The following is a 127268-nucleotide window of genomic DNA, read 5'->3' as shown; positions in this document are numbered from 1 at the left end:
GCGGTTTCAATCAGTGTGCTTCCCCTAACACATTTATAAGAAAGGGGAGGGGAGATACTGACAGGAATAGCAGTAATTTTTAGGATAACAGCCTGTCAAGGTAGAGGAAGAATATTTAAAAGGAAAAAGCTGCAGGCTCCGGGACCATGTAGTCATTGAGGATTGGAGCAGATGGTCATAAATGTCACACCTCAGTAATCCCTCAGGGCTGCTCTTTCACTTCAGCCTCTTACAATAAGGAATGTTCATAAGGAAGGAAAAATGAAATTTCATTTACTTGATTTTAGGAGCTAGGGCAACACAGACTCTGTTTTAGGAATGTTGCCATCCAGGGAAATGTTGGTGCTTAAAGAAGAACACCTCAGCAACCTGGAAAATTCATTATGTCAAAGCCTTCATATGTTCCCATATTGTGAATGCTTATAATCTATGAATCATACCTGTAAATATAGGTAGGTCCCCATTTTAATTCCACGTGTAAAAGATTTATAGATAACCTGGGCTAGTACCTTAATTCTTTAGCTAGGCTAGAGTTAATCAAGTAATGTCCTTCCCTGCATTTGAGATCCTAGAAATATATTGAGCATCTACAATATTCTAGGTCCTGGGAAAGATGGGCAAAGTTCCTAGTTTCACAAAGATTTCATTCTAGTTGGGGAGAGGGACAGCAAACCAAATAATTTCCAATAGTGGCAGGTTGTGAAGGACCTAAAACAGCAATGTGTTAGGGACTGGTGGCTGAGGGGTGGATGTTAGATAAGGCAGTTAGGGAAGGTCGTGGTTGAGCTGCAACTGAATGGAAGAGAAACCAGCCACATGAAGAGATGAGCTTGGTGGTGACAACCATCTGAGGGGTTGGAGGGAAAGAAGGAAAGCCAGTGTCTTCGAGCCAGGAGAGAGGCAGGCCCTGAGATTGGAGAGGAAGGTCAAGGCCAGACCATGGACCACCCAGTAGGCTGTGACCAGGAAGGTGGATTTTCTGCATTCCACAGGGTGAAGGCACTTCAGGGTTTTTAAGTAGAGAGAGATAAGATTGTATTTGCATTTTTTAAAGACACAAGAACCTGTAAGAGCAGTTCTCAAGGTAGGTGCAGAGGCTTCAGGAATGAAACTGGCAAAGCCAGTAGTAGCTACTATTTAATAGGTTTAATATATGTCAGATGCTGTGCTAAATTATTTATATACATTATTTTATACATTATATACATCCATTCTAAGCACATTTCACAGAAGAGACTACCTCTGAGCTTCAGTTGCCAAAATCGTGGAGGAAAGGCTGCCACGGACAAATTGGCCATGATTTCTTCCGTGGATTATGGCAGTAACCTCCGATTTGATTTGATTTGAACTCCAGCTTCCATTCTTGTCCCCCTTTCCCCTGACCAACAGACACAGTCTCTCAATACAGCAGCCTCAGATCAGATCAGATCAGATCAGTCGCTCAGTCGTGTCCGACTCTTTGTGAACCCGTGAATCACAGCACGCCAGGCCTCCCAGTCCATCACCAACTCCTGGAGTTCACTGAGACTCACGTCCATCGAGTCAGTGATGCCATCCAGCCATCTCATCCTCTGTCATCCCCTTTTCCTCTTGCCCCCAATCCCTCCCAGCATCAGAGTCTTTTCCAATGAGTCAACTCTTCGCATGAGGTGGCCAAAGTACTGGAGTTTCAGCTTTAGCATCATTCCTTCCAAAGAAATCCCAGGGCTGATCTCCTTCAGAATGGACTGGTTGGATCTCCTTGCAGTCCAAGGGACTCTCAAGAGTCTTCTCCAATACCACAGTTCAAAAGCATCAATTCTTGGGCTCTCAGCCTTCTTCACAGTCCAACTCTCACATCCATACGTGACCACAGGAAAAACCATAGCCTTGACTAGACGAACCTTTGTTGGCAAAGTAATGTCTCTGCTTTTCAATATGCTATCTAGGTTGGTCATAACTTTCCTTCCAAGGAGTAAGTGTCTTTTAATTTCATGGCTGCAGTCACCGTCTGTAGTGATTTTGGAGCCCAGAAAAATAAAGTCTGACGCTGTTTCCACTGTTTCCCCATCTATTTACCATGAAGTGATGGGACTGGTTGCCATGGTCTTCGCTTTCTGAATGTTGAGCTTTAAGCCAACTTTTTCACTCTCCACTTTCATCAAGAGGCTTTTTAGTTCCTCTTCACTTTCTTCCATAAGGGTGGTGTCATCTGCATATCTGAGGTTATTGATATTTCTCCCGACAATCTTGATTCCAGCTTGTGTTCCTTCCAGCCCAGCGTTTCTCATGATGTACTCTGCATATAAGTTAAATAAACAGGGTGACAATATACAGCCTTGACGAACTCCTTTTCCTATTTGGAACCAGTCTGTTGTTCCATGTCCAGTTCTAACTGTTGCTTCCTGACCTGCATACAAATTTCTCAAGAAGCAGATCAGGTGGTCTGGTATTCCCATCTCTTTCAGAATTTTCCACAGTTTATTGTGATCCTTTGACACAGTCAAAGGCTTTGGCATAGTCAATAAAGCAGAAATAGATGTTTTTCTGGAACTCTCTTGCTTTTTCCATGATCCAGTGGATGTTGGAGATTTGATCTCTAGTTCCTCTGCCTTTTCTAAAACCAGTTTGAACATCAGGAAGTTCACGGTTCACATATTGCTGAAGCCTGGCTTGGAGAATTTTGAGCATTACTTTACTAGCATGTGAGATGAGTGCAATTGTGTGGTAGTTTGAGCATTCTTTGGCATTGTCTTTCTTTGGGATTGGAATGAAAACTGACCTTTTCCAGTCCTGTGGCCACTGCTGAGTTTTCCAAATTTGCTGGCATATTGAGTGCAGCAGTTTCACAGCATCATCTTTCAGGATTTGGAATAGCTCAACTGGAATTCCATCACCTCCACTAGCTTTGTTCGTAGTGATGCTTTCTAAGGCCCACTTGACTTCACATTCCAGGATGTCTGGCTCTAGGTCAGTGATCACACCATCGTGATTATCTGGGTCGTGAAGATCTTTTTTGTACAGTTCTTCTGTGTATTCTTGCCATCTCTTCTTAATATTTTTTGCTTCTGTTAGGTCCATACCATTTCTGTCCTTTATGCCTAAGTGATCCTAATTTAAATCTTATCTAGAGTGAGTATTGATAGGGCTGTGTGTGTATGTGTGTGTACAGGGCTCAAATCCTTCCTGTGGCTCTTGGTTTCAGAGTTCAAGCCAAACTCCTACAAGGGTGGATTATCTCTTCCCCACCTTGCTGCTCCCAGCACCAGGCTCCTAGTACTCTGAGCATATTTCACCAGAGTGCTAGGCCCCTGCTTTCAGTCGTGTCCAACTCTTTGCGACCCCATGGACTCCCCACCAGGCTCCTCTGTCCATGGGATTCTCCAGGCAAGAATTCTGGAGTGGGTTGCCATAGTTTTGGACACCCTTTTTTCATTCTTATGTGTTTTTTTTCTCTTTTTTGGATGATAATCTTTTGAAAACTACAGATCAGATTACAGTTGACCCTTGAATAACGATGTTCACCTGTGTGGACCACTTATACAGCGATGTGTTACCAAAAATACCTACAGGGCTACACACTGCTGTGCATTGAATCTGTGCACGTGAAACTGACACCTTCTATGCAGATTTCTGACTACTTGAAGGGTCAGCAGCCCTAATCTCTGTGTTCAAGCGTCAACTGTATATTGCTTGCCTTCTTAGCACTTGAAAACTCAAGCTATCCGCAGACCTGCAAAAGTAAGTAAGTATTAGTCGCTCAGTCGTGCCCGACTTTTTGCGACCCCATGGACTGCAGCCCACCAGGCTCCTCTGTCCATGAGATTTTCCAGGCAAGGATACTGAGGTGGGTTGCCATTTCCTTCTCCAGGGGATCTTCCCAACCCAGGTAAATCAGCCCCTGCCCGCTCCTCTAACTTCATTTATCCTCTGCCTCCTGTCTCACTTCACTTCACACTGCTGTTCCTTCCGCCTATTACTCTGTTCCCCCAGATGAGCTCACCCATCACCTTGGTGGACCTGTCCCTGGTCTGCCTAATAGCCTCAAAGTCTCTCTCCATTACCTCTGTTTTAATCTCCTCATGGTACTTAGCTCTGTCAAGCGGTCAGGCAGTCCCTAAATGGCAACTACTGCCATAGCTGCTAGGTGGGACTTGCCACTCAGGACTTGCCACTCTGCCATTGATTGGGGTGGGGAGGAAACAAAGCCCAAGGTGGCTGCAGAGTTTATTACTTCGAAGGGTAGGCGAGATCCCAGCACGATGTCAGCTTCCTGCATCCCCAGTCCCTGCAGGATGGCACCAAACCAGAGAGGACAGATGACAAGTGGTGGGTTGCCCTGTCATGGTGGGGTCGGCTCCATACTCCAACTAAATGATTGTATTGCCCTCAGTTGTAGCCTCAGTGGTGCAAGATTGGAAGTCCCATGCCTCTCGGGAACCAAGGAGAAGGACCAGAAACTGCCTTCTGAGGCAGCCCCCTCAAGGTTGGGAGGTGGGTAACCAATAGCCTCAGGACAGCGCCTCACAAAGCTGTTTACCATGTTCCTGGGAGGGTCATGGGGCGTTGATCTGAGACCTGGGTCCAACTGCAGTTGACCTTGTCCACATGGCCTATGGCAGAGCTGTTCCCTTAAAAGCACCTGCCGAGTGGAGCTTTTCCTTTATTTCTCTATTTATTGGCTGTCTCCGGTGGTACACCATCAGCTCCATGAGGGCAGGACCTGGACTGTCTGGTTCACTGCTTCATCCCAGACCCCTACAACAGTGCCTGCCAAATTGTAGTGCCCAATAAATATTTGTTGAATAAATGATAGAAAGTAAAAAGATAAATATAATATTTTTAAATTGTATCTGAATTACCTAGAATAAGAAGCAAAACATGTTCAGGTTGAACAAAAAAACCCAAACAAAAAAAGGCCCACACAAAACCCCCAAACCCTATTTATTATTAATCCTTTATTGAATGATCACCATAGGCAATAGAACCATACTAAGCATTTTGAATCTTTATGATAAACCCTATGATGGTGGGTTGGTTTTTTTAACTATCCCAGTTTTGCATATAAAGAAATGCAAGCCCAGAGAGGCTGCATCATTTGCCCGGGATCACACAGCTAGAAGTGGCAGATGAGGAATTTGAACCCAGGCAATCTTAGTCCAGAACCTGGCTCTTCATTCACTGCCACTTAACCTTTGGCACTCAGCTCTTAAGTGGAAATGAATACACTGAGAGCATAGAGAAAAATATTAAGCTCATTGAAGGTAATAATTCCAAATGACTTGTACATTAAAGTGCTTTTTTGAGGTCATGGCTGATCTTTAAGAATGCAAACTGACTTCCTCTGGCACTGGGAAGCATTTTCATAGATGATTACAGAGTTCTTCTAATGTGATCTTCAAATTTTTCTGCTGGCTTATTTTATGATCCCGTGGGCAGCTTCAGACAAAATAACTTTCTGGCATGAAGGGTTGTGTGTGCTCTTTGCCATTTTTAAATGTGAATTTTATAGATACTTCAAACCACTTGAAAGAGTAATGATTTTTTAATGGTTTTTCATTATTATTTGTAACTTCAAGCATTACTAATAAAAACTGCCAAATTAAGTTTCAAGTTTTCTCTTTATACAGCCTGAGTGTGCATCATAATGAGCCTCCTCATTATGATTCATGACTGAAGTGACTTTCAAACTTGGTAACTTTTCAGTAGAACTTCTCTTCTTAACATTTTTTCTCCTATTCCTTTCATTATGACAGTATTTGAGAGTTTTGAACATAAATCACAGGTTCATTTCTATTGCACATTTTTTCCCCTGGAACATTTGCTGTGCATCTTCCCATTAATCCCACCCTTTCCCAAGCACTTTCCTATTTCCTGGCACCATGGGATATTACAGGTTTACCTTGTGTTTACCCTGCCCTGGTATGGAATCAACCATTACTTCAAGAAGCCCTGGTTCCTTTACTGGACAATGGTATTAGAAATCAAGATCCGAGAGCTAGATGTGCTTATGACTATTGGGGTGTTCTTGCTTCTAGGTCCTCCCAGTGGACAGAACTAGGAAATACAAGCACGCACACTAACCCATGTACACACACATCTATGTTTACTTCTGTATCTGGGCTAGAATGAATCCTGTAGTTTGAGTGAGAGTGGAGATGTCAGTATGTTTATTTCCGTATGTCTGTTGTCTCCACTCATCCACACCGCAAGATCCATTCTAACCTTCCCCTTTTCTTTATTCTTAAACTTTTTTTTTCTTTGACAGAGAGAATGTGGCTCAATTCAGTAGTTTGTTCGACCCTAGTATCATAAAGTAGTTACATATGCCTGTAACAGATTTATTAACTAGAGTCCAGTATTTGTGGACAGATTTTTGTCATAAGACTTATAGTATTCAGTCAAAATGCTGTTCTCCATGATTACTTTAATAACCTATAATGGAATTTGATTCATTTGTTAGTGTTTATACTTCATGTATAAACTTCATATATAAACTCAGCTTCCCTGGTGGCTCAGACGGCAAAGCATCTGCCTGCAATGTGGGAGACCCGGGTTTGATCCCTGGGTTGGGAAGATCTCCTGGAGAAGGAAGTGGCAACCCACTCCAGTACTCTTGCCTGGAAAATCCCATCGATGGAGGAGCCTGGTAGGCTACAGTCCATGGGGTTGCGAAGAGTCGGACATGACTGAACGACTTCACTTTCACTTTCATACTTCATGTAGGCCCTCCAGCTCCCAGTCGTAAATACTTATTATGGCAAAACGTTAGAGTCAGAGCTATACAAAAAGGTCTACTTAGATTTTCCCTCCCCATTCCACACTATCCTGTCCCCATTACCCCTACTTTCCACTGCTTTCCCCTCCCATCCCTTGAGGATCACCCTCCTTATTGTTAATGGCAGGTACATTTTTACCGACCACTGACCATGTGTGAACACTGGGCACACACTGCTTCATTCCTATGCACAACACCCTCTTGAGTGTGCACTATTATTCCCCCTTCCCATTTTCTTAGATGAGGGAGCTGAGCTCCCAGAGAGTGGAAGGAATTTGTCCAAGGTGACATATCTGGAACATAACCAGTACTGAAACCGGGATCTGTCTGACACCAGGGATGGTGTTCAAAGCACCCTTTTCTTAAAGTTATCTGGTCTTTCTTCAATCTGGGTCTTTCTGAACCTCAGCACTTCCAAAATCACCTTTCTGACGACATTTTGTTAACAGTTGCAACACTTGCTCTAGTTGGTCACGTGTGGTTAAACAAGTTTCACAAGGGGCCATCTGGCCTTTTGTTGGAACTTGGGGGAAGATACTGCCTTCAGTTGAATCTGACTTCCCCACTTTCAAAATGTGTTTACATATGTTACTTGTAAATTTGGAGACATAACCATTTCTTTAAAAAGTCACTGAGCCTTCATAGGAAACAACTGTCTGGAGTCACATAAGTTAAAGAAGCAACCACATTTGGTATTGTTGCTGTTCAACTCAGTACAAGCGCCCTCCACAAGAACCTTCAAGTTGCGAACTTTCAAAGATGCGAACATCTGTGTCTGGCGTACATTGTCACACGTGTGAATCCTCTACAAGTGATTGTACTTGAGTGTACTTTACTGTGCAGTACTGTATAGAGTATAGTAGTACAGTATCTTTATGTCAAGCCCAGCATGTCTGGAAGCAAGCATAAAAGCAGCAGTGATGTAGCTGGTACTGCTAAGACGCACCAGCTGTTGCACTGTACTACTGTACTTTTCAAGGTACTGTACTGTAAGACTAAAAGTATTTTCTTTATTTTTTGTGTTTTTTAATGTATTATTTGTGTGAAAAGTATTGTAAGTACTATTACAGTAGAGTTTTTATTTTTATTACTATTACAGTATAGTACCATATAGTCAGTTGTGTTAGTTGGGTACTTAGGCTGCTTTGTTGGACTTACGAAGGCACACTCGAAATGGAAATTTTTTGTATGTGAGGGACTTATTATGGCGCCTTTCTGTGTCTCAGGTTCTGTGCTAGGTTATTCAGGGATAGAGATGAAAGAAAATTATCCCTGCACTTGATGGGAGTCTAGTAGGGGAGAGGGATCAAGTATAGAAGCATTTGTAAAGCAAGGCAATTCTTCCTTCAGTGCTAGAAAAGGGGCGCACCTAACGCAACAGGAATTCAAAGAGGAAACTCAGAAGAGGGAGGCGGAGGTGGGGGGCATTCGGGGAGAAGCTTCAGGGAGAAACAATCATTGAAATGGGACCTGGGAGAGTGGGAAGGGTTTTGACAGGGAGATATAGAGGAAACAAAGCTGGGGAAAATGTTTCAGCCATAAGGTCTGCTTGGGCAAAGTCATAGGGAAAAAATCGCAGGGGAGTGTGGGAAATGGTGAGTAGCCTATTCTGGTTGCAAAGGGGAAGGTAGAGGGAAGTGACAAGACAAGAAGCCAGACAGGGGGACTGGACTCATCAGAATGGCCTTTGTATCAGTTAGGATGTTCTAGGCTCCCAGTCATATTGCCCAGATCAAACTGGCTTACACAAGAAGATTTATTGACTATGTAACTGGGAAATCCAGAGGTAGCTCAGGCATGACCAGTTGATCCACTGCTCCACTATGATGCCAAGGACTCACGGGGTTTCCATCGCTCTATTCTGCGGTCCATAATGCCAACTTCATCCTAAGTCTGTGCCTTCTTACGGTCAGGAATTGTTGTTCAGTTGCTCAGTCATGTCCGACTCTTTGCGACCCCATGGACTGTAGCACGCCAGGCTTCCCTGTCCTTCACGATCTCCCAGAGTTTGCTCAAACTCATGTCCATTAAGTTGGTGATGCTATCTAACCATCTTATCCCCTGTTGCCCCTGTCTCCTCCTGCCCACAATCTTTCCCAGCATCAGGGTCTTTTCCAATGAGGCGACTCTTCGCATCAGGTGGCCAAAGTATTGGAGCTTCAACTTCAGCATCAGTTCTTCCAATGAATATTCAGAAGAGAGGCTGACAATAGTCATGTGAGTGCAAGCTTCCTCGAGAAAGGCTTTTTGAGTCAATTCTCAACAGCAATGACAAATCTCTCAAGTCCCACTAGCCAAAATGGGCTCAAATGTCCCATTTCTTAATCAGTCACTGGAAATGGAGGATGGGATTGCCTTTTCCCAAGTCAAGCCCACTTTTAAAGCTAAGATTATAGTTAATTTCCCTTGGAACATGTTGAACAAGGTCAGGATTCACTGAGGAAGGAATAAGGGAGAAATTTGTGCCGAGGAGGCAAAAAGTGCCAAGAAACTGCATTATGCTTGTTAAGTAAGAAACTGGAGAACCTGGAAAACTTTCTGGGTTTCATAAAGCAAAAATATCCCTGTGTTTCTAATCTAAGATGCTATCGATTGTTTTTATATGGATAACAACCTGGTTTCATTAACAAATAAGTTTCAAGGAAAAAAGACATAAGGGAGAAACCAATAGAAAAAGAGATTCAAGAAATATCCATTAGGAACTTCTCTGAAGGTTCAGTGGTTAGGACCCTGGGCTTCCACTGCAGGGGGCACAGGTTCGATTTCTGGTCAGGGAACTAAGATCCCACATGTCATGCATGTGGCATGGCCAAAAAAGTAGAAGAAATATCAATCAATAGTGACATATGGACCTCATTTGGATCCCAATTCAAATAAACTTTAAAATACATGCGTATTTAAAAAAGGGAGAGTTGGTGCAGAAAAAAATACACATTTATGACACTTAGGAGACAACTGGAAATTTGCACACACTTGAACGTACATTGATATCAAGGAATTGTTGTGGCTTTTAGAAGGCTCAGATGGTAAAGTGTCTGCCTGCAATGTGGGGGACCCGGGTTTGATCCCTGGGTTGGGAGGATCCCCTGGAGAAGGAAACGGAAACCCCCTCCAGTACCCTTGCCTGGAAAAATCCCGTGGACAGAGGAGCCTGGTTGGCTACAGTCCATGGGGTTGCAAAGAGTCGGACACGACTGAGCAACTTCACTTTAGAATATGAAATAATATACTGTGGTTATTTTTAAAAAATAATCTGTCTTTTAGAAATACAATAATATTCAATTATCTATAGACAAAAAAGTCTTGATGTCTGGGATTTATTTCAAAATAACATGGGAGTTGGGGGAAATAATAAGTGGGGGCGTGAAAGCAAGATTGGCCATGAGCTGATGATCATTGAAGCAGGGTGATGGATCTATTGTACGTTTTTATACATTTGAAATTTTCCATTATAAAACTTTTTTTTTTTTAACGAAAGGAAGGAAAACAAGATATCCGGATAAGCTTAATTGAGAAGGTGACATTTGCTATGGAATGCTCAGCATGTACAGGACCCCTGTCACCATCTGGCAATAAAAATACTGAAAACATAGTCTAGGGGCTGTTGTGATAGATTAAATATGGCCAAGAATTCTTCTCTAATCCTCCCGTCAAGAGGTGGAGAAAATTCCCCTCCTCCTGAATCTGGGCTGGCCTTAGAGACTTGCTTGAGCAATAGAGTCCAGCAGGGTGACATTCCAGACTTCTAGACTAAGTCATAAGAAGTCTTATAGCTTTATTTGGCTTTCTTGGGACACTGAGAGCCCTGAGCTACCCTAGGAAAAGTCTGACTACCCAGAGTCAGTTATTCAGGAGGTTTGGCTCCAGTAAACAGTCCCAGCTGAACCCAGCCTTCTACCCATCCATCTCCACCAAGCCTCCAGACTTGTGCTGAGCCCATGTAGGCCTTCCAGCCCAGCCCATCCACTCTTTGTAATAGAAGAATCTCCTACCAGAACCCTGCTTGAATTCCTGACACACAGAATCATGAGATATAATTAAATGCCTGATGCTTTAAATCACTGTTTTGAGACAGGTTTTTAGGCAGCAAGAAGTGGCCAGAATAGAGCTAGATACATATGTGACAAGCAAGAGAAGAATAAACACAAAAGTCAGAACAGCGTTTCTTGGTGGCAGGGGACGGGGTGCCAGTAGGCAGAGGCAGAGGAATGACATGACACGGTGTTGGACACGGGTGGATTCAAAGGCATCCACAGGGCCTAGTTCCAAGACTGGGTGTTGTGGTAGGTTCTTAAGTGTGCATTTTAATTTTATACACACAAAATATTGTAGGTACTGAATATTACATGATAAGAGACTTTTATAAAAGGTCTCAAGCCAGAATGGGAAAATACAGAAAAATTTTCTAAACTTGAGTGGTGGGTACATGGGCATCTGCATTATGATTATACATTTGATATATCATACAATAATAAAATATTTTGAAATTAAAAGGATTTTTATGAGGACAAAAAACACATAATATATATACATGTAAGTGTAAAGATGCATGAAAAGATGAGTTCCCCAAGTTTTTGTGTGTTTTTAAATTAATTATTGGAGGTTCTGGGTCTGCATTGCTGCTTGCAGTCTTTCTCTAGTTGCAGCGAGCAGGAGCTAATCTTCGTTGCAAGGCACAGGCTCTAGGGTGCATGGGCTCCAGCAGTTGTGGTCTGTGGGCTCAATAGTTGTGGCTCCTGGGCTCTAGAGCACAGGCTCAGTAGTTGTGGCACGTGGGCTTAGTTGTCCTACGGCCTGTGGGATCTTCCTAGACCAGGGAACAAACCCGTGGCCCCTGCATTTGCAGGCAGATTCTAATCTACTGGTCCAGCAGAGAACAGTTCCCTAGTTTTAATGATTACTATCTCAGGGAAGTTCTTGCATATTTTTTATTGTGGTATACATCACAGCACAAAACATACCATGTTAACTACTTGTAAGTGTAGAATCCAGTGGCGTGAAGCACGTTCACACTGTTGGGCAACCATCACCATCATCCATCTCCAGAACTTTTTCATCTTCCCAAACTGAAACTCTGTACTCATTAAACAATAACTCCCCAGTCTCTCCTTCCCCTAGCCCTTGGCAGCCAGCATTCTACTTTCTGTCTCTAGGAATTTAACTCCTCTCGATTCCTCATGTAAGTGGAATCATACAGTGTTTGTCCTTTGGGGACTGGCTAATGTCTGTTACCATAATGTCTGCAAGGTTTATCCACGGAGCATGTGTCAGAATTTCCTTTTTAAGGCTGAATAATATTCCATCGCATGTATATATAGCCTTTTTGTGTATCCATTCATCCACTGATGGTCATTTGGTGTCATGGACTGAATTGTGTCCCCTCAAAATTCATAATCCCTAATGTGACTGCATTTGAGATAGGACTTTGAAGAGGTAATGGAGTTAATGAAGTCATGGATATAAGACCCTAGTCCAAGAAACCGAGTGCAAAAGGCCTATGTGAAGACACAGCAAGAAGGTGGCCATCTATAAGCCAACGAGAGAGGTCTCAAGAGAAACCAACCCTACTGACAGCTGGGTCTTAGACTTCCAGCCTCCAAAACTGAGAAAAGAAACTTCTGCTGTTTAAGTCACCCAGTCTGTAGCATTTTGTTATGGCAGCCCTTAGCAAATAACACACTTGGGTTTGCTTCTACCTTTTGGCTATTGTGAATAAGGTTGCTATTCACATGGGTATACAAATACCCACTTGTGTCTGCTTTCAAGTCTTTTGGGTATATATTCAGAAATGGAATTGATGTTTACCATATACTTTTGTTAACTTTTTTTTTGGAAGAACTGCCATCCTGCTTTACACAATGACTCCACCATTTTATATTCCCACCCAAAATGGACAAGGGTTGCAAACTTTCCACATCCTCACCAACCCTTGTTATTGTTTATTTTCTTGATAACAGCCATTCTCACAGATCTGAAGTATGAATAGCATTGCACTGTGGCTTTGATTTGCATTTTCCTTGTGATTAGTGATGTCGAGCATCTTTTCCTCTGTTGATTAGCTATTTGTACATCTTCTTCGGAGAAATGTCTATTCAAGTCCTTTGCCCATTTTTAATCAGGTTGTTTAGTTGATTTTTCAACTTTTATGCATATATCTGAATGCTTATGGGGCTTCCCAGGTGGCTCAGTGGTAAAGAATCTGCCTGCCAATGCAGGAGATGCAGGTCCAATCCCCGGGTTGGGAAGATCCCCTGGAGGAGAAAATGGCAACCCACTCCAGTATTCTTGCCTGGAGAATCCCATGGACAAAGGAGTCTGGTGGGCTACAGTACATGGGGTCTCAAAGAGTCAGACATGACTGAGCAGCTGAGCATGCATGATAAAATTATATAATCAGAAAAAAAAAATGAAACTATTTGCTTTGTAGCCAAAACAGAGAAAGAAGAAAATAATTTTTTAAATAAAGCTAATGCTCTGTGATTTTTCCTCTTTTCAATTATTTTTCAGTCTTTCTGATTACATCAAGAAGAAAACCTGTTTGTGCTCCTATAGATTTTAATGCTCTCTGATTTTTAAAAATGTGGAAGTTAGAGAAAAGTCTATCCAAACACAATCATAGTGCATAGTGTTTTTTATCCTAATTTTAATCACACTTTATATATGACCATGACATTTTTGGGGGCTTAGCTTTGTGCCTTCCCTGGTGACTCAGATTGTAAAGAATCTGCCTGCAATGCAGGAGACTCAGATTTTATCGTTGGGTCTGGAAGGTCCCCTGGAGAGCAGAATGGCTGCCCACTCTAGTATTCTTGCTTGGAGAATTCCATGGACAGAGGAGCCAGGTGGGCTACAATCCACGGGGTCACAAAGAGTTGGACACAACTGAGCAACTAACACTAACATTTGTGTGCCATACACATTTCCAGGCTATTGCATGAGAAAACCAACATGTATCTACTGTCAGAATTGAATTTATGTGCTCACCTCCACTTCCTCCCTACCCCTGGCATCTGAGCAAGGTTCAGTTCCCACTGAGTGTCCATTTCCAACAACATGGGGTAGGTAGATAGTCAATAAATGACAATTCTTACTATAATTGTTACACAGCTTTTATCACCAATCTTCTTAATAGCTGTATACTATAATTATTTTTTAATATTTATTTTTGGCTGTACTGGGTCCTTGTTGCTGCACAGGGGTTTTCTCTAGTTGTGGCGTGAGAGCTTCTCATCACAGTGGCTTCTGTTGTGGAGCATGGGATCTAGGTGCATAGGCTTTAGTAGGTGTGGCAGGTGGGCTTGATTGCTCCAAAACATGTGGGATCTTCCTGGACCAGGGATCGAACCAGTGTCCCTTGTATTGCAAGGTGGATTCTTAACCACTGGACCACCAGGGAAGCCCTTAACAGCTGTATATTATTTTTAAGACAGTAACTATTGCAAAATCAAAATAGTTTTTTTCTTCCCTGTGGTTTCTGGAGGGCTCTGACTTAGAGCAGGTCCTTTCACAGTTCAACTGAGATGGGTTAAAACTTCCAAAGTAGGGTCTTTGTTTGACCCATACCCCCAATGGTGAGATTTTAAAAATTAACCACAGTGATTAATTTGTTAATCAAAATAGCATTATCATTTTTTCTGGATATACAAGAAGGTATGAAGAGCCTTGGAAATGGCAAGTAAGTGAGTAAACATAAAAGACTGTGTTTCTTCCTGTCATTTACTTAAAAGACAAATGACGATAAAAATAAACAATAGAAACTGTCAGCTGGGGTTTATAAGACTTGTAGAAGTAAAAGATATGACAATGATTGCTCAGAGAACAGGAGGGCAAGTGTATGTAATTACTGTGTTGTTAAGGTTCCTAGATTTGTGAAGTATCACACACAGATGAGAAGGGAAAGCTGGAAGTCTGATGTTTTGTCTCTGTATCAATAATGACTCTCAATAGACTTTCTAAGTTAAGGATGCATGTTGTTAACCCTAGAGCAACTGCTAAAAAATAACAAAAAGAAGTAAAGCTAAGAAGACAATAGAGAAAATTACATCATCACAAAGAAATATTAATCCAAGGAAGGCAGGAAATTCTCAAATATTAGAAAACTAACACACTTCTAAATAACCCATACATCAAAGAAGCTATGTGAGATATTAGACTTATAAACAAATAAAATCCTGTGGTAACACCACTCTTTCCTGATTTTAAAATTTTAAATATTTCCTATTGACTGCCTCTGTCCTGTCTCTTGTGCTCTCTCTCTCCCTTCCTCTTCCTCACCCTCGCCCTCTCTCCTTGACTTTCTTCAAATCTTTGGCTAAATATTTTCATAATACCCAATAACTTTTTTTTTTTTGCTGTGCCATGTGGCTTGTGGGATTTTAGTTCCCCAACCAGGGATCAAACCTGTGCCCTAGGCAGTGAAAGCGCCAAGGCCTAACCACTGGACTGCAGAGGAATTCTCAATGTCCAGTAACTTTGTACGACAACTTTCAACTCAATTTTTCATATGGGAAATACATTAGAGAATCTATCAACTCCACTCTATTTTTTTTCCTGCTCTACTTTTTTCCTCCTGAAAACAACCCTCTTGAGGCCTTCCAGTTCCTGCTCCAACCTGAACTGGTAGCTCTCAAGGTCTGGTGTACAGATTTCATCCTGGCATCCTCCTTCCCTATTGCCGGGGGAATTTCCTTTGTATTTCACCTGTGTTACATTCTCTGTTTGATGGATCCCATGTCTTCGTCTTCATTGGTTTACTCTCACGTTCTTTTTTTTTTTTTTAATCTTCAATGATTTGTTTTATGGTTTTCAGCTTCCTGCTACAGTTGTAAAGCTTGGCATTTCCCCTCTGAACAAAATACACATCACTGTTTTACAATCATGGTTGAAAATTGTGGTGCTGGGAGTTCTGCTTTAATTTGTATTGGCTATCATTCCTACTGGTTCTTGCTCATCATAGTGTCTAAAAACTTTAGGAGTTTGATTATGTGTTGGACATAACTTTTTTAATGAAGCCTAGGATACTGTTCTATTCCTCCAAAGGTTTTTATTTGTTTTTCCCAGGTGCCTGCGACTGCTAGCTATCTGAAATACACTGAATACAATTTCAGGGCATGAGGTTTTGAGGGTTACTCGGAAGAATGGAAGGCAGGCTGCACTGCGTGTGAGAGCTGGTTTATTTCCAAGCCATCCTTACTCCTAGGCTACAGCTTTTCCAGATCCCAGCCCAAGACAGGTGATGATTTACCAGAATCTTTGTCGTGGCCTGACCCTGGACTCTGACTTTTGTTCCCTACCCATTGGAGGCCACTGGCAATGTTCAGTCTCTTGGCTTCTTCTTTCTGATTGGAAAAATATCTTTGAACCAAAGTGACCCCAAGAGCTGGTCTCATCTCTCCTGGATCTTGGCTCACTACTGTCTATCTTGTTAAGTGTTTCATGCTTTTAAGGATATTTTAAAATTATGTTATCCACTTTCTTTGATGTCTTCAGCAGGAGTTTTGGTCCAAATGACCTAGCCTGCCATGTGCAGAAGCTGAAGTCTCTCGTTCTCATTTTGGTGGCACATAGCCTCCAGGAGCTTCCTGAGAAAGGAAGCAACTTTTTTGAGACCCTGCATGTGTGCAAATGTTTATATTCTCTCCTCATGCTTAATTGTTGCTTTAGCTGCATACAGAATTCTAGGTTGGATATTAATTTTCCTTCAGAATATTGTTTCCTGTCGTCTAGCTGCCTGTTTTCCTCTTGAAAAATCCAAAGTCATCCTGGTTTCTGATCTTTTACGTATAATCTATTTTTTTTTTTCCTCCTGGAAGCTCCTAGAAACTTTTCTTTATCTTTCCGTTTGAAATTTTCATGATGAGGTGCCTTGATGTGGGTTTTTTTAATTCACTACGCTGGGCACACATTGTATTCTGCCAAACAGGAAACTCATGTCCTTCAGTTCTGGGCATTTTTATGTATTATTTCTTTTATAATATCCTCTCCCCCTTTATTTATTTTTTTTTTTTCTGGCTCTCTTTCTAGAAACATCTATGATTTGTCTCTTGGAACAATCCTCTAATGCTCTTTTCCTTTTTTTTTCTATTTTCCTACTCTGCCTTTTTGTTCTACTCTTTAAGAGATGCCCTAAACTTTTCATTTCTTGTTCTTTAAATGCTCCTTCTTTTCTTCTTGAAGAATGCATAAATTATGTTTCTGGAGATACGGTGGATTGTTCAAAGTTGTGTTCTGCTGTGTGCATTGTTTCCTTTATTAGCGTTTCTTTTTTCCATTTGTTGGTTTTAGTCTTAAGGCTTTTTGCTACTGTCTCAGCCAGTGCCAGGAGAGGCAAACAGGACGCCCTGGGTGCCTCCCTTGGCTCACTCTCATCCCAGCTCTGGGCCCTGATCCACATTTAGGGATGAGACACTAATGTGCTGACTGGAAGCTTTGTGACCTGTGTCAGGCCTGTCCACTGGCTCCAATCTAGAACAGCTGGACCAGCACACAGGCTTTTCATTCTGGTGTCTTCAAATGGAGACTATTTTAATTTGCATTCCCTCAAAAGCAGAGGCTCAGAAAAAAAATTGAGAGCAGGTAGTTTATTTGGGAGTTGATCTCGGGAAGTTGGAATGAGGGAGCTAAGAGAGTGACACAGGGCAAGAGGAAAAGCCAATATAACCAAGTGTTATTGAGGTCACCCTTGTGGGAAACATGAGTTTCATTCCACCCGGGGCCTCCCTAGAAGCTTTCAGAGACCTTCCAGAATTGACCACTGAAGAACAGGAAGCTTCAGCCTTTAAACACCAGCTCCCATCTCCCTGTTGGGTGAGGGTAAAGCCTTACTAACCCTTAATAAAGTCTTATTAACCCTGGGGTGTTAATTGACCACACTTACAAGCTACTTTTATAAGTAGCTCCTACAGCCTCCTAGTCCACTGGGGCTGCTACAACAAAATACCACAAACTGAGGGGCTTATCAAAAATGGACATTCTTTGCTCATCATTCTAGGGGGCTGGGAAGTGCAGCATCATGGTGTCTGCCTCCTGATTCATAGACTGGCCTCTTTCCATTGTGTCCTCAGCTGGCAGAAGCGGGAAGGGATCTTTCTCCAGCCTCTTCCATGAGGTTCGGTTCAGTTGCTCACTCGTGTCCAACTCTTTGCAACCCCAAGGACTGCAGCACGCCAGGCTTCCCTGCCCATCACCAACTCCCAGAGCTTGTTCAAACTCATGTCCATCAAGTCGATGATGCCATCCAACCATCTCATCCTCTGTTGTACCCTTCTCCTTCTGCCCTCAATCTTTTCCAGCATCAGGATCTTTCCCAATGAGTCAGTTCTTTGCATCAGGTGGCCAAAGTATTGGAGTTTCCGCTTCAGCATCAGTCCTGATGAATATTCAAGACTGATTTCCTTTAGGATGATTGGTTTGATCTCCTTGCAGGCCAAGGAACTTTCAAGAGTCTTCTCCAACACCACAGTTCAAAAGCATCAATTCTTCGGCTCTCAGCTTTCTTTATGAGGTTACTACTCCCATTCCTGAAGACAGTTCCACCCTCAGGACCTAATTGCCTCCCACCCTGACCTAATCAGCCCCATCCCCCAGTACCATCACCTTGAGGGTTAGGTTTCAACATATAAATTTTCAGGAGTGGAGACATAAACATTCACAGCATAACACACACAGCATTAGAGAAGGCCTTGGAACTGAAAGCAAAGAGAGACCTAATACTCTCTAAAGGTCAAACACTGCCAATATGAGGTGAGTCTGATCTCCTACAAAACAGTGCACTTATGCAGCTGAAATCAGAGGTGCCCCAAGGGGAAGGGACAGGAGGCACCAGAGGTGTCTACTACATAGAATAAAATCCCACCTTCTGTCTGGGGGACATAAGCCCAGTTGCCAGCATTCTGGAAGCTCAGTGGGAAAGACAGGTTGGGGTGATGGTAATATAGTTCTCATTCATTTGGACTTTCAGTTAATCCTTTCCATTTTGGTTTGGTGAATAGCTCCCATTCTCAGTTGTGTCAAGTGTTACCAACGGCAGATCTTCTAGAATTCACCCCTACCCTCCATATTGATGCCTTCCTTAACCCACTTGGGCCAAGATGCCCCACATGTGTCATGTTACCCCTCCACATGGATGTGTGCTCACAGGTCGGCAGCGCTGTGCTGAGGTTTGTGTCCTGTGGGAGGTCGCAGAGCTTCCAGCTCGTGTCTCGCGTCCCCGTCCAAGTACTATCCAAGTACCAAAGAGGATCAGGGGTGGAGGCTTAAACACCCTTGGGTGGTCGTCAGTCAGCCTTCGGTCCTGGTGGTTGACCCTGGGGGAGCCGGGAGGCCTGACTTTCTCCCCCAGACTCCACCGCCAGGTATACTGGGGTAATACAAGTGGGTCCATCCCCAAGTCTTCTGGGAGGGAGTCCGTCAGAGTCCTGGGGCAGAGCGCATCCCCACCATTATTGGGGGAGGTGGGGACCCCTGGGCGCCTGCAGGGTGTCCCAGTGGGGTCAATGCCTTGTGGTTAATTCTGACCTGTCCAGAGTCTGATCTCTTACTGGAGGTCTAGAGACACTCTCCCAGGATGTGTTGTGCCAGAGGGGCTCCCCAGCTGCTGGGACCCTGGAAATAAAACCAGGAAGACTCTTAATTGCAGATGACTCTGCTGTTGGGCCCTTGAAGAATGTGGCTAGCTGCCAGAATTAATGTCTGTATGAGTTTGATTACTCATAAAAGCATATAACTCATATACGTAGACTCATACAATATTTGCCCCTTTGTGTCTGGCTTATTTCACTTAGCATAATGGCTTCAAGATTCATCCATGTTGTAGCCTGTGTTAGAATTTCCTTTCTTTTAAAGGCTGAATGGTGGTTTAGTCCCTAAGTCCTATCTGACTCTTTGCGACCCCATGGACTATAGCCCAGCAGGCTCCTCTGTCCATGAGATTTTCCAGGCAAGAATACGTGAGTGGGTTGCCATTTCCTTCTCTAGGGTATCTTTCCGACCCAGGGATCAAACCTGCATCTCCTGCATTGCAGGCAGATTCTTTACCAACTGAGCTACCAGGGAAGCCCAAATAATATTCCATTAAAGGCTGAATAATATTCTATTATATAGATATATCACATTTTCTTTATCTATGCATCTGTAGATGAATATTTGTATTATGTACACATTTTGGCTATTGTGAATAATGCTGCTATGAACACAGACTGGTGTATACATATCTATTTGAATCTGCTTTCTTTTGTGTGTATATATATATATATATATATATATGCAGAGGTGGGATTGCTGGATAACATGGTAATTCTATGTTTAATTTTGAGGAATTGCCGGGTGATTGTCCACAGCAACTGTACCATTTTATAAGAAATGCACAAGTGTTCCAATTTCTCCATATCCTTGCCAACACTTATTATTTTGTTTTTTTTTTCCATAGTAGCCATTCTAATGGGTGTGACATACACTTATTTTGTAAGTATAATTTGATTTCAGTATGGTAAATACATGAAATTAAAAGACATTTGATCTTTGGAAGGAAAGCTATGACAAACCTAGACAACATATTAAAAAGCAGAGACATCACTTTGTTGACAAAGGTCCCTACAGTCAAAGCTATTGTTTTTACAGTAGTCATGTATGGATGTGAGAGTTCGATTGCAAAGAAGGGTGAGCACTGAAGAATTGATGCCTTCAAATTGTGGTGTTGGAGAAGACTCTTGAGAGTCCCTTGGACAACAAGGAGATCAAACTAGTCAATCTCAAAGGAAATCAACCCTGAATATTCATTGGAAGGACTGATGCTGAAACTGAAGCTCCAATACTTTGGCCACCTGATCCGAAGAGCCGACTCATTGGAAAAGACCCTGATGCTGGGAAAGATTAAAGGCAAAAGGAGAAGGAGGCAGCAGAGGATGAGATGGTTAGATAACATCACTGACTCAATGGACATGAGTTTGAGCAAATTCTGGGAGATAGTGAAGGGCAGGGAAGCTTGGCGTGCAGCAGTTCAGTGGGTCACAAAGAATTGGACATGATTTAGCGACTGAACAGCAACAGCAACAACAGCAACATGGTAAACACAAAACCATTTCTGCTTGCCATAAAAAAAGAAGCTAAAAACAGTCATAGTACTAAATTTAAACAAATTCCCCTTTACTGTCTAACCATTCTGTTGCCTACTCCCAGCTGTGCTCTCAGGTTACTGAACCAGGAATGCAGCAGTGCAGGGTTCCCTCTTCCTCTCACCCCTGAGTCCTTCCCCATCCGCACTTTTGGTCCTAGAGCTGAACAGTGCACCAGACTTATGCTACAAGAATTGATAAATCAATAAATATTTCCAAGAGGGAGTACCCTGCTTATGGGTTGCTAGAGAACAAACCACCCCAAAACTTAGTCTCTTAAGACAATGAAAATCATTGATTTTGCTCAGGAATCTGCAGTTTGGCAGAGATGACTTGTGATATCCAGGGACTCGGCTGGGGTGACCTAAACTGCTGGGAGCTGGAACAATTAGGGGCAGCCTGGGCATCTCTTTCTCTCCTTATTGGAGTCTCGGGGCCTCTCCATGGCATCTCTTCACATGGTTTCTCCAGAGCAACTGGAGCATGCTTCTCAGAGCAACTGGACTCATACGTGGAAGCACGAGGCTCCAAGAGGCCCAGATGGAAGCTTCAAGGCCACTTCTGCCACCTGGGGCAGCAAGGCACTGAGGCCAGCCCAGATTTGAGGGGAGAGGACATAGACCTCATATCCCAGTGGGAGCCATGTGTCAAAGAATTTGTGGCCCTCTTTAATCCATTCAAGGGAGAAATGTTTGTCTCACAGGGCCTCTACACAGAAGCCAGTGAGTATGGAGCAGTGGCAAAATGATGCTGTAACCCTGGGGAGACAGAGGTAGAGAGGGAGATGGGAGGGTGATGGGGTGAGGCTGTTTTTTCTTTTTTGGTTGCCCCTGGGAGGCAGATTCTCACAAGCTAAGAGCTGAAAAGAATCATCAAGCAGCACTTTGCCCCATCTGCTGGATTTCTGGGGTGTTCATGATTACCTTTGAACTCTTTCTGCTTCTGGACTGAGCTCCAGTGCCTTTTCAGTCTTTGTGGGGTGTAACAGTACTATTTTATATACCCATGGCATGAAATAAATGGAGGCAATACCAGGATGTTGTGACAGGCTGGACTGTGGCTTTAATGCTTCATGTGCTTGAGCAAGTGTGGGAACCAGACACAGCCTAGCAGGCAAGTCTCTCCAGAGCTCTATAAGGAGCATATTCAGTTCCAAGTAACCAGAGCACAGAATTGCAATATAATGCTGCTTTGATTTTATAAGTATTTTGTCTTATATCAGGAGCCCTTTCAACTTGGCTGTGACAACAGCTCCTTCGGTGCCCTCCAGACAAGTAGGTAACAATATATTTTATCACAAGATACTTTTGAAAGTGGGAGGATGCTGCTGATGATTATGGCAATAACATAGGCTGAAATAGGACTGTCCCAGGAAAAGGACTTCAGATCATTACCCCTCAGTCATCTCCACAGTCTCATCAACTAACTGGGGTGGAGCACCCTCTCTGCAGTGTCAGGCACAGGGCTAGGCTCTGTGGGGGGGAAGTAGCATAGGGGAGCCTGGCTCTGGTCTTCAGACAGCTTCCTACTGAATTGTAGGAGGATCACCTTAAAAAAAAAAAGCCACCTCTGCTATGAGCAAGTGCCCGGATACAAGAGTGGCAGGAGCCCAAAGGAGGTTCTACCTGGGTGGGGCAGTCAAGGGAGTCTTCTAGAGAATGAAGCACTTGGGATGGGTCTTAGGTGGGTGGGTTGGGGCAAGGAGAGGGCAGCCTAGATGGCAGCTCCTGTGGGCCTTCCCTTCAGCTACTACATTCTGGTCAGTGGCATCTGCACTTCACGTGCAGACAGCTGTCATTGTACTGCACGTGGGCAAAGGGAAGGAAAACGGAGCAGCCCAGGGACGGCAGAACCACACAACCAGAGGGAGTGGGGTGGTGGGAGGGCCAGGAGAGCTGGGCCTGAACACCTCCTGGGAGCATTTTATTTTCCTTTGAAGTTGACTTTCATCACAGGAACCATGACATTCTCTTCATGAGAGTATCTCAAAAATGGAGCAAATTGGAGCCCCAGCCATTCCAGTCTTTTCATAGTCACTGCTACCAGCCAGGCCTGCTGTGAAAGATCACATGAGTCCCCTGCTCAAGAAATTTCAGACTCCTCTGTTTATAATACAGTCTCTCTCTCTCTGGTCCTTATGCTTAGCGTGTACATTCTTCTGCAATCTGTTGCAAGTGACAGAAGCACAACTCAATCTAGAATGTAAATTCCATGAGAACATTGTTTACTGCTCTATGTCCAGGCCTTAGGATGGTGCCTGGCACCTAGAAGGTGCTCAGTAAGTATTTTTCTAACAAATCAAATGAAACCAGCTTAAACAAAAAAGGAACAGACCATACGTGCTCCCAACCTGGGATGGGACTAGTTAGGTCATTTGCCTCCCTCCCCTTCCCCCACTGCTCCTCCCCTTCCTGCTGTGTTTCTAAGTGTTTCTAGGTGCATGCTGTTCTCATTCTCTCCTGCTTAAGATGGACTTCCTCCCAGTGATGGACACGGAAGAGCAAGGTAGGTGAGGGCATAGCCACATACAGCCCCAAGCTTAGAAACTGCAAGAAAGACTTCCCATTTCAGGATTAACCCACCCTTACTCCCATCAATAAGAGAAGTATTCTCATTGATCAGGCTGGGGTCACATGAGATTTTTAGAGTGTAATTGATGTGTATGTAATGGGACATGGGTACTGTGGGACTGGCCTGACCTGGGTCCTGTGCCTGACACGGGGCTCTAGCAGTTTCCTGGGGTAAGCAGCAGTCACCTTAAAGGGCAGAGCAGGGCAGCTGTTAGCAGAAGTCAAGGATCCTGGAACTGGCAGGAAAAGCAAGCAGAAAGCCAAATGTCTAGAGACAAATGCATAAATCCTCCCTCAGGATAAGACTGGGATGGAAGATGTGGGGCAGCCCACAGGGGCCTGCAACAAACTTGAAATGATTTTGAGATCTCAGTTTTATCTTCCTGAATCTGTGCTTAACAGAAAAACAGTGCTTTAAATGACCCACTGTTGAATCAAATCTTTCTCTTGGAAGTTGTATCATCTGTATTCTGTGGCTTTTTGTACCTCTTGGGACAATGTCTTATCCCCTCTAGGGTCTGCATAGCCCACATTGACAATCTAGACTTGACCTTAGCAATTTCCTCCAGACCTGCCTCCTGACTGCCCTAGTGCCACAGCACGCCCACTCTGCCCGTGCCTGCCCCGGGTCATTGTCCCCCACCTAGAGTGTCCTCATGTGCCTCTCTGCCTCTTCTGGCTCCATCTACCTTTGCAGATGTTGATCAAGCCCCACATCCTATCTAGCATCTTCTTGAGTCGCTTTCTCTGTCCTTTAGATGCAATGAATTACAGTGGAAAGAGCCCTGAAGATCAAGGTTCAAGTTCTAACGTCACCACCAATTCTTTGCAAGTTGCGACCTCTCTGCAAGTTATTTCCTCTCTCTCAGCAACTCGGTTTCCTCTTCTGTAAAATGAGGGATTGCACTGACCCTGCTAGCAAAGGGCAGCTCCCAGCTCCTGCGCTGGCCCCCTGCCCCCCACCGCCCTGCCCCTCTTGGCACATTCCCAACTAGGAGTACTCTCTTTAGTGGCTAAATTCTAGGACATTTTAGGTTCAGAAAATCAGGAGTTGGGGGCTTTTTCTCTGGTAACGAAGAGTTTATGGTCAGTGCTTATGTTAAGAGTTCTCTCTTTCTCTCTCTCCTTTTCCCCACCACCCTCTCTCTCTCTCAGCTGTACAGGAAAGCTTCCACTGAGGAAGGGGGCCCTCCCACACCCTTCCCCCATTCCATGCTCTGGATCTAGGCAAAAAGGAAGATGCTGGATAATTCAGCTGAGCAAAGCAGATTCTCCATATGGTCTGCCCTGTCTCAGAAGGTCAAAGCCTTCTCTGTACTCAGTGGCAGACAGAGGACAGGATTGGTGTGTTCAAGGGCACTCTGGCTTAGTATCACATTCACCCGCTTCTCTTCTATCCTCTCCTCCCTGCAAAAATAAGTAGCACAGAGCTAGGTATCCTGAAAATGTGCTCAGATTGCTAGAGTGCGGCAGAGAAAAGTGCGTATGAAAGATTAAAGAGGAGCACAACCATTGACGCAAAAGGACACGGTTGGTTATATGACAATTGTCCTTAAGCAGAAAAAGGGCATGGCACCAGGAAATTGGAAGGCTGTTCTCAAAGTCTTATTTCAAAAATAATGTCTAATAATATGGACTTGCTACAGGGTTTGAATGATTCTTTGAGGGGAAACAGTTTCCCCAGAGTGCTACTTAAAGGATGGGGGTGGGACCCTAGTCCTTTTCTGATAAAGTGTCTCTGTTGAAATCAGTGCAGCTAAGGAGCGTTCGACCCTTGGTGGCTGTCTTGTCAGGCTGTGAGCCTGATGTGTCTCCAAATGCCTCTGTCTGTCTCTCTCTCTTTTAAATTCTAGCTGCTGGCCTCATGCTTGACCTTGGGTACGTTATTTTGACTCCTCCTTTTTTTAAAAAAAATTATTCATTTTTTACAATGTTATGTTAGTTTCTACTGTACAACAATGTGAATCAGCTATAAGTGTGTGTGTGTGTGTGTGTGTATATATATATATAAAATAATAATCTCCCCTCCTTCTAGAGCCTCACTCCCACCCCCCCCATCCCACCCCTCTAGGTCTCTATCTCTCTTAAAAGAACAGGGAAAGCTTACATTTCGGGTGGCACATGTGTTTTTCACCACCAGGGTTGCTATGAAGTGCAGCAGAATTGTGGGGGGATGCAGGAGGTTTATCTGCATCTGCAAAAAGTTAGCTAAGTGGAATTAGACTTTCTGTAAGGTGTTTTCCTGACTCAAGCCTGTCCCAAGCTGGCCACTGTGTCTTGAGGCCCTGGGCAACAACCCAAGTCCCGCCAGCCTCAATTGTTCATGGGGGAAAGCAGCCTGTTTCAACTTTCTATACTTCTTGAAGTGTTACTCTGATTAGACTGGAGATAACAGTCTGGTTAGCAATATTACTATTATTACTCTGTCATGGTTATATTTTAAAATTATACTTTCTCTTTCCTTTGCCAAGAGTAAATGATAACATACATTTGGACCACAGAGCCAACCAAAGCTGTGTAGGTTTTGCTCAGACAGGTTTGAAAATGTATTCTAGGCCCATTGCTGCCCAAATAGGAAGTCTTCCCCCATCCCCGGGTCGAAGGACCATGTTTTTTTTTTCTTTTTTTAAATGAGTACAAACTCTTTAAAAACATAAAATAAGTTTTATTATCGCTATAAAAGTAATGAATCTTGTTGTTTATACAAGTATTACTTGGAAAATACATAAAAGTATAAAGAGAAAGACAGATATCATCTATAATACTAAAACCCAGAAATAACTACTATTAAATTTGGGTATATTCCTTCCTAGCCTTTTTTTCTAAATACTGATACAAAACTATGGATGCAAAATGTTCCCAATATACTTATATTAAATATTCAGGAACATATTGCAAAAATAATTTTGCATCTTACTTTTATCACTTTATGATATCATAACCCACAGATAACCATGATATAATTTTTGGTTTCTTCCTGCCAGTCTTTTATCTGTATATTGATACAAAACCATGCATGCAAAATGCTCCCAATATATTTATACTGCATATTAGGAACACATCGCAAAAATAGTTTAGCATCTTTCTTTGATGGACTTTTGGTATCCGTCCTCCTAGCCTTCTTTCCATATAATAATATGAAGATTGATACAAAACTATGAATGCAAAATGTTCCCAATACATTTAGATTACATATTAGGAACACATCGCAAAAATAGTTTAGCATCTTTCTTTGAACACTTTTTATACCACAATTCATAGATAACCACTTTAAAAGTTTTGATACATTTCCTCCCAGCCTTTTATCTGTATATTGAAACAAAACTACATACAGAATGCCCCCTGTACGCTCAGATTGCATAGATGGGAAAGGTGCAAAAATCTGCTCATTTCTTTCATTGCTAAATACTTCAGCAGGAGCATATTCTCTTGCCACATATTAGAGGCACCATCTTTTATTTACCCAATCCTTTTTCATTGGTCATCAAGATTTTTCTAATTTCTATTCTTAAAAATACTGAAATGAGGGACTTCCCTGGCAGTCGAGTGGTTAAGACTCCATGCTTCCAATGCAGGGGGTGCAGGTTCCATCCCTTGTCAGGGAACTAAGATCTCACATGCAGCATGGCGCGGACAAAAAAAAAAAAAAAAAAAAGTACTGAAATGAGCATCTTTTATGTATTCTTCTGTGAGTTTTTGTTCATGGAGTTTTTATGCCTTTTCTTAACAACTTACATCAACAACATATTAAGGATGACCCTGTGTCTATAGTACTTATGGTTCATGTCTTTTTAGTTGTTTGCTTGAGCATAAATTCTTTAACATTCTAGCATGAATATAAAATCTTATGCCTTACATGAATGTCAATTCATTACAAGGAACTTAAAACAACAACTAAAGACACAAAGTCTGACTCCCCCCACCTCCCATTAAACTGTAAAGTACAGCTTGTCCCATTCCTTCCACCTCAGCAACCTCTTTCTTCCTCGCTCAAAACCCACTTTTTGATCTTTTCATCAATGGGTCTTGTAATACTTACCAGTTGTATTGCTGTGAAGATGAGCGGCTCCCAGACCTTTCAGTTATCAATCTGTCACAAGTGCACAGTGGTATCTCGTGACATGATGATCCCCGAGATGTCTGAGGTCTGTGCATCCTTGACTCAAAACTGCTGTATCGTCTGTGACCCCTAAAGACTTTTTAGAGAATTATGTTTGACAATGTAACAAAAAACATGGCATAACAAAAAACACATGGAAAAGCAGAGAAAGAACTTCCGCTCGAATTCCACCATCTTAAGCAACAAGTATGCTTGTTTTGATGTTCTTTCCAGTTTCTGCTCCTACATACACCCCCTTGTCAATTGTGGTGTCCACATGCTTCTATGTCCATGATTTCTAAAACTTGATATCATAAGTGTTTCCCAGGTTTCAACTCAGCCTTTAAAATTATTATTTGTCATGGCTCAAAGAGGTTCCACTGAGTGAGTGACTACATTGTTAACTCTTATGGTTGGACATTCCATATCTCTGCTTAAGATTAATTTGGTTAAATCTTTAGAAAGTATCCAATATAGGTCAGAGACTTTAAAATGATTTTCAATCACACTTTTTTTTTTTTTGGTTTGTGTGTACTTATATGTATACACCTGGGTTATTTATTGTCACTATTTAGCCATCCAGGGGCCAATCATGGGTCTTAAGCAGGAACTGTCCAGGGCAGAGGGAAAAGCTCATCAGACAACTCATCAGTTTCACCTCTAAATTTTCTAAACAAACCCAACTCCATTTCCTGCTCTAGTCACTACTGTGTAGTTGGTTCTGATTAACAGGTAATGAAACAAGAAGTTCAACATGAGCTCAGGAGGAAGAGGCCCCAGACTAGCCTCAGACCCCCATAAAAGCCTCAACCCCCATAAGCCCTAGGCTTCTTATCAGCAATTGCTTTTCTTGATGTTTTATCCTATCTATCTCTTGGGGTTGTTGCAAGTAGAAAATATGAAAACATTTGAAAAAGCATGTAAAGGCACAATTTTTTTTAAAAAAAGGAAAAATGTTAGGATTATTATGTTTCTGATTATTGTAGTTTTTGTGGCCGGGACTTTAAAATGTCTAGCCTTGGGGCAACAGTCTGGTTTGGAGGGCAGGTCAGGTGGGTTAGGGGACAGGTAAAGGGAGCTGCTTTGGGAGAGGCATGCTTCAAAGCCTTCGGAGCTCATGGATACCGCTCTGTTCTCAACTCCTTGACTAACAGCAGTGGCCAAGCCAGGGCCACTGACTCCCACTGGCTGCTCAGATTCTAGAGCTCACTGGCATAAGTGGAGCACTCCAAAGCTGAGCAGCTGCCTGGAAATGGAGGTCTTGTCAGGGCTCCTCCCCAATGGTTTAATTTACTATCCCTACAGGGGTCTATGTCTTTTTAAACTTGCCAAAGAGATCACTTTTGGAGCAGGGGAGGGAGGTAAAGGCTGCAGGCAGGTGAGATATTATGAAAGAGCTAGCAGATTTTTGTTCATTTACTGAGCAGTAACTAATGGGAAGGATAACTGGGGTGTAGAATAGCAGGGAGTTACACATTTGCTATAATTGGTGCATAGATCGATTTTCTTTTAGGAGTAATGTAATTATTCTAAACACAAATGTGTATCAAGTTTTAGGGTAATGAGGATAAGTTACACTGTAGGCCGATGGGAAAATAGGTCTCTAAAAATTTACTCAAACTTGGATATAGCCCCCAACTCTAGTCTTTAATTCCTATTTATAAACTTTCATTGATTTTCAAAAAAATGCTTTTTGGACCTATTTTTATTTTCGTCTTGTGCAGTTTCTCAGGAAAGCTGCCTAGAAGTTAGCTCACACCTGTGTAGGATGACTTTTTCTCCAAGTGTTGCCCTGAGCCTGTTCCAGGATTGGGTGAACAAACCCAGTCCCCTGCTGCCTCATCTGCCTTGATGATTTGATTGGTATGGTGTTTTTTTAAAACAATCAGCAAAATAATTTGCACTGCAGAGTCCTTAGTAGGTCTTTTTAATTGGACATTCATATTAATAAAAATCAAAAGCAGCATACAATCATTTAATGTCCCAGCACTGGAGTATATCCAACTGTTTTCCTGTTTGGGGTTCCACTTTAGTCACTGTCTGTATGTATGCATAAATTTTTACATAGTTGCAACCACTGCCTTTTTTTGGTGTGTGGCTGTGGTTATTGGCATCTAGTTTTCCAAGTAACATTGACACACATCTGTTCAAATCAATTGACGTTCCCATCATGACTGACTCATTTGGCGGGGAAAACAAGCTTACATGCCAATTGGAACAAAGAAGCATGGGTATCAGGGAGCAGCAGGGAGAAAGAAATGGTGGGAGAGGGTTATTTTGACTTACAGATCATAAAACATTTTCCAATAACTTTTTTAAAGGATGCATAATATTACACTGAGTGATTGATTATATTTTATCCCATGTTGTGGGACATTTGGGTGGTTTTCAATACCTAGTGAGTTTAGAATGCATATAAATTACAGGATTTGAGAGATGACTGTATTTTCTTGAAACAGAAGTCTTCTGTGTCCAGATCCGGGCCAAGAGTGTTGATGCAGTGTTCCTTTGTTGGAAAAAAAGTCATTACTGCTAACTGGAAATGCTGGATGCCTTCAAAAAATATCCTTGTGATTAAAATATTTTAAATTATGTTCAATTCTAGCTTATAAATGTAACCTATATATCTTGTCCCACAACTTACAGAAATGTGGAATTTTAAATTTAGAGCCTGACTAAACTTTTCCTAGTTTATGGGCCACATCTGTCTAATAAACTTAATACAAGGCTGTGTGCACGCAGCTTCCTAACAAATAACATGTGCTGGGAAAAGATGAGAAAACAATGGAAAGGTGCCTACTTGAAGGTGGTAACATCGGATCAATTGATCTGCTGACTATAAGTGGATTCCTTTCACACTCCCACACATTATGATGCACATTTAGCAACGTTGAAAAACAATTTGAATGAATACCTTAGAGAGTTAAAGAGAATTTATAGTCTGGAACGAATTGCAATCTTCTTAATTGACACGGAAATGTTTGGCTAAAATATTGCTTTATTCACATTTTTGTCCTTGGAGGAAAATCTAGGCACACTGCAACTTCGACCGTGTGAATAATGGTGTAAGATGACTGCTTTAAGTCAGAAAAAGGGCACTACGCAGTCCGAAGGCTGTGTGGATGCCCTCAAGCTCGATGCCTCTTGGGGGCCTGGGGCCAAGGGCCACAGCGCATCTGGAAGGCAATGCCCCCAATCCGGATCGTGGCTCCCACCCTCCGCCACTTGCAGTCCCCAACCGGCCGGGTCTCTCACCTGGGTCTCGCTGGAGGGAGCTGGAGGGCGCGGGTATGGTCCTCCCGTGGGATGGGCGCTGGCTGCTGCCAGGCCTCCTTCTGGCTCGAGGGGACCCGTCCTGAGCAGGGAGAAAGGGAGAAGATGAGAGGCGCGGCGGCAGTCTCGAGGTGCCTTTCCTACCCTAAGCGCAAAGCCAGGCGGGTGTGGGAACCTGTTCGCCGTTCAGGCCTCGGGATTGCGAGCCCGCGGGGCCCTGGGCCGGCCGCGAGCCAACTTTCAGGGTTCGCGGTCCGGGATCGAGGCCGGGGCGGGGCAGCGGCGGCCGCGGGGAGCCGGGCTGGCCCCAAGCAGCCGGGTGGCGGCGCCCCAGGAGCCCTCAGGTCCGCGGTGGCCGGAAGGGCCCCGACCCGCCCGCGCCGGCCTCAGCGCAAAGGAGTCTGGGAGAGCGCGCGTGGGGGCGGCGGGAGCCTGAGCCCCGGCTCGGGCTGCCTGGAACCCAGGGCTCCCCAAACCCGACCTCCTCCTGCTCCTCCTCCAGGGGTCCCACTCCTGGCCCCCAGGAAGACAGTTCCAGGCAGCCTGTACAGACCAGAGGGGCTTTCACGTCTTTGGTTTCTTTTAGGATGACAGAAAGCGTGGGAAAGTTTCCATACCTCTCTCTGTCTTTGCCAAGAGTCCTTGACCTGCCCATGCGCTGGATCAAACCAAAAACCTAAAGTGATTTTCACAGGCAAAGTACGACCTCAGCCAGAGAATGAGTCCTCTCTTTTCTAGGCCGGCTCTCAAGCTCCTAGCCTAGACTGGGGGGCGCACAGTGAGGGGTGGAGACAGCGTTAGAGGTCCATTGGTAACAGTTCCTGGAGTTCTGTAGGCACGGAGGGCCCCAGAGTCGACAGCTCAGGGGCTGCCATTTTCTCAGGAGCTGTCCAGCCAGCGCCCTGCCAGCGGGGCAATCCCTGTGGGCGGGCCCCCGGGCGACTGCGGTGGCCTTGGGGAAGCGCCTCCAGAGTGGAATTCTGGTACCAGATTTTGGGAGATAGGGCAAGAGGCAGCTTGAACTGCCGAGCCTCATTCCACAGCCACCCCCTTGGGTAACCTCGCTCCCTGCAGGCCTCAGATCACTTAGGTCAGGCCTTTCTACGAGGCAGCCTGGGATTCACCGGCGGGCCAGGCCCTGTGCCTTGCCAGATCTCGACAGAAGCTTCCCCCAACAGAGACAGGGAGAAGAGTGGGGAAGGTGTCGAGAAGGGGCCAGAAACATTCTCTTTCCTGGACTCCAGTGTCCTTTCCACACGCAGGATGTGAGTCATTTACCAGGAGCCGCACAGCGGCCTGGCGACTGCTTGCAATGGGTCACCTTAAGGCGTCCCCTTACTTCTTTTCCAACTACTCCCCTCCTCGCCACCCCACACCATTTAGTTGCTGAGACTTGAAGGTAGTCTTTATTCGTTTTTTGTCCTGTGAGTGGTAGGTAGTCTAGGTGATCAGGAGGGTTCTCCCCCCACACCCTCGTTTAAATTTTACCCGGACGGGGAAAGGAGTGCTAAAATGCAGTTTCTTTCACATCTATTCAAAGGCGGGCAAAGGTTGGACCGAGGACAAACGCGCCTCACCCGGGTCTCGCTGCTGGAGCAGACAAGGCGGGCACTAGACTAGGACTTACCTGGTGGGGGGGCCCGTGCCGGAGTCCCAGTCTTGCCCGGGCAGCAGAAACAATACTCCAGATCACCAATTGCCCACTGCAGTACTGTTCCCGCTGCTAGGGCACGGCTGAGTGCTGCACGGCAACCCCCTTCTCGGCACGCTTGGCCCAGACCATCCCCAGCCCCCAGCCCCCAGCCCCCCGGGCGAGCAGCAGAGCTCTCCTCGAATTCTGGCGGAGCCTCGTGGGAGGTGAAAGGGCGCCGGGGGAAGAGGAAGAGAGATCCAAGCCTCCGCTCACCTACCTGTTCCAGAGCTGGCCTGGGGAGCCGGTGCTCCCCGGGAACGCACGCACGTCTAGCAGAACCCCACCTTCCTACTTCCTCGCAAGGGGGTATAGCAGCGCCTCACGTTTTGAACCGTTTAAAGCACTTCAAAACATGAATTGCTGCTGCATCCCCTCGGAGTCAACGAAGGAGGATCGCTCTGGGGTACCTGCAGGTGGAGAAAGACAAGGTGACTGGAAGGAAGACCCCCGTGCCGCCCGATGGCGAGGAATAAAGCGAAACGTCAGTCCAAATCGACATACTTTTTAGAAATTTGATTTCCAGGTTCAGCAGGTGGAGTGAAGGATGTTACTCGATTTCTTCTTTTTTTCCCTCAGAGGATGAATCTTGGAAAAGTGTAGTGGTGAAAGGCAGAGGGCTGAGAGAGGAATTAGGGTGGGAAAGAATCTTACTTCTGAAGGAAAGCATAGTAAGAAAAGAAATTGAGGCAGTTTGGCAACATCTGGATCACTCTTGCCTGCTTCCAAAGTCTTCCTGAAACTTTTTCCTGGTGTATGTTATAAATAAGCCTCACTCAATGTCCCCACTAAAAAAACAATAACTTTTCATTTATTGACTTAAAGAAGATCACCAAAATGTCTCTGGCGGCTTCAGCTTATTTTAATATATATGATAGTTGGGAAATACAGATCCATCCCTAGAAGCATGAGATGTCCTCTTGAACTCACCAGTGCTTTCTTATTACAGCAAACACCCTGCTTTGAGTTCTTTTTAAAGGTATTAAAGAATGAAGAGATAACTCTTCTGATATGAAATATCTGGATGTTTACATATGAAACTAACTCAAACTTATTCATAAATACTTTGTACCTTTTAATACCAGCTATTAAAACACAAGTCAAAAAGTTTAAATACTTGATGTCAAATCAGTCCTTCTTGTCTCAAGCAGTTCCCCAGAAATGCTTTCCCGTTCTGAAATGGCCGGCTCTGTGCATACTCCTTAATGATTAACTCATTACATACCACTTTTTCCTTTTTAAAATGGACACACATTAGCAATAAGTTACACGCATCCTTTCCCACAGTGTTTAAACGGAATAGTCAAGCAGAAGCAAATAAATCTGTAACCCTCAATCACAAACCTGTAAGTTAAAACAACACAAGTAGCACAAAATGCTAATGGTTTTGAAAGTTAAAATACGTTTCAATACAAGTAATAGACACGACAAGTATCCACGTCTGTTAAGTGTTTTGGTTCATTTAAAATTTACATCGTTTTTTCAAAACCAGTTTAATGGATGCTGTGTCCTGTTTATTAGATGATAAAATGTTCAGAGTATTCAATGAGACTAATTACAAAATTCGTAACACCAGACTGAGATCCAGTGTTACCAAATGCACTACTTATGGTAAACTAATTTATTAATAACTCGTTCCCTAAATTGGGACATACATTTAAGTGTGTGTAAATTCCATCTTGTTTTGGCTATGCTATTTACAAACAACTCTCACTTTTGGGATTAATGGAGATAAACGTCCTTGGTTGCCTTTAAAAAGAAAGAAAAAAAAAACATGTTTAGCAAATGTACAGTTTTACTTTAAAACTCCACAACCTTCTCCCAATTAAATATTTATGCCCCACACAAATATGAGAACCCTCACATTAAAGTCATCCCTCATTTAACATTTCCTTAGTTGACTACTTAGAAAAACAAAAGTTCATTCGAAACAGCAATGGTGTCAAAGGCGAAGGTCCCTTCCAGATTGCTCTGCAAACTCACTGGAATCGAATTCATTTGTACCTGTCATTTAACCCGTTTTTTCTCTCCTAGTGACAGTACAACGACTTACATTCCTAAAAAGCCACTTCGCTCCCCTAGTTTATGGATTTCCCCTTAGATTAAAGTTTACTTACGAAAAGAGATTACAAAGAGAAGTCTTGTCACTTCAGAAGAGAGTCAGTCGCCGATACAATAGACAAAGAATCGATACTTTCGAGTTGCCCTTAGCCCCACCCCGCCTTCTGAACTGAACTGTGTTGGGCCAAATCATTTGAGAGCCAAAGCATACGCCTCTTCCTCTGTTCATATTTTACAACGTTTTGTCTCAATTTTGCAGATGTCTTCTTCCCCCCACCACAAACACGATGGACCTTCCCTCGGCTCATTCATGCCGACTTTACCAACGTCATGTTTCCTACAGGGAAAACTAAACAACCTTGAAAGTTTTAGTTGGGAAAAGACAGTGCAAAACTAATCATACATTTATTTCCAAGACATATTTTACGGCTTACAAATAGGAGCCACGAAAAGTTCATGTACAGTCCGTCAAAACCAGTGGATCCCGACTCTAGCGAGGCTGACAAGCGGTCACAGCCCCTTACTCGATTTTCTCTCCCCACCCCTCCATCTTAGCTTTTTCCAGCCCGTTTCCTAAGAATTCTCCCAGCCCACTCATGTGTCTGTTTCGCCCGCACCCCGGCCCCCCCCCCCCCGCCTCCCGCCCCAACATGCTTTACAATCCCAAAGCAACACATAACTTTTTCAGCGTGGTAACTCAAATTTTTTTCAGTCTGCCGTAACCAACGTGATTAAAGGGAGAAATGCCAGCCAACAAGTCCCTTTTAAAAAAATCTCATGTCACCTCTCGATCCACTCGAAAATGGCGCCGAAATCGAAGAATTTCTTAAATTTCATTGTCAGCTGTTTGCAAAGGTTTCTGGGATTTTCCTGCGAAGCTGCTTCTCCGCGTCTGAGAGCTAGCGAACGAGCAAGCAAGCAAAAGAGAGAGGGAGGAATGGAGGGGGTGCGGAGGGCTGAGACAGACAGACAGCGAGAGAGCGGGGCCCGGGAGGGGAGCGGGGCCGGGGCTTGAGGTCGGCGAGGGCGCGGGGGGCGCGGGACCGGGTCCCGAGCCATAGGGACCGGAGCCGGGCGCGGAGAGGCGGGAGCCCGGGGCCGGGGTTCGGGGTGGCGGCGCGGAGGGCGCGCTCCTGCGTTGGCTGCAGCCGAAGCTCGGAGAGCGGCGTGGCGGAGGCGGAGCGGAGTGGAGCGCGGGACCGGAGCCTCGCGCACCCTGGGAGGCAAGCTGGGCGGCCGGCGGAGAGCCTCCAGCAGCGGCTCTAGAAAAAGCCGGCTCCGGGGGCGTGGCCACGCGGTGCCCACGCCCCCCCCCTTCGGCGCGCTGCTCCCGGCCCCGGGGCGGAAAGGGGGAGGGGAAGAGGAGAGGGATGGGGGGGCGGGGTGTGTGTGTGTGGGGGGGGGGGTGTGTGGGTGTGTGTGTGTCGGCGCTCCACGCCACAACCTTGGCCCGCAGCCGGGATGGGGCCGAGAAGGGCACGGGGCATCCAGTAGAGCCGGTACAGAGTCGAAGAGCCGGGGTTTAGGGAGAAAAAAGAATGGGACAAGGCAAAGCCACGGGCACAGGGTAGCGCAGCGCACACCCAGATGTGTAGGACGGACGCCACCCCGCGCCCACTGGTCCTCTCGCGGTGCCCCCTGAGCTGCCAGTAGGGAGCAAGGTGACTGAGCAACGCCCCTGGCGCTGTGCCGGCTGGGGGTGCCTGACTTGTTGCGGGAGGAAACGGGGAGGGGTGCTTCGAACCGCGTGAGCGTAGCGCTTTCCCCAAGCGTTTGAGGCCAGCCTCGTGGGGACTCCCCTGCCCAGGCCACCCCTCCGAGCCTCCAAGCCCTCAGGGAGAGCAGCCCCGGAGCGGGTCCCGTACTTGCAGGCCGTCCGCTGGGGGCACAGAGCCCGGAGGAATGGAACAACTGTCTGCACACGTCCCGGTCCAAGAAGGGGAAACATTTTTAAGATTGACCCCGGGCAACAGGAGGGAAATGAGCCCTTATTATAAATGCTAGCTGCTGTTAGGGACGGAGAGTTGATTTTCTTAGGTGAGAATAGTGAGAATAGTATTGAAGTTAAGTAGGAGGATACCCTTAGAAGATGAAGGCTGGAGTGGAGAGGTGAAATATCATCTTGTCTGCAGTTTTCAGATGATACAGCCTACACACGCACACATTGTGCCAGACAGAGGAAGCAAGTGTTATAGTGTGTTAAGTTGTCACATCCAGGTGGGGGATAAGTGGACGTTTGTTGTACTGTTCTTTCAACTTTCCTGTCTACTTGCAAAATGTCATAATAAAAACGTTGTGAGAACTCCCTCTCCTCGTTAAAGAAACAGCGCCTGAATGCTGTCTAGGAAAATGAGCGCGACTCCTTCCTCCCTCCCTGTCCCGGGTGGGACAAATCTGTCAGCACGCAGGGCTCAGACCAGCGAATTCTGGAAGGGAAGGGCAATGGGTAGCGCTGGCCGGCAGCGGCCACCGCCCCGGACACGGGACGCAGGCCGGGAGGCACCCGGGGGCCTCGGGGCAGGTGGGCGGCCAGGCGCACAGCACAGCAGAGGAGCTGCCGAGCGCGCCGGTCTGGGCAGGGGGCTCCGCGGGCGACTCAGCCACCCCGGGTACGACTCCGACTCGATCGGCTCAGCTCTGCCCAACCGCCCGCGCGGCGGACGGGCTAGAAAACGGATGGGCCGCGGGGAGCTGGAGCCGCGCGCCTGACGCCGCCGCCGCGGCCCCGGTTCCCCCACGTTCCCCGAGGGTGGCCAAGGCTGTAGCGGCCTGCGCCCTGCGCGCGGGGTGGTGGGGAATCGCGCGCTGCACTGGAAAAAAAAAATCAGGTGCTGAAAGAAAAATAGCAACACACACACCACATACACACGAAATCAGTATACAAAAATAAAACCACGGATTCTGCCTTGCTCGGCGCTCAAGTTTCTTGAGCTGCTTAACTCTCGCATGCATTTCACTGAGGTTTCTGGAGCGCCGATGTCAACTCTTAATTTCTTTGCAAGGGCGATCTCGCAGACCCGAGGCGCTGCAAGTGCTGCGCGGCCTGTCCCTTGCCTCTGCGGCTGTTTTCTTTCTTTCATTTTTTTAGAGGTGGGGGGTGGGAGGGAGAGTAGTCTCTTCCTGGGTCTGCAAAACTATTTTCAAAGATTAACTAAAAAGATTTTACAGGCCAAGATTTGATTTTCAGGAAAGGTTTTAAGACTGCAGTGACGTGTAAGGGTTCGGTGGGCGCTAAGAAGTTATTTCTAAACGATAATTTCCCTCTGAAAGTTTTCAGAATGCTTCGTGGACAGGGCTGAAAGTTTGTCGGGCTGTCAGACGTGACTGAACAAGCTTCTAAATCCTCAGATAGATCATTTATAAAGCTCCAGTGTCCTTGGGGTGAAAGACTTTTCTGGGCTTTTAAGGCTCGGCTTCGTGGGTAAATTTGCTTGGGTTGATCTAACTGCGCGCAAGCGTGCATTCCCCTCCTTGGATTAGCAGAAGGGCAGAAGATTCCAGCACTATTAGATAAAAGTGGAGTTTGTGGCACGTCCTCCAAAGGGGGGGGGGGAAGCAAGTTTCCTTTATTAAACTCTTCTTGCTACATCAGCAAATTAGAGAGCCAGTTGAATATTGATGAATGCTTTGAGGGTGAGTAATATGGCTACAGGCCGCAGAAAGTGAGGGCAGGCAAGCTAAGTATTTACTCAAGTGAACAATCTTCGAGTATTTTTCAAATATGATGTCTTAAGGATTTCCTTAGGTTTTCTTAGGGCCTCTGAAACAAACCCTGATTCTGCAAATGGCTTCTCATTTTAGTAGGCCCTTCCCAACCTCACAAAACAGAAGTTGCCCCAAGAGTCGCTTAGAAACGCAGCCTGGCATTAAAACCCAGCGGCAGCCCTCCAAACCCCGGTGTCAAGGAGGGAACTTCTCGCTGGGCAACCCGAGAACCCCCAAATGAAGTGGACACCATTCACTATTTGTTTTTGTTTTTTTGTCGTTTCTGAAATTCAGCTTCAAAGCAGGTATTTTCAGGAAAATAGCACATATTTTTTTCCTCCCTGAAACATTCAGAAATTACCTTGATAAGAAATAATTCTAGTCAGCCGTGGGAGGAGAGTTTTAAAAAAAGCTTTGAAGGCTCTGAAGGTGCAGCTGAGGAAAATAAATTAGCCCTCGAGTGGAGAAATTCAGCAAGGAAGTAACCCATAACAAGGTATTTAGAAGAATTTTTGGAAAGTGTTTTCTGAGAAGCAATTGCAAATAAATCTTTGGAATTAGATACTAGGAAAAGGAGTTGAATTGAAACTCTTTTTTACACTGTAAACAAAATGTCTAGAACTTAGCATTTTCATTTTAACTAGAAGTGTCTTTTATGATTATGTTTTTCATGAAGGCCTTGAGTTAGGGAAACAAGATTTTCCTTATGTTGTAAATATCCAGAAGTCTTCAGAGAGATAAAATCAGGATAGAGTTACAGATTTAACAGAAAGAAAACAACTGGAATTGTGTTATGAAGCTTCTACTGTGTTATTTGTAAAAGCTTTTTTTTTTTTTTCAGGGTTCAAGAAAAGGCTAGCAGTGAGCAGAAATAATAGACTCATGCCTGCCCTACTGTCAGATTTAGCAAAAAATATAGTGCACCTTAGTAATTTTTATTTTATTTTGAGAAATTGGTTATGATAAAAAATAGCTGCTTGCAAAACTTAGAACTTTGAGGGGGGGTGGGAAATGTCAAATCTTAACTTCTCCCAACCCCATGATCTCACCAGGAGAAAGAATAAATTAGTAAATTTTTCCTTTCTGTCAAGGAGGAGCTTAGTAAGTCCTTGATGGCTGTTGCTTTTGATTTCGAAGTCTCTTTTCAAAGATGCGGAATCACTGCCTTCAATGCTGCTGGGATTTCTTCTTTAAACAGGGCATGTTTTTCTTGTTGGGTGTGCACTATTATTGTCTTAATTATTCCTGGATTTTGGCCCATGAAATCAAAGACTCTCTCAGATGACAGAAATGATCGGATCTTTGCACAAAGGAAGGCCACAGTGGAGGGGTGGAGGGTGACCTCAGTCTCTACACTGTGCTGGCCCTACAGGGTCCTCATCCTGTAAGCCAGCTGGACTCTCCTTTGCACCAGAGTGAGCTCACAGCACAGTATAATGATAGGGGCATGGAGATGAAAGCCCACCTCCTGGACAAGATTTGGTCACTTGCTTTCACCGTAAACATTATGATCAATTTCTAATCTTACACTTCTAGCACTTTCCTTGAGCCTTATTACCCTATTATACAGAAGAAATAAAAACAAAAACTCAGTATAGAGCAACGTCAACACGTCAAATGCTATTGGATTCAGGGAGGCTGAAGTGCATTTGGACAGTTGATTACTCCTTTTATATCAAAAAAATTTTTTTTAAGCTCCAAATTGGCCAGCACCAAAGAGGTGCTGTCAAAAGCACAGAGCTCCCCAAGTTGGAACGACTTCACTTTTAGGATCGTGCTACTCCTGGGAGAAAATAATATCTCGCTGGGCAGAGATAGGAGGAGGGGACAGGAAAGTGCACAGTGCTAAGGGATGCTATCTGTTTAAAACCAAGATGTGTTTTCCAAACCATGAAATACTTGTTGAAATAGGAAAGGAAGGAAAGTCAGTGTGTATAACTGAAGCATAATATTAAAGCTATTAATGCCAGAATATCCAGAACTTCTTCTTGTGTCCATAACATAGCTGTTTGCATTAAAAAAATATTTAAAAGACTTAATATGTAGAGTTTCTAGGACTGGTGAGACATGTCGTTTCTTTTACCTCCTGTCTTTTAAAATAATTCTTGGGTTTAAAATCAGGTGGGATTCCACAGTAGCTAATGATCAGGGTGAGCTCCATCCATTGGCAGGAAATGGAGCTAGAGATCTGGGTCCAGTTTTCCATTTTAACACGTGCCCTAAACCCAGGGCTTCAGCAGCTTCCTTAGCTCAGAGTCCCCAAGGAATGCTTAGGCCTCAGGCAAGGAAAGAGGAGGGAGGCAGAGAGTAGGGGCAAGGACAAAAATGAGAAAGGAGGAAGGTGAAAGAAGGAAAAGAAAATCAAGTCCTTCCCCTCATTCCTTCTCTGTCTTCTAATGCAAACCCTTAACTTGCCACCCTTAGGTCACCAAGGTAACCTTCTCAGGCTCCCGGCTCATCCCCCAGCTTAGTTTGGCCCCTCTCACCCTAGTTCCCTAAGTTCAACTCTAAAAACACAATTCTGATCATATTGATCCTTGGCACTAAAAAATCATACAGCGAAAAGTATAGTCCTTGAATGTGGCCTTCAAGACCCTCTCCAACCTGGCTCTGATCTGCCCCTCTGGTTGTACCCCTTCACCCTCCAACCACAGCTTCTTTTTTATCCTTCCACGCAGGAGATTTTTGCTCTTCTCATTTCCTCATCCCTCAAGGCTCAGCCCAAATGCCATCTCCTCCCTGAAGACTTCTCAGATGATCTCAGGTTGGGGTTAACTGCCTCTGGCCTGTTCCATCACAGCACATTAATAAAGCTAGTCATTCTAAGTCTCTGCCTAGCAGATAGGAAGCCCCTAGAGAGTAAGGACATGCCCAGCTATGCATCTCTTCTCAGCACTTTGCACAATTACTCGTGTTAGTTGGTGTCCAACGCAGATTTTCAAATAAATGCTACCTGAGAAGGGAAAAGACATGGAGGGAGTGAGGAGAAGTCAGGTCGTGTCGGTGGTGAAGCTTGTGGCCAATATCCTCAAGAGTTGGCTTAGGTGCCCTTTGGTGCCCTTGGTGCCAAGGGTTGTCTAACCCAAAGCCAACATGGTTGCTTAACAAGTTGGTCTGAGATTGGCATTTGAAACTCATCCCCTTTAATACTATGGAATTAGTTTATTTTAAATTAGCTACTCAGTACTAGAAACCCTCTCCTGAAAAACTACCTCCATCATTTGATTTATTTTTATTTTTTATTTTTTTGTCTGTGTGGCACAGTGTATGGGATCTTAGTTCCCTGACTGGGGATCAAACCCGTGTCCCCTGCATTGGAAATATGGAGTCTTAACCCCTGGCCCACCAGGGTAGTCCCCCACCATCATTTCATACTTTTAAGTTTCAAGCCGATTTTTGAAGGGAAGGTGCAATTTAAATGGAATGGGGAAAACAGTATGTTCAGGGACCTGCAGATAGAGAAGAGTTAAAAGGAGAGAGACACAGCAAGACAGAGGCTATCTTTTGTGGAATTAGCTGTTGATTGAACTGGACAAATAAGGTCTGCCCCTCCAGGACAAATAGATTAGAGGGGTGTGGAAGTAGGCAGAGGCGTCTTGATTTAATTATGGGACTGTGAGGAGTCTTTGAAGGGCCTTGAGTGTGATGTAATGAAAATTGTTTGCAATAGATTCACTGGGCTTACCTGGTAACTCTACAAACTAAAACTGTGATAAACCGAGGTTGATCGGAACCATTGGAATATCTTCTTCTTCATGCACACAGGAGTGAGTTTTCTTACTGGAGAAGAGAACAGATGGAAAAATACTGCTTCATATATGCCTACACAGCAGCTTTTCTCCTTCTCTCCCTACCCCTCTTTCTTCCCTTTTCTCTATTTCTCAGACAACTGCATAGGCCCCCACCAAAATATACCCACCCCTCTGCCCCTGACTAGACTTGACTGGCCTTTAAGGATAATCAATTTCTTGTGACATTAGTCATAAAAATATGTTTTAAAATACCAGTAAATATCAGGCAGAAAAATTCACCAAAAGAATACAGAAATTTAACCTCATGTGCTGATTTGATGGAACAGAGGAACGGAAACACACCTTCTGGACTGAGGCTAATCGTTTTGGAGTGATGGCAGAGCTTCAAACTGGAGAATGTTTTTTTTTCATGGGCAGCTTAAAAAATTGTCATTAAATATTTTCAAGAAGTTAAAACAACACTGAAAGCAACTTGGGCAACTTAAATATTCATTGTAGTTGCTGTAACCAAATATCCCAACATATATGAGCTTAGGTGCTTCAATATAATCAGAAAAGTGTGATTTCTCTATAGCTTGGTAGAGCAAAAATTAAGCAGATGAAATATGAAATGAACATGAGAATTAATTTGTAGCTTGGATCATACAAGCCAGATTTTTGAAGAGATAATTTTATTTTGATTGCAGACTGTAAATTATTATAGGGAGTTAGTGTAGGAATGATATTGAGGCTTACTTTTGGGTCAATTTGTTCCCAACTTGACCCTCTGTTGGTAGAGGGGAGGGCTGAGGTTTCTCTAACCCCAAAGAAACCAGTCTCACTGTGGCTTTAGGACTTGGCTTTAGGACTTATTTCTCCTCTCCTCACACTGGCTTTCTTTCAGTATGTTGTCATGTAAATGCAGTTTAGAAAACAGAATAAATATTCTATGGGCATTACTTGGAAAATAAACTTTTAAAGATGTGTATGTATTTAAGTTGTAGTGTTACAACTCAAAAGAATTCTTGCTAGAAAGAAATACGTATTTGGCTAAAAGTCAAAAATTTTGAAGTAACTTTAAAAGGTGAATAATTTACATTAGCCTGGTGTTTATATAATAGGGTGTGTGTGACAAAGTTAAAATAACATTGAAAATAACTTGAGTCATTTAAATATTCCTCCTGGTAACTGTAGAATATAAGTGCTTTTGAAGGGGGGAGTGGTAAGTTTTTAGACAGCTGGCAGGGATTTTTTGTGTGTGTTCCTTTACATTTGAAAACTGGTATTAGCATTTAATTCTCTGACTCAGAGCAATTCCCCCTTGCCTGTCAGAGAACATCTAAAAATGAAGGCTGACAGCCAGGCAGGGAAGGGCAAGCCTGTCGTTTCACTTCCGGGAACTTGTTTATGAAGGCTCCTGCAATCCCCCACCTGCTCAGGCCCTGTGAGCCCCTCTCGGTTCCTGCTGTTTAATAATTCTGGGAGCTCCTCTGATTTCATTGCATTACCCTTCAGATAAGTTACAGAAACTTCATCAATGGCCAAGCCAGATGGTTGTGGATTGGATAGGAACAAAGCAAAAAAAAAGAAAGAAAGTAGTAATGGAAAGAGTGATGGGAAGCATTGTGTTAGTATTTATATACATACATACATACATAAATCAATGAGCAAAGTCCCCTGCCTCTCAATTTTGAAGCTGGCTAATGCCTTATATATATATATATATATATATATATATATATATATATAGTGTGTGTGTGTGTGTGTGGCTCAGTCGCTCATTGTGTCCCACTTTTTGCGACCCCATGGACTGTAGCTTTCCAGGTTCCTCTGTCCATGGAATTTTCCAGGCAAGAATACTGGAGTGGGTTGACATTTCCTTCTCCAGGGATATATAAAAAATATGTGCATACACATATATATGACTCAGATTCCCCCATCTCCCCACTCCCACTGAGTTGCATTAGGAAATCGTTGGTCTGATCTGAACTAGCATCATCATTTATGTTATTTGATTTACCGTTTACACTTTTCCCCTTTGGCTTTAAATGTCTTCAGCAATGTCGTCTTAGAAAAATAAATAGAAGCTTCCTCTGGAATACTTTTCACCAATCAGTCGGACTTGTAATTTGCAGCTGGTAGGACTTATTTTCCCCAGAGAAGGAAAACAGAACCGACAGAGGCAAGGGTACAGCAGTGACTTATCATGTATTTTTCTGCCCAAGCTGTGTCCTGCCATTGATTGTAAATTGATTGTATATACACAGATAAATTGAAGAATGTCTCATTTGTGGAGTTAAGGTCATCACTAGGATGGTCCCCAGTGATCCCGCCTCCTGGTGCTCCCACCTTTGTGTAGTCCCCTCCCCTCATGTAGGGGCTGGACCTCCAGAGTCACTTCCCCAACAAATAGAACATGGCGGAAGTGGCGAGATGTCACTTCTGACACTGGGTTACAAAAAGCCTGTGGCTTCCGATTTGGACTCTGTCCCTCCTCTCCTTCCCTCCCCCTTCTCCCACTTCCTATCTTTGTTGTCATTATCATCTTCCATACCATGAGAACACTCGGGCAGCCTATGGAGAGGCTCACAGAGAGGAAATGAGGCCTCCTGCCAACAGCCTCTTGAGTGAGCTTGGAAGTGGAATCTCCAACCCCAGTGGCATCTTGAAATGACAATTTGATGGCATCTCCTCGGAGATCTTGAGCCAGAGGCACTTGGCTACATTGTGCCCAGGTTCTTGATCCGCAGAAACCATGAGAGAATAACTAGTTGTTGTTCTGGGGTAATTTTTTTTTTTTTTTGGGCTGCACCAAATATCCTGTGGGATCTTAGTTCCCTGACCAGGGATTGAGCCCCCTGGGCCACCAGGGAAGTCTTGTTTTGGGGTAATTTGTTATTCAGCAAGGGCTTCCCAAGTGGCACTAGTGGTAAAGAACCCATTTGCCAATGCAGGAGACATAGGAGACACAGGTTTGATCCCTGGATCGGGAAGATCCCCTGGAGGAGGAAATGGCAGCTCACTCCAGTATTCTGGCCTGAAGAATCCCATGGGCAGAGGAGTCTGGTGGTCTTCAGTCTGTAGAGTCGAAATGAGTTGGACGTGACTGAAACAACTTGGCATGCATGCACATTATTCAGCAATAGATAACTAATACAGAAAGTTTTATAATTGTATAATCAGTGTGTAAGTTTATAAGCTGAAATCTGATCAAATCATTTGTTTTCTTCTGAAAAAGTTGTAGAAAGTCGCAAGACTGAAAGCCCTCTCCTTATGTCTCTCTCTGTCTCTGTCTCCCTGTCCTCTCTTTCTCTCTTTTTTTGGGAATAAACAACTATAATTACACTTTAAGCAGTATATCATAGAGATCAACCGCAGGGATTGCAATACTAATTAGATTTAAAGAAAACAGAGAAAAAGAATTAAAAGATGTTACTTCATAAATTAGCCTTTCTTTAAACATTTGATCTTTGATGATGTATTTCTTTTTTTTGGATAGTGTATTTCTTATAAACATGGTGTGTGTGTACCTCTGTCTGCCTCTGTGTGTGTGTGTGTGTGTGTGAACATGCTGTGTTTAGTATAATGCTTGGTCAGACTTTCATTCTTGATGGAGGAATGGAGGGATGGGAGTATTGACATGCAGCTCCAAAATGGCCTATTAGTTAAAATTAGGGATAAAAGACTTTTTGCCCTTGACATTTATATATACTTTATACTGTTTTTTAAAAATCTGGTTTGCTGTTTTATAATTAGTATTATAATACCCTGTTTTCAGGGTATAGGAATTAAAATTTAAATGTTACTTTGACTCTTCTTCTATCAGTGAAATATTTTTAAATATTTGACAAGCAATTATCATAACACATGGTTTCAAACATTTTTGGCTTTCCCAGAGAGTGAACAAGATGTGAAAATGCTCATTTCTTTTGAGGGCAATAAAGCATTTCTTATTATTATTACAAATATGGTTAAAACTAAGTGGTAGATTTTTATAAATCATGTCACCTTAAAAGTGAAATGGACATTACCACAATAAAGGAAGAAAATGCCCTTTCAGAGTGGCATGCCAAAAGGTAAATAAACTAGCCAACTCAAAATGCGTTTTTTTCTTAAAGCATTTTTATCTTCTCACCTTTTGAATGGTTTCTATGCTTATGAACTTCCAGGCCCTTTCTCAGTAACAGTCACCAAACAGGCTTGAGCACCTACTGAATACCTTCACCAAGTACTACATAGGAGAAAAGCAACACAAACAAACAAACAAACAAACAAACAGGACAGGGTCTCCCATGCTCAAGAAGCACATGATCAAGCAGAAAAGATCAAACATGGAACTGAAATGGTTGAAGTTTGCTTTTACTGAGTAAAGACATGTCTGAGTCAACAAGTGCAGATTACTCTTGAATTCTGAAAAAAAATGATGCCTAGTTATACAGAGATTTTTACCCAGGTAAAATATGATTCTTGATACAATATTGCTTTGCATCTTTGTTCTTGCTATTTCCTTTGCCTAGAATGCCTTTGCCCTCCATCTTCATCTGATGAAATCCTCCCTCTCACTTAAGGCCTAGTTCAAATGCCCCCAATCCATGAGGCCTAGGCTTATTCCATCTTGCCTTATCTGTTGCACTGGAAAAACTAACCTACCCAAGTCTCTGGTCTAGAATCCCATGAGTCACACTTCTTTCATCTCTTGATCACTTCCCTTTGGTATCCTTTGTTGTCTTTCTCTCTGTCTTTTGTTTTGCAACTGTGCCTTGAAGATTGAATGTTAGGGAGTTTTCATTTTCTGATCCTAATCACCTAGATTCATGTCATCTTCCCAAGGCTTTATCTCCCAGTAATTACCTCTTATACCCTTTTCTTAAGCTCCAGTTCAAGGAAGCTCAATTTCTTGAACTAATTCCTGGACATGTTCCCTTGGATATCACTATCATCTCCAAGTCAACTTGTGCAACCTGGACTCATCTTCACCCGTATCCTCTACCCTCATTCCAGTTTCCTTACTTAAAGCCAGAACTGACCATGTCTTCTGAGCTTCTAGGGCTCTAAGTGATGACATCTTCTTTGATTCAATCTCCTTTTTCACCTATATCCTGTCAAACAGATCAGGGCTTAGCTCCAATCTCATGGCCTCCATGAAGCCTGTCTTCTCTGCTCCAGGGTCTGGAGTCTGTCACACTCCAAATTTGCCTGCACAGCTCACTTTCTTTCTTGATCAGGAATGGGGCTTCTATAGGCATAGGCTAAAATGAATGAAGTCTTATTGTTCTTCACTTGAAATCATTCTCATTTTCATCTCTTCCTACACTTTTACACCTTCCCCTATTTGTTCTTCTCATGCCCTGTCACCTAACTTACAGCCCTAACCCCCTAGGTGTCTTCCCATCACAGTGCACTTAACTGCCCTGTGTCAGTTCTTACGCTCCCGAAGGATGCCTCTTGTCCTCCTTTGTGCTTAGCCAACTCCTCCTTATCTTCTAAGAATGAGATCACTGCCCATCTCAACCAGGAAATCTTCCTGGATCTTTCAACCCAACTGGAAGCCTCTCCTCTCTGGGAGGGAGTGTTAAGTGTAGGAGAGGAAAATGCATTTTGGAGCTAGTCCAACCTGGGTTTGAATCCCAGTGATGTTACGTATTAAGTGTCTAGCTTCAATTTCTCTGAGACTCAGGTTCCTCATCTAGAAAACAGAGAAAATAATTTTTATCTTGCAGAGCAGTTGTGAGGATTAGATAAGGTCATGTGTATAATGTATCAGGCATATGGTAACAGCTGTTATTAGCGAGTAGGTCTTGAGTGTCCTCCAAGGCTGATACATTGCACAGCCCCCGGGGGTGTCTCCACGAATACTGCCCCTTGAGGTGTCAAGTGCACAACTTGCCTGTGTAGTCCAGGTCTCCTATATCTAGTACTGACAGTTTGCTATGTTATTTATAAGTGTTTTAGTGTTTAATAATCCATAAGCTTCTGAAGAGAGGATGGGGAAGGGCAGTCCTCATTTTCTTGTACATAGCCTTGTTTATTGCTACTTTTCTACCTCATTTCTCACCACTGTCAACTGCCCTCTACCCCAACTACATCGGATTAAACTAATTGTAGTTTCTCTGATGGCTGCATCCCTGATCCTCAGGCCTCTGAACAGGCCCATTCTCTGGGCTAGAATAGCTTCTAGCTACCTAGGCTTGTTTACTTGTCTTCTCTTGATTAGACCATGTTAGTCTTATTCACCAATGCATGCTCAGCATCTAACATAATACCTGGAACATAGGATGAGGGTGCTAAATGTTTGTTGAATGAACACATTGTTTTCAGGGGTTGTTACCTAGTTTTCCTCAAGAAGGGACAGGAGATTTTTAAATGAACAGCTGTGTTTCTTTGATGGCCATGACTGCGATATACTGGGTATTTGTTCCCCCTGCCTAATTTGTATGCTGAAATCCTAACCCCCAATGTGATAGTATTAGGAGGTGGGGCCCTTGGAAGATAATTAGGTCATGAGAATTGAGTCTTCATGAATGGGATTAGTGCACTTATGAAAGAGACCCAGAGAACTCACTGTTGAATAAACTGATGTACCTTCCCTTTGCAAGTCTTTGAGAACCGTAATGGATAGCCAGGCTTGGCTGAAAAATTTCTGATCACATAAGCTGGGCAACTTTTCAGAGTACTATGAGTGTATGGCCTCAGGAGTATGCCTTCTAGTTGGTGGGATGTGAGTTGAGTGATTCCTAGAACCACTGGTGGTTTATAAACCACTAGTATGAATTCTGCCTTCCATGGACAAAAAGTGATACAGAAAAGTGATAGATCGAACTAAGAAGGAATGTGGCTAAATGCTGAGTTGGGTGGTGTAGTTTCAGGGACATGCGTAGACAGATGGAGGGATTCACTGGGGGCCCTTAAAGGAGAGAGAAGTCATCTTAGAGAAGGGATCAGGCACTCAGATTTGTAAAGCACTTAGAAGAGTGTCTGGCACATAGTAAAAGCTTTGTATGTGTTTATGAAATAAAAATGCCCAACTGATATTTCTATGCCAGCAGGATTTTATTTTTCCCTAAAAATATACAAAAAGAATTTTTTTTTAAAGCTTATTCATGAAATCACCATGAGTTGTTTTTCCTCAAAAACACACATAGGAGGGTCATAAGAGCTTCTATTTGTCTACTTAGTGACGTGGGGCTCGACTCTGCCCTCTTTCATTGTAGACACAAGACAGACAATAGCAGTTGGGCCTTTGGCTGGACTGTGACAAGGTGAACACTTCATAGCATGTCTCGCCATTCCGGGTTGTGACCCCTCCGTTGGGGGCTAAGTTCCTGGAGCAGGACGTCGTGAGCCATGGGGAACATAGCGGGGCAGTACATGACACTGGAATCACATACTTAGATGAGGTATGCTTGGAAATGTAGTATATCTCGGAGCTGTAGAGAACCATGTCCTGAGAGACAGCCTTGGCCCTGATACCACATTCTGTCACACGGTAGGTGAATTGGTAGGCATGTGGCTGAACATGGTTGGCAGGGCAACCCAGGCCCAAGTGTAACTCATGGAAGTGGACATACACTTCGTTGTTCAACATGAAGGGGTGTACCGTGACCATGAACCAGTCTGTGGAGCACAGTACAGTCACTGGATTTTGTCCGGAACAGGCTGAAAACACAGAGGTGAGGATGATCAGCTCTCTTATCAGCTCGAAAACTTTCATTCTGGCAGCTTATCAGGTAACGACTCTCAGGAAACAGGAAGCTATCCCGTGAGAAGTTCTAGAGCACACAAAAACACAAAAGGCAAATCATTATATTTCTTATGGTAAGTTCAAACATGACCATTTGAAAAAAAAAACAAAAGGCCAGGACTTCCTTGGTGGTCCAGTGGTTAAGACTCCTTGCATCCACTGCAGGAGACACAGGTTCTATTCCTGGTCCAGGAACTAAGATCCCGTATGCCATGCAGTGCAGCCAAAAAAAAAAAAAAGAGGCCATTCCTAAAGCATTGAAAAAAAAATGTGAAGAGAGTAGAACTTAAACGTTCTCACTGAAAAGAAAAACAGTTAAACATGTGAGGTGAGGGACGTGTTTAATTAACTCAATAGGGGGAATTCTTTCACAACGTCAATGTATGTCAAATCAGCACATTGTACACTTTAAATCTCTTCCAATTTTATTTGTGTATTATACCTCAATAAAACTGAAAAAAAAAAGAAGCAAAGGAAAATATCTTTGTGAAAGAGAACTGAATTTTTATTTCATTGTTGGAACTCATGGGTTTCTAGATAACTACAATGATTTCTTTAAACGACTTTACCATGTTGTTTGGGTATAAAACTCCCTCACATATACAATGAAAGTCTACACTGATTAGCAGTGGCATTCCTTTGTGTGCAACCCCAACAAAAAAGAAAACAAAATTGTTTTCATGCCAAACATTAAATAAGGTGACAGAAAATAACAGTTTAATTCAAGCTGACAGCACTTTCCTCCTGAAGGCCCCAATGTCCTCCCCTATACCGTACTAATGAACTCTTCTCTATTGCCTTCTTTTGGTTAGCAACAAATTTAATTAAATGAAAACCCAGCAAGAAATTGTGGTTTATTTCCGACAAACAAGTGGCTTATGTAAAGTGATCAAATGAATGCTTTGAAAATGCCAGCAGTGGCTATTGATTGTGAAAATTAATAAACATCTTTTACTCTTGTGATTATGTAACTATTACTCAGTTAATACCATTGTATCATGATTGGTCAACAGAAAAATAATATAACTCTATATCACCAAAAGTGGGATCTAATAGAAAAACCTATAGTCACTTTTTAAAGTCTGGATGCATGTCAGAATTATCTTGAAATTTTTTGAAAATACAAATGTTCAGGTATTGCTTTTTTCTTCAGAGCTCCAGATATGTTTCTAATCAGCAGCCATGTTTAAAAACAACTGGGCCATATGCTGACCTTTTACTTTTATCTAGTTAGTTTCACTTTTTCTATTTCATATCCAGTACTCTCATTTCATTTAGTTTACATTCTCCAATTTCTGCATCTCTTCTTTTTTTTGATGTTCTTTCTCAAGCCTTTATCAAGTGTAGTAGAAAAAATTTTCTATACATATGTATAAGTATGTACAATATATATATTTTAGAAAACTTATGAATTCTTGCCTAACTAAAAAAATGATGACATCTTGATTCCACTTATTTGACTTAATATGAATAGAAGGCTAGATTTCTAATTAAAAAATAGATATGCAACAAGCAACAAACACTTATTGTAGAGCTTAGGCAACTATAGTCAATATCTTATAATAACCTATGATGGAAAATAATTTCAAAAATAATATATGTGTATTTGTATAACTGAATCACCTTGCTATGCACCTGAAACATTGCAAGTCAACTATACCTCAATAAAATATATATATATATATATATATATATATATATATATATATATATAAAACGGAGAAGGCAATGGCACCCCACTCCAGTACTCTTGCCTGGAAAATCCCATGGACGGAGGAGCCTGGTAGGCTGCAGTCCATAGGGTCGCTGGGAGTTGGACATGACTGAGCGACTTCACTTTCACTTTTTACTTTCATGCATTGGAGAAGGAAATGGCAACCCACTCCAGTGCTCTTGCCTGGAGAATCCCAGGGACAGGGGAGCCTGGTGGGCTGCCGTCTCTGGGGTCGCACAGAGTCAGACACGACTGAAGTGACTTAGCAGCATATATATAAATAAAAATGCCAGCAGTAGCATCATAGGCCATTATAACCAACAGATTCCCTAATATATTCCTCAAGACACTTATAAAATAGTGAAATTGCAGAAATAAAAACATTATGGTTTTTATTTGGACATTTCCCCATCCATATTACACATGAAAACTACCAAAAAGTCCTGTATTGAAAAAGCAAGTCATGGGTTTGCACTTTACACATTGATTGTCAAGGCATCTCTTAAGGTGTTCTTTGTGGCCATGGCTTGCACCTCATGGAGTCATATGCTTTGCTTGACATGCTTTTATTTTCACTGGTCTTTTAAATTTATTTTCTTTTCCAATAGGAAGCTTTGTAGCCATTTCCCAGTCCTATTGCCTTTACCTCCTAAAGAGTGACAGGCAGAGTAATAAAGAGCAAAACGGAGTCATGCTCAGAACAAGTGTCTAAAGCTCTGCTTCAGAAGGGGTACACATGAAGAAAGAAGGAAGGAACAGGAATATCATCACATTTTGTTCAACTCAGCTTTAATTTTAAAAGTGAAAATAGAATAAATCAAATAGAAAAGTGCCTAAAATTTCAAAGGAAATGTCTATGCAGGGTTTTACTTTTGCTCCTTGGTAAGTTAAGTAATCCTTGAGTAAATGAACTCATTTGATCTATTGAGTGTCTACTATGTGCCCAGCACTGTGCTAAATAGAAAGCATACCAAGACAGTTCTTTCTTCCCCTCTTTCTCAGTTGCAAAAATGCAGCTCTTTCTTTTCCTATGATGCTGATGAATTTGCTGTTTTCTTTAATGGCAGAGGAGCCCACTAGCCAGGTGCTGTGGCCTGGATGGGAAGTTTTGTTTTTATGTCAGCACTTGATCTGATTGGTGCCCCTGTCTTTCCCTCCCTTGTTACTGACTCCTCATTCTCTTGAGGATATTGAGGTGTAAAGAGAAGCCTAAGAGGTTTACCCGGCTCCTTCCTTTCCTCTTTGTTCTGAAATGTCTCTCTTAAGACTATTTTTTGGTTTGTTTTCCACAAAGCAAAAAAAGAAAAAAACGAACAAAAAACAACAGCCGCAACAAACCGAAAACTCAACCCTCTTACCCCTCCAAAAAAGCAACCAAACAAAATACAATGGTGATGACCACAGCAACAACAAAAAGCAAGTAAATTCTGATGCCAGCTGCTCCTGGATAATGACTCAACAGCTAAATAAACAAGCTACTTGCTCCAGAATGATGTGCATTTGCTGAGGTTGCTTCTGGAAGCTGAGGTCATCACGCCATGACTGCTGCACTACTGTCTTGGTCTCAGGAAGACCACCTTGTCCTGAGCTCTTTAGGAATATCCTTCTCTCTCTCTCTCTCCCTCTTTCCTCCTTCCTTTCCTCCTTCCTATGTCATCTCACAGTCTGGACCTATTTGCCCTGAACAAAAACCTTCCTTTTAAGTACTTTCTGGAATAGGCCAGGGAAACAATCCTTCCACTCCAGTTTTGTTGTTCAAACCCCCAAACTGAGACCAAGTTTAAGGCCGTGTTCTCATCCAGAGAGTTAGCCATCCACTTCTTCTCCTTCCCTCGAGCATCTTTTCTATCTTCCCTTCTCCTCCTTCTCATGGTTAATCCAAAGAGAATTATAAAAAGCCCAGATTGTCTGAGAAACATTACAGTTGCCCCCCAACCAATCATTTTAGACTACCTCACTCTCACCCCCAACATTAACTTTTTGAATTACATTCACTGAATCAGTCTTGAAGGAAGGGGTTTAGTAAACATCACTGAGTTTGGGAGCTTATTGAGCATAAGACAGAATTTGTTTCCTCTGATTTTCTTGTAACCACAAGATTGCCACAAGATTGGAGCAATAAATGTGTGTGACAACATAGCTTGGGCTCAGATAAAACTGAAAAATGAAGTTAGTGGACCTGTGTTTAAGACTGCATTTCTAGGGACTTTCCTGGCGGTCCAGAGATTAAGACTCTGTGCCTCCAATGCAGGGGGTGCTGGTTCAATCTCTGGTTGGGGAACTAAGATCCCATAAACTGTGCATGACCAAAGGAAAAAAATGGCTGCCTCTCTAAGGTGAGAGAGAGGAGTTGGGACACCAGGAGAGAGCAGAAGGCACTTGCTAATGAACTTGCTAAGGCTTAGCTTAATGCCACTCTTGGGGAGTTGCTCCGTTTTGCTGAGCACAGGTCATCAGAACTGGGCAGCCTCCCTTCCCTAATGCCTGCAATTCCCAGGGAAGTTAGAGGGTGTGTGTGTGGGAGTGTGGGTGTGAGTTAAGGGAAGGTTATAACTCATTCACAACACAGTGTGAATTCATCAAGTCAGCAGCCTTTTCTAATATCCAGCTGAGATGTGCTGGTAGAATGGGATCTTGGACTTGACTGGGGAGGGAGAGGGTGGGCTTTGATTATAGGGTGAGGGGGAGCAGAGGAAAAAGAGGGCTGAAGGGCTAAAGATGCGAAGGGGGTGCGAGAAGAGAGGGCTGTGTGGAGTTGCCAAATTAGAGCTATTTTTAGCCATAGTTGGGTCTGTGCACAGCATCCCAGGAGCTAAGGGAGTTAAGATTTGGGGAAGAAATAACTGCAGAGGGGGGAACATTCACCCTGGCTTCTTGGAGGAGGTTGGACTGTTAGAAAAACTGCAAGATTATCCCTGTGACATCCCAGAATCTGAGCTTCCATGCATTTGTATAACCAAACAGGGCTCAGCTATTGGTACCTACAGTCCTGAACTGAGCTATAGAGAGGCCAGTAAATCCAGAGCTGCTAATGACACGTGGATGCAAAATGTTTGCTTTCCTTGCAGCTATAGAGTACAGTAGCTTTCTGTTTTTCTAAATGTGGTTTATGCATACACAGTTTCCATCAGTTCTTTTAAAAGAGTTTTCCTCCTTTCCCCTTTTAAAAAAATTCCCTAATAAGCCTAAAACTTAATACATCCTTTACATTATTAAAAAAAAAAACATGAAACGTTTCATTCTGGGAATATGAACTCTATTTCTTAATGTCTTACAAGAAAGAGATTGAATATTGGTCTAAACACAGAGCGTTTTTAATCTCATGGAAAAGAAGATATTTTTTAAGAGAGACAAAAGCTGAAGTCCAACTTAGTCTTGTGATGTTGGTGAGCAAATGGAGATGTGTAACACAAATCTCCTTGAAAGCAGACAGGATTTTTGCCTCCCCATCGCCTCTGATGTCGTTAAAGACACATATGAACTCTTTGCATGGGGAATGGGGAGGGGAATTAGCTAAACATTTCCACATCTGGTTTGAGAACAGTTTGGAAAAAGAATTCACTCCATAGGCTCCTGGAAGCTTTTGGGGTCGACAGTTATTTATTTTTAAAATTCAGTATGCTCATGACAGCAGAGTTATCGCTTGTATATTGTTTTCCCAGAATCTTGTTGTCAAAACAAAAGGAAACAGAGGGGAAAAGGAAACTCCAAAGCAGTATGCAATTATCTCAGGGAAATATAACTGTCAGGGCATTGATTTGCAGCAAAGTTTGTTCACGCTCTTGCAGCTGATTTGAAGAAAAATGAATCTGAGTTGGAATAAAAATCCTTCTAAAAAATAAAAACAGAAGAATCCTAGCACTCTGTGGACCCTTTAGCTTAGAAATTCAAATAGTCACATGTTGTTGACTTTGCCCAGCCAACTATGTCAAAGTTTGGGGGCCTTTTAAAATTGAGGCCTAGTTTTAAAGAATTACTTGGTTTGCTGCTCTCAAAGAAAGTGAGGATTGTTATTATATTAATGATGTTGAAGGCTCATTAAGGTGAGTTAGAAAATTAAATTACTGTTTTTGTAGAATTTACATTCATTCTAAAGAAATCTGGGCCCAGTTTCGTTTTTCAGCCTCATGAAACAAGCTGTTAAAGTAACCACACATTATTCATTGTTTGGTGAGGAATAAGAATTATGAACTGCTAATGCTTAACAATGTCCATTCTCTCAACCAAGGAAAACACCTTGACTCAACCCTAGGAAAGATTTCATTCAAATTAAACTAATCATTAAAAGTGGTTTTTTTCCCCTCTGATTCTAGAGGTGGAAACAGTGGAGGGAAAAAACTGTAGAAAAATTGGGAGATATAGAAAAAACAGAAAGTACTCTTTGATCTCAAAATAATCATTGTTAAATTTTTAGTTTCATACTTTTAGTTTTGGGGGGAGCAGAAAAGTCTATATACATATATATGATCCAAAGTCATTTCTGGAAAAAAAAAAAAAAAGGCAAGGCTTTTTGAAAGCTGTTTTTAATTTTTGACATTGAATTTGAAGGCAATCAAAGCATTATTTTTGTTTGGGCCATCTGGTTTTGTTCTTATAATCTGTTAAGCTATCAAGCATAGTTTAAATGTCATGGTTCATCTCATGCACAAATAAAGGTTGCGAAATAAGTAAGAATCCAAGCTCCTTGTAAGAGAGAGAAGTTTTCTCTGGGTCATAAATTTGGTTACTAAAAGGTGAAGAGTCTGATGTGAAATCAAGTCATAATAAGGGTAAACCATACCCTGACTGAACATAAGCATTTCCAAATAAATATAGAAAGCTGTACTTTGGTGGAAATGGCAAATATCAGGTTATGGGAACCCGTTCCCTTTCATGAAGAGAAGCTGAGTTAGTTCAGTTTTTAGAGTTGAACGAAGGGATGTAGTTCATAATTTTCATAAAATGTAAGGAAAATCCCAAATGCGTGCCCCTAATCCAGTTCATGTGTTAATTTAATAATTTATTTGAGTTTGATTTTTCAGAAAATGACACCCTTTGCCACAAAGCCCCAGAGTCCCTTCTCATTTCAAAAGACAAGGTAAGTTTGTGTCTGGGCAGAGGTTGCAAGTCCACAGCAGCATGGCTGCCTTTTTAACCCATTAGTCATCTCTGGAAGGCTGCCCAAACCAGAGAAAGTCTCCTTCGCCCAAGATGACTTCCGGGTGTTACCATCAGAAGGCAGAGGACTGAATCAGACGCTCCTTCAAGGGCTTCACCACCTCTTTGATACACCTGTGTCAATAAACAAGGGCTCTAGGTGGCTTTCAAAAATGGTCAGGCACATTCCTCTCTCCCTTTCAAAATTGGGATTTTTGGGTACAGGTTTTCTTAAAGTGAGGTGCACGTCTACGGCCCCAGCTGAAGGATGGCTTAAGTCCAAATCAAACCACAGTTTACTTTACAGACTGTTTGGCTGATTTTTACCTGACTTGACTAATGTGTGGCTCTCCCAAATCCAAAGCTACCTTGTATATGCCCCCACCCAGAATGTGGCCACTTGGTCCATATGTGTACACCCTGACTGAGGCCATTCACCATCCCTTGACTCCCGAGAGGGAGAAAGGTTTTAGAAAAGGTTTCTTTGGTAGGAAAGCTGTTGCCCATTGTTAGGGAGCCTATAGCTTGGGAGGTTTGCCTGCATATTGGAATAGGTAGAGGCATTACCCTGAGGCCAGGACATTGTTGGAAAAGCAAATCCTTCTCTCCCTCTATCTTTCTCTCACACACATATACAGGCACACACAGATGGACAGATGGACGAATACACAGACACACACATTAAGAAGAAAGGAAAACCCAAATCTATTTCCTGCTGTTGCCATGATCCTTACTATTTTTTCCCATCCCTTAATCCTTGGGCTGTAAATTTCTTAGGGAGCTGAGTCTTGATCTACTATAGTGTTTGGTACATGGTAAGTACTCAGTACATAGTTATTGAATAAAAGAATGAAGGAACCACCAGAAATTACCATTTTCCCCTGTGCCTCCTTATCCAACCCCTAAAGGCCTGAACCTTGTTACTGGCTAAATCTCTCCTCCACTCATTCCCCAAACTCCTCCTTGAAGTCCTGGGGCAACAGTGAAAATTTTCTTGGTAGAAAGTGTAGGGCCCACATCAAGAGTCCTGCCCACTAACCCACCTGCCTGTATACTGAGCTCACTGATGCCAAGGACTGTATGTTGGCCCAGGCCAAATGTACCCACTGCCCTCTCAATTAGCTCCTAAACAGCCACTCGAAACGGAGCCAGCACTCCATGCAGTAACTCCCCAACCCAGGTCACTACCCTCCTTCCTGCTATCAAGCAACCAAGCACAACAAGTGTCAGCATGCCTAGATGCAATGGGAGATTCACAGGCTACCCCCACTCTGATGGTATCAGATAAGTGAATGAAGTCAACCTCTACACAGAAGATAGGTACAACTTTCTCTGGTTTGGCTTTACATGGGAGGAGAGAAGAAATTCTTAAGACCACCCAGACCAAGTCAGGCAACTGAGAGACACAGTATCATCAGAACCGAAAGTCCCAGGTCCACAAGGTACTGAAGAGTGCTGGGTGCCTAGAAGGGGCTTCCTGGAACCACTGGGTTGACTGAAGCCAGTGGACACAGATCTCCTAAGTTGCCCGTGGATGGATTCCCTTAGCTACAAGGAGGAACCAAAACATGGGCTGGATGTCTGTTCCTGCTCAGAGCTCATCTACGTGTCCACTGTCAGTTCTGAGCACAGAGGTGGAAATCAAAATGCACCAGAGGTTCCTGAAAAATCAGAGGCAAGATGGATTAAGTCTCCCCTGGTGCAAGCTGACCCTTGGCTCACTCTGGGCCAGACTTGCTCAATCCACTCCACCAACTCCAGACTGAGAGAGATCCAGGCCAACTCCAGGTTTTGTTTCGTGCCCCCAGCCTGAGTGCTCCCCTAGAATGCTTTGAAGTTGACCCCATCTCTGCATATGCTATTGTATTTCCCTGGTAGATATCACTCTCCATCTCTGCCATCTGCAACTTTTCTATAACAAAAATTTGACTTTTGCTATGATAGGTCCTTATCCCCGCAATGTCAAAATACTTAAGGCAGAGTGTTGGCTTGGTACCTTCTCTATGCAATTAGTCTTTTGTTAAAATAGATACATGATACGTTGAACCTGTGTTCATCATCTGTCTATTATAATGTATATATATTTAAAAGTAAATATATAGAATATAAATAATGTTAGGCTAACCTATTACATTATTATATCTGATAATATATACATATGTGATATATAATACTATTAAAATATATATTAACAACAAAAAGAGGAGGGCCTCTACTCCTGAAAATCTATCTTCCCCTTAACTAAGAACAAAGGCCTCTTTTCTAAAATATTTCTCAAGGGCCAAGCTGTTGAACTTACATCATTTAGCTATAAATGTATATGTGTGGATATATATATACACATATACATGTGGAATTATGTCCCCTCATAAACATATGTTGAAGTCCTCACCCTTGATACCCCAGAATGTAACCTTATTTGGAAATAGGGTCTTTACAGAGATAATGAAATTAAGAGATCATTAGGGCGGGCTTTAATCCAATGACTGATGCTCTTACTAAAAGGGGAAATTTGGACACAGAGGGAAGATGATGTGAAGTCACAGGGAGAAGACAGCCATGTGACTGGAGCGATCATTTACAAGCCAAAGAAGGCTTAGGATTTTCATCAAACATCAGAAACTAGAAGAGGCAATGAAGGATCATCTCCTAGAGCCATCAGAGAGAGAGCATGGCCCTGATGACATTTTGATCTTGGACTTCTAGCTTCCAGAACTGTGAGAGAATATATTTTTATTGTTTTAAGCCTCCCAGTTTGGGCTACTTTGTACAGCAGCCTTCAGTTCAGTTCAGTTCAGTCGCTCAGTCGTATCCGACTCTTTGCGACCCCATGAATCGCAGCACGCCAGGCCTCCCTGTCCATCACCAACTCCCGGAGTTCACTCAGACTCACGTCCATCAAGTCGGTGATGCCATCCAGCCATCTCATCCTCTGTCGTCCCCTTCTCCTCCTGCCCCCAATCCCTCCCAGCATCAGTCTTTTCCAATGAGTCAACTCTTCGCATGAGGTGGCCAAAGTAATGGAGTTTCAGCTTCAGCATCATTCCTTCCAAAGAACACCCAGGACTGATCTCCTTTAGAATGGACTGTTTGGATCTCTTTGCAGTCCAAGGGACTCTCAAGAGTCTTCAGCAGCCTTAGGAAACTAATAAATATATTTTTCCAACAAATTGAACAGACACACATGCCTCCTTCCTGAGATAAGAGTTTGAAAGGATGAACGTTCTGACTCTTTGTCTTGTTACAACATTAAATTCCACTTGGGATTAGGAAGATGATAACTAACCAGGAATGGAGACAGGAAGTTAGAAAGAAAGTAGCCTGTCTAAAGGTACTGTCTAAAGCTGCTGATGGTACTGGATGCCTGCAAGAGAGTGGAAGGAGGGAGGGAGATTTTAGTGTAATATCAGGAAGGCTTTTTCTAACTTTAAAAGTTGGCCAAAAATGCACAGAGAAGTCTGTTGTAGAACTAAGCTTCCTTGGTTCTCTGCAGGCCTTTCGGTAGAGTCTGGGTGGTCACTTAGGATGGCTGGAAAGGGAATTCCTGTCCTGTGTGGGAGGCTAGACTACAGTGTCTTGAAGGCTCTATCACCAAATGCCGCGTGTGTGTTCCCATGTGTGTGTTTGTAATATATGATCATAATTCATAATGTGTTCTTAATCATGTATCATAATGTGGTCATAATTAGTGCATATATTATGAAGATAGGCAGGAGAGAACACACACACACACACACACGAGTATGCAGTTATTTATATACATCTTCCTGATATATACAGGACTACACAATACGGCCTCACAGGGACCTGAGTCTTTAGCCAGGTTTTTGTTGTGACTGGCCCTTGCTGATATTGGTGGCAGTGACAAGGATAAGGTGCCAGGAGAGAAGGGAGGGTCAGTCACAATGTAGCCATCAGAATGGGGCTTGCTGTCCAGCTCTAAATGACGGGGGGCTGACTTGGCCCTTTCAAGCAGCATAACCTCTGAAAGTCTCACACTGGGGGTTCTCTTTACAAACTTCTGCACTGAATGGAAGGGTTGGGGCTCTGCTCCTTGGAACCAGCATCATAGCTATAGGACAAGTGCTCAAAAGTCTAAATATTCTCTATTTAACCTAGAAAGGAGTGGGGGGAAAACCTCCCCCCACCTTTTGGTGCTTCTTTGCAATGTTCTAAGCAAGTACAGAATCCTAGGATTTTTGGAAGTTTGTTTCAATATATATGAGTCACATATGGCAATAAATCTCTGCTTTTTTCTTTAATTTGGCTGTCTTTTCTGTGTATAGAGACACCCCTCCCATAGAGCGTGTTCTCTCGTTATCTCCGTTGATCCTTGCAGCAATCCTGTAAGGTCCTCAAAGGCAAACATCACATGTTAAAACTGTGGAAATGGGGGCCCAGAAGGGTGGAGACTCTAGGCCTTGGGCCTTCCCAGGAGCCTGCCCGGTTTCTCTCCGCCTTTACACCAGATACAAAATTGGAAGATACTACAGTGAGCAAATCATTGTGGCAAGGAAGGGAAAGTCCTGCAGTGACTTGACCTATGGACCACTGCTTCAAGATACGTGGTGAATTCTGCGTCAGTGCTGGCGGCCGCGTTGTTTAGGAGAGGGAGAAGAAATGACTCTCAAACTCAGCCAAGGGAGCAGAGCAAACAAAAGGAACAGAGGGCCTCTGGGAGCAACTTCCCACAGCTGCAAAAAGCTGAGAGAAGCTCTAAGAGGGCAAATGGCAGTGAGGGGCAGAGACTGAACTCTCCAGAACAGCTCGAGGTTTGAAAATGACAAGAGGAACAACAGAGTATTCACAGGCTGAAGATGGCAGACCTGTTAGACAGCGGCTGAAGGTGTCATTTGTGTTTCCACTGTCACTTTTTAAAGTTTTCTTTGTATTCCTTACTTATGGGAACAAAGAAACTGAGTCCACCCAAGGCTGTTCATTAGAGGCAGCTATCTGGTGGAGAAACTGAAATTCCTCTGAAGAAGGAAGGAAGGAAACAAACATTTACTGAGACACTGTGCTAAGGGGCTTTACTTGCAATATCTCACTGAATCCTCACAGCAACCCCGTGTGGGAGGTACTCTTAGTAATAGCCCCATTTTACAGAAGAAGTTGAGCATCAGATACATTAGGGAACTCACTAAAGACACAAAGCTAGTAAGTGGCAAAAACAGGATTGGAAGCATCTGCCATAAGCATGGAGCTCCCAGAGTTTTCTCTCTAGTATTTGCTGGTGCTAGGAAAGTAATACAGGGCACGTGTCTGATAAAGAGGACATCACAAAAAGAAGGCATAGATTATTTATGGGGTGATGACAGATGGGAAGGTGAGGAAATTAATAGCTTTTCAAACAGAGGGAATCGAGAAAAAAAGCAATAAATGAGAGACAGAAATTCAGAAGTGCTCAGAGAAGATAATTCAAGGTCACTGATCACTCCTTGTAGTTTTGACTTCTTAAAACCAAGCTGTCATTCCTGATTTCAGTGGAACACATTTATTCCATGAGCTGCATGGTGACCCAGAGTATAATGCACCTTAGGACACGCTGTATATTCAGGCCTTCCCCATCTATTTTTGACAAAGGAAATGGGCAAAGCTTCTGTAAAAAGCCACCAAATATGGCAACCCCAACTCTGAAGAATGGCCTGCTAGATCAACCCTCAAGATCTCTATGACTGGAAAAAAGGTACCGCACTTTCTCAAACTCTTTCATTTGTTACAGAAGTGGGGAATCACATGGTCCTACTTCCACCCCGAGGACAGAGATTGTGTCTCTTTCTGATTTCATCATGTTTTTAAAAGGAATGCTGGGGTATGTTTACCAGGCCTGGATGTTTGTGAAGCTATGCGCAGGGCTTGGATGGGAGGGGGAAGGGAACAGACCGCTGAAAGGGACTTCACGTTGGCTCCATGTTCTAAATAACTTGCTGGGCAACCCTGGTGCCCTCATAAAAGTTGAGCTTCCAGAAACATTTTAGTACTCACTTAAAAAAAAAATCCCACGTGGTGAACATTAAGAAAGCAGTGGAGCTGGGATGTTCTTGGTTCCTGGTCAAAGGCACTAGCTTGAGATGTTGGAGAAAGGAACTGACCTGGTTTCCCCTAATACTACCATCTGGCATTCTCTCAGACTCCTCATGAAGAATCCTACATTGTTTGAGCCATGCACTAGCTCACAATAAGAACTGAACAACTGTGGCCCCCAGCTGTTAGAAATCAAGACAGCGCTATTAAAACCAGCAGGGCCAACCCAGCAGAAGAGCCTGGCCATTTTGCATGGAAAGCGACCCTCTCCTAAACCCGGGGATTAGTGTGTTCACGTTGGGACAGTCACTGAAGCAGGTGCTCATTCTCTGGGTGGTTCAGAGTTATTTTTCTGACTGCCTAGAGGTAGAGGCTGAAATAGAGTAAGTCCTCAAAGGGCACGACCCCATCCAGGGGATTGGGAGATAAGGGAGATCTTTGCTCCCTTGGAAAATGGAAAGACAAATTCTCGGCACAAAATGGCAGCTGCCCTGGTGTTTGTGCTACAAAACCAGAGGGAAGGAGCAGATTAAAGAAATAGGAAGGATTGTCCTTCTCAAGGGATATGGTCATTTGGGACACATCACTAAGAATGTATGTTTAAATTCTGAATCTCTAATTGAGCAACACTTTCGAAAGGGCCACCTTATCATTGTTTATAAAATAAACTGATTTTCAGGAAGGGGGATTTTCCCCTTCATTTGAGAGATTTTGCTGGTGAGCGATCATCAAACTAGGAGGCATTTTTTTTAAAAAATCAAGTTTTAAGTAGTATTTGTTATTTCTAAATATAAGAATTTATGGTTTTACTTTGTCTTCTGAAGATTCCATGAGCTTATCTATAAAGGTGACTAAAAATTTGGTGCTAGTAATGTTCTAGTTATGATTCCTCCTATATGGATACATGCTTGGGGTGTCTAGGATGATTGGGTATTGGGAATAATAAGTGGTCTTGGGGAGGAGATTATAGAGGAGACAGTGATGTAGCTCACTTACAGGACAGAAATGGGTGAGATTTATATGGACAGGGAAAGGGTGAGAAGAAAGTCTGAGGAAAGACTCTTCAAAATAATATCATAGAGGGCTCAAGGCGAGATGATACTCTAGCAGCTAAGTGGCTTTGATGTGTCAGAGAAACCTGGTAAAAAGCTGTGCTCAGTTTTTACATGCTGAGTAACCCTGGGCTTTCTAAGTGTTGCTTTCCTCATTTGTAAAATAAGGATAGTAACAACAACAACAATACTTCCTAGGGTTGTTGTGAGGAGTGAATGAAACCAAGGAGTGTAAAAGTGCTTAGTACAGTTCCTGATATGTAAGTGCTCAATAAATGGGAGCTATTATTAAAAACCATTCCTTTTTTTTTTTTTTTTGGCCATGACACAAGTTTTGTAGGATTTTAGTCTCCTGACTAGGGATCGAACCCAGGCCCACAGCAATGAAAGTGCTGAGTCTTAACCACTGGACCACCAGGGAGTCCCATAAAATCATAATTCTTGAATACAAAAACTAAAGTAAACTAGGCAGAGAAACAGGGCTCATAGAACCTTTTAGAAGCTCCTAAACTACTTCCCTGGTGGCTCAGATGGTAAAGAATCTGCCTGTAATGTAGGAGACCTGGGTTCAGTCCCTAGGCTGGGAAGTTCCCCTGGAGAAGGAAATGGCAACCCACTCCAGTATTCTTGCCTGGAGAATTCCATGGACAGAGCAGCCTGGAAAGCTACAGTCCATGGGCTCTCAAAGAGTCGGGTACGACTGAGTGACTAATACTATATTTTCAAACTATTTTAATGCTGATGTCTAAGCCACATTCTGAGTTTTTAAAATGCCTGGGCATTGGAAATAGACCTAAGCTTGAACTGGGGCTATGTTGCTTCCTAGCTGGGTGACCTTGGGCAAGTCACTTCCCCCTCCCGGCCTTAGTTTCCTCAAAAAGAAACAGGCCCAGGTATAATAACTACCTCTTGGGTTGGAAGGTTGAATGAGGTAGGAGAGACAGCACAACCAGAGCCTGACACAGAGCAAATGCCTGATAAACGAGACCTATAGCCTGGGCTTGGGCAGACAGCCTGACTGCGGGTTTCCTTTCACCCCCACTTCCCTCCACCCCCTTGTGAGTCCCAGCTGGACTCTCATCAATCTGCAACTCTCCCCAGGGGGTTGCTGGAAATTCCTGGCAAGGATGTCTCCAACAGGGATGAATTTTGGATATTCCTCCATCCACCCCTGTTACCACTTGAATTATGGGGAGAGAGAGAAGGAGAGAAGACCCATTGAGAGGGAGAGGAGAAAACAAGCGTCTTCTGTACACTCCTGCCCTGGCGAGCCCAGGCTTATGCCTGAAATAGGTGTTCGGTAAATACTTGAGGAATGTATGTACAAATGAATGAAAAAAAAGAGGCGGTGGGCAGGCATCCGGGAAGGCAGAGACAGAAATTAGATTTGTGGCAACCTTTTCCTGATGATGTACCGCAACATCTCTCAGTCGCAGGGGCCTCCCCAGGCAGGGGACCAAGGCCAACCCTAATCTTCTCCTTCCTCAGGCACAGGTTACCGGCACATACTCATCACACCCCCTCCAAGACACCCAGACAGAAGTGCGGTGGTGGATCGAAGCTCTCCACTTGGGGTTCAGGGCACCTGAATCTCTCCGCTGTGTAAGAAAACAGCTTAATTTCCTTGCTCATCCAGGGATGTGCAGATAGAATCCCATACAGTATTGTGAGATCCCTTCTTGTCCTGAGGCTGAGCAGTTGAGGGGCCAGATGACCGATCTGCCAGCCACTTCGATTTCTCATACACAAGCAGTCTGACTACCAAGTTTTGCTGTGAACGATGTGCAAGTGAGTGAGGACACCTGTACATACAGGTGGGCCATCCGAGCATCGAACATGCATGACAATCATGTAAGGCACCGAGGTGGAGGATTGTGCTTTTTACCGGCAATATCTTAAAACCTCTGTGCCATAGTTTCTAAGTGCCTTTCATAAGCTCAACTTCTGTTCTGACATTTGTTTCAAAGAAAGTTTCCTTCCATAAAAATACCACTTAAGGACACACATGCAGGAATGTGCATTTGGCCTTTCCTGGGTGTGAAATATTTTATTTGATGTGCTGATTGTCAAACTACATTGCTGGAAAATTAATATACACTTAATTGCCTGGGTGACAACCTCTCACTACAGAAGCAACAGTGATTTGATCCTGAATCCTTGATTCTCGACCTCTTGCTGCCCGGGACTCCCAGCCTCAATGTCACACCCAATCTCCTGTTGCCTACAAATTCTGCTAATGACACATAGAAACAGGCTCAACATCTTGAAAAGAAAAAAAACCCACCACCACCAAGGATCTGGAAAAAGAGTGTGAGGATTCCATCCTACGTGATTGAAAATTTTAAAAATATTTTAAAGAGAACCATTAAGCCAGGCCTTTCTAAGCCAGGAAACTTTTGATTGGTTCCACATTCACATCATCTCTGGCTCGATTTGGTTCTTGGGGTTTGACTCAGCAAGCTTTTGTATTATCTCATTCCACATATGCTGAGGGTGAGGGGTATCTCTAAGTTGCCCTTTTATAGTTACAAAAATATATACATATTAGTGAAAATCAGAGCTGACTTTCACTGTGGGCAATTCCAGCTAATGTGTCAGCACATGAGCTCTAGGCAGTGTGTGGAGAGGACCCCGAGGTAGGGGTAATTTTGGCCTGGTGGCAGCTGGCTGGGCAGCTGGGAGTGAGCAGCTGCAGGAGGGGACTGCTTCCACAGAGGGTAGAATTTAAAGTTGGACTTCTGTGCAGAACTGTTCAAGTTGACCTGACCCTGGGTCAAATTCTATCCCTTGGTGTACGTTACCAGCTTATGCTTTGACGTGAGATGAACAGCGGTGGGGAAGTGAGCCAGGGCCATAACAAGGACCCTTGCCTACTTCTGGATTCACAGCATTACTGAGGAGATTTCAGGTCCTGAAGGTGGTAATTCTTAGGTGATCTTCTTCTCAACGTGGTGTTTGGGTGGAGCTTCGCCAACAGGGTTCTCATTTAAAGTTTAGAATGTCCTTTCATAACTGTTGGAAAGGAGGTTTGCATACATGGAGAGTATCTATGATTTGCCCACTTCTGTTTAAAAAAAAAAAACAAAAACACCCTTTTTGACTGTAAATCCTGTGCTCTGTAAATAAGTTTTGGGTCCAAGAAGACCAGCGACTCACATTTTCATACCCCACTGCCCACCCTGCTTTTGGAGCCCACAGCCACAGGAGGGGGAGGCATCTGCCTGGGAGGGGCCACAAATGGATCCAAACAGACATATTTAGTTAGTCAACGAGCTCATCATCTTCTGAATTTTAAAATTTACCATGAGCAAATGTAAGTGCAGGCTCCCTTTGAAAAAATGTACAGCATTTCCCTCAGAGCAACTCAGTAAGTGCAGGAAGGTGAGAACCACATTCCATCCAGGTGTGCGGGACTGAACACCTGTGAGTTTGGGAACAAAGTCTCAGCTGTTCAACCTGAGGGGCCACGGCTGGAAAGGCAGAGTGCCTGGGCAAAGAGACACTGGCTGTCAGACCCCTTCTTTCCAGTAGGATCCAAGGTCATCCGGCCATTGGTTCCGTATCACTTCTCCTTCCTCCTCCACACCTCTAACGTTGACTGTGCGCTCACAATATGCCCAACACCCTACTAAGGGCTCTCTGAGCCTTCCTAAGTTTCCTTTCTCTCTCACTTCATTTGTGTGCTACTTACAATGGCCCCTGCCTGGCACATCAGCTTATTTAGGAGACCTACTAGGTTTCAAGGTAGCAGGTGGGGGTAGGGAAGGGGACAGGTATTAACATCAATGTGGTTGTCCTTTCTGTCCTCCTGCTTAACCTCCAAACTAGAAAAACGAGCAAGTTTCATGCAGAATAAATCAAATGCCAACACATTTCTTGGTTTTCTGAACTGGTAACACTTTCCCCTGCTTAAAAAATGTGGTCAGGCCTAAAAATAAGCCCAATGTATAAAGTTCTGATACTTGTATTCTCAGAGAATGCTCCTAGGAAAGTGTTGTAAAATGCCCTTGAGTAGATTTTCATGGATTATGATTTGATTAGTCATTCCCAGTTCAAGCTATTTTGCTGAAAACCACTCTCATCGGAAAACTTGGTGATATTTGTATCTTGCCTGTTTTTTTTCTATAGGCATCTGCCCTGTTATGTGTGCACTGGAATTAGATCCTCTTGGCAGGGGACACTGAGGTGATTTCAGGAAACTGTGTGTGTTTGGTGATTGCCAGTTGCTGATGGGTACAGGACCACTCCTGAATCCAAACAAGAGCCTGGGCCAGGTGTGGGGAGGGGCATTATGAGAAAACAGTAGACTTGAGTATGACAGGCAAGGGGAGAATCCTCAAGAAAGCTCAAGCTGGAGGAAGGGAGTAGAAACTCGGGATGAAATCATTCAAGAGCAGTAGAAAGCAGAAGGGCACCTTGTGAAATAGTTGATTTAGTCGGGGGCCCAGAGAACCAAGTTAATTCCAGCCCTGCAGGCATGGGAATGAGGGAGGGTTGAGCAACCGCTCTGGTGTCAGGTGGCCATGAGGAGAGCACTGTTCATTGTAACTTGGGAATTTCATGTGAAATTCAGCCAGCAAGGACCTTGTTTCCCCTAAGGGACTGGGGGTTGGGGGAAGCCTGGGTGGCCTGGGGCTGGATCATGGTATATCGAGAAGAAAAGGCAAGTTTATGAGTTAAAGGCTAAACAGGTTGGACCTGTCCTTGAAATGCACTGACATGGAACATCTGCACCCCCCTTGCAATTCCTCCCACTGGAAAAATCTGGCTTCCTTGCTGACTGGTGGGGAGGGGGCCTCCTATGTGAGTGACAGGGAATGGAAACTTGGAGAAGCATGGGAAACAGTATTTGGGCTCTAGGGTCAAAGTCTAAAGGAAACTCTTCTCAAATCTTTTGTGCTCACTCAACTTAACTCAGTTATTCCCATGGGGGAAATAAATAAAGGTAACGGAAACCATAATTTTTGATCCCTAACAGTCCTTATGTAGCCTGGGTAGGCACCCTAACCTAGTACTGGTTCCTGCTGGGTGATTTGGAAAGATCCTTGGTGGGTGGAAAGAAGCCCCCTAGAGGTGGACACATTGTCATACATAGCATCTCCAGGGCCTAGATTCCATGACAAGAGTGTACAATGGCTTCCCAAACTCAATAGGTAGGAAGCCTGTGCTTTATTACCATTAGCCCATGGACTTGAATAGTGCTTTTCACTCCAGAGTATCTCCGTATCTATTCAGTCTATCCAGTGTGACTTCCCAGGTGGTGCTAGTGATAAAAACCCACCTGCCAATGCAGGAGACATAAGAGACACGGGTTCAATCCCTGGGTCGGGAAGGTCCCCTGGAGAAGGAAATGGCAACCCACTCCAGTATTCTTGCCTGGAGAATTCCATGGACAGAGGAGCCTGGCAGGCTACAGTCCATGGGGTCACAAAGTCAGACACGACTGAAGTGACTTAGCACAGCACACAATGTGACATGGGGGATAAGTAATGTTTTTCCTATTTTCATAATAGAGAAAATAAATACAAATCAAAGTTTATTTTTCTTAAAAAGGTTTTCAGTAACTATGTTTAATTCAATGAGAATCTTGCTACCTTCTCCCTCTTCATTCATCTAACAAATACGTACCAAGCACCTTTTAGTAACACTAGTGTGTCAGATGCTTGCATGCATGCATGATAAGTCACTTCATTCAGGTTCAACTCTTTGCAACCCTATGAACCATAGCCAACAAGGCCCCTCTGTCCATGGGATTCTCCAAACAAGAATACTGGAGTGGTTTGCCATGCTCTGCTCCAGGGGATCTTCCTGACCCAGGGATCGAACTCGCATCTCTTATGTCTCCTGCATTTGGAGGCAGGTTCTTTACTACTAGCGCCACCCGGGAAACCCTGTTAGATGCTTGGGAATATACAAAAATGAACTCAGACAAGGTTCCAACATTCATTCTAGTTACAGTCCCAAATAGGAGACATGTGATAAACTCACACATCATTATCTAACACTTAGTAGCCTGAAAAACATGTAACTAAAATTGTGATAAATGACTCCAAGGTCAGATTCAAGTGCTGTGAGAGTGTGTAACACAAGGATCTAACCTAGTCTTGGGGTCTGGCTTAAGGCCTCCCTGAAGAAGGGCCATTTCCACACCAGTTCTCAGACTTTGAACTGGGGTTGCAGATGGGGACATAGTGAGCACATGTCAACAGAATGACCAAGACCAAAGCTACAGAGCTGCAGCACAGGTCAGCACAAGCCACCGCCTGTAACTCTTATCAGGTTTCTCTTCCTCTCTTTCCGGTTACTCTTTCCCCTACACTGCCACCAGCCATTACTTTCTCCCTTCATCTGAATACAGCTTAGGTGGGTTTCTATCTTTCATCTTTGAAAATGAGGCAACAGAGATAAGAATCCGATAGCATGAAAAGCCCAACATCCGGGTCATGTATATGCGTGCATGAGTGTGTGTCATGTAGATGTGGGAAGATAATGATAATATTTAAGAAACATTGCTTTAGGGATCTCCCTGGCTATCTGGTGATTAAGAATCTGCCTGTGAATGCAGGGGACATGGGTTCGATCCCTGATCCTGGAAGATTCCACATACTGTGGGGCAACTAAACCTGTACACCACAACTACTGAGCCTGTGACCTAGAAAACTGGAGCTGCAGCTACTGAAGCCTGCGTGCCCTAAAGCCCATGCTCTGCAACAAGAGAAGCCATCACAATGAGAAGCCCGTGCACTGCAACTAGAGAGTAGCCCCTGCTCACCAAAACTAGAGAAAGCTCATTGATGTATACCAAAAACCATCACAATATTGTAAAATAATTATCCTTCAATTAAAATAACTTAATTAATTGAAAAAATAGAAAGCACATACACAGCAACAAAGACCCAGTGCAGCCATAAATAAATAAAATATACTACTTTAGAAACTACCATTCCTCATACACTGCCACAAAATTGAAATCACCAGGGTGCTTCTTTTTATCAATTTATCTTTTGGATCTTAGGGAACTGAATGTAGAATGTTTACAATTGGAGTGGTGGGGTACTGGGACTACAGAGTGAGGGGTGGAGATCTTGATGCAAAGAGTTTTGCCACTCAGGATAATACCCTTGAGGTCCATCCAAGTTGTTGTACATTCCTTTTCATCACACCCAGAGTTTGCCTAACTGTTGATCTATCAAAGGACATTTGGGTTGTTTTCAGTTTGAGGCCATTACAGGGAAAGCTATAAGCTGTAAACATTAATGTACAAGACTCTGTAGGGGGCATTAGTTTTCATTTCTCTGGGATAAACGTCCAGGGGTGTGATTTCTGGGTCCTATGATAATTGCATGTTTAGTTTTATAGGAAACTGCCAAACTATTTTCCAGAGTGGCCACAGCATTTCACTTTCCCACCCACAGTATCAGAGAGTTCTGGTTTTTCCACATTCTCGCCAGCATCTGGTATTGTCACTGCTTTTTATTCAATTGTTCTAATAGGTGTGTAGTATTAATAACATTTCATTGTCTAAGTTTGCGTTTCCCTAATGGTTAATGATGGTGAACATCTTGTGTATTTATCATCTGTATTTCCTCTTTGGTGAAATGTGTCTTTATGTTCTTTACCCATTTTCTGGTTGGATTGTCTGTTTTATTCACTGTTGAGTTTTTAAAACATTCTTCATATAGTCTAGATATGAGTCATTTGTCAGATGTGTGGTTTACATATGTTTTCTCCCATTTTATAGGTTGTCTTTTCATCCTCTTTAACAGGACCTTTCATGGAGCAAAAGTTTTAAATTTTGATCAGGTTCAATTTACTGGTTTTTCATTTTCTGTATTGTGCTTTTGATGTCAAGTCTATGTACTTTCCCCCTAGTCCTAGGTCCTGAATATTTGCTGTTTGTTTTTAAAAATTTTAGTTTTACATGTAAGTCTGTGACACTTTTAACTTAATTTTTGTATGTGATGAGACTTAGGATGAGGTTTTTGATGAATAATTTTATGTATTAAGTTGGCTAGGCCATGGTGCCCAGATGTTTGGTAAAACAGCTGAATGTTGCTGTGAAGGTATTTTTTATTTTTAGAAAAGATTAACATTCAATTCAGTAGACTATAAGGCAGATTACCCTCCAAAATATAGGTGGGCTTGATACAATCAGCCAAAGGCCTTAAGAAAAAGATTGACCTCCCCCAAGGAAGAGGCAGTTTTCTAGAAGACTACCTTCAGATTAGAGCTGCAATATCAACTCTTTCCTGGGTCTCCAGCCTGCTGGCCTGACTTGCAGATTTGGACTTGCCAGTATCCACAATTGCATGAGCCAATTTCTTAAAATAAACATCTCTCTCTTTCTTTCTGTATATATTTAAAGTACAAATGGAATTCAAAGAAGGAAAGGTGGATAGCCTTTTCAATAAATGGTGCTGGAAAAATTGGATGTATGTATATACACACATACACATACATACATACATATATACACACATTCCCACATTCTTTCTATACACACACAGTCTTTACACAGACACACACAGTTTATTGGCTATGTTTCACTAAAGAACTCTAATACAAGGTTCTTTTATTTTGCCCATAGATATCCAACTTCTCCAGCACCATTTATTGAAAATGCCATCTTTCCTTCACTGAATTGTATTTACAGTTAAAAAAAAATCAGTTAAGCATATTTATGTGGGTGTATTCTGGATTCTATTCAGATCTGTTGGTCTATATATCCTCCTGCCAACACCACAGGCTGAAAAAATATTTATTTGTTTGTGCTGGGCCTTAGTTGTGGCATATGGGAGCTAGTTCCCTGACCAGGAATCGAACCCAGGCCCCCTGCATTGGGAGCTCAGAGTCTTAGCCACTGGACCACCAGGGAAGTTCCCACCATAGTCTTGATTATTAAAGATACGTAGTAGGGCCAACTGATTCTTTCCTCTTTTTTTTTTGCTTTTTTCAAAATTGTTTTAGCTATTCTAGTTCCTTTGACTTTTTGAATAAATTTTAGACAAAATTCTACAAGTCTTGCTGAGATTTTTATTAGGAACTACCAACTTGTATATTAGGAGCTACCAACTTGATTAGGAACTACCAACTGAAGAACTATGGACGGATTTTCAAGACATTGTACAGGAGGCAGTGATCAAGACCATCCCCAAGAAAACAAAATGCAAAAGGGCAAAAAGTGGTTGTCTGAGAAGGCCTTACAAATAGCTGAGAAAACAAGAGAAGCGAAAGGCAAAGGAGAAGGGGGAAGATATACCCATTTGAATGCAGAGTTCCAATGAATAACAAGGAGAGGTAAGAAAGCCTTCCTCAGTGATCAGTGTAAAGAAATAGAGGAAAACAATAGGATGGGAAAGACTAGAGATCTCTTCAAGAAAATTAAAGACACCAAGGGAATGTTTCATGCAAAGATGGGCACAATAAAGGACAGAAACAGTATGGAACTAACAGAAGCAGAAGATATTAAGAAGACGTGGCAAGAATACACAGAAAAACTATACAAAAAAGATCTTAATGACCCAGATAATCATGATGGTGTGATCACTCACCTAGAGCCAGCCATCCTGGGATGCAAAGTCAAGTGGGCCTTATGCAGCATCACTATGAACAAAGCTAGTGGAGGTGATAGAATTCCAGTTCAGCTATTTCAAATCCTAAAAGATGATGCTGTGAAAGTGCTGCACTCAACATGCCAGCAAATTTGGAAAACTCAGCAGTGGCCACAGGACTGGAAAATGTCAGTTTTCATTCCAATCCCAAAGAAGAGCAATGCCAAAGAATGTTCAAACTATCACACAGTTGCACTCATCTCACACACTAGCAAAGTAATGCTCAAAATTCTCCAAGCCAGGCTTCAACAGTGCATGAACCATGAACTTCCAGATGTTCAAGCTGGTTTTAGAAAAGACAGAGAAACCAGAGATCAAATTGCCAATATCCGCTGGATCATGGAAAAAGCAAGAGAGTTCCAGAAAAACATCTATTTCTGCTTTGCTGACTATGCCAAAGGCTTTGACTGTGTGGATAACAACAAACTGTGGAAAATTCTGAAAGAGATGGGAATACCAGACCACCTTACCTACCTCCTGAGAAATCTGTATGCAGGTCAAGAAGCAACAGTTAGAACCGGACATGGAACAACGGACTGGTTCAAAATTGGGAAAGGAGTATATCAAGGTCGTATATTGTCACCCTGCTTATTTAACTTATATGCAGAGTACATCATGCGAAATTTCGGTCTGGATGAAGCACAAGCTGGAATCTATTACTGGGAGAAATATCAGTAATGCAGATGACACTACCCTTATGGCAGAAACCAAAGGAGAACTAAAGAGCCTCTTGATGAAAGTGAAAGAGGAGAGTGAAAAAGTTGGCTTAAAGTTGAACATTCAGAAAACTAAGACCATGGCATCTGGTCCCATCACTTCATGGCAAGTGGATGGGGAAACAGTGGCTGACTATTTTTTTGGGCTCCAAAATCACTGAAGATGGTGATTGCAGCCATGAAATTAGAAGACACTTATTCCTTGGAAGGAAAGTTATGACCAACCTAGACAGCATATTAAAAAGCAGAGACATTACTTTGCCAGCAAAGGTCCATCTAGTCAAGCTATGCTTTTTCCAGTAGTCATGTATGGATGTGAGAGTTGGACTATAAAGAAAGCTGAGTGCTGAAGAATTGATGCTTTTGAACTGTGGTGTTGGAGAAGACTCTTGAGAGTCCTTTGGAATGCAAGGAGATCTAACTAGTCCATCCTAAAGGAAATCAGTCCTGAATATTCATTGGAAGGACTGATGCTGAAGTTGAAACTCCAATATTTGGCCACCTGATGAAAAGAACTGACTCGTTAGAAAAAACCCTGATGCTGGGAAAGACTGAAGGCAGAAGGAGAAGGGGCCAACAGAGGATAAGATGGTTGGATGGCATCATTGACTCAATGGACATGAGTTTGAATAAACTCTGGGAGTTGGTGATGGACAGGGAGGCCTGGCGTGCTGCGGTTCATGGGGTTGCAAAGAGTTGGACACAACTGAGTAACTGAACTGAACTGAACCAACTTGTATATCATTTTGAGGAGAACTGACATCTTTACTGGGGGCTTCCCTGGTGGCTCACATGGTAAAACGTCTGCATGCAATGCAGGAGACCCGGGTTCGATTCCTGGGTCGGGAAGATCCCCTGGAGAAAGAAATGGCATCTTTATTATGTTGAGTCTTCATATCCAGGAACATGGCATTTCTCTCCATTTATTTAGATCTTCTTTAATTTCTTTTCTTCTTTTTTTGCCATGCCATTAGCAGCTTGTGGGATCTTAGTTCCCCCGACAGTGATTGAACCCAGGCCCCTGGCTGTGAAAGCATGGCATCCTAATCACTGGACCGCCAGGGAATTCCCCTCTTCTTTGTTTTCTTTCATTAGCATTTTGTAGTTTTCAGCATACAAGTCTTATGCATATTTGTTAGGTATATGTCAAAGTCTTTTTTTTTTTGAGCAATTTTAAATGGTATTATATTTTTTATTTTGGTGCCCATGTTTCATTGTCAGTATATAGAAACATAATAGATTTTTAATATTTATTCCGTGATCTTGCTGAACTGACTTATTAGTTTTAAGAGTTAGAAAAATAGATTCCTAGCCTTCCCTGGTGGTCCAGTGGTTAAGAATCTGCCTGCCAATGCAGGGGACACAGGTTCAATCCCTGGTCTAGGAAGATCCCATGTGCCTTGGGACAACTAAGTCCATACTTTACAGCTACTGAGCCCACATGCCGCAAATACTAAGCCTGAATGCCCTAGAGTTCATACTCCACAAGAGAAGCCATCACAATGAGAAGCCTATGTACCACAACTAGAGAGGAGCCTCTGCTCACCACAATTAGAGTAAGCCTGTGCATTGCAATGAAGATCCAATGAAGCCAAAAAAAGAGAAGATTCCTAAAATATGACACAATTGAACTTATCTATAAAACAGACTCACAGATATAGAGAACAGACTTGTGGCTGCCAAGGGGGAGTTAGGAGGGGGAGGAAAGGATTGGGAGTTTAGGATTAGCAGATGTAAACTATTATATACAGAATGAATAAACTACAAGGCCTTACTGTATAGCACAGGAAACTATATTCAATATCCTGTGATAAATGGAAAAGAATACAAAATATATATATGTATATATATAACTCACTTTTTTGTATAGCAGAGATTAACACTTTAAGTCAACTATACTTGAATAAAATGAATTAAAAAATAGCTTCCTTGAGATTATCTGTGTAGATTATCATGCCACCTGCAAATAGAAAGTTTCATTTCTTCCTTTCAAATCTATATGTCTTTTCTGTCATTATTGTCCTGACTAGAACTTCTAGCACTATGATAAAAAAGAATAGTAGCAATGGACATCCTTGCCTTCTACCTGATCTTAGGGTGAAAGCATTCAGTTTTCCACCCTTAAATAGAATATTAGTTGTAAGGCTTTTTTTTTTTTTTTTTTGGTAGGTACCCTTTAGCAAGTTAAGGAAGTTTCCTTCTATTCCTTGCTTGCTGAGAGATTTTGTCATGATTGGATGTTGAATTTTGTCAAATGTCTTTTCTGCATCAGTGGATATGCTCATGTGATTTTTCTTCTCTCAGCCTGTTAATATGATGGTATACATTATTGGTTTTTAATATTCAACCAGACTTGGATACTTGTCACTGTCCCACAAGATGGTGGAGTAGAAGGACGTGTGCTCATCTTGTGAGAACTTCAAAATTGCAACTAACTGCTGAATAGCCGTTGACAGGAGAATGATCCCAGCAGAAAAAGATACTCCACATCCAATGGCAAATGAGAAGCCCCAAAAAGATGGTGAAAGGAAGAGTGAAAGTTGCTCAGTCATATCTGACTCTTTGCAACCCCATGAACTATACAGTCCATGGAATTCTCCAGGCCAGAATACTGGAGTGGATAGCCTTTCCCTTTTCCAGGGGATCTTCCCAACTCAGGGATCGAACCCAGGTCTTCTGCATTGCAGACAGATTCTTTACCATCGGAGCCACAAGGGAAGCCCAAGAATACTGGAGTGGGTAGCCTATCCCTTCTCAAGCAGATCTCCCTGAGCCAGGAATCAAACTGGGGTCTCCCATATTACAGGCGGATTCTTTGCCAACTGACCTATCAGGGAAGTTGATGGTAGGAGGGGCAAAACTGTGCTTAGAATCAAACCCTTTACCCACCAGAGATGCTTGGAGGGCTCAAACAAAACCTTGTGCACACCAGGACCCAGGAGAAAGGAGCAGTGACTCCATAAAAGATTGAGCCAGACTTACCTGTGAGTGTCCAGGAGTACAGCCATGAAATTAAAAGATGCTTGCTCCTTAGAAGAAAAGCTATGACCAACTTAGACACCATATTAAAAAGCCGAGACATTACTTTGCTGACAAAGGTCCATCTAGTCAAAGCTATGGTTTTTCCAGTAGTCATGTATGGATGTGAGAGTTGGACCATAAAGAAAGCTGAGCACTGAAGAAGTGATGCTTTTGAACTGTGGTGTTGGAGAAGACTCTTGACAGTCCCTTGGACTGGAAGGAGAGCCAACCAGTCAATCCTAAAGGAAATCAGTCCTTGATATTCATTGGAAGGACTGATACTGAAGCTCCAATACTTTGGCCACCTGATGTGAGGAACTAACTCATTGGGAAGGACTCTGATGCTGGGAAAGATTGAAGGCAGGAGGAGAAGGGGACAACAGAGGATAAGATGGTTGGATGGCATCACCAACTCGACGGACATGGGTTTGGGCAAGCTCTGGGTGTTAGTGCTGCAGTCCATGGGGTCACAAAGAGTCGGACACAACTAAGTGACTGAACTGAACTGAACTGGATACTTATAAAGAACCCTACTTGGTCATGGCATATAATTCCTTTATATTGCTGAATTCTACTTGCTAATATTTTGCTAAAGATTTTTGCATCTATATTCATGAGGGATATTGGTCTGTAGTTTTCTTGTACTGTCTCTAGGTGGTTTTGGTTTCAAGGTAATGCTAACTTCATAAAATTAATAGGGAAATGTTCCCATTACTTCTATTTTCTGGAAGAGATAATGTAGAATTGCTGATACTTTAAATATTTGGTAAAATTATCCAGTGAAATCTTTTGGAACTAGAGAGTTCTTTGTTGGGAGTTTTAAAATTATGCAGTTAATTTCCTTAATAGTTATAGGGCTATGAACTCTATTTATATTGGGTGACTTGTGGTAGTTTGTGTTTTTCAAGGAATTGGTCCATTGTATTTAAGTTTTTAAATACAAGTGTGTAGAGTTGTTCATGGTACTACCTTATTGTACCCCACCCTTATCTGTAGGATCTGTAGTGATATCTCCTGTTTTGTTCCTGATATTGGTAATTTGCTTCTTCTCTTTTTCCTTTGTCTGTCTTGCTAGAGATTGTCAAGTCTATTGATCTTTACAAAGGAACAGCTTTTGTTTCATTTATTTTCTTCATTGTTTTCCTTTATTCAATTCCATTGATTTCTGCTCCTTATAATTTCCTTCCTTCTTGCTTTGTGCTTATTTTGCTCTTCTTTGATAGACACATACTTTCTTTTTATTAATGTTTGCATGATATATCTCTTTACATCCTTTTACTTTCAGTTTCTCTGTATCATTATATTTGAAGTAAGTTTCTAGTAGAATGCATATAATTGGGTCATATTTTTCTTATCCACTCCACCAATCTTTGTCTTCTAATTGATATACTTAGACCATTTATACTTAATGCAATTTTTTATAAATTAGAATCTAAATCTGCCATTTTATTTTTTGTTTTCTGCCTTTTATTTCTCAGATTTCTTTTTTCTGCCTTCCTGTGGGTTACTTGAATATTTTTTGGAATATCATTTTGATTTATCTGTCATGGTTTTGAGTGTATATCTTTGTATAGATTTTTAGTGGTTCCTTTAGGTATTTATATATATATATATAAAAATAACTTACCACACTCTAGTGATGGATTTTTTTACCATTTCAAGTGAAGTGGAAACCTTACCTCCATTTATATTCATTTACTTTCCTCATAGACTCAAGAGGGGAAGGAAAGTCTACTGGATTTCTTCATATTTTTGTTTATTGTGTTCTTTCTTCCTTATATTCCAAGAGTCCTTCTTTTATTATTTTCTTTCTGTTTGGAGAAGTTCTTCTAGCTATTCTTTTAGGGTAGGTGTGATGGTGACAAATTCTCTTAAGTTTTCTTCATCTGAGAATGTCTCCATTTCCCTTTCATTCCTGATGGACATTTTTGAGGGATGTAGGATTCTGGGTTAGCAGTCCTTTTCTTTTAGTGCTTGAAAAATGTGCCAATTCCTTATTAGAACATTGTCTCCTTGTTCTATTTTCTTTTTGCCTTTAAGACTTTCTTTGTTTTTAGTTTTCAGAAGTTTGACTATGATGGGTCTTAGCGTGAATTTCTTTGCATCTATCCTGCTTAGGGTTCTTTCAGCTCTTTGAATATGTAGGTTTATCTTTTTTTCCCAAACTTGGAAACTTTGAGATTTTATTTTTTCAAATGGTCTTCAGCCCCTTTCTCTTTCTTCCCTCTTCCTGAGACTTCAGTGATATCAATGTTATTATGTTTTGTTATAGTCCCATAAGTTCCTGAGGCTCTTTTCATTTTTTTCCAGTTCTCACTATGTAATTTCTATTGTTATACCTTCAGGTTCATTAATTCTTTCGTCTGCTCTATTCTGTTGAGCTCATCCACTGAGTTTTTCATTTCTAAATTTTTCATTTAGTTCTTATTTGTATCTTCGTATTTGTTTGCTGAGATATTATATTTCTTTGCTGAGACTTTCTAGTCTTTTCATTTGTTTCAAGCATGTTTGTAATTGTTCACTGAAGCATTTTTATGGTAGATGCTTCAAAATCTTTGTCAGATAACTGTAACATCTCTTATTTTGATTTGGGCATCTGTTGATTCTTTTTTTCATTCAATTTGAGATCTTCCTTGGTCTTGGTATAATGAATGATTTTCAGTTGAATACTGTTCATTTTGGGTATCATGTAATGAGGCTCTTATTTAAGCCTTTTGTTTTTCCTATTTGGACAAGTTTCCCCTACTCTGGCATGGAAAAGAGAGTTGCTGCCTTGTTAGTGGCACATTGGGGTAGAAGTTCAGGCTCTCCACTCATCATTCATTGGCATGGGTGTGTGTGGAAGTCATAGTTTTTCCTGTGGTGTTTGGCTACAGTAGAGTAGTACTTGTCTAAAAGTTGCCTACTTTGCTAGGCTGCCCCTTTCTTGGTCCTTCGGCTAAAGAGAGCAGGCCTTTCTTGTTTGTTTGCTCCCACTTGGTTTTTTCTTAACTGCTGGTGTCTCCAGCATCCAGTCTGGAATCAATGAGGCAAAAAGAAAATCCAGGGAACTCACCATCACGTCATTCATTGGTTACTGAGGTCTTTAGCCACTCTGCCTTCTTCTTTCCACCTTTCTTGGTCCTCTTATATTTGTTTTATATATAACACCCAGGGTTTTTAGCTGTATTTAGTGACAAAAATAGGGACGAGTACATCTATTCCAGCTTCTTTTCTTGGAGGCAGAAATCCCCATTTGATGCTTTGGACTCCACACCTCTTATTAGCTAAACCTCTTCACTTATCCCTGAAGGTGTGGTGTTAAAAAGTCAGTTTGATATGCGGTCTTCATTGAGTGAGTGGATCATGCTCATGTAGCCTGTGAGATATTGAGGCAGATCCATAGATTAAGGCGTCCCCAGAGTTCTCCAGCTGCTGAGCTGGTGACAGATTCCTTAAATCTGTTCTGCTCTTGAATAAACAAGTCTTCAGTATGTGCCCAGAGCTGCAACGGGTGTTTAAGAGGTTATGGAGAAAGCTGTAGCCTTCACTCTCAGGATGTTTAATGTCTAGTTGAGGAGAAAAGACAAGTGAATTCTCCATCTCAGCACTTGGCATATAGTAGACAATCAATACTTGCTTGATGCTAGGATGAGTGCTGCTGAACAAATGTTAACTGTCCCTGAATGACAGGTGCTAAAATAATTGTGTGATACAGACTAGAATTGTTGTCTGAGCCAGAAGACAGGCAGTGGTGTGGTTTGGGAGTAGTCAAGAAGGAGGTAGAGGTTGGGTTGTTTTGTAGGTTGGGTTGGATATAGAAGTATTTTTTTTTATTGAGGTATAATTGACATATAACATGATATTAGTTTCAGGTATACTGCATAGTGATTCAATATTTGTATATACTGTGAAGTGATCACTACAATAAGTCTAGTTAACATCTGTCACCATACATAGTTACAAATGTTTCTTTCTTGTGATGAGCATTTTTAAGATCTACTTTTTAGCAACTTGCAAATATAATAATATGGCTTTATTAATTATAGTGTCCATGCTGTAGGTCACATCCTCATGACTTATTTATTTTGTAACTGGAAGGTTGTGCCTTTTTGAAGGTATTTTTTTGAAGGAAAAATGGACAGGACTTGTTAACAGACTGTTTATGTGGGGGCTGGGGCATGAAAGAGAGTAAAAAGCCAGACTAGTTCAGATCCTGGGTCACTGGGAGCCAAGCAGAAGACTATATGTTTGATCTTGGACCTGATTAGCTTAAGTTGTTAGCAAAAGATCCAAGCACAACTGCACAGTTTTTGGACTATCTGGAACTGAGGGACAAGACAATATCAGAAAAACTCATTTTTTCACCTGAGAGTCTCCAGAAGATGTAGGCCCTAGCTCCAGCTTTGCAGCCAAAAAAAACTATGTAATCCAAGGCAATTTACAATGCCTCCCTGGATTTTGATTTCCTTATCTGTAAAATGGAGTGCATTGCTATGTGGTTTTTAATGAGATAACATTTGATCAGCAACCAGCACAGTATCTGGGATTTGGAAAGAACTCTGGACTTGTTGGAATATTTTCCTTTTAGCTGTAAAGTTCTAGGATTCTGAGATTTCTTTGAAATGTGAAGAATACTTACTGTATCTGCCTTCTATGACTGAGTTTTCACTTAGTAGCTTTTCCCCCCAGCAGAGCCCACCAGTTTTTATTATGTAAAGGTCAGAATGTGAGGGAGGGAAGGTTGTACATGTTGTGTCTCAGTCTTCTCAGACTTCCTAAATTTTGAGCATTTGCAGCTTTCATGCTTGAATCAGAAAAGCCTCCATTTCGCTGACTCCAGCCCTCCACTCTGGGGAGTACAATGGGCTGGTAGCCATTAATACACAGGAAGGGAGGGCTTTGTGATATCTTAAAGCTATTGGATTTTATTTATTTCCAGTTTGTTCAACATTTGTTCCACAGATCTGGACAGTTTTAAAATGGGTGGGGATGGGGAGAGAGAAGGATGAAACCTAACTAGGCCTAGAGAAAAGGATGAACAGTTTTGCCTTTCAATATCAAACTGAGGCTCTTAATAAACCTCGAAAAGACTTGTAGGCATAATTTTGCTTTTCTGAAAACAACGCTGCCTTGACTTTCCACGTGGCATCTGAAGAGTAGACTCTGGTTTGAGAAATTGTTTCATATTTTGTGACTAGGATAGTATTTCTTTCTTTCCTTAATTGGAAAAATTAATTAAAGAAATTTTAATTTAATTTAATTAATTAAAATCTTTTTAATTAAAGATATTTTTCAGGTTTGTAAAGTAATACAAGCTCAGTGTAAAGAATTTGGAATTTACAAATATTAGAATATGAAAATAATTCATAATTCTACTATTAGAATCATTGTTAATATTTTGTTTATTTCCTTTCTGTCTTCTTTCTTTTTGCACGTGTGCACACACACACACACACACGCAGGAGATCATATTGTATGTTCATCTGTATCCTCCCTTTCTCCACTTAGTTTAGGCTGCAAGCATTTTCTCATGATGTTATAGACTCTCTTAAACATGATTTTAAATAACTACAAAGCATTTATAGTATAAACGTTACTACATAAGATTTTATAATTTAGACATTGAAGTTGATTTCACTTTTTATCTAATTTAAATGATACTACAATGAGTTTCTTAGTATTTATATCTTTTGTGCATTTCTGTTTTTTTTTTTTTTTAGGGTAGTCCTTAGAGAGTTTCTGGGTGAAAAGATAAGAACACCATTAAGGCTTTGGCACATTTTGGCAAATGACCCTGTGAGAAAGTTGTATCAATTTGCATGCCCAGTAGTATTTGAGAATGCCTGACTCACTACATTGATGCAGAATACTTCACCATATTTGTGCAAGACAATATTATGGATCATTTCCATTCAAAAGGCATTTACTGAGCACCTACTATGTGTAGCATACCGGGCTAGGTATGAGACTCACCCCCCATTATGCAGTGTAAGTGCTAGGCAGATAACACACATACAAAGATGGTTAAAAATACAAGTAAGTGCAATCATATATCACTCTCTATGGCGAGGGTTGGTATCATTCAGCCTTCAAATAGCTACTTTTTGAGGAAAGACACTGTGCTAGCAAATTTTCAAACAGAATTGCAATCTCATACGTGCTTTTTAAAAAAATGCACTAATGTGAACCTTGCAAACAACAGGGGTTCAGTTGTAATAATTTACACTGTATTTCCTGATGTAAATTAAGGTCACAATGGAGAGGAATATGACAAATCCACAACTTTTCAAAAAGCAAAAACCCTATTTGGGTGAAAGGACAATTTCTGCTTTTGTCAATTCCCTTTAGAAAGTTAACCTGTTAGTTATCAGAGAAGGGGGACACAGAACACACAGAAAGCTAACCTCCTTCTGGCAGCTGGGGATAATTTGTCAGTCTCCTTTGAAATGTGGCTTTGTGCTCACTGGTGAAGGCAGCTGGAACAGCAAAAGCATGACAGACAAAAGCTGAAATCCACATGAAGAAAGGTCTTTTTCCCCCAAATTACTGCCTGAGTTAGCAACGGTCAGAACAGAAAGTACATGTATATGTTCCCAGCAACAAGCATGTCCCGAGCTAGAGAAGGCCCCTGTGCTACAGGAGCCACTGAGAATAGTAGTAGCCCTGAATGGGGCTGCTGGATAGCATTTAAACAAGCCCTCTACCCACATGAAAAATTATACCCTCAAATGTAATCCATTTAAAGCAGACATGAAATGAATGAAAGTATCATGTTTTAAAATCTAGTCAAAAGCATTTACTATTCTGAAAAGGAAGACCTACTTAATATATAGTGGACATTGTCCACTATATATTGTCTAGACATATAGAAATAGAGGTTTTAGTATATGATTTCAAGTTAAAAGGTAACCAGTGGAATTCACTAAAAATAATACTATCCAACTGGAAACAATGCAAATGTCTTTCAACTGGTGAGTGAGTACACTGGTACATTCAAGCGGTGGAATACTACTCAGCAATAAAAACAATGAACTACTGAGACATAAATCTCAAAATAATTAAAATGAGTGAAAGAAGCAGTATAAAAAGTTCTCATATTTGCTGGTTCCATTTCTATGACATTCTGGAAAAGGCAAAAGTATAGGAACATAAAACAGATCAGTGGTTACCAGGGGTTGGGAGTGAAGGATGGGGTTGATTACAAAGGGCAGCATAAGGAAGTTTTGGGGGGTGATATATATTGATTGTGGTGGTAGTTATATGACTTTTTGTATTTGTCTAAACTCATTAAACTGTATAACCCAAATAGGAAATTATACTGAATACTATTTTAAAAGGTGAATTTAAAAACCTCATAAAGATAATACTATCAAACGTGGGGAGGTGGAGAAAGAAAGGAGGTTGAGAGTAATGCTAAGTGACCTAAATCCATAGTTTTTACAGCAAGGAGTCAATAGATAAGGCTTCAAATGGATAAATTAAGAGGTAGGAGTAGAGACATATTTAGAAATATTGAAATAACCACCAGATGAATTGAAAACAGAATCTCTTAACAATGGCTGCTTCTGAGGAGTGACACTAAGGGTAGGGCAGAAAACTTTTTTTTTTTTTAATTACAAGCGTTCCTATATTACTTGATTTTAAAAAATCATTCTCATGTATTACTTTGATTTAAAAATAAAGGCAGTGGAAAATGCACTGGACTGGGAATCATGGAACCTGATCTTTAACCTTCAGTCTGCACTGATTGAATGACTCCCTTCTCTCTGAGTCTTGGTTTCTATTGATATATCCATAATATAAAGGGGTTGAACTAGATGACCTTTAAGATCCCTTTCAGACCTAAAAGAATTTATAACACCAGATGACTGGCATACCTACAACAATTCTTTATTGAACCCAAAGCTAAGAAACAGACATTCTTATTTTTAAACCTGGAAAGGACTCAATCATCAAATTAAAGACTTTTTTTAACCACTGAAGAAACCAAGACACAGAATTGTTAAAAGACCCACTTGAAATGACAGTTAATTGGCACAGAGCTAGGACTGGAGCTTAGGTCTCCGCCTGAACTCTTGCCATTGCACCACCCAACTTCTACTGGGTCTAATGGAGTTATTCCCAGGCACCAAGGCTGACAGAAATTCCTGGAGATGACACCAGACGTGAAACTCATATGCTTACATGGTTCCACTGGCCTGGGAAATGAGTCAGAATTTTGGAAGTGGTCCCTGACATAAGAATGGATGATGCAGTACCATAGGCATCCCCAAGTTGATTAAGGCTATGTTAGAGCCCCATCTGAGGACTTCACTTAACTAATGACTGGAGAATTGACCACCTTAGACAGCTCTTGCCAGCCCACTCACTTTCTTCTTTGTGCGATAGGAATCCCACCACTCAGAAATACTACCCTTTTCATTCTGATTTAAAACAATATTTTTCTCATCGGTCTTTTATCTCTACAGCCTCTAAGCGCATGATATATTTCACCGAAATCTATGAAGTATGATAGATACGTCTACTTGGAAACATTTATCAACCATCATCAAATTAAAACAATACCTGGGTATGGCTTAGCAATCCTCCTAGAAAGCGAGTTGAAACAGGCCCCAGACTTTGACCACACTATCTTCTTAGGAAAGATCTTCCATGTTGGCTAGCAAGCAAGCTGTGAGCATGTGCGTTGTGCCAAGTGTCTTGCCCATGCCCCCCCCCCCCCCTTCGCCTGAGCCTGAAGGCTCACTGGCCCCTCATCGCACAAGGTCTGAGATTTAGAGAATAAGGACACCATTATGTGGGGCTATCATTCTTCCCTGGTGGAAACAACGCTGCCCTTTGTAAGCTCCCAGCGAACTTCAAAGGGTGTGGCTATCTCTCTGTGCTCCCAGGGAAGCCTCCTTGGGAAACATCGCTCACAGTGTCCTTCTAGTACTAGAATCTTCTTCAGCTGATAAGTGAGTTAAAGAAGGAATTTTTAGGCTGCTCCCCCACAGCCCGTTGGTACTCTGTCTACCTTAGAAACAAGATTGTATTTTTTTTAGTCTTCCTCCCTTGGAAAACACTTGTTTGCCAACTTTTGTGCCCCCCTCCACTCCTGAATCAGGGCTCCCACTCAAGCCTGGCTGTCTGCCCAGTTCTGAATCTTGCCTTACCTACTGCCTGGCGTTTACTTCACAACAGCTGGCCCAGGGATATCGAGTACTTAGCCTCAGCTGCCAGCTTAGGGAAGGAGAGGCCCCTGGAGTTGAGCCTGTGACAAAGACAGCACTTGTTCCCACACCAGTATTCTCAATGTCAACAGCAGTGACAGGCTTGGTGAGAACTCCACAAGCCCAGGGATGTTTAGACATCCAGCTTCCAGACTGGCTTCGACTCTCCCCACAATGCTCTGAGGTGACTAGAAACCAGTAATAAGATTCTCCTTTTACAGTGTGGAAAGGCAAACACCGGGACACTAGGGATTTACCCAAGGGAACGATGATCGTAGTGTTCAAAACAAAAATCAGGATACCTGGTAATGACAAACACTGGTCTCTGTGACTTGCCAATTTGTTGATGTGAAAAGTGCTGTAACCTGGTTTGCTTGTCACTGAGTGATTGTGCTGGTGCCACCCAAAGTGATGGATGATGGCAAGGAGGTTGATGTGAGAGGAGGGGTGGTTCATGCCCTGTGGCGGGATGGCAAAGAGACGCTCTATCCAAGACCATCTCTCCTGGGGGGCTGCATGGCATTCCTTTCTTCCTTCCACCAACAAATGTTGACTGTAGTGGAAACACTGAGTCTTAACCACCTGAGCACCAGGGAAGTCCCAATATGTAGATGTATATATATACATACTGTGTGTATATATTTATATACACATACATACATATATACACATATATCTTCTGGTGGCAGAAATGATAAAGAATTTGCCTGCAATGCAAAAGACCTGGGTTCAATCCTGGGGTCAGGAAGATCCCCTGGGAAAGGAAATGGCAACCCACTCCAGTATTCTTGCCTGGAGAAATCCCATAGACAGAGGAGCCTGGTGGGTTACAGTCCTTGGGGTCTCAAAGAGTTGGACACGACTGAGTGACTAACTTTTTTCTTTCTCTCTCTCTATTTTTGTAATGATATCCTTGCATATCTAAAAAACTGATATGCAAGGATATCACTACATCATTCACTCACTGAGATGTGAGTGAATTATAATTTTACATCAAAAGTTAACGAGCGTTCAGGAGGGTAGTTAAATGTACAGTGAACATGCAGAAATAAAAACTTTCTTATATACCAGCAATAACCAGTTAGAAAATATGCAAAAAAGACACAAGTCATAACAGAGGTGTACATGGGAATATTACCCAGTACAAAGAGCTGGGCATCTCCTCTATATGATTCTAGGACACCCGGGGCTAGAAGCAGTGCCATGGTGCCAGTTTCCCAGGCCTATTGGCCTCTGGCCTTGGCCTTGGCCTTGGCCTTCTCCCTCTTGAGGCTCAAGCCCAGTTCAGGGACTGGCTGTCCAGCTCCAGGTGGTCCCATCAACTTCCTTGTTCTCTCCCCAGTCAAAATACAATTGCTCCCATAGCAGACTAGCTTGCACAAATGGTTCCCAGCCTCACTCATAGACAACTATGTATCTTTCTCCTCCCAAAGCCACTTCTTCTTGAACCACATATTAGTTCCCTTAAAGAGTACCTGCTTGAAATTTGCAAGAAGAAGAATTCTGAGCAATTTTCCCAGGGAAGATTTGTGTGGTCATTAAGATTGTGGGTTCAAGTATGGAGATTCCTTTAAAAAAAAAACTAGGAAAAGTACTATATGATTCAACAATCTCACTACTAGGCAAATACCCCAAGGAAACCATAATTGAAAAGGACACACATACCTCATTGTTCATCGCAGCACTATTTACAATAGCTAGGACACGAAAACAACCTAGATGTCCATCAACAGATGAACGGATAAACAAATTGTGCTACATATACACAATGGAATATTACTCAGCCATAAAAAGGAACACATTTGAGTCAGTTGTAATGAGGTCGATGAACTTAGAGCCTATTATACAGAGTGAAGTAAGTCAGAAACAGAAAAACAAATATCATATATTAACACACATATATGAAATCTAGAAAGATGGTACTGAGGATCCTATTTGCAAGGCAGCAAAGGAGATGAAGACATAAAGAACAGACTTTTGGACACAGTGGAGGAAGGAGAGGGTGGGATGAATTGAGACACTAGCATTGAAACATGTATATTATCGTATGTAAAATAGATAGTCAGTAGGAATTTGCTATACAACACAGGGAACCCAAATCTGGTGCTCTGTGACAACTTAGAGGGGTGGGATGGGATGGGAGGTGGAAGGGAGTTTCATGAGGGAGGGGACATATGTATACATATGGCTGATTCGTATTAATGTATGGAAGATGGCAGAAGCCAGCACAATATTGTAAAGCTGCTGCTGCTGCTGCTAAGTCGCGTCAGTTGTGTCCGACTCTGTGGGACACCATAGACGGCAGCCCACCAGGCTCCACCATCCCTGGGATTCTTCAGGCAAGAACACTGGAGTGGGTTGCCATTTCCTTCTCCAATGCATGACAGTGAAAAGTGAAAGTGAAATTGCTCAGTCGTGTCTGACTCTTTGTGACCCAATAGACTGTAGCCCACCAGGCTCCTCCGTTCATGGGATTTTCCAGGCAAGAGTACTGGAGTGGGGTGCCATTGCCTTCTCCGATTGTAAAGCTATTACTCAATTTAAAATAAAATAAATAAAGCCAATTAGATCTTCAAAAAAAAAAAAAAAAGATTACAGGTTCAAATCCCACCTCTCCACTCACTAGGAGCCTTACTTTAGTCAAATCCCTTCAGTTCTCTACCACTTTCCTTATCTGCAAAATGGGGGATAAGTGATCCTAAAAGTGATCTTCACTTTTAGGGAGATGGTGAAGCTTAAATGAGTTTATGTATGTAAAGGGTTTAGTAGAGTCAGGCACATGGGAAGATCTCAATATATAGGAGCTGCTGTCACCACTAAAACAAGAATAGTTTGTCAACAATCAAAATCAAAGGTTTCATCTCTTGTAAGCTACAGACTGCTAGCAGCAATTAAATAGGGTTTCCAGACCCCTAGAGAAGGAAATGGCAACCCACACCAATATTCTTGCCTGGGAAATCCCATGGACAGAGAAGTGTGGTGGGCTACAGTCCAAGAGGTCGCAATAAGAGTCAGACGCAAGTTAGTGACTAACCAATGACAAACAAGACCCTTGTCTTCCATCCAAGAAAGTTTCAAAAATATCAGTCTTAGTTTCAGCCTGGGACCCCAGACACAACTGCCTAGGACCCCTCAGAGTACACAGGCTCAGATATTGAACTAAGGACTTACCGCCTAGATGGACAGACAGAAGTCACCCACAGGAAACAACCAGTTTCAGTGAGAACCAGTGACAAGCTCTCAGGCACATGCATATAAGGAAACATGTATATAGAAATGTGCATAATGAAATACGTGATCTCCCCACAATGCTCCCTAAGCCCTTGGGCCACAGGGCTCTATTTATCCAGCAAAGGTAATTCAAACACCACAAAGTCATTTTTATATTCCTTTAAAGTTTGTAAAAACAAGATTCTCTTCTTCCCTTGAGCATGAATGTATGGCACCTTCACCTACCCCGCTGAGGAGCTGAACCCGGAATGAATCCAGTCACTGTCGGCAGCCTTGATCAAGTGCACGGCCCCTGCCCTCTGGGGGTTTCTGGGGCTGATCCAGGCTTGGCCTCTCAGGCACGCGAGGCAGGTAGAAGCAGTGCTTCAGAGCTCCAGCCAACGTGATGCTTGGAGGGGTCAACTCTCACCACTCCTCACCCAGTGTCCAGAGCGGGAGTGAAGAACTGCTTCACAGCCCTGGGTTTTCTCAACCGAGGGAAGTGCTCAAATCTGAGGAAGAAAATCTCAGGACAACCCGGGAACTGAATCCCGAACCCCCTTTGCAGACCTTGCGTCTGTACCTTTCACGCTGAAATGTCAACAAAATTGTTTCACCGCTGGACTAGGGCCTTGACCAATCTCTGCGGGCTGACAGAGGTGTCTTTCCATCAGAGAAGTTTCACAAGACCTGTTACATTAAGTATTAATAGAAACCTGGGCAAAGGCTGAGGAGGGGGACTGCCTAGGGGTTTTGTCACCCTACCCTCCAAAGCCTCTCAGGACACAGGGTGCTACCCTGCACATAACCTAAGGGAGTTACATTCCTTCCTTTTTTCCCTTTCCTTTGCTTTTCTTTCCCCCTTCCTTCCTTCCTCTTTCCCTCCATCCCTCTCTTTCTTTCTTTTGATAGCATACAATTTAGCTGACTCCTCTTAAAGTTTCATTTCCCTCATCTCTGAAATGCAGAGAATACCTCAAAAGACTGTTGTGAAGATAAAACTGGATAACGACTTTAAATTGTTTAGTAATATGTCATACTTAGCAAGCCTTCAATACACGTTGACTACTATTATTATTACTGGTTAATCCTCATATATTTCATCTCAGTAAATTACCATAGCTTAGTATTAATTTCAGAAAGTGTAAGTTTTATACAGTTCCCATATATCACAAGAAAAGACAACTGGAAACATTTGGCTCCCCACCCCCAGCTTTTTTTTTTTTTTACTTTTTAAAGCTATTTAAACAAACATTTTCGATAGAATTTCTGAATTGGTTCATTCTACATTCAAAAAGGCACTTCAGGGAGGGTTTAAGTCAAGGCGCTCTTTGTATATCCTTTGGTAAAGAATCGTTTCGCAACATGAAGAATCACCTCTTGGTTTCTCTCTTTCGCAAGTGATTTTGCTGATTGTCTTAAAGCCAGGCAGCCACGTGCTCCTGAAGGAGGCATGCTGAAGAAATAGAAATTTCTCATGCCAGAGAAATAGAAAGACCCCAAGTCAGTTTGCTCCATACAGACAGGAAAGTCTTTGCGCTCCTCCAGGTAAAGGCTCCAGGGACCCGCACACCCTCCCTTGTATCGTTCACCTTCCTGGGTTTCTGTGGCTTTATCCCAGCCCAGACTTTAACCATTTAAGTTTGGATTCTCATTCCTGGCTCCCAGCTGGACACTTTGGCTCCATTCCCTCATTTTGCCCCTCTGCTGCCACACTTAGCTGCTCCAGATGCCTTCTGTTTTCATTTGGGCAACTGAGTGTGGTCTCCAGAACCTCTTTACCCAAAACTCTTCCCAAGGCAGCACCCTGGCTCATCACCCTGTTTGAGCTCCTCCCTTCTCCTGCAGGCTCTTCCCAGCTTCTCAGCTCTTGCTTATCTGCCTCCCAGCCTTTACTTCTTCCCTCTGCCTCTCTGAACAGCCCCAAACCTGCCTCCTTGAGGAAGGCTTTCTGGTGTCCTGCAACTGACTTAGGACTTCCTGTCTCTAAAGACTTACTGCCCTTAATTGGATGAGAGCATCCAGTGTTCAGTTAGACTCTCCTGTGTTTTTTTCTTTTATGGAATTCTAGACACCCCAATGTAGGTAAGCCTTTCCACATGCCCAGCTCTGTGCTATACTCATTTATAGACTCAATACTCACAAACTAATACTCAATCACCATTTCTTGCTAACACACTCATTTTTGTTTGTTTGTTTTGTGCAAAACACTGCATTTTCACTAAGTCCTCAAAACTCCCAGACTTGCTTATATTATTGCTGTAATAAATGGCTTCTCCAACATCTGTCCTTCTGATCTCATCCAGATGTTTTGAGGCTCAGATAGGAAGAGGGGTGGGAAAACCCTGTGGACACTATGATTGCTGCTGGGCCAAAGCACTGAATGAAGGTTTTGAGCTGATTTGACTGCACCAGTTGCTCCAGCCTCCTATACTCACTGCCTGAATCTCTACATAGAACTCCATTCAATAATCAAATGTGGTATCAGGGTTCCTTCGCAGCTTTTAGCAGAGGACAAGTGCTGAAGAGGCCAAAGCCTATATTTTGACAAGATAACAATGGTCCAATGGGTTTTGTTTCTATGCCCATGAATGGGTCACTAAGCATGGCCCCAGAGAGCAAGGTGGGCCCTAGAGTGATCCATGTCCTCATGTCCTACAAAAAGAGCTTTGGCTTTTCATAAAGACTTGAAGATCCAAACAACAGCACCCAGTTGTGGGTGTGAGTGGTGATGAAAGTAAAGTCTGAAGCTGTAAAGACAAATACTGCGTAGGAACCTGGAATGTTAGGTCCATGAATCAAGGCAGATTGGAAGTGGTCAAACAGGAGATGGCAAGAGTGAACACTGACATTTCAGTAATCAGTAAGCTAAGATGGACTGGAATGGGTGAATTTAACTCAGATGACCATTATATCTACTACTACAGGCAAGAATCCCTCAGAAGAAATGGAGTAGCCATCATCGTCAACAAGAGTCCAAAATGCAGTACTTGGATGCAATCTAAAAAAAAACGACAGAATGATCTCTGTTTCCAAGGCAAACCATTCGGTATCACAGTGATCCAAGACTATGCCCCGACTAGTAATGCTGAAGAAGCTGAAGCTGAACGGTTCTATGAAGACCTACAAGACCTTCTAGAACTAAAACCCCCCAAAAACTGTCCTTTTCATTATAGGGGACAGTTGCAAAAGTGGGAAGTCAAGAAACACCTGGAGTAATAGGCAAATTTGGCCTTGGAGTACAGAATGAAGCAGGGCAAAGGCTAATAGAGTTCCACCAAGAGAACGCACTGGTCATAGCAAACACCCTCTCCAACAACACAAGAGAAGACTCTACACATGGATATCACCAGATGGTCAACACCAAAATCAGACTGATTATATTCTTTGCAGCCAAAGATGGAGAAGCTCTATACAGTCAGCAAAAACAAGACCAGGAGCTGACTGTGGCTCAGATCATGAACTCCTTATTGCCAAATTCAGACTGAAATTGAAGAAAGTGGGGAAAATCACTAGACCATTCAGGTATGACCTATATCAAATATCTTATGATTATACAGTGGAAGTGAGAAATAGATTTAAGGGACTAGATCTGATAGAGTGCCTGGTGAACTATGGATGGAGGTTCATGACATTGTACAGGAGAGAGGGATCAAGACCATCCCCATGGAAAAGAAATGCAAAAAAGCAAAATGGCTGTCTGAGGAGGCCTTACAAATAGCTGTGAAGAGAAGATAAGCCAAAAGCAAAGGAAAAAAGGAAAGATATACCCATTTGAAGGCAGAGTTCCAAAGAATAGCAAGGAGAGATCAGAAAGCCTTCCTCAGTGATCAATGCAAAGAAATAGAGGAAAACAATAGAATGGGAAAGACTAGAGATCTCTTCAAGAAAATTAGAGATACCAAAGGAACATTTCATGCAAAGATGGGCTCAATAAAGGACAGAAATGGTATGGACCTAACAGAAGCAGAAGATATTAAGAAGAGGTGGCAAGAATACACAGAACTATACAAAAAAGATCTTCATGACCCAGATAATCATGATGGTGTGATCATGCACCTAGAGCCAGACATCCTGGAATGTGAAGTCAAGTGGGCCTTAGAAAGCATCACTACGAACAAAGCTAGTGTAGGTGATGGAATTCCAATTCAGCTATTTCAAATCCTAAGAGGTTATGCTGTAAAAGTGCTGCCCTCAATATGCCAGCAAATTTGGAAAACTCAGCAGTGGCTACAGGACTGGAAAAGGTCAGTTTTCATTCCAATCCCAAAGAAAGGCAATGCCAAAGAATGCTCAAACTACCGCACAATTGCACTCATCTCACATGCTAGCAAAATAATGCTCAAAATTCTCCAAGCCAGGCTTAAATAGTACATGAACCATGAATTTCCAGATGTTCAAGCTGGATTTAGAAAAGGCTGAGGAACCAGAGATCAAATTGCCAACATCCATTGGATCATCGAAAAAGCAAGAGAATTCCAGAAAAACATCTATTTCTGCTTTGTTGACTATGCCAAAGCCTTTAACTGTGTGGATCACAACAAACTGTGGAAAATTCTTCAAGAGATGGGAATACCAGATCACCTTACCTGCCTTGTGAGAAATCTGTATGCAGATCAGAAAGCAATAGTTAGAACTGGACATGGAACAACAGACTGGTTCCAAATTGGAAAGTACGTCAAGGCTGTACATTGTCACCCTGCTTATTTAACTTATATGCAGAGTACATTATGAGAAATGCTGGGCTGGAAGAAGCACAAGCTGGAATCAAGATTGCTGGGAGAAATATCAATAACCTCAGATATGCAGATGACACCACCCTTATGGAAGAAAGTGAAGAGGAACTAAAAAGCCTCTTGATCAAAGTGAAAGAGGAGAGTGAAAAAACTGGCTTAAAACTCAATATTCATAAAACTAGATCATGGCATCCTGTCCCATCACTTCATGGCAAATAGATGGGGAAGCAATGTAAACAGTGAGAGACTTTATTTTTCTGGGCTCCAAAATCACTGCAGATGGTGACTGCAGCCATGAAATTAGAAGTTGCTTGCTCCTTAGAAGAAAAGCTATGACCAACCTAGACAGCATATTAAAAAGCAGAGACATTACTTGGCCAACAAAGGTCCATCTAATCAAAGCTATGGTTTTCCCAGTAGTCGTGTATGGATGTGAGAGTTGGACCATAAAGAAAGCTGAGCACTGAAGAATTGATGCTTTTGAGCTGTGGTGTTGGAGAAGACTCTTGAGAGTCCCCTGGACTGCAAGGAGATCCAACCAGTCCATCATAAAGGAAATCAGTCCTGGGTGTTCATTGGAAGGACTGATGCTGAAGCTGAAACTCCAATACTTTGGCCACCTCATGTGAAGAGTTGACTCATTGGAAAAGACCCTGATGCTGGGAGGGATTGAAGGTGGGAGGAGAAGGGGTCGACAGAGGATGAGATGGTTGGATGGCATCACCGACTCAATGCACATGAGATTGAGTGAACTCCGGGAGTTGGTGATGAACAGGGAGGCCTGGTGTGCTGCAGTCCATTGGGTCGCAAAGAGTCAGACACGACTGAGCAACTGAACTGAACTGAACTAGACTGAAAGACTTGGTCATCTGGCATAGATACTCTTGGCATTGTTATTTATTGAGCACTTACTATATGTTAAGTACAATACATCCACCATCTCACTTAACAGTCCTCAGGCAACCATGATACTACCCCCATCTATTGGGTGAGGAAACTGAGGCTCAGATAGATTAAGTGACTTGCTCACAATCAGAACTATCAGCCTCCAAATCTCAAAATGTGAAGCACACGTGTCTGCCTTATAGGCTGCACTCTGGGACTGATGAGTGAACACAAGTACTGGGTGGGCCAAAAAGTTCATTCGGGTATTTTGTATTATCTTACGGAGAAACTCGAATGAAATTTTTGTCCCACTCAATGACGGGAAGTGTTATCAGGTATCTTATTCCAGTCTACAGCAAGCACCACTCACATCCTATTAGTGTGGCCATTACCCTGCAAATAGGTCAGGGAGAAGATCAAAGCATGGCAGCATGTCCCATGGGAGGTCATCCTTCAGAGGTCGCACAAGGGAAGAGAATCTGACCGCGGACATTGACATAGATGAAGTCACTTTCCTAATAAATTGCAGTTGAAGTTGCATGATTCATAACACAATTACATTTCCACCTTCCTCTAAGCCCATCATTCTTAACCTTTTTGAGGGTAGAGCTCTTTGAGAATCTGAGAAAAACTTCTCTTCTCAGAAATATGTATAACCACAAATACACAATTTTGCAGATAGTTTCAGAAAAATCCATGCAAATTTCTGTATCTCCTTTGAGAACTACAGAGCCCAAGTTAAAAACTCCTGCTTTAAGCAAACCTAATTCTATATTTTAAAAAGTGATAAATTCAGATACAATGATTCTTTTAAATCACAAACCAACCTAGGGCACAAAAACCAGGATGTGCTTTGTGAAAATTTTGTTTTCATATAACATTTTAGGAACATGACTGATGGCCTCCATGAGGTGCATTTGCAATCAACATCTCTGTATTCCCATAGAAATGCAGTCAGAAATATCAGTGGCACAGACAGCCATCAGTAGAGCTGGCCAGAACCCAGAGCTAGAAACTACATAGAGTGGTAGTAAGATTTTTTGTCACTGGAAGCTGGGCAGCCACTCAGCAGAGAGAAGTGTCTTCATCAGATGGGGATTGGACTCATAACTTGAATAGCCCCATTCAGGATATGTCAAAGGTTCTAAGACCCACATAAACCTGGAGAAGTTTCAGACCACAAGCCCGCTCCCGCTCAGCTGCAAATGGCTTCATGAGCGATACCTGATGGGGGTGAACTAAGTATATATTGGCTCGCTTACCTGAAGCCACAGTCAATCTCCTTACACTGGCCCAAGCTGTTGCAAATAGCAACCATTAGTTCCCTGCCAACCAGAGGCCCCATTGTTCTTTTACAAAAATATCAGATAATCCCAGCCCAAGTCATTCCAAGGCCATTTCCCCCTGGCTTCTTGTGTTTTGAGTGGACAGATCTTAACTGTGATCTTGAATATCATTGCTCGTCATGGACTGATATTTCTTCTTCTGCACTCAAATCCAGTGTTTGAACCCTCATACAAAGTGTGCTTAGTTACAAGGCATTGATCCAGTAGCACTTTCTCCTTTAAAAACCCTTTCTTTGAAAATAAGAGGGTGTGTAGTTATTGGGTTGGCCAGAAACTTTGTTTGGGTTTTCCATATGTGCCTATGGAAAAAAAATCCGAATGAACTTTTTGGCCAGCCCAGTGTTTGAAGGTGCACTGGATCTGGAGCCTAGTTCCTTCATGTATTCCTTCCCACCTCTCTGAGCCTCACCTCCCTCTATCAGACACATAATCTTTACTCTGCTTCTCTCACAGGCGTCTTGTGAGATTCAAATAAGATAGTGGGTGTATACTTCATTAACTGTAAAGTGTTAGATAAGCAGAAGAATTCATAACTATTTCATTTAAGTTTCAAACCAAATCTGTGGGCTGTACAGATCCTTATTGTCCTGTCTTACATTCTTGACTCTTTTGCCCTCTCCCTCCCTTTCATTCACTGAATATTTAGAGGCTGGATTATTATCAGGCACAATGTGTAGCTCAAGTAAGTGCTTACAGAATCAGAAACAGGCTGAGAAAAGTGGAATTACACTTCCAAGCTCACACTGCTAGGTGTATAAGGAACTGGGACACCCTCCTTCTACCCCATCCCCTCTGCCAAGACCACATTGGCTGACCCAAAACGCTCCCCTTCATTGGAATAAGAAATTGTTACTCACTTCTGAAAAATAAATCCTCGACACTCTTAGAGACCCGTAAGGCAGTTGGTCCTGTTTCCTCCTTGCGACTAAGTGGGTGGGTATAGGGGGCATGGGGAGGGGCTGAGGCAGGCCCCTCGGACTTGACTCCTCTGTGTGGGAACCTTTGCCGTGGTTGATGGCTTTCGGAAGATGGCTGTGTGTTCCCTCTCCCTCTCTCCTGGCCCCCCTTTTCTAATTTGCGAGTTATAAAAATGTGTCGACCCCAAACGCACCAGGTGTCTCCAACTTTCTAATTGAGCAAGGCAGACTCCTTTCCAGCCAAGAGCCTTGAAATATTTATCCGCATTTTAGTTTCACTGAATTAATGCCTTAAGCTGGTGAGCAATCCAGCTGAAGTCAATGTTCGTTTCCTAAAGTTGTCCAAGGTCTGTGTGGTATTCAGACCTGAAAATGATGACTCGACTCCAGATTGCAAACTCCCCCGAGTGCACCCTGGAGATGGAAGGCAGCCCACATTGCTTTCTGATCAGTCAGCAAAAATGATCCTCTCGAGTTCAAGGTGGGCTCAGGATTGAAGCTGCCTTGAGATAAAGCAGACCAGGCTCATTCACCCCTGGGGGAAGGCCTCTATGCAGGGGGATGTGAAAGGGCCCTCTGGTCAGGGGAGACATCTGCTCCCCTTGGCTTTGGGCTGTACCGGTTGGCAGATGAAACTCTGTGCAAATGCTGGCCAGACCAAAATGGTGCCGAGACAGCCACAGTGTTGTTTAGCAGAAAAGAAAGGAAACATCTGTAAACCCTGCCTTGGTGCTGAGCGGGGACAGCCTGCGGCTTTTCCTCATGGGCCCATGGTGGGCCAGCTCCTGACTGATCAGAATGGTTCCCTGAAACAAATGCATTCGAAAGATATTTTCCATCCCCCTTACCCCCCCACAGGAAATTCTTGTGTTTAGTCATCCTTACTACATGGGCTGAGTCAGCAAGCTCTGCTTTAACCACAGCTGCTTTCAAATAGTAAGCTAAGAAGACCAGTTAGCCGGGTGAGGAGGCTTGGCTGAAACACTTGGACAGCCGGAGCTTCAAAATCAGATGGATACATGGGTGGACTGGCAAGTTTGGCCCTGCTCATTACCTTTGAGTCCTTCTGGGTGGGCCTCAATTACTTTTTAGTATGTTGGTACTACAGAACCAGAGAGTCTCTTGGATTGCAAGGAGATCAAACCAGTCCATCCTAAAGGAAATCAACCGTGAATATTCTTTGGAAGGACTGATGCTGAAGCTGAAGCTCTAATACTTTGGCCACCTGATGTGGAGAGCTGACTCATTAGAAAAGACCCTGATGCTGGGAAAGATTGAGGGCAGGAGGAGAAGGGGACGGCAGAGGACGAGACGGTTGGATGGCATCACTGACTCAATGGACATGGGTTTGAACAAGCTCCAGGAGATGGTGAAGGACAGGGAAGCCTGGTGCGCTGCAGTCCATGGGGTGGCAAAGAGTTGGGCACCACTTAGCAGTTGAACAACAACAACGTGGTGCAATGGCCTAAGCTTCTGGCCTAGGATTTAAACCCTGGGTCTGCTAGTAAGTAGCTCTCTGGCTATAGGGCAATTGTCCCCTCTCTCTGGATCTTAGCATTCTCATTCTTATAATCAAGCCTTGGATAAAATGGCCTCTAAGGGCTTTTCCTGCTTGGATGGTCTATAACACAATCTAGGACAGATGGCCAGCTACTCTTTGCGCAATTTACCAGGGAAAGACACTATATAACCTGTTTTGGGAATCTAGCCCAGTATTTTATCCATCTGTGGTAAAAATATCTTCCCTGGGTCTAACCACAATCTGTTTTCTCTTGTTTGGACCTCTGTGGACATGGAGTACCCCCAGGGAACATTCTTTTCTAAAGATGCTTTGTCAACTCCAAGAGCCTTCAAGTCAGAGTTCTGTTAAGTCCTCTACAAACTGGGGAGACAATTGCTTGGTTTAAATGACCACAGTTTCCCTCTCATGGAATAGATTCTCACCCTTTTTTGGGGTCACTATCACTGGCTTGTGAATCTAGAGAGACTAAGACTGGGGTAGATGAACTATCCAGTGAGCAGTTAGCTCTGCGGATGGAAGAAATTCACCTCATCCAGAGCAGACACCTCACAAAAGGTGACCTAGACCCCAGAGACACATGACACATGAGAAAGGGTAGCTCTGTGTAGTGTGACCCTTGCCACTCCTGGCTCCATACCTGGACATGGATGCGGGATGATGAAAATGGTTGGCATTTACTGAACTTAATAATGTTCAATGAACAATGTGTTGTACATTGTTCTAAGCACTTTAACATGCTCCTCTGATCTCATTTAATCCTCACAACAGTATGATTATTAATATTTTACAGACTAGGAAACTGAACCACAAAGAGGTTCATCAGCCAGCTCAAGGTTAAGTAGCTGCTATTCTAACCCATGGTGCTTCCTGGGTGGCTCAGTGGTAAAGAACCTGCCTGTGATGCAGAAGATGCAGGAGATGCCATGGGTTCGATCCTTGGGTCGGGAAGATCCCCTGGAGGAGGGCATGGCAACCCACTCCAGTATTCTTGCCTTGGATAATCCCATGGACAGAGGAGCCTGGCAGGCTACAGTCCATAGGGTCGCACAGAGTCAGACACGACTAAAGCAGCTGAGCACACAGACACACATTCTAACCCAGGACTGCTAGCCTGGGGGTCTGCCCCGAGCCATCGTACTTCTGAGTGCGACAAGCACCATGAGAGGACTAAGCTGGTAACCATGTTTCTGGCTTTTGTGAGGGCTGCCCGCCCCACCTTCCTTATATGCCTGCATCCCTTGTCAGTCACAGGGGCTTGCCCTGGCTTCTATAGCATTCTGTGTCCCTTCTACAGAGAATAAAGCTTTCTCAGGCAGTGATGCCAAATGTTGACTTTATGACACTGGATATGGGTTGTGTTTCCCTCTTAAAAGGGTCACAGAGGGAAAGAACACTATAGAAAATGGATATTCCCAAACTACAGAAAGTGCTGGAAAATGGCCACATTGCTCTGTGCTGGTAAGTCCATTAGATTTGTCAAGTGTCAGAGTTTGGGAAGAACTGACAGCTTGTCTGGTCAAAGTCCTTCATGTTATAGGTAAGGAAGCCAAAGCTGAGAGAGTGGGATTAGACTCATGGGGACTGAGGCTTAGAGGGTTCTTCAAAGGTTGGGAAAGTGACAGAAATGACAGAGTTGGCCTAGTTTATAATTCCTCTTTGAATCAATCCTCCAAGGGAATCAGAAGGAGGGATTCACCCACAACAGAGCCACTTCTTCCTGTGTGCTGCCCCAACCCCTGGCATAACGGGGATTCCATGCAGTGTGGGCTTCAAATGCAGCGAGACATCATGCCACTGCCACATTCAGTTGGCCATGGGCCACAGCTAAATTGTAATGTCTCTGTTACCTGTCTTAACACCAGACCTGCTTATAAAATGGATCTCATAGTGACAGTCACAAACAACTTTGGGGAAAACCACCCCTGTTGAAAAAAACAGGTGATCAAAGAGTTTAGAGTGATGATTGTGATCCAAGGATCCCTCTCAAAGCTTATCATAATGAGAGCTCAAGAGAACTAGCTTACTTTTCCGTATTGAATGTGCAGACATTATTGAAATATTTTTCAGGCCAAAAGGCTTGTAAAGTATTATTTTAAAATGAATTTTATGGCCATATAAAATTTCACTGATCCTAACTGGGAGTCAATGTGGAAAAACAGAAAGGACCTGAGGCTTTGTCTTTGGTTAAGCCGCCCAGGAATTGGCCAGAGGGAATGGTATCTTAATAGCTGTTTTCAAAGAAATAGTAGATCTTCTTCCATTCCCCAGTGTTAACCCACAATGTACTTTCCAGTTTCTTCCTCGTAAACTCAAAAAAGAAAAAAAAAGTACCAGAGTTTAAAAATAAAAGGCACAGAATTGGAGATTTGGCCTAATTTGCCTGCTACTGAATCTTACGTCTGGTAAAACCTTCTGAAGTGTCTTGTCTCCCAGGTGCGACTACAGCCGCACTGGAACAGATCTTTCAAAGACCCACGTCATGCTTTGGGGTATAGTCTAGTACTACCCACTGACTTTCCCAAGTGGTAAAGTTGGCCACACACCATCTTATAAATAACCAAATGAACTCCCCTTCATTTTATAGGGTAGCTAAAGCCTGATTACCTTTCACAATCAGCCAACTTCTTAATTCATCCCAGGTTGCAGTTGGGCTTCAGAAGCATGGAGGAGCTTTGGTTCAGGAGGGAAGGCAGAGGGTGGGAGAGGGAGGGATAGGGCACATGTGGACGTGTACATGGCACACAGAGTCACTTTTGAAGATTTCTTATAGGTATTCAGTACTTCTAAGATGGGGGGAAAAAAAAAAAACCCGGCCTTTGTAGTGTTAGGGGATGACATTTCATTGCAAAAATAAATGATTTGGTCATTACCATTTCATGGTTGCTGGCAACCACTCTCCTCTGCTTTCTAACAATTTCCATTTTAGGCACTGACAGGCCCTTCAAAGTGATTCAGCCAAATATCCACCCAAAGTTGCGTATTTGGCAGTTTCATACTTGAGAAATCTGGGGCCTCTGGGCAAAAATGTCAGAAAGGGCTCCCTCCTTCTTTGTCAGTTGCAAAACAAACAGATCACCATACACAGTCACCGGGGCTCCTTGGGCAGCCATGCCGGAGGGAAGGGAAGGAGTGGAAGTTGTTGGCAGGGGCTGCCTCCTTGGCTCCGGCTGTTGCTCTCACTCCCCATTGCTGCTTGCGCTTTTCCTGAAGGCCAGAGCTGCCTCAATCCATCGTTAACCCTAACCAAGGTGAGGCTCAGTGTTTTGGCAAGCAGCCATTTCCCGCCCATGGCAAGCAATGAGCAGAGATGGAAATCACTGGGACGTGATTCTCTGAGGTCGGGGAGACTAGGAATCCTTTGGAAGCTCACCATATCGAATTGGCTGAACCTCCAAGCAGCCTGTCACTATGGATCCTCACTGGGTAACTTCCAGGTTGGTCTCTGGAACTCACTTGGGTCCTGGAGCCACCGTAAGGCCTAGAGCACTTTGGTTTGTCCAGAGAGGGAGCAGCTCCCAGGTAGCCTCCTGCCTGCTCAGCAACTCTACGGGTCTGATTGCACAAAATCCTTTCACACGTTTCCCTCAGCCTTAAAGGCTCTCTGCCTGGCTCTTTAAGCCACTCAGGACTCGTTCTAAACGCTAGGCTACCTTGGCAAGACCATCCTGACTCCTCAGGCTGGGCCCCATTTGAATGTTCTCTTTCCGAGGATCTATTTTTTTTACCTGCTCACAGCATTTGTGACTGTTTATAACTATGGATTTATTTGTGTGTTTGCTTGCTTAATGCTTATCTATCCTCTGACACAGTAAGCTCCATGAAGGCAGGGGCCACCTTCATTTTGTTCAATGCTGTACTTCCCAAATGCCTCCCACAGTGCCTGGCACATAGTAGATGCTCAATAAATACTTGTTGCATGAATGAAAAGAACGCTGGGATTCTGCTCACTAGTCCATTCGGTGGAAATGTAAAAAAACACACCTACTGTCTTCATGCACAGGTCTCTTGCTAAAATTTCTTACATTTGACCACTTGTCTCTCTGGGGAGAGAAAGCTAGCTATCTCTCAGCTACCTCCTTTCCCTGTCCGCTTCCTCCATTTTTGTTGACTGATTGATGCCCACGATCAGGTAGTTTTTTGGTCAGAGGCTGGGGATTTGCAGGTGGAACTGACTCTAATAGCAGTGTAACAAAATGTCACCTGGGGACCAGACTATGATGCTTAATAATAATACTTGAGTTTACCCTCCCTTCCCTTTGGGTGCTACTTTTAAGAAGTCTGAAAACAATGGCCAATGTTCTCGAAGCTACAAATAAAGTCAAATTCCTATGATGTCTGAAGACTTCCCTCATTTCAGTTTGCCAGCCTTCCTTCTGGGAGCCATTGTATCCTTTATTAAATAATGGCCACAGCCGTCCTGTTGTTACACACTCCAGCTTAGTTCCTCCTCCTTTGAAATTAAGTAATGAAGAGAGATGAGTTACCAGTTTTCCAACATTTGAAAATGATTCCCAAAGGGTTTCCAGGCCTTCAGTTCCCTTTCTACCTGTCACTAGATGTGACAATATGGGTGTTCATTTGTTTTAGAAAGGAATGGAAGGCCCTGTGCTTTTTGATTATATAATTGAATGGTGACCAATCCATTTATTTCTGCTGTAATATACCATTCCCTAATGGTACCAAGAAAGGTTTTCCCTTATCCCTAGTTTAAAATATTAATCATCTCAACGCAGAAAGTCTTTTCAAAAAAGTCTATCACAATTTCAAATGTGTTTCTTTTAGCCTGGAAATTCTATTGCTTGGAATTGATCCCACATATATGCCAGGATCGGAGAAGGCAATGGCACCCCACTCCAGTACTCTTGCCTGGAAAATCCCATGGATGGAGGAGCCTAGTAGGCTGCAGTCCATGGGGTCGCTAAGAGTCGGACATGATTGAGTGACTTCACTTTCACTTCTCACTTTCATGCATTGGAGAAGGAAATGGCAACCCACTCCAGTGTTCTTGCCTGGAGAATCCCAGGGATGGGGGAGCCTGGTGGGCTGCTGTCTATGGAGTCGCACAGAGTCGGACACAACTGAAGCGACTTAGCAGCAGCAGCAGCAGCAGCATATACCAGGATGCAAAGATGTATGCACATCCAGAGTGTTCACTGAAACTGTTTGTAATAGTGGTGCTCCAATAGAATGGAACCCTGAGCAGTCACCAAAAGGGTAAGACAGATCTACATGTATGGTCACGGAGAGATCTCCAGGATGTCCTAAAGGAAACCAGCAAAGTTCAGTGCAGTAGGATCCATATGTCTGTCTTTAGAGTCTGTCAGTCCCTCCTCCCAGTTATTTTACCAAGTCTTTGCTTTTCATCTCCTCTTACTGGTTTAGGCTCCTAATTGGATCCCTAATCCCAGGGTTTCTCTTTCCAGTTCATCTTTCCCACCAACTGGAATGAGTGTTCTAGAACATCACTTTTGTCAGCTCTCTACTGCCAGAGGGAGAGTCCCAAGAAACCAAACCCTTATGATGTCAGAGGGAGGATGGTGGAGTGTTTCCACGCTCTGGAATGAAGGGAGACCTGGATTTGAGGGTAGGTTTCACTGCTGACTAGCTGTGTGACTTAGAGTAAATGAATCAACCTCTCTGAGCCTCAGTTTTCTCATCTGAAAAGTAGTGACAGGGTAGTTGTGAGGATGAAATGAGAAAATCATGTGAAGAGCTCAGCATGGTGCCTGGCACATAGTAAGCACTCAATAGATGGTAGCTGTTATTATTGTTACACCAAAAATTGGGTTATTTGAAGTTCTCTGAGAAATGCTTTGTAACTGTGTAACACCTTTCAGGTGGAGAAGGTTTGTGCATTTCCTTCATGTTTACTGGGCATCTAGTACTCAAGGAGCCTGGTGGGCTACAGTCCATGGGGTCACAAGGAGTTGGACACAGCTAACACTAGTACTCACTGTGTACAGTAAGGCTGCCTTTCATCCACTTTTCCTGATATGCACTAAAAAGGCTGCCCATCTCGTACTCTAGAATCTGGAGGACATGTTTAAGTCCTTTGGATCCATGGCCTTCTGGAGTTTCTCTATAAACTTTGATCATATGACATCCCTTCTATGCCTTCATCTTCCCTAGCTATTTTGCTCTAATATTTCCTGCCTGGCCTCATAGGGCAGCCTCTCAGTGCCTTTGGCCCTTTCTCGGCTTCTTTAAGACTTTCTTAATGGTTGCCTGTTTTGTTTCTCTTCCTTGGGATCAGGTGACTATTTTACACCATGCAAATTCTTTAAAACCAAAAGGTCTGTTAGCTGTTGCTATGGAATGAAAGAGCATGCCAGTTCTGTTTTTTTTTTTTTTCTTGTAGAATGCTAGTTTTATGCTGTTATTGTGAAAGGGCAGTCATGCTTTTATATTCCATTTTGACTTCTGCCTCTTTCAGCTGGGCTCCCAGAGCAGAGTCATGTCTCAGCTCTGCCTGGGTTTCATTTCACTGCTGACCTTGGGCATATCAAAAACACTCCTGTACCTGTCTCGTCAGTGAGCTGAGAGTGTTGGATCATGGTTCCTAGTGTGTCTGCCAGCTCAGATATGAAGTTCTTCTACGGTGTGGATGGGGTCCTGAAGGCAGTGAACAAGGCTGAAGTTCTCTCATTAATTCCCATGCCAGTGACTGGGCTGAGACGGTTCAAGTTGAAGTTAGCTCTTCTAAGAACCCAGCTTTTGAAAATTTTTCTATTGTATATTAAATGTCAAAAGAATTGGGTTTTCCTTTCCTCCAGGCCTCACCTTGGAACAGCAAGCTCTAACCCACACTTACGCTGAGAAGAACTGAACACACTGACCTCTGATTAGATCTGATTACAAAGGACATTTCTCTCATCAACACCTCTGTTCCCAGGATTGCCATCCTCCTATGCTTACATCCCTTGATATTTTCCAGGCGAATGCCGAATGGTTGATTATTTGCCCAGATGATTTTAGTATGCCCTCACTCGGATTTTGCCTCCAAAGTCTTTTTATTGAGAATTTTTATATTAAACATACACTAAGTCTCAAGCTTGATTTTAACTGATCCCACATGAAGGAATGATTTTCAACTCATAACACATGAGGAACATCTGTTCTGCTTATTTGCATTCAGGCGGCACCGTTATTATTATTATAGAAGCTGACTGTCGAGTATCAATATTTGTCTCTTTCAGTTCCATTGAACTTTCTGGAGTGCCACTCCCATTGGTGGAGCTTTGAAACATACATCCTGGAGTCTAGAAAACAGTGGGACAATACCCGTTTTCCTTTCCCTTTCCCCCAACTTTGGCTAGTGAACTTGAGTCAGGCCCTGACTATCTCTTACATATGTGATTGGGCATGGGAGTCTGTGTCAAATGTAGCCAGAGTCATGTTCAAAAGTCCAGACATCAGGTGCACAGCCTTCGAGGCTGCCTCATGAAGGCCACCCAAGACCTTTGTTTACAGTAATCTGATCTTCAGTCCCAGGGGAAGCTTGATTGAGCTGAGTTATACCTCTCTGACACCTCCAGATGGGTCATGAAGGAGAAAGTCTTTGGACCACAGGTTCGCATCTTTGATGTCAGGGCACTCTGGTGTCTGATAATCAGTTAGTATTTGTTTCTAATAATCACATACCAAAGCTTGTATCTGATTTACTTAAGAAAATAAACTCAAGCGGATTCAAGAGTTTCTTTATAAATAACTGTCACTAACATTCCCATATGCTGTCATGAGTAGGAGAGAAAGGGGTGGGGTCATATTCTGAGAAAACTCTGGGTATGCCCAAGGGCATGTGAACATAAGGGGCGCTCATGCCAGGCTCCTATCCCTGGCAGCACAAGGGTATTTTAACAAGGGCCTCATGAGATTATTCCCTTGCCTATGGGGTCTTAAAGGCAAGCAAGATGGGGCAGGCAGCACATACCACAAAGGCAGTAGGCTGGCTCTAACTAAGCAGATTGGCTCAAAGTCGGGCTAAATTCATGATGAATAATGGGAGGACTTAAGTTGGAATCTTAACTTTAATCTACTAGTATGACCTTGCCTAAGTCACTTAATTTCTCTGTGCTCCAGACTACTCACCTTTAAAATGGGACATAACTATTATCTACTTCAGGAAGTTGTGAGGATTACACAGGGTGGTGCAAATAAATCACCCAGTGTGTGACTTGAGTGAGCTAAGTACTGTATTCCAAAAAATATAGCAGCTGCTGCTACCTGGCATGCATCTGAGGTTGGAGGCTCATGCCTATTATAGCAACTAGCACATGGAGGTACTAAAAAAATGATGGCTTGACACAAAGGGCCACGTATTGTATGAGTCCACTTCTATGAAATAGCCAGAATAGGTAAATCCATAGAGACAGAAAGCAGATTAGTGGTTTCCAGGAGCTGGGGGTGGGGGGATGGGGAGTGACTACTTACTTAGTGGGTATGGGGTCACCTTTGGGGGTCATGAAAATGTTCCAGAACTAGACAGAGGTGATGATTGCACAACATTGTGAATGCACTCAATGCCACTGAATCGTGCACATTAAAATGGTTACATTTTCTGTTATTTGGATTTTACCACAAAAAATTCACTGGCTTGGATTTAGCACTTTCCTCTCTTTTGTGGGTCTCTAATTCGCAGACAGCTCTGAGCCAGTACACACACGGAGGCTGATCATCAGTACCTGCTTCTACCCCACGGCAGGCTGGAGGCACGGCTCTGGTGTGCACACACTCTAGGCAGACACCCCACAAGGTGCTGGGCCCTTGCACTCATCTCATGCCAGCTGGTTGGTCTGGTGGCTCTGTTGGCCTTGCCTGCCCCTGACCTGAGCCCATGTAAGAGGAGTAAGAACAGTAGGAAAGGTGCCAGCAAGAACCAGAGGATTAGGCTGAGGCCCAGCAGAAATAGTGGTGTCCAACTCAAAGCCAACTGTTTCTCAGGCCACTCAAAGCTGAGCAGCCCCGGTGGGAGCCATTGGCAACTCTGCTCTCGGAAAAGACCACTGTCCACACGGCTGTGGGGAGCCCAAGGGGGTCATGGGATTATTAAGCCTGCACTGTACCCTCCTTGAGCAGTCATCCAATGCTCTGAATGCCAAGATCCTTGAGCTACTACCAGGAATGTCCCTGGAGTGAGTTCATCTGGGGGGGGATTGAGGGACCAGTTCCAATTCAGGGTCTAGAGGGTGACCGGTTGCATTTGAGATTTGTTACCCAATAAAAATCTCTGCTAAAGCCCAGGACTGAAATAACTCAGCTGGGCTCTGGACTCAGCAGGGACCATTCATTAGCTAACACTTCTCATCTGTGATAGTTACAGACAGGTTTTTTCATGCCCCCCAAAATGGGCTTCAACGTTGCAGCTGGCAGACAGCTGTGGCCTCACAGTGTTTACATTACCCAGACGAATGCAGTCTGTGTAGGAGACACAGAATGAATCTGATTTAGCTTTTGGAAAATGGGATTTTAAAAAGTTCCGTGGTTTTCTCTTGCCCCTCCCTTCCTGGACTGCAGAAAGACTGAGGTGGAACGAAACAGGCACAGCTAGGAAAAGAGGACTCTTGTTTCTCAGGCTAACGCTTTTCTTTGTTTGGGACTTCTTTGTTTGACACCTCCAGGTGGTGGGGGCTGAGTTGAGACCGTAGGATTAAGATGACCAAAAGTCAGGCCATCACTCTGCAGCATAGTCTTATTGGGTCAGCACGAGCTCCCTAGGGACTCAGCACAGCTGGCATGGAGACAGCTGGGCAAAGTCCCCTCAGCAATGGTCTAGTCCTCTTCATTCTAACTATGAAAAGAGCAGAAGACCAGGGTCTCTATAAACAGCTGGATCCATGACCAATTGCCCACAGAATGGGAGCAGGGGCTGGTTAATACTACGGGGGTCTATAGGACCTACCACACCACCTCGTGAGGAAACTAGTCCAATTCAACTCAATAGCCATTTTGTTTTATTTCCTCCATCATTGTTAAGATTTCCAAGTCCTGTGCATTCTTCCTTTGAAATACATCTGACATCCTCCCTTTTCAGTCACCATTGCTACTGTTTGGGGTCAGGGCCATATTTCCTCATGTCTGCACCAGGGCAACATCTTTCTAAACAAATCTCTCCCCAGCCTTCTCCTGATGGCTCTTCCAAATATCTAGCCTTGTATCCCAGCCTATCATGTCCAGTTCCCATCTCATTCCATCAAGAAACATTTCCTGAGTGCCGACCATGGGTTAAACTCTTTGCTGGGCCTTAGGGAAAAACACATCAACCAGACATAAGCTCTTCCCACAAGAAAATCAGTTTGAAGGGGAGAACTCTAAGGAAGCAGGGAATCATAGGAAAGTGTGAAAAGTGTTAGGATAGGGCCCAGGGGATTATGGGAGCCTAGAGGAGCACACTTCAACCAGCATTGAGGGGAGGGTGAAGAGAAGACATCCCTGACCTGGTTTTCATTTGGCCACTCACCTCCTCAAAACCCTGCACTGCTGTCACAATCTGTCTCCAACTTCCTTTGTCAATCAAATATGCCATGACTCCCTTAAAAGAAATCTCTATTCCAGAAAGGCTGGTTCCCTGACTGTTATTCAACATATATAAACTCTGCTACCTCCTTAGCTTTGCCCCTGCCCTTGGCTATGATTTGTCTTATTTGGGGCTGGATGGCTCCTGTTGAACTGGCATTGTGTCTTCGTCTTCCCTCCAGCAATAGCACGGTGCCTGGCCCACAGTGTCTGATGACTGGTGACTTACTAAGCACACTTTCTTTTCACCAGGGTACTAATCTGATTCTCACAAGCAGGATACATGATTTGACCTCTATTAAACAGGGCTATCAGAAAAATCTGTGAATGCAGATGAAGGGGTTTAGAAAACTGCTGATAAGTTTCGGTCACACTGTCCCCAGCTTTGTCTTGACCTCCTAGAAAAGAGAATGTTATCGATAATCAAGTGGAGATTAGCAGTTTGAAAAGCTTCAGTAGGCGTAGAGTTGGATGTATTTTCTATTCTGATTTAAATATTTAGCCTGATTTGTTTTGGGCTTCATTTTTTTTTTTGTTTTGGTCCCGGGCCTGTTGGTCAGGGCTAATTTGTACAGCTGCTTTTTCGTTTGGTTTCTTCCAAGAAAGCGAGAGGAAATAAGGTTGCCAGAAAATTTGCAGTTACCAAGGTTTTCCTAAGATGAATATTATTTTTCTCTTCTAATACTGCCAAATACAGTATAAAGAGAAGCATGTGATCATTCCACAAATTTAGCTGCACCAGGGGTCAAATCCTGTACTCTATCCACATCCTGATGTTGGGAGACCTATACTGCACATTTCCTGACCCGCTCTTTAGTCAACCACATTTCCAGACTTGAACTATGTTTCCAAAATTGTAAATTCACCCTGATTTTGAGCTTGGATTCTCAGACTGACTTCTCCTGGATTTCAGCAGGAAGTGTCCAAGGGGCTGCTTTGGGTAGGACAGGGACAAGAGAGGCAGTGGAGAAGCTGGGCAGGAGAAAGAGCACTGGAGAAGGAGTCTGGAGTGTCCGGTTCTGGTTCCTGCTCTGCCACTGACTAAATGTGTGGTTCGGGCAAATCACTTCCCCCTTTTGAGCGTCTCCATGGGGAGGGTTGGAGTGGATAAGCTCCAAAGTTCTTTCCTGTCCAATATTATTGGATCCTGTGACTTTGTGATGGATGCTACTGTAAAGCCTAGTAAGAAAATGCCAAGGCCTTGTGGGTATTAACAAGGCTTCTCTCCCCCTATCCCCAATCGGGTCTGCCCGTAGGAGGCATTTGCCAAAGCTGGTGCTTGGGCAACCTGAGAAGACTGAGAAGAATGATCTGGAAGAAGGCACCCATGTTCTTACTAAAGCAACGCCAAGTCTAGCCTGGATAGCTGGTACTGAGTCCTGGCTACTTTTTAAAACAGCTTTATTGAGATATAATTCACATACCATACAATTCACCCATGTACAATGTATCATTCACTGATTTTTTAGTATAGTCACAGAATTATACAAACATCACCGCAATCAGTTTTAGAACATTTTCAACAGCCCCTGATGCCAGAAGCCCTGTAACCTTTAGTTGTCACTTCCCATCTCAAATGCCCCACCTTGTCCAGTCCTAGGCAACCACTAATATTTATGTTTCTATGGATTAACCTGTTCTGGATACTTTATAGACACGAAATCATATGATGTAGTCTTTTGTGTCTGGCTTCTTTCACTTAGCAAAATGTTTTCAAGGTTCATCTGTGTTGTAGCATGTCAGTCCTTCATTAGTTTTATGGCTGAATAATATTCCATTGTAAGGATATACCACATTTTGTTTATCTATTCGTCAGTTGATGGACATTTGAATGGTTTCCACTTCTTGGTTATTATGCAAAGTCCAATATTATTGGACTGCTATGAACCTTCATGCACAAGTTTTTGTGTAGACATTTGTTTTCAATTGTTTTGGGTATATAATATACTTAGGAGTAGAACCGTTGGGTCATATGGTGACTCTGTGTTTAATTGCTTGAGAATTCCCAGACTGTTTTGCAAAGTGGCTGTACCATTTTACAATCCCACCAGCTGTGTATGAGGGCTCCAATTTCTGGAGGCTACTTTTTAATCTTGACCTATTGGTAGAGAATACCTTCCAACACAGATGACCCTGGGATAGTTAGACCATGTAATGTTAAGCTTTCAAAGGGATAATTCCAATAAGCAAGTCACCTCCATTTTGTTATATGGTAGCTGGATCCTAGGAGAAGATGATTTTGGGGAAGCCATTGTTGGCCTTTGAAATCTATAGGAATTCAGTGGAAACACTTCCAGGATATCTGATAGAATGACTTGTAATAAGACGCCATGGGTTTGCAGTGGGCTTATATCAGTTTTAACCCTTTAAAGGATACTTTCTGTGTTAGATCATTTGAGGGTAGAGGGAGTTGAGGGACTTTTGGTCTATCTGCCTACTCAGTTTCAGTGTCAACCTATCCTACCTGGGAGTTGGGGCAGGAACCAAATAAGTCAAACAGGAGCCCAGTGCTTTAGGTGGAGTGAAGATATGCACTGGCTTGCCCAGGGTGGTCCCAGTTTACACCTGGTATCCCAGTATTATGAATAGCACTGTGCTTCACCCTTCAAAGTGTGACAATAAGCTGTATGTCACCTCAGGTTTAGATCACAAACATGTAATGCCCAGAATCACATTCAGAGTTATAACGGCTAGAATTTCACATCTTGATGAGCTTATATCTCACAACGATAAAGAGTCTCTCACTAGGCTGAAGGTTGGCTCCAAAATGACAGAGTGAGCCAGGACTGTACACAATAAAAAACAAATGCTGATGAGATTCAAAGTGTAGAAAAGTGCATTTTGGAGGAGGGGTGGGATGTTTGGTGGGGATGGAAGTTAATATAGCGGAGGTGTCCATGGATGAGGTGAAGCTTAAAGAGAACCTTGAATGAGGTATAGGATGTGGGTGCTCCAAGTTCCCTGACAGACCAAGGTCCCGAATAGCCTTCATCCTTGTTCTAATTAAAAGGCGCCGTGCTCCCTTGTGCTTGGGCAGACAATTCACATGACCTCCCAGCTCATTTGGCAGCACTTGGGAGAAATCTGGCCTTGCAATCAGACTAAATGATGTGTTACCCTACACTTAATCTCCACCATCCATCAAAATCCAGAGGCCTTGGCCTCAGCCCTCGACAAGAGGCCCACAGTACCTGGGTAGGATTTCATCCAGGGAATGAATGCAAAGCCCCTAATTCTCCATCCATCTCAGCCCTCTGTAAACAGTTAAAGACTGCAGCCAACAGCAAAAGAACTGCCAACCCAAATGAAAGCAGTGAGTCAGCAAAATAAAGACAGATGGCAATGGATTAACTGTAGCATAGGCAGCAAGAAGCAGACCCTTCTTCATTCTGATCAGATTGCCTCCCCTCAATTTTGGGCGACCTAGTGCTCACACACGGCCCCTCGTGAGTTATGCTGGGGGTGAGAGAAAACGTTTGCTGCACACAGGGTGAGAACACTGCTTCAATCCACTGTCTCCAGGTGGTCCAGGCAGGGGATAGAGAGGACAGGACACACGGGAAGACAGTCTCTTCTACTTCCTTTGTCACAGGGCCATTTCCTGAGCTGGCCTCATTTTCAAGTACTCTGCTCCTTAACCATGCTTCTTGCACCACATAGTCCAGTTGTGGAAACACCATCACTGTCACCATAACTTGTCCTGCTCTTGCCAATCTGTTTAATCAAGCTCAAAGTTTGGAGAAGTAAAAGGTTGAAACTCGGTTTAAAAATGATGTTTGCAATTGTATGTGAATTTTTCTTGTCCATGTGTATGATTATGAATCCCTAGCACTGTGCTTCCTAGAGCACAGGAAGTGCTCAATAGATGTTTGTTGAGTGAAAGAATGGAGGAATGAGAGCACTGACACAAAATGTGGCCTGAAGACAAGACCCAAGATAGGGCATCCCTGAAGTGAGATCCTTTATGTAAATATCTTTTTTTTTATTCAGTCAAGAAATCAGTCAATAAGCATTTCCTAGCACTGCCCCACCCAGGTACCCAACACTTTGTGCTCACCCATCTCCTTAGCTACACCAACATTTTCTCAAGACTTTCTTCAAAAGGCCATCTTCTTAAACTGACCTATGTCTTCTTTCACCTAGCACAATGTTTTCAAGATTCATCCAAGTTGTAGCATGTATCAATACCTCATTCCTTTTTATGGTTGAATGACATTCTATTGTATGGGTATATCACACTTTTAAAATTCATTCATCGATTGATGGACTTTGGGTTGTTTTCACCTTCTAGCGATCATGAGTAGTGAGGCCAAAGCCTCTGAATATGTGTGTACATGTACTAGTTTGAATCCTTGTTTCCAGTTCTTTTCAGTGTATATCTAGGAATGGAGTTGTGGGGTCATATGGTAACTTTGTTACTAAAAAGGTAATGTTTAACTTTTTGAGGAGCCACCAAACTGTTTTCCTGCTCTATTATTTTAATACCTTCAAGGATGAGTAAACACAACAATAAAAGCGACCAATTCAAAGTCACCAGCATCTGTGAAGCTGACCTAAGGATCTCTGGGTTTTTGGCCCATGATTCTGGGGGCTGCCTCAGGATTCTAAAGTACTGTTACTAATGTTGACACCTAATCCTCTTTTCTTTCATCATTCCTCCTCTCCTTCCTTCATTCATTCATTCATTTAACAAATATTACTTGAATGCCTACCATCTTTGAAGTAGTGTTCTAGATATTGGGGGTACAGAGATAAAAGACATGCAGTTCCTGTCTTTGAGGCCACTGAAAATGCTGAGGAGATGGGGCATGTTCAGGTCAAGGTGCCATGTGTCATAGCCAGGAGAGTTCCAAATGCGGACAGAGTGTCCCATATAGACATCAGCCTAGAAGCTCCTCAAGGGCAGAGCTGTGTCCTGTTCTTTGCTACATTCCTAGAGCCTAACATGGTGCCTGTAACACATGTGCTGTCAGCAAAGCAACCTCAGAAAGGTCTGAAGTAGCCTGCCTGGCAACCTTTTCTCAGCAGCCCAGGTCCCACATTGTGCCCTGTGGGATATCTCTCTTCATTGAGTTCTATCTTTGATAGGTGGCACAGAGTGGGTGTACTTTGAGTCCTGCTTCCTCTGACTTCCCTTCAATTTCAGAATGAGTTCTGTTTCAAAAATGTCTGTATATTTTTAGCTTCATGATCCCTTCTTCGAAGAGGAACCCAGATTATGCAAGGAAGTGAGACCATCTTTCTCAGGGAGTAAATTCACGGTGAGCAGGAACACGCTCTATCACCACTTTGATTTTTGTTTCTAGAAATCGTCTTCTATCAGACTGTAGCTTAGGGTGGAAGTGGGGACTGAGAGGTGGGCAAGAGCTGGCTCTCATGTTCACGGTATTCCATAATTTTGGTATGCATCTCTTTCAGTTCGGCTTATGTTCTGCTTTCTTTGGATCTGACTGCTAACCACAGAAGTTTCCAGAAGAAAACCTAGGGCAGCAATGCATGGATGTTGCCAATTTCATAAACTACTACTTCAGTGCATATTCTCGAAACACCTCCTGGACACAAGTAATTAAAAAACTGCAAGATCAATGCTAAATAAAAGGAGGGAATCGAGGGGAAAGAAGAAAAAGAGGGAAAGGTATTTCAAACCAGATTGGAAACAAGAAAATGGAAGTGTGGGATGAGGTCCCCCCCACCCATACTCACTGCGGAGAAGGAAAGGGACCCTGTGCAGGAAAACTGCTTTTAAATGGAAAAGCCCTGGGGCAGCCTGTAGACCTTTAACTTCAGTTAGCCTCAGCTCCTTTAATGGGTAACTCTTGGCCTTGTCTCCTTTGGGGTTAAACCTTCTATATCCATGCTGGAATGCAGGGCTGAAAGGGGAGGGCGGGTTGGGGGGAAGACTCCTTCCTAGGTGATGACCATTGGAATTACACATTTGAAGGGTTTTGATTCTTCAAAAATCAGGAAAGGAAGTTCTATCAAAATTAATTGTTTTTCCTTTTTTTAATACCTGAGAGGGTAGGTGAAGAAGGTGCAGGGGATGAAGATGTACAAACCTCTAGTTATAAAATAAATAAGCCATGGGGAGGCAATATATATCATCAGCATAAGGAATATAGTCAATAACATTCTAATAACTTTGTATGGGGCTGAGAGTTAGTAGACTTATTGTGGTGATCATTTAATAATGCATGCAAATGCCAAATCACTATGCAGTACATCTGAAACTAACAGGACATTGTACATCAATTATATTTCAATCAAAACAAACAAAGATCCCAGACCTCATGTACCAGACTGGGGGGAACCTCTCTGTTAGATCTGCCTGCCGACTCATGGAGTGGTACCTCCAATAAACCTTCCATTTGAATTCCTACCAGGGAAGCCAAGTACTGTGTTAAGCACTTGGAGGTACAATTATGAACCAGATACGGTCCCTGCCCTCAAGGAATTTGCAGTCTAATAGGGGAGAGACATAAGCAGACAGCTAATTATAATGTAGAATGATGAGCGCTGGAAGTTTCTGGGGGAGGACAGAGGATGAGCATTTAAATCATGCTGCAGGGTCAGGGAAGGTTTCTTGAAAGAAATGATGCATAAACTGAAGAATGAGTAGGAGTCAGCCAAGTGAAGGGAAGGAGGAAAGATAGTCCAGACAGATGGGCTTGACAGGAATAAGGCTTGTTAATAGAGATTAAAGTAAAAATTTACAAAATACACAATCACAAAAAATGGAAAGTTGATCTATACAAACAAAAGCTGGCTCTTTGAAAACACCATTAAAATAGGCAACGTTAGCAAGTTTGTTAAAAAAAAAAATAAACCACTCAGGAGTAAAAAAGAGATAGAGGGAGAGGGAAAGAAAAAAAGATGGGGAAACAAAAAAGAGAACTACATTTCAAATGCATTAAAAACTGTAGGAAAACTTAAATATTCTTAGTAATTGTGTCAGTCTTGGTATATGTATAAAGTTATAAATAATTGGCATTTTGTATTAATATTTATGGCAATAAATGTGGAACCTAGATGAAATGGATTGTTTTCTAGGGGAATATAAATGACCAAACTTGGTTTGAGAAGGTGAAAATCAGACTGTGCCAATAAACTGGAGAAGAAATTGAAATAGAATAAAAAATGCCAAAAAAAAGCATACACCTCAACCTTCTTGACACACAAAGATTTTAAAGGTAAATTGTACCAAACTTTGACGGGACATCCTCTTATCAATAAACAAACTGCTTCAGAACATTGAAAAAGATGGAAAGCTTCCAATTTATTTCCCCAAACTATCATTATAGTAAGTGGCTCGCTTAGCTGTGTCTGACTCTTTGTGACCCCATGGTCTATACAGTGCATGGAATTCTCCAGGCCAGGAAACTGGAGTGGGTAACCTTTCCCTTCTCCAGGGGATCTCCCCAACCCAGGGATCGAACGAACCCAGGTCTCCCACATTGCAGGTGGATTCTTTACCAGCTGAGCCACAAGGGAAGCTCAAGAATACTGGAGTGGGTAGCCTGTCCCTTCTCCAGTGGATTTTCCTGACACAGGAATTGAACCAGGGTCTCCTGCATTGCAGGTGGATTCTTCACCAACTGAGCTATCAGGGAAGCCCAACTATCATTATACAAATACCAAACTGTACGAAGACAGAAAAATGACACTATACAAAAGCCCTAAATAAATTATTAGCAAATCAAATCCTGCACTTTTAAAAAGAAGAATATAATAGAATCAATTAGGGTTTAATCCCAGAAATGCAAGGTTGTTTCACATTAGAAATAATATCAATGTAATTCATTATATTTGCATGTTAAATGAAAAAATGATATGATCATTTCAATAGATACAGCTAGAATATTTGACAAACACAGCACTCATTTGCTCTTAGAAAGCTCTAAGAAAACTAGAAATAAAAGGAAACTTTAATTTGATGAAGGCTATCTACCAGAAACCTACAGAAAATTCCTTTCTTAAAGAGGTAACAAACATAGCAGAGTTATTCAAAACAGTCTCTGAAGCTAGAGTGGAGGTTTGACTCTCCGTTCTGCCACTTACTAACTGTGTGGCTTGGGGTAAGCTATTTACCTTCTTTGCGCTTCAGTTTCCTCATCTATAAAAGGGAAATAATAATAATACCTATCTCATAACTTTGCTCAGTTCAGTTCAGTTGCTCAGTCATGTCTGACTATTTGAAACCCCATGGACAGCGTGCCAGGCTTCCCTGTCCTTCACTATCTGCCAGAGTTTGCACAAACTCATGTCCATTGAGTTGGTGATGCCATGCAACCATCTCATCCTTTGCCATCCCCCCTCCTCCTGCCTTCAATCTTTCCCAGCATCAGGGTCTTTTCTAATGAGTTGGCTCTTTGCATCAGTCACTATTTTCTGCTAGACATTTCTATTTGCAAGTGTTACCATCATCTCAAATTGAACATTGAACATTGAATCCATTTCCTTTCCTCCATGCCTGCTTTTCCTTTTGACTCCCGTTTTTCTGTCAGTTGCACCACCGCTTTCCAAGTCATCTAGACTCAAAACTTTGGAACTCTTTTGGTCTTTTCCTTCTCTTTCATTTCCCATATCCAATTGCCAATTCTATCCAGTTAACCCCCTCCCAATATTTTCAAATGCTTTGTAATCTCACTCTCAAGTCTCTAGTTCAAGTCCATATGAACACACACCTGATATAGTAGATATCCCTCAGTCCCTGCCTAAGTCACTAAACACACCTCCAGGCCAATCTTACTCTAAGACCACTGTCCCCAAATCATCCTCTTGCTTCAGAGTCTCTGCTGGCTTCTCACTTCCTGTTATATCCAGTCTATCTCCTCTGCTTGGTTGTCAAGGCTTTTCACCATCTAGCTGCACCTAACTTAACAAAGTGTATTTTTTTCCTAGTCCTTTAACGTGTATCCTCTGCTTTGGTAAGACCATTATCCTCAGCATCCTCACACACCTCCTTTATTTTTAAATTCAGTGACTTTGTTTAATTCCATGCCTTGTATTGTTCTAACTCTCTCTATGAGTGTCTCCAAACCACCCATTCTTCAGTGATCAGCTTAAATAGTGCCTGAATGATGCCATTTGTTAAACACTTAACTATGTGCTGGGTACTGTGTTCATTTAATCTCAGCAACTTAATGTGATAGCTGTTTATTAATTTTCATCCCATTTTACAGATAGGGTATAGTGATTTGTTCAAAGTTTCCATTAGTAATGGTGGATCTGGACTGCAAAGCCATGTTCATTGCACAACCCCAGAGCTCATGCTTTTAACCACCCTCCTGTGTTCTGACTCTCTGAGATGCCTCCCCTGGCTGCATCAACTCTCCCTGACATTCACTGTTTTGCCTGATATGTACTGTTGTCTCGTGTGTACAAGTTTGCTGCTGCTGTTAAGTTGCTTCAGTCATGTCTGACTCTGTGCGACCCCAGAGATGACAGCCCACCAGGCTCCCTCGTCCCTGCGATTCTCCAGGCAAGAACACTGGAGTGGGTTGCCACTTCCTTCTCCAATGCATGAAAGTGAAAAGTGAAAGTGAAGTCGCTGAGTCGTGTCCGACTCTTAGCGACCCCATGGGCTGCAGCCTACCAGGCTCCTCGGTCCATGGGGTTTTCCAGGCAAGAGTACTGGAGTGGGGTGCCATTGCCTTCTCCAGTGTACAAGTTTAGCTCCCAGCAAACTGTAAGTTCCTGGAAGTCGGGGTCCACATCTCATACTTCTCTGTGCCTCCACAATCGGCACTTGATCAATTGTTTGATCAAATATAGCTAGCATCGAGTCTTCAAGAAAGAAGGTTTGAGTAGCTTGAGGATAACACAAGCCCTCCCCATTCAAAAGCCTGTGCTCTAGAAAGGGAGGGGAGGGGTAGAATTACTAAATTTTTTTGAGATTGCCCCCCGCCCCATCATGTCACCCCTGATGGTCAGGAATCTCTCTGCCTAGTTTAGTTCAATGTTGCAGGAAAAATCTCCCCTTTACATAAGGATTAGGCTGGGCCAGGTTTTGTTAGCATGTAAAAATGGAGCCAAATCTGTCAAGTTACAATTGTGCAAAATCTGAGTCCTGGGCATCTTCCAAAAGTGAGCCCAGGGAAAACTAATAGTTGTCCTACCTACCTCACAGGGTCCTGGCAAGAATCAAGTGAGATAATGGATATGAGCACAGTTTGGAAAGTAGCAATGAAAACAGCTTGCTGCTTGAGCCTGGAGCAGAGCAAGCAGAACTCTTTGGTGATATCAAGGCCATGGCCAGGTGAAGGGTGGGGGCGCTTCAGAAATTCTTGGACTCACCATTTCCCAAAGGCTGAACAGCTTTGCTTTCCGGCAATTCTTGGGAAAATACACTTTATCATGAGGCTCCTTCAGCTCCATGTGAATTTATCCTTGACTTCCCTTTTCCTTTTTCTAATTACACTTACTCAGCTAGTCCACAATACTCTGGGGGCTTCTGAAAGATAAGCTAACTTTCCCTCCTTTTGGTGCATTGAAAAGACAGTATTTTGCTAATGGTTTACATTTAGCTTTCAAACCTCTCTCCAAGGTCAAGAGCAAGTGATGAGGGAAAAACACACTCAGGTTGCTATCTCCTGTGGATCATCTATATATGATAGCAGCCCCTGGATGTTAATAAATAAATAAGGAACACTTCTGTTTCCCCTGGAAAGACCAAATTCCCCCGAATTCAAGTGTTGGAAGCCTCAAGAGAATTTAGGAGTCTAGGTTGGAATAAAGTTGGAGGTAAAAGAAGAGACTTTTGTAAGAGACAAAGTTTGGGTTCAAAGGATTCTGATTCTGAAAGTGAAGGGCTTTGGGGGAGCCAGGGGAGAGTGAGCTCAGCTTGGCCAGAGAAGAGGAGAAAGTGCCGACTGTGCAGGGACTGTAGCCAAAGGGCTCTGGATGGAGAATAGACCTGGCTTGCAGAGGTAGCCAAAGGTATTCTGACCAGGGAATTGAGCAAGATTTATCACCTAAGTTGGCCTAGACTGGACAGAGCTTGGCTTTGAGTCTGTTTTATGTGCTGGGCATGCATTCATCCCTCCCTCCTGTAAGAGCCTTCAGATATAGAGCCATCACTCTCAGGGAAATGGGGACAAGGGGAGTTTGTCAAGAGTGGGGACAGAACCTGAGAAACCAAGCTGCGAACGTACCCCTAAGCCTCTGAAGGCAGCCTTACAGGCAGGAAATAGCAGCCTCCACTCCCTCCCAAGCTCCTGGGCCACTGGCTACCCTATCGGATTTGAACAGCGCACACCCGGCAGACTTGGCAGCTGACCAGGAAGCTCAGCACTGTATCCCATCCTGTGAGCTCCTAGGTCCCAGCTTCCACGTACCAAATGCCATCTCTCCATGTTTGGTTCTAGAACACTGATCCATATGAGCTGAGCTGTGGCACTGAGCTAGGGGAACACTGTGTGTGTGTGTGTGTGTGTGTGCGTGTGTGTGCGTGTGCATGTGTGTGCATGTGCGTGTGTGCGTGTGTGTGTGCGTGTGTGTGTGCGCGCGTGTGTGTTGAGGGGTTTCCAAGTGGCCCCAGCCTCAGTTTCTCTGACTGCAGGCTTCAGAGGGTGCCTGTGCCTGTGAACTTTGCTCGACTGTGACTGCTGGAGGGAGAGAGATGAGAGTAGGCTCCCGCTGGTTCTGTCCCACACTCCCCGTTATGATAGGCAGTGAAGCAAATCATTTGGGCAATTGCCTGACCTTAATGGGATAGAAAGGGCTCCTCTCTTGCCTGCAAGGAACATCCAAGTATGTGCTTACTGTTTAGTTTTCCTGGAAAAATAATTTCTCTGGCAAGCTCAGGAGGGTGAATTTGCCTTCAGAAAAGAATTGTGTCACATCCATAACCCCTGCGGCCCCCTCATGCATTTCCATGGCTGAAAAACTTGCATTCAGTGGGAGAGCAACCCAAACATCTGCTAAGAACAGTTTTCAGCTTTTACATAAAGAAAACTGTGTTGTGTAAAGAAAAATAGAGATCCATGATCGGGCAGCAATTGGTAACCCAGTAGTCCACTGACACGTAGAGCTTTTGGACGGAGAATGCAAGATATAAATTAGGTCGATTATGGGAGTACCCCGCCTTCTTGGAATTCTGCCCTTTGTACATCCATCCCTTTGTATCTGAAAGACCTTTAGAAGAAGCTTCTGGAGTCACATGCTGAAGAGTAAAGTATGCCCAGAAGGAATCCCAGTCGAATCCAGATCCAACGATAACAGTTGTCCCTTCAGTGGAGTTGAGAATCCTTGGGATGGGACAGAGGATTGCTGGGAGTAGCAGGAGGAGGAAGCCTGAGTGACAAAAATGGGTCCAGGCAAGGAAAGGGGAGATGGGGCATGGCTCACTCTGGATATCGCAGATAGAAAGGGCATCATAGCCCATCTACACGAGTGTGTTCAAAAAAAATTTTTTTTTAAACATTGGAATCCTTCGTTCAAACACAGAACCAAAAAATGAATACAAGTGGGGCTGCTCTGGTTAAAGTGGGGTGAGGGCCCCGAGGCTCTGTTTCCACAGCTTCTCTTTCTCTCGCTGAAGCTAAGAGAAAAGGGACATAGAACCACACCCTGTTGGATAGTGAAAACTGATTGTTCAACAAAGATTGGGGGAGTTGATTTGTTGAATAAAGTCATTGTTAAACATTAAATTAGGTATATTGGCAATTAAATTATATTCAAGATATAAGGCTGATACATACTGAATACTCATCACTTCCAAATTATCTTGCTACACTTCACTATTATCTATGCTCTTGATTTACATCTGTTATGCCTATGTGGTAGAAACACCCTATGATAGTGCACAGGTGGACATCTCATCCCAACTCTTTTTTAAAAATTAAAAAAATAATTGGGGCCACATTGCACCTCATGCAGGATCTTAGTTTCCTGACCAGGGGTCGAACCCATGATCCCTGCAGTGGAAGCTCAGAGTCTAACCACTGGGCTGCTAGGGAAGTCCCTCTTTATGACTGTTCCATGACAACATACTGAGAGCCTGAAATTGGCCTTGGTGGGAGTGTTTACACCATGTGAAAGTGTGGAAATCTGCAAATGCTATAAATCAGCATCCTTCTCTCCCACTAACTGAGAGGGCCAATTGTTAAACTTTTTACCAGTGGACCACTGACTATACTGTCAGTCCTCACTTCTCCAGAAACTATCCTTACAGCAACCTCAGTCATGAAGAGTGTGCTTCAGAACTCAGGAAGGGAAGAGGAAAGGCAGCCGAGTGACGGTATCACAAACATAGACCCTTTACTCTGTGGAAGAGACAAGCCACTACACGGCTCCAGTCCATGCAGATATGTGTTTAATGAGGCAGATGAGAAGCAACCTGGTGATAACAGCATGGACGGACACCTGACCCTGGGAAGTCCCAATGTCACAATTTTGAGTCATACTTTAAGGGCAAATGCAACCCAGCTTATTCCTAAGACCTTCAAAGATTCTCCTAAGACCATCAAAGACCCTTACTCCAAAGACCCTCCCTGCCTCACAGCCCAGCACAGTTCAGCAAGTGGCCCTGTTGATCCTTATGACTCTCTCTGCTGCTGCTGCTAAGTCACTTCAGTCATGTCCGACTCTGTGCGACCCATCAGGCTCCACCGTCCCTGGGATCCTCTAGGCAAGAACACTGGAGTGGGTTGCCATTTTCTTTTCCAATGCAGGAAAGTGAAAAGTGAAAGTGAAGTCGCTCAGTTATGTCCGACCCTCAACGACCTCATGGACTGTAGCCTTCCAGGCTCCTTCGTCCATGGGATTTTCCAGGCAAGAGTACCGGAGTGGGGGTGCCATTGCCTTCTGCTATGACTCTCTCTGCTGCTGCTGCTGCTGCTGCTAAGTTGCTTCAGTTGTGTCCGACTCTGTGCGACCCCATAGACGGCAGCCCACCAGGCTCCCCCGTCCCTGGGATTCTCCAGGCAAGAACACTGGAGTGGGTTGCCATTTCCTTCTCCAATGCATGAAAATTAAAAGTGAAAGTGAAGTTGCTCAGTTGTGTCCAACTTTTAGCAACCCCATGGACTGCAGCCTTCCAGGCTCCTCCGTCCATGGGATTTTCCAGGCAAGAGTACTGGAGTGGGGTGCCATTGCCTTCTCCGATGACTCTCTCTAAAGGGGCTAAATTACAGGCAGAACAAGCCCACAAAGAAGCTCCAGGTCTGTGGTGTCTCCCAGTGTCCGGAGCACCTAACACAGTATTTGGCACATAGAAGGCCCTTAATAATGATTTATTGAAAGAAGGAACCGATTTTTCAAAGCCAATCCCTCGTCTCTTTCCCACAATTTCTCCTTTACTGCCCCTCACCCCCAATCATCTCTGTCCTTCCTCTTCTCTCTCTTCTGGGCCTGCTCCCTTTACTTCCAGTCTCTCATCCCCTCTTCTCTGTCCCCTCTCTTCCTCTGTCCTCTTCATGCCCTCAGACTGCCAGTTGTCACCCACTTTCCCCTCCTCACCCACCCAAACACCCATCTTGCAAAGTCCTGCTTGAAGCCCTGCAGACTGGAGACGGTTCCCCCCAGACCCAAAGTGTCTTTTAGTGGAAAAGTCCCTTTGTCCACAGTCTTTACAAAAGGAAACTCAGTCATCTAGAGCCAAACACTTCCCTTTTCTCATTTCTCAACTTATACTGGCACATAGGTGTGTATTTTCCAAGTGCCTCTGCTGTGCCCCAAGCACCTTGTATGCCTTTAATGTCCTCACAACCTCATTTGCCACATCTAGAGTTCATAGCATTGCTGGAGACACAGTTGAATGTATTTCCCGATTTTAATTAAGCCTTTTTGGATTACAATGACCCAGATGCAACCATCTAGCCAGCTTAGGCAGACTCCAAAAGAAGCCTAGGCTGGAACTGCTGGGTAAAACTCACTGTGCAGACAAGTTGAATTGATTGGGAGAGACAAGTTAAAGGTAAGTTTAAGAAAAGTAATCTGATGGATTCTAGCATGCTAGCTGACTTCTAGAAGCTCTGCTACTGAATAGATGGGCTGTGCTGGCCACATGACTTGACCTCTCTGGGCCTCAGTTTCCACATCTGTAAAATGAAGGCAATGAGAATACCCACCTCACAGGGTTTTGATGAGGATGAATTAAACGATACATCTAATATGCTTACTCTAGCACTTGGCACAGAGTATGTGCCTTTAAAAGTGTGATGGGGGGTACTTCTCTGGTGGTCCAGTGCTTAAGAATCCATCTGCCAGTGGAGGAGTCACAAGTTTGATTCCTGGTCTGGAAAGATCTCTCACGCTGTAGGCCTACACGCCCACATGCCACAACTACTGAGCCCACGTGCTGCAACCACTGAAGCCTGTGCACCCTAGAACCCGTGCTCCATGGCAAGAGAGCTCACCCATGAGCAACCCATGCACCGAGCTAGAGAGTAGCTCCTGCTTGCTGCAGCTAGAGAAAAAAGCCTGGATGCAGCAACGAAGACCCAGCCTGGACAAATTTTTTTTTTTTTTTTAAAGTGTGTGGGTAGTGGGAGGATAATGAAAAATTTTTTAAAAATTCAGAGCTGTGGAGTTCTTAAGAGGCATAGCAGAGTCAGAGTAAATTGTTTTGTAAGGTCCTTGAGGCCTGCTCCCTCAGCCATGAGGCTCCTGCCACTGCCCCCCGCCACTGGAGTCTGTGCCACTGAACCATGGGGCACGAGGAAGCGTCTGGGGTTAGCAGGCTCACAAAAGATGTGGGAAGCATACACACTTGGCATGGTCATGGTAACCACACAGTTAGGGGATTGGAGACCGTGTGATGGTTTCCCGGTGTCCCAGTCAATAGGGCCCGTGTGTGCCCGTGGGGCCACAGCAGACCGTCTTGGCCCAGGTCCCTCATGCACTTCCTGACTTTGCCTCTCCCTGGGCCCCACACCTCACTTCCCTCATTCCCAAAGGGTCTACTAGGACCAGGTGGGCTGGCCCTGGGCCCTCTAGGCTTCCTTTCCTGGCACCCCACTCCAGTACTCTTGCCTGGAAAATCCCATGGATGGAGGAGCCTGGTGGGCTGCCGTCCATGGGGTCGCTAAGAGTCGGACACGACTCAGCGACTTCACTTTCACTTTTCACTTTCATGCATTGGAGAAGGAAATGGCAACCCACTCCAGTGTTCTTGCCTGGAGAATCCCAGGGACGGGGGAGCCTGGTGGGCTGCCGACTATGGGGTCACACAGAGTCAGACACGACTGAAGTGACTTAGCAGCAGCCCACTGTCCAGGCTCACACCCAAGACCAGACCCAGTTCTACCTTCCCTTTTGCATTTGTTTTTTTTACTTTAAGTGAAAAACTGATCTTAAAAGATTGAGGATCCTGTCTGTACCTCCAAGACACTGGATTTAGAGAAGACAGGGTGACTTCAGTGCTTGACACTGAAATCTGAACCTTTCTGGCAGTGTGACAAATCAAGGGCCCCTCTGGCATTTTGGGTCCCTTACATGATGTGGAGGCCTGGCTGCCTCCTCTACCTAGTCCCACCTCAGGAGGTGATTTAGATAAATGTCTGGGGTTTCCAGGACTCCTGAAGGGACTTACTGGGGGTCGGCACCAGGCTATCTGGGTCTCTGGGCCCTCCAGGCCCCACAGAGCTCAGGCTCTTGTCTCAGGATTGTTCTTGAAAAACTGTGATTGAGTCTCCTTGGACTGCTTTTAGTAGGGGTTCAATTCCACAGATCTTAAAAAAAAGTCATTTCTTAGAAATTCAAGTCCATATCAGGAATGATAATGGGATGGCTGCCTCCCAAGGTTTGCAAGCTGTTCAGGATTTAGCTGCAAAAAAAAAAAAAAAAAAAAAAGAAAGAAAGAAAAAGAGAAAAAAGAAAGGAATCCAGTCCCTTTTTGTTAATAGTGCCAATGCTTTCATTTTTCAGGCAATTTCAGTTCAATCCCAGATCTGGTTTCTGGAGTCACATTTTTCCAATCAAACCTTCTCATTTGCAGGGAGGACCCTGATGTTGGAGTAGAGGATTTGAATTTGCCCAGGTGCTGGCAGTTAGGGAGGGTTTTCATATGCAAAGTTGCACATGCTTTGGAAATGTGACCCCCCAGATTGCAACAGGAGGCAATCATCTCTGGTGAGCAAGGGCAGAGGGCGGAAGCTCGCATGGGAGTTTGTGAGCTCTGTCCTTGGACCTCCGCGTTTCTCTGGCGTCTTGCCTTCTCTGTCTATTCTGCATTTAACTAGCACCATTCGTGGGAGCTCCACCCCTCAGAGTAATCTTGTCACCGGAGGCCCAGCCGTGTTTCTCCAACTGTTTACGGCAGCATTTCCCAAGCTCGGGAGCTTGTTCAAAAAATACCCAAGTATTCTTCAGATCAGGTAAGTTCAGAAAGCCCAGGAAATTTCCACCCAGATGCTCCCCTGCCTTGCATCACCCCAAGTACAATATGATTACAACTATACTCATCCTAGAAGCAACTCATCCTCAAAACTAGCCTGAAAGAATGAGGCAGGTCTATACATTGTCCTATGGAACAATCTCTGAGAAGTCTGGAAACTTATACAAAAAGTGAGCTGCCAGCATTGCAGCGGAAGCTTGCTTACCAGGCCTCTGTGGAGCCAACTCTCAGGAGTTTCCATTCCATTTCCTCCGTAAAATGCACCGACACTGGATGCCCAGGAACACCTCTCCCTGGTAGATCCAGGCACTTCTTTAATGGACTTTTAATTAACTGACCAACTACTCCCCCAACTGCATAGATAAAAGAGAGTCTATTGCAGCTACCAAAAAGATTTATAGCATGAACTCTATTTTACAAAAGGATCTACAAACATAAATACAGCCTTGTAAATGCAGATAATATTTCAAGACACGTGAACAGTGGTTGCTTCTGGGAAGGGAGTACTGAGTGTGTAGGGTAGAAATGTTCACTACATATCCTTTTTTGTATGGGTTAACTTTTTACTATGTTCATATTTTTGGGAATTATTTTTTCCC

The 127268-nt window shown here is 43.2% G+C and overlaps 1 protein-coding gene and 2 long non-coding RNA genes across 4 annotated transcripts; all 3 read right to left on the bottom strand.

The window, feature by feature from the left end:
• Nucleotides 1-29448: 29448 nt before the first annotated feature.
• LOC147341379 (uncharacterized) lies at nt 29449-31451 on the bottom strand. The gene is made up of 2 exons (XR_015159614.1): nt 30793-31451; nt 29449-30043 (listed from the first exon to the last, which is right to left on the bottom strand). It is a non-coding gene; the product is annotated as an uncharacterized LOC147341379 (long non-coding RNA).
• A 1792-nt stretch (nt 31452-33243) lies between these two features.
• Nucleotides 33244-35477, bottom strand: LOC147341378 (uncharacterized). 2 transcript variants are annotated; one of them, XR_015159616.1, is made up of 2 exons: nt 34618-35151; nt 33244-34249 (listed from the first exon to the last, which is right to left on the bottom strand). It is a non-coding gene; the product is annotated as an uncharacterized LOC147341378 (long non-coding RNA). The 2 variants fall into 2 exon arrangements; XR_015159615.1 differs by lacking the exon at nt 34618-35151 and adding an exon at nt 35346-35477 and having other exon boundaries at nt 34033-34249.
• Nucleotides 35478-49028: 13551 nt separating this feature from the next.
• On the bottom strand, nt 49029-127007 carry PLAC1 (placenta associated 1). Its single transcript, XM_086389240.1, has 2 exons — nt 126875-127007; nt 49029-49766 (listed from the first exon to the last, which is right to left on the bottom strand). Exon 2 carries the CDS (start codon nt 49706-49708, stop codon nt 49169-49171), a length of 540 nt encoding a protein of 179 aa, XP_086245366.1. The 5' UTR covers nt 49709-49766; nt 126875-127007; the 3' UTR covers nt 49029-49168.
• Nucleotides 127008-127268: the final 261 nt, after the last annotated feature.

This window comes from Bos grunniens, chromosome X, assembly GCF_055505025.1.
Source record: "Bos grunniens cultivar Pamir isolate PY7600 chromosome X, Bosgru_T2T1.0, whole genome shotgun sequence".
NCBI classification, from domain to species: domain Eukaryota; kingdom Metazoa; phylum Chordata; class Mammalia; order Artiodactyla; family Bovidae; genus Bos; species Bos grunniens.
This window is presented reverse-complemented; position numbering and strand designations above follow the sequence as displayed.

Excerpts from the sequence above, each read along its gene's own strand:
- PLAC1 (XM_086389240.1), bottom strand. The coding sequence starts at position 49,708 with ATGAAAGTTTTCGAGCTGATAAGAGAGCTGATCATCCTCACCTCTGTG.